Source organism: Amblyomma americanum, chromosome 9, assembly GCF_052857255.1.
Source record: "Amblyomma americanum isolate KBUSLIRL-KWMA chromosome 9, ASM5285725v1, whole genome shotgun sequence".
In the NCBI taxonomy this organism is placed as follows: Eukaryota; Metazoa; Arthropoda; class Arachnida; order Ixodida; family Ixodidae; genus Amblyomma; species Amblyomma americanum.
The window spans coordinates 55,895,383-56,039,561 of NC_135505.1; the positions used below are offsets into that span (position 1 = coordinate 55,895,383).

The 144,179-nt window shown below is 47.4% G+C and overlaps 2 protein-coding genes across 2 annotated transcripts; one reads left to right on the forward strand and one right to left on the reverse strand.

The window, feature by feature from the left end:
- Positions 1-1,689: 1,689 nt before the first annotated feature.
- Positions 1,690-83,202, reverse strand: Arp6 (Actin-related protein 6). The gene is made up of 11 exons (XM_077636593.1): positions 82,863-83,202; positions 81,719-81,836; positions 75,297-75,365; positions 70,639-70,762; positions 67,181-67,316; positions 43,228-43,383; positions 37,371-37,491; positions 34,160-34,283; positions 6,356-6,431; positions 3,075-3,137; positions 1,690-1,995 (listed from the first exon to the last, which is right to left on the reverse strand). The coding sequence occupies exons 1-11, from the start codon at positions 82,937-82,939 to the stop codon at positions 1,866-1,868; spliced, it is 1,194 nt and encodes a 397-aa protein (XP_077492719.1). The 5' UTR covers positions 82,940-83,202; the 3' UTR covers positions 1,690-1,865.
- A 232-nt stretch (positions 83,203-83,434) lies between these two features.
- LOC144103887 (tubulin beta chain-like) lies at positions 83,435-92,651 on the forward strand. Its single transcript, XM_077636594.1, has 6 exons — positions 83,435-83,596; positions 89,165-89,273; positions 89,338-89,448; positions 89,923-90,367; positions 91,539-91,975; positions 92,368-92,651. The coding sequence occupies exons 1-6, from the start codon at positions 83,540-83,542 to the stop codon at positions 92,547-92,549; spliced, it is 1,341 nt and encodes a 446-aa protein (XP_077492720.1). The 5' UTR covers positions 83,435-83,539; the 3' UTR covers positions 92,550-92,651.
- Positions 92,652-144,179: the final 51,528 nt, after the last annotated feature.

The window sequence follows — 144,179 nt, forward strand, 5'->3', positions numbered from 1 at the left end:
TCACGACTGCGACACAAACGAGCCACGTGACCAGCGACGCCACAGGCGTAGCAAATAGAGCGGTTGTCTTGTGTGCGCCAGGGGTTGAGTGGCTGCGGATGTGATCGGGGGCGGGCAACCGGACGGTAAGGTGGGGTTGCAGGTCGCTGGGGTTCTAACTGCCGGGTAGGTGGCCTGTAGACCGGGTCAGCAGGTGAGGGCCGCGACCGCACCACGGCATCGGCGTACGTCAGAGGAGCCACGATCAGGAGTGGCTGAGCAGGAGGCGGCATGACTACAGCAACCTGCTCCTCGATAACATGCTGTAGGTTGGAAGTGAGCGACGGCGCAGGCGTAGGCGGGCAGGCAGACAAAGATAGCTGGCGTGCGACTTCCTCACGTAAAAACTGCTGGATGCTCTGAAGGAGCGACTGTTGGTCCAGAGTACCGTCCCCTGGGAGAGCCAAGCTGCAAAGTGCGGCCTCCTGAAAGCCTGCATGCCGGGTAGAAAGGCGTTGTTTGCACAGCTCATCGAAGCTTTGGCAGTAGCCGATGACACCAGAGACAGTCTGGGGATCTTTGGCAACGAGCATCTGGAAGGCATCGTCCTCAATGCCTTTCATAATGTGTCTGATCTTGTCGGCCTCGCTCATAGAAGTGTTGACACACTTGCAGAGGTGGACAACATCTTCTATATAACAGGTGAACTTTTCACCGGTTTGCTGGGCCCAACTTCGCAAGCGTTGCTCGGCGCGAAGCTTACGCGCTGTGGGACGGCCAAAGACTTCTGTCAGGCTGGTTTTGAGAGATGCCCAGCTTGAGATGTCGGCCTCATGGTATCGAAACCAGAGGTTGGCTACGTCGCTCAAATAAAAGATAATGTTGGTGAGCTTGACGCTATCGTACCACTTGTTGTATGCGCTTATGCGTTCATAGGAGGCCAACCAATCCTCCACATCCGTGTCATCTGTGCCGCTGAAGATGGCCGGTTCACGCCAGCGTGCGGTGCAGGAACAGAATACAGCTGACGGAAGCGGTGAAGCGGTTTGGGTGACGGTCTCAGGCATGGCTGAGGTGGTAGGCAATGCGCGGGTGCGAAGCTCCAGGGCGAGGGGATCGTTGGCACCTCCGCCACTTGTAATAAGGAACGTCTTGCAAAGCACAGCGCCGCAAACAACCAGCGGTACAGTCCAGGCACAGACCAGAAGCAGCTGTCAGTCCAGAGCACGCACGCGGCACCGAGCGTTCGGCGCTTCTCATCGTCTTCTTCGTTAAGCGCCAGCCTCTGAAGCTTCCAAAGCCGAAGGCCAGCCTTACACACCCAACTACCATTCTGGAATGAACTTGCCGCACTACATCTTGCTCAATTCACATCTCACGACTGACTCTGACAGCATGATTCAACGCATTGCTCCTAGAGCTCTGTCCAACCTGCTCAGAGTCCATATTGCCATAAACAAGAAGGTAGCTTGCACATCCTGGAAAAATTGCATGTGAAGTTTAAGGCTATCAGGTGTGCCCTAGCGAAGCCTTCCAGATCAATTTAGGCCACCTGAGGTTCTCTAACATGCGCTGACACTGCACACCAAGCAGGTGTCTTCACCATTTCAGCTCCATCCAAACGTGGGTGCTGTGGCTGGGATTTGATCTCGTGACCTTGGAATCAGTGGCCAAACCTCAAAGCCACCAAGCCACATCGGCAAGTGTGAGTGAAGATTTAATGTTTTAATTTATTCTCTGTTGATGCACACATACACACACAAAAACACGTCTCGCACACATCACATCCCTTTTGCACAAGACGGACCCCACTGATGATGTCGTAATACCCATGATACGGAACAAATTAATTCAAGTCCTGTACGACGGCGCAAGGATTTAAAACGTCACGAGTCAAACTTCTCCAGGCAGAAGGCCGCTCCATTCTCCTCGTACTGCTTCTTGGTCACAATGATCTTGTTCACGTCAGGATCCTGGAAGGCCATCACCCCACCATGCCAGGCATACGTGATGGGGCTGCAAAAAAAATGCAATCACTCAACCAACTACGCATGCAATCCAATTACAGCAACTATAACATCACCTCCCAAGCTTTATTTTCACTTCTCAGCTGGAACTGTAAGATCTGGGCCATTTGCAATTATCTCCCCGAACGTTCAGTCATTTTTAAATTTAATTTTCTCACCCACAAATGTGTCTTTTCCTGCCGAAAGAGCCATAGGAATAATTTCTTAGTGGATGAAGTTCTTCTTTAATGAATGCATTCATATATTGCACCACACCAGTTCAATTCAAAAGCCCTGACTGGGCCAGCCGCATTTGGTGACGACAGTGCAGGCTTCTTTTTCATGGTTTTCATGCTTCGCATTTTATTTCATTTATATGTGCACTCAGAATTACATGCAGAGCCACTGGTGCATGAATATGAGAGAAACATGAGGCGCATGCACCAAAAGAAAAAAAAAAAGGTTTGGTTTAGTTTGGTTCGATTTACGTCCCAAAGCGACTCAGGCTATGAGAGACGCCGTAGTGAAGGGCTCCGGAGGTTTCGACCACCTGGGGTTCTTTAACGTGCACTGACATCGCACAGTACACGAGCCACTACAATTTCGCCTCTATCGTAATTCGACCACCGGGGCCAGGATCGAACACGTCTTTCGGGTCAGCAGCTGAGTGCCATAACCACTGAGCCACCACGGTGGCCCGAACAAAAATGGTGTATACATGTCACAGACCTGCAATAGTGCACACTCAAGAATATGAGAAAAGTAAATTACAAGCCACATCTTTCTGGCACAAAGCAAGCATACTGCTGAGTCTGGTTTCACTACGGAAAGCACGGAACATTAATCCATTTTCACAAGAAGTGATGCTACGCGGCAACTTGTTCAATGCAGAAATGGAATTAGAAAAAGAGTGACCCTAAACATGTCCAAAACAGGGTCCCAGCAAAGAAGAGAGGTGAAAGGTAGGATTTTTCACTTATTATGGCACATTGATAACATAAAAAACAAAACTACAACAGAATGAAACAAGCCACACTGATCACACACACACAGAAATTAGAGACAAGAAGAACAGAGGTGGGAACTTACTTGTCTGGTGCAGTGACATTCACCTCGAAGATCTCGGGACAGAGGCAGCGCAGCTCATTGTAACTGCATTGCAAAGGGATATAGACAAAGAATGGTTTTGAAACCGCTCTGCTGGAGACAAACTGTGGCAGGGGTAAGCTGTGTGTGGGCTATTAAGAGTCACCCCTGTGCAGGGCTTCAGATTAATTTCACCCGCTTCAAGCTCTTTAACGAGGAGCGGCATTGCACAGCACGTGAGCATTTTTGTATTTGCAGTCGCTGCAATCAACATTCGATCCCAAGACCATGGGCTCAGAAAAAGAGCATTTAAGCCACTGATATACGGAATTATGAGCTGTGAATAAAAGTTCATTCTGATGAGCAAGCAATCCGAGCCTACTCAGAACAAACAATCATCAAAAATATGTTGCACTATGATTAAAGTGGAATTCAGATGAGGGACATATTTCCATCCCGGGTAGCAGACAGTGTGAATTGCATGACACTGTCACCCTGCCCACAAGTGGTGAAGCAGTGAAGTACAGGTTATCCCACTCAGCAATGCTATGCCAGATCCCCCCCTAGTGGGATCCCCCATATGGAAACTACTCAAGTAATGCTTTGTGGGATGTTCACACAGTTGCTTATGAGTGGGGGGGGGGGGGAGAACAGGTTGTCAAACAGTATGTTTTGGACAATGCAAATAGTGCTGCAACAGCACAAGGAAGAGATGAGGGCAGTATTTCAATTATCCGTGTCCTCACCTATCCTTCAAGTAATGCCAGTTCTGTCCTCATCTCTTGCTTGTGTCATTTCAGCATTATATGCACCACCCAAAAACTGCGGGAGGTTTAGCCTCTGTACAGATAATACTGTAGTTCGTAACACATACTGTATTAATGAAACAACTCTGAAACTCCAAAACCTCAGACTATGGCAGGACCGGTAAGGAACAAACCATCCTTGATCACTCAGCAAGCACGGATGACCCTCAGGCACTAAGTGCGGAAACACAGGGGTGCGTGCGCCCACAGCGACGATTCACAGTGCAGAACCTCCCTAGGGCAGCTCAGCTTGTAAGGTCTAAAAATAGTAATTTCACCCTGATTCTGCCTTTTGTCGCCACTAACTGAAGGATGTTGGCAAGTGTTTTTCTTCTGTCCTACTATTTATCTCAAGTCCCTGTTGTCAATTCAGAGACGAGAATACAATTTTTCTTCTTCCTTCTGAAGTCGCAACTTCAAAACACTACAACTGAACTTCACTGACAGGCAGGATGGTAACTTTACCCTTTCTGCAGCATTCCTTGATGTCAAGAGAAAACAATGGCACGCGTTTTAGCAAGACCTCTGAAGCAAAATTTCTTGAAAGCTCTCGTACCGTATTTACACGATTGTAAGTCTGCCTGTCTTTCAAAATTTGAAAATCCAAAGTGGGAGGATCGACTCACAATTGAAACCAAAGCAGCATGCCACCATAAATGAAGGCAAGACAAACGAGATATCAGGCATGCTGCAGCGTGGTTGCATTTTTGCTGTGCGGCTCCAATGCATCGCTCTTGGTGCTGGCCTGGAGTAGCTGCTCTGTCAACGCGCAAAGGCGGCATCCCCTCCCCGCTTGGTGGCTGATGGCAGCTGTCGATAAGCAGGAAACCGGCATCCCCCCCCTCCCCACTCCCCACATGTGGCTGAAGATTGCGGCTGCTGATAAGCGGTGGCGGCGGCCTGACAATGCATTCGCATTCTACTGTTAATAGGCATCTCCAAGTTTTTTTTTTGTAGCGATAGCTACATTACGGTAGCATTTCGAGCCTTCAGCGTGGCGGTGCCGCCACCCTTTGGCTGCGTCGCTGCCCCGTGGCTGCGCCGCCAGCCTGTCACGTCATTGGTCACGTGGTGCGGAGCACCTGCCGGCGGCGCGGCACCATGGCTGATCACGTGGTTGGTCACGTGACCAATCACGTAGTGCTGGTGGCGCGGTGTGGCGGCGAAACCGAGCTGCAACAGCTGTGCGCAAGCGCCGTGTCAAGTGGGACGAAGATGAAGAAGGAACGCCCAGCGAAAGGAAGCGGTGAAAGACTGACTTTGCAATTCAACTGAGCAAGTTCTACTCGGCCAGCTGTAGCTATCGTGTCACTCCAGGTTTAACCAGAGCTAAACCACTGCCAATTTTTTTTTTTACTTTTAACTGCGAACTATACGCTCAAGGGAGCGTTGATTGTTTATAGAAGGGTTGCTGTTCCAATCGTGGTGGCACTGCCACTCAGAATGGCATATGCACCAGGAAGTGTCGGTAGCCGATGCCGCTCGCGCGTAGTTTCTCTTTGGCACTGAGGCATTTGAGTACTGTTGGCTGCGTTTCACAAGTTTTTAATGTAGTGCTTCGTCAGACGTCATTCGTGCTCCAGTTCCGGCAAGTGACCGGCACTCGTTCACGGCTACATTCAAGATGGCTGTCATTCTTTATGCCGAAGTAACGAACAACTGTGCGCTGGGCCGCAAGTTTGACGTTCGCAATGGGCGATACAGGTGCGGCAGCTGCAGCGAGGCAAAATTTCAGCTGTTCCAAGCAATATCGTGATGCGGATGTTTGCGAAGTGTGGAATTTCGCTGCACGACGATGTTAGAACGACGAGCTGTGGGACTGCAGCACCGATCACGATGGCAGCACTAGTGAGGATCATGGCGCAAGTGTGGACGAGTAGTCCAGGGACTAATACATTTTCAGTTTGGAATGTGCCCAAGGGCAGACCCGCGCATGGCAGCCGATAGCGGCTGGCGATAAGTGGCGGCCACAGGATAATGCTATCATGTTCTATTATTAAAGGCCCAGCTTAAACGACCTCCAAGATTCTGGTTTGGTTTATGGGTTTATGGGGGGTTTAACGTCCCAAAGCGACTCAGGCTATGAGGGACGCCGTAGTGAAGGGCTCCGGAAATTTCGACCACCTGGGGTTCGTTTACATGCACTGACATCGCACAGCACACGGGTCTCTAGAATTTCGCCTTCATCGAAATTCGACCGTCGCGGCCGGGATCGAACCCGCGTCTTTCGGGCCGGCAGCTGAGCGCCATAACCACTCAGCCACCGCGGCGGCTCCAAGATTCTTTTTTTTCTGAAATGTGATATGGGGGGTCGACTTACATTTGAGTTGATTTTACAATCGCGTAAATACGGTATTACCTAATTACGTGCACAAACTTGTTTTACATAAAATTAAATAACATATTTGGAATCAGCGCACAGAAATACATGCAACAATGCAACAATTATTTAAAGAAGCCAAGCCGCGGCCAACTCACACTCTCTCGCCAAAGCTGGGAAAACATGCGTTGCCACCGGTCAGGAGGACGTTCTTGAGCATGTGAGGCCGCATGTCTGGTGGGAAGAAAGAGAACCATTTCGAACAGTTAGCACACTCACTGACAAACACAGGCTGGCTTGAGCGGCCCATTCCAGACTACCAATGTGCGAGGCTCCATTCACAGAAAACCTTTCACAAGCTCAGTTTAGAAAACCTATCTGATGAAGAGACTGAAAAGGGTATGAAGAGAAGCGTGTCCTGGCCCTAGTGGTCATGTTTAGCAGCACAGAATCTGTTTGAACGTGGTAAGAGCAAAACCGACTCTCTCAATGGTGAATGGGTTTGGTCTTGTAATTGAACACTCCACCATATCCATGCTAATGCTGCCTAGATACACTTGGTCCCCAATTCTTTTTAGTTGGTGCTTTCAGGGCGGCATCTGGTAAAGTGCATAAAACAGAAAATTGGTGGTGGTTTAGCTTTGGTTAAACCTGAAGTGACGCGATAGCTACAGCCGGCCAAGTGGAACTTGGTCACATGACCAACGACACGACGAACCACGAGATCAACCACGGCGCCACGCCGCCGCCAGCTGCTCCGGACATGACAGCGTGGAGCTGCAGCCACAGTGTGGCGGCACCGCCACGCTGAAGGCTCGAAAGCTACCGTAATGTAGCTATTGCTACAAAAAGATGATCACACAGTACTGTACAGCAAGCATGACACAATTGCCCAATATACACATAACCGGAGTACAGGTGTCCTCATAATTTTTCTAGGCGTGTGTGAATATTCTATACTTTCGAATATTGGGTTGAATAGCAAGGTATTCGATTTGATCCAAATGTTCAGTGTTTGAAATCTCGAAGTATTCGTCTCGAGTGAATAATGTTTCTGGAACTACTGCCACATGTGGTTTCAGTTCGGTGTACAGTTGAGCCTGCTTATAAAGAACATGAGCGTCACGTGGTGTCCGTTCGTTATATCCAGAAGTTTGTAGTAAGTGGACCACAGCTTTAAAGACAGATACTTGTCAAAACACAAAATTTTTTCTTTGCGAAAAAGTCCATGATGGACGTCTGTTTTTGCAGCGCAGATCCAATGAGGGAGGTTTCCAGTTTATTTAAAGCAGAAGCGTGCTATCGCCGAGGCCCTTGACATAGACAAGTTGTCTGAGGCTCTCTATGTAGCTCACTGCTACAGGCGTGCTTATGGGCGCTAGCTCCGAAGTTTCATCCTAATCTGATTCCTCCGCGACACTCTCGCCCCGCACTTCAGAAACGATGCCCTCGTCCATGCACGGTTCTGTGGTGTCAGCGTCGCCATCGACAGAAATAATACCCCTGTCACACGGCCAGTTTCAATCACCCTCGAGTCGAGGGTCTTCGAGATTCTCAATCGCCATCGAACTCGCCGCTGCTACACGGCAAATCTCAATGGCCATTGAAATGGTTCTCGTGTCTTACGCCACGGATGTGTGGCGCCACAATCGCTACATTGGATTTTGGAAAAATAACAAAAATATTTAATAAATGTATACTAAATGCTGAAATACAGGCATACGCGAAAGTCGTTCAAAACCCTTTTAATTGCACGTACGCGACGGACATATGCATACACTGCTATAGCCACACTAATACAAGACGAGCCAAAACCAAGCCAGTCCAACTGCGTCGGAGCGCTGCTTCGTCAGGCTTAAGACCTGGGAAATCGCCATGATATCTGAAAAACAAGAGCTATTTGCCTCTTGAAACTTTATGCGAGGGTAAGAATGGGCAAATTGAAGGCGAATACAACAGCTTGGAACACGATATTGCTTCGAGGGATTAGCGACGAAGCTGTTATCGCTGTGAAGCGGGCGGGCAGGGTGCCGCCATGTTGTAAACGTTAAGTACGCAAGCAACGCAAAGACTGCAATGCAAAATTAATGCGCTTAATGCACTTAAAACCAGTCTAATATAATTTTAAAATAATTTTACAGGCTGCTTGCATTAAATTTTATGCGAATAATGTTTGTTCATGTTTTTGCACCGTGAATGTGTCGTGTACGAAAGTGCGCTTGGCGCCGCTCGAAGCAACGCTAGCAACCTTGGGCAGCGCTCGAAGGCCCTCGAAATCTCGATGGAGTTCTGCGCTACTCCGTTGACTCGATAGGCTATTGACTCGATCGCCATTGAAACTGCCCGTGTGGCAGCGCTCGATCGCCTTTGAGTCGATAGACTATCGGTTCGAGGGCCCTCGAAATGCCCGTGTGACAGGGGTATAAAATCATTCCAACCAATGTCATGACCCCCCATGTCGGAGTCGACGACGCGTTGCCACAAATCGCTGCCGGGCTGGTCATCTTCCAAAGCACCAGGCTCGGCATCAGACATTGTGTCGACGAAGCTGGCCTTGCGGAAGCAGTTCCGCTTGACAGTGGTCATCACCTCTGCCCAGGCCGCTTTCATAGTCTCTACAGCTGAATACAAAGGAAATGGGCACGATGTTCCCGCCCGCCATCCCGAATTACAACCAGGGCCCGAGAGTTGAACGAAGGCATAAAAACATCCGCACTGCAACAGGAGTGTCTACAAAAGCGTGTGATGGGGTAGACGTGCAACGTACACAGGTGGCAATCAAGCCAATCAAGCTAAAGATACAAACACACAGCACCAGCGGAAAGACTAATGAGGGGCATCCGTGAGCGTCAGTGTGTCACATATATTAAGGACCCTAAAATAAATTTTAAAGGAAAAAGGTGTGAAGAAGACGACGCGAATTAACCGAAGAATAAAGAAGAGGAAGAAGAAGCATTCATTGATGTGGAGACCAATGATTGGTGGAGAAGCATTCGGTGCGGTGGAGAGAGATGATTGGTGGAGAAGAGGACGACGACAAGGCTTACGTGGACTAACACCGAGGCTGTAAAAGGGGGAGTGAGAGCGAGGCACTGGGGGAAACAGCAGAGAAGCGGAGGCTCTGGCGGGTCAGGGACACTTTGGCTGGAAGAGAGCGACGCCGGCTGCTGCTCCAGTGAGCTCGCGTTCTATGGCAACGCATCGTGGACTTCCTGCCGTGCCTGAGCCCGTTCCGGGGAGTCAACAGAGGACGCTACCACCTGCTACGGCCAGGGGTGTCTCCAGCGCTGTTGCCACCCATCCGGGTGGTACCCCCATGCCAACGACACCGGCTTCACCTCCACGGGCGCTTGGACCGGGAGCTTGTACGACGCAGCCAGCGATGCCAGCCCAAGCGCGTCGAACGCCGCCAGCGACGCCAGCCCAAGCACGGCGAACGCCGCCTCGACGCCGCCTACTGGATCCATACAACGCCGCAGCCACACCGAAACAACTGTGAGCACGAACGCCGAGCGCTAATAGTAGAACACTAGTAGTAGACGCTAGTAGCAGTGTGCCCGGGTCGTGTGTATTTATAGCCTTAGTGTGTTGTGTTAGTTTTGTTAGTTTTGTGTTCTAGTGTGTGTGCCACGTAGGGTGCATTAAATGTGCGTTTGTGCGGGTACACCCGTCGCCTAGTCCATTCTTTCGGTCCGAGTGTTCTCCGGAGAGATCCGTGACACTGTGCAGCCACCTCTTGGCTCCCACGGAAGGCCCGCTTCACGGAGCGTGGCCTCTGCGATCGGCACCGGTGGTGGCGCGGTTGATCGCGGAGGTCACGCGCAGATTTGCAAGTGAAGACAGAGGAGCGGAGTAGCGAGGAGGGGCGGGAGGGCGACGCTGGAAGGCGCATCGCCGGGGAAGGGTAGCTTGCTCGAGAGCGGTGCGAAACGGGTGGGCGGTTGGCCTGCAATGAGTCTCGGGAAAACATGCCGCGTGCCAGGCGCACAAAGGAGTCGGAGGCAGGTGATCTCCCATCGCGGCGCCGAGTTTACACCGTCCGTTTGCTGTAACCGATCAGCAAGGCTTAGTGACGTTCGTTATACGTGTGATTCTGTGCCATTGAAACAATGTATATTTTGATGGTCGCTGCCTAGTTAACTTCCCTGCCTTTCCATCTTTCTCTCTCTCTTGACGGTCGTGCAGGTCTAGTTCGTTATACACGAAAGCTCGTCTTAAGTGGAGCCGTTATATGTGGGTTCGACTGTACCTCCTCCAGCATGGCACCGTGCTGCAACTACAACCAAGCCTCGACTCTGCACCGTGTGCCTGCACTCCCACACGTATGCTGGAGCCCGTCTGCGCATGCTTGCGGCAAAAGATGCGAGCAGGCAGAACCGCGGCGCACAGATCAGCACCTGCCAGGTGTCTGCGGCTGCGCTACCCATGGTGTGCACACGACTTAAGCAGCATAGCGACGTGCATCAGTACGCCATGAGCGCTGCCTGTTGGGCGCCACTGATATCCCTCTCGCGGCCAATTCTGAAAACAGCGACGGGATCCGCTGGCCACAATCCCCCACGCTGGCACGCATTTGCTGGCCTCATTGTCGGCCTGCCACGACCACAGTGGTCCAAGTTAGTGACTGAGATTTCCTCTTCATCTTTTCCAGTGAAGGATGTTTCTACAGCTGCAGAAATAAGAGGTAGAACTGAATCAGCGCTCAACGGGGGTGGTCGCATTTTCGGCACCGCTGCAGTATGGCGAGCCCAATGCGCCCATAAGCTAAGTGCTTGTGGCAAGAGCAATGATGCATTGCAATAAAATACAGTTGACTGCCGTTTCTTGTTTTTTCAAACTTCCCAAGGGTGCATTTATGCTGCATGTGCTGTGAAGCCCTGACACATCAAGGTACTGTCGAATACTAGTCCTTTATGTAGCCCAGCAAACGTGCGCCACGGAGTGTCGGCTATGCATACACACGTCTTGCAATGCTGATAGCAATTGAATGTCCCTCTAGTAAATTACCACGCCAATGCAGGAACTGAACCTGATGCACAGCGGTTTGATGGACAATGAAATAATATTCTGTGGCACCACCGTAACCCGGTCAGTTGTTCATGCCTGAGTGGACTGAACAAAAAGGCGTAAGGGGAAAGTGATTGCCTTCTATGCTATATTTAGGGATCCAGCACTGAAGTGCTCGTTTTGAAAGCACTCGGGTATTGCGCCGGACCTAAATATAATATGCAAGAGCATCGCTGTTCAACACTTTGCCAAGCAGCTATAGCATTTGTTTTCATTTGATTGCCACATTAGCGATAAGACACAATACGGAAAAGAAAAAAATCATGGTAATTACGGCGTGCCTTTTTAAAATTTGCAGTTTTAGATGCTTACTCTTCAATCTCCTAACTACTCACAGCAGGTAATATTGCAGATGTAATCGTTGGGAAATTTGGTCGGTGCGTGCTCCAGGCTTTTCGTGCGTAAAAGAAAACGGAGGCAGGATAGACAGAAACTGATCCCATCTCCAAAGCAATTGTTTTTTTCACGATATTTACCCAAGGGTTTGTTGTGGTTCATGCCGAAAAAAAAGGCAGCGCATCTGAATTGCGCAGGAAGCAAAATTAGGATTTTTGAGGCTAAGATCACCTCTGAGATAATAACATGCAAAGTCCAATTGTCACTTGTTTCGTAAAGCCTGCGTATGGCGGCACATACAATTATGTCGACTTTCTGTGGGAGATGCACAACCAAAAGGCGAGCGAGCAGCAGCAACAGGCCAGCGGCAAGCCAGCAGGAACAACCCCGCCGCTGCTTCGCAAAAGCGATGACAGGCGGAGTGCAGTCGGCACTGGGCTCATGGTGTATAGCGAGATTTAGCTTAGCATGATCTCCTTCCGCATGCTGCGAGTGTGTACATGCTGATTGGCACGACGGGGCCGGCGTGCAAACAGCTGGCTGGTGTTGGCACCTTTTGGCGTCCACAGGATGACCCGTGCATATGCAGTGACTCCAAGTGGAAGCGGATCGCATTATGCTAAATCTCTAATCGGAGGATGCGTGCCTGCCTCAACTTCCGCACAACGAATCTGAGCTAACTGCAGCTGCCGCAACTGCTTAGTTTATGGGGGTTTAACATCCAAAAGCGACTCAGGCTATGAGGGATGCCGTAGTGGAGGGCTTCAGAAATTTCGACCACCTGAGGTTCTTTAACGTGCACTGACATCACACAGCTCATGGGCCTCCAGAATAGCACAAGGCACATGAAGATGGGCCCTCCTTTCAGATGCCTAACGCAGGGTGGTGTTGGGTGCGCTATATGTGCGCCTAGCACGTGTCATGGAGTCACTGCTTAAAAGCAAAAGCTGCGCAACGACACACTCGCCGTTAAATGCGGCAGTGAGGGCCCCACAGATACGTAGGCATCACATGTAGGTCGGCTGCCCCAATGTTTCATGGTTATTTTTGCAGGAAGTTGACACAGCTTCAGTGAGTGTGACAAAGACTCAAAGCACAATTTTTTTTTCATAGAACGCCGCTGTGTATTAGAAAAATACATTATTTTAAAGGTGCCTACTGTGCTGTTACCCCTTTTTTGTGTGCCAGGAGTATTCGAAATATTTGCTGCGAAATTACTTGAGGAATATTACTATATTGACTTTGATTTGCTTCGAACCCAAAAAAAAAAAACGCTTTTTTTCAGAACAAGAAAAGGCTAAAAAAATGAACTTTTTTCCTGTTGGAAAGAGGCCTGACAATGATGGGTCCACTCTGCATAGAGCACCATTCATTTTGCAGCTGCAACCTTACCCAGCCAGGTAATTAAGATTTTCTGAATACTGCTGTGGGTACCTGCACACTTGTGCATGGATCAAGAAAATATTTTTACTATATTTTTACTACTGGCAGTGTGCCGGGAGGCGCCAAACACCGTGAAGTCCCAGCAGTCTGTACACAGTGCCAGCTGGCTTGCTGTCGCCATGCTGTATGTGCGAAATGTAGAACGTCAAATGCTGCCATGAAGCTGTAATGCAGCAACTCGGACATTAACAGCAGGTTTCTACTGTACAAGATTTAGAGACTTGCACATACAGTGTAATCTTGACATTTTTAACTCTCTTAATTCGAACACACGGTTTATTCGAACGGTCGCTTCGCTCCTATCAACATCAGCTATATTGAAAAGGCTGCCTGCCGTTAATATGGACTCAGCAATACTGAAACAAATTCCGATCACCTTGCAGTTTGAATTATACACAGCCGACTGTACTGCCACTGTACAGCAAAGCCTGCTTTCATCACCTGGATGTTTTTCCCCTTTACATTTATATATCTAAACTTGGATATTTTACTTTCTTGGCACTATGCCCCTTTCTTTTTAATTACACTTGCTTCATCACCTGCAGTATATTAGTGGTGCAGGCAAGGTCTTCTTCTATCGACCTCTACCTACAGTATGTATATAAGTAGAGCAAAGCATGAGCTTGGGCATCTCGGTGAAGCTGAGTGGCACCCGAGAACATTAGGGATGCTTGGTGCCATCAGTTACAGAGAGAAAAAAAAAGGCCAACAGAAATTATTAGTGACAAACACAAAATTTGAGCGGAGAACTGGGAACTACTGTCTGCTTTCCCTGCCAATGTGGATGTCGACTGGTGGCTGGATAGCAAAGGTAGGTGGTCAATGCTGCATACCACATTTCATGCGCTCAGTCTCTGGTCTTTCCTTTCCAATCCATTGTCAGCATTGGTGGTACTTTCGTTCCTGAACTGGCAACCCTTATAACACCCCTCTTTGCTTCTTGGCATTTTGCTAGCACATGCAATGAGATAGCAACTTCAAGTGGCAGCCTATCCGATGAAAATTACGATACAGACGCGTGTAAGGGCCACACTTTTTTTCCAGATTCGAAGGCCGATTTTCTGGGTGCAGCCCATATACGCGAAGTACTGGTACCGCACACATCCAATCTACTCGTGCAAATCTCCTTGACGGCGCCAGATGTCACCAGGTACCTGGCAGATGCAAGCGCGCCTGCAGCATCGGGGCCAATCAGCGCATGCTCACCAACGGTGGGTGGGCTCCCGGTACTCCGGTAACGGTAACACGGTACACGGTATGCTAAAGGTGTCTACTGATGCCGATATGAATAGCAAGAGTTCGCGGCAGAGGAAAAAGTTAATGATGATGACGACGATAACCCGTGACCTTGGGCACCATCTGTGGGCGGCACTTGCAAGCTCCTGGGTGCAAGCGTCGCCTCTGTGATGAAGTGCACCGTTGCTCACAGCTAGAGCTGATCGCGGAGGTCATGGCGCATGCATTTTGAAGGCTATTCTCGTGTGCGTCATGGAAAGTTCGGGAGCGGCCCTTACACGAATCTCTTTTTTTAATATTTCCTTTGGGAAAACAAGGTGCAGCCCGTACACGTGTTTATACGGTAGTTACCACGAGGCTTCAAGTCGCATCAAGCAGTACGAAGACACAAAGAACAAAAATTAGAGTGGACACTTAAGCTCCGCCTTACGGGTATGATGCAGTAGCATTATTGGGTTAATGCCTGTGTACTGTAAAACATCTCTGACATATTCCTGGTTCAAATGATTTCCCGGTTCATACGCTCAAAATCGCAGCCAGTAAAAATGTCCCTTAGAGATGCACTATATTTTCCCTAGTTAACATCATTCCCGGCTAGTACACTTAAAATTTCGACAAACTGTGGTCGTACAATACGTCTGCTGACCAACCGCGCATGTGCAAACATACAAGTGGGCCAAACATGTGGGCACGTGGCAGAAGAGCTGAAATGCAGTGGCAGTCACCCGCCACAGTGACTTCTCTGCAGTTCCTAGATGCCAATAGAGGTGAAGCACTACTACTACTACTACCACCACCACCACCACCACCATTACAGCAAACAACAATAATGGCATTCACAATGTGGGCAGGGGCCGCTGCGCTCGCTATGCAAGTGCATCCCTGCGCTCGCGCGCATAGACCTTTCTACAACGCACGTGGGCGCCACACTTCAGTTCAAGCCATGTATTAGCGTGATAGCATTGAAGGCCCCGTTAGCAGAAAATCTGGCGTTGGCACTGAGAGCGAAAAATCATAGACATGGCTCTGGAAGGTGGTGCCGAGAGAGCGGCCTAGGAGGCAGGTGGGCCACCTAGGTCAGGTGACCTTGTGGTGTCACCGCAAACTGCCCACCGTTGCAGTTGGCAGCTGAATTAATAATTGGTCAGTCGGGAAGAGCAACCTGGGACGCACAGGGCCCACCGCAGGGAGCACTTGCCATCGCATGGCAGCGGCGCTTATCCGCTTAACCGCTGCTACAGTGCACCAGGTGGGGTACGAGGACTGCCAGATATCTATGAAAGTAAAGTACACTGGACGCGCACTAAATGAAACTCGCATAAACGAAAACGCCTCTTAAATGAAACAATTTCAAAACAAGTAGTTAGTTTTCTGTAGACCTCCTTCACCCCGTGACGTCATGAAGATGCGGTGGCACTGATGTCAGCAGCGACTTTCGCATGGTAGGCAAAACAGGTTCCGCCTGGCCGTGCCTATCGCATCTCCCACAGCTACCGGCGGCTGTATCATGCTTGCGCACTGCAGAAGCAGCATGTATTGACCAGCTGCGTCACCACTGGATCCGCGTAGTAGCATAAAAGGAAATTTAAATTAGCCTTGATAGGTTTCTCGCAGATAAATACCACATTAAGAAGCTGGCTAACAGGGAATGGGCTGCGGTAGTAAAGTGCAAAGTCTGGGTGTCGATCGGTACTGCCACTCAATGTACTTAAGAGCATGCAAGTTACTGCATCCATTCACCTGAACATCAGCATAGTAAGCTTATAACTGCGCAAGGAAAAAAAGCACACATGTAGCTGCACACGCATTTGTCACCTGGAGCCGGTGTGCATGGGGCGCCGGCAGGTTCACTCGCCCCCAAGAAATATGTTCTTTTGTTAATGGCACAGCATGTTTCAATGGCGCGTTTTATGGCATTTGATATTTACTTGAAAGTGTTTTTAATTTAAAATGACCGACATAATTATTTGATTCGAGTAAAAAGAAGTCTTAAGTTGTGCAAACCTTGCGCGGTCGCGTTGGCAGGCTTAGAATAGCGTGCCTTAAGTGTGCTAAACGCCACATGCTTTTTCATTGCATCATGCATGTGTCATGTTTCATGAGGTAGTACATGATCGCGAAGCTTGTTTGGAAAGAAGCAGCCTCAGGCGTGTTACTAACAGACATGTGGTGAGATTGAGAGGGGACGCGGCAGTGAAAAGTGTTTTCGCTATTTATGCATGCGATATGTAACTAAATTTGGTGCAAATATGAAATTGCTACGCTAGCTTCAGTAATGCGTTTTATTTTTAGCTATACCTGGTGCAGTTCTTGGGTAATTATAATTAACACCCTTGTCAAGTCACCCCAAGGTCTTGAATACAGTATTTGGGTAGAAAAAGTGCAAAATTTTTTTATACCAGCATGTTCGCAAAGCTCTGTTCTGTATGATGACGCTATTAGTTCTCTTTTTAGATGATGTACTTACGCATGCATACTTACATGAAAATGTTTCTTACAAAAATAACTAACATAGTATGCATGTGTAGGAAAAAAATCGAGATTTATTACACTTAATGTCTCAGGAATCGTTTGCGACAAATAGGATCATTCTATTTTCATGTTACGAAATTACAAAGGTGTGAGTGATGCCAATCGCAGAAAATGTGAAAGGTCAGAAAACGAACGTTAACGTTTATTCCCTCATTTTTGGCTTCTTCGCTTGCGCTTTGGTCAAAGAAATGCGGCACTCAACTCAAAGGAAGCCTCAAAGATAATTTTTCGTCACGAAACAAAAAATAATTCCAGAAATCAAAAAAATTTTCACCAAACCGACCAGTTTAACAAGGAGACAGAGACGTCGGCCTGGCTGGTGCATGATCCTGTGGCTAAAAACAGCGCTTAAGCGAGACAGAGGAAAATGGGGACACAACGCTGTCCCCACTTTTCGCGCAGCGCGACACGTATGTCAGCAGAGGGTGAGCACGTCTGCCCCACTGAAACAATGCCAGAGCTTCCCCTCACAACTGTACTGAAGTAAAATCATTCTGGCTTGAGCAGAGTGTCAAAAACTTCCCGTTTTATTCAATGCCTAGCGTAGAAATCAACGACAGAAACGTTTTCCGTTTACTACAAACCATATATACAATACACAGTGGGGAACTATTTCTATGAAGACGTGGCATGCGGCCAAAGCGAGCTCGTGTACGCGAAATTACGAAGTTGAAACATCAATCACTGCTGTGATTCGCAGAAACTGGAAACGCGCCTACAAGCCTTGAAAACCTGTGCTCAACACCTCTCCGCGACGCCACTCCCTGGGCTTTTGCCTACCGCGAGCCCGCTAGCGACTGCAGTGCCACCTCGTTTGTTTGCAAACATGCAGGTCTATAAAAACCAGTGCCGAGGCGTGCTCGACAATCAAAACTTCATTCTGCGTGCAACATGCTTAAACGAAACCGAAACTGAGCATATGCCGCATCGACACCAACACCGTCTTTGTTGGTGTTGATATCCGGAATCCAATTCAATCCAATGACATTTTGCGTACTTTGTTGAGTGGACGCCATCGACGCCATTTCACGTTTTGTGGTTGTCGCTTTATACGTGCGTATAACATGAAGGGAACCGCTAAAAAGCGTCCCCATAATGCCTTGACTTTAAACGTCAAGATGAGAATTCTTGAAGACATGAAACTTGCCAAGGAGTCCAAGACCGCTATCGCGAAAAGGCAGGGCATACCGAAGTGCACGCTTTCGAGGATACTGAAGGACTGCGAGAAGATTGAGAAAGTTTACAACAGTGGCGCTTTCGCCCCCGATAGGAAGAGAATGCGTCTAGCCGACCACGAGGACCTTGAGAAGGCGCTTTTCCTGTGGTCCAAGCGTGACCGAACTTCGAACTTTCCTGTGAACGGGCCTATTTTGAAGGAGAAAGCGAAAGACATCGCACTCCACATGGGAATTGACGACTTTAAATTTAGCAACGGCTGGTTAAGCCGGTTCAAGAAGCGCCATGGCCTTGTGTTCCGCACCATAGCAGGTAAAAGTGCCGTGGTTGATAAAGATGTCTGCACCGACTGGCAGCAGCAGAAGCTCCAAGAAGTCCTTGGAAATTATGAGCCCAGTGACATCTACCACATGTACGAAATGGAGCTTTTTTATAAAATTCTTCCGAACAAGTCGCTCAGCTTCAAAGGCGGGTTGGAAAATCTGAAGCTTCAAGTTATCGGGAAAGCAAGGAGCCCTGGAGCTCTTAAGGGTGTCAAAGGACTGCCCATATTATACGAAGCGAATACCAAGGTATGGATCACGCAGGCCATTTTTGAAACCCGGTTGCGGCAGAGGGATGCCGAGTTTGTTCACTAGGAAGGGCAGGAAGGTCGTGTTTATAGTGGACAATTGCCGATCGCATGGTGAAGTGCGCGACCTGAATTCCATTCAGCTGGAGTTCCTCCCTGCGAACACAACAGCCATACTCCAACCAATGGATCAGGGCGTCATTCACAATTTAAAGGTCTTCTTCCGTCGCCACGTCCTGAGGAGGATGGTGCTGTGTATGGACAGGGACAAGGGGTACACCGTACTCTTCTCTCTGCTATTCACATTCTGGCTCACTCTTGGGATGAAGTCACAGCTACTACAATTCAGCAATGCTTCCATCATGCAGGTTTCTCCAAGGAAGTGTTCACAGACCAAGAAGAATCTGACGACGTTTCTGAAGCACACGCCGTTTTTGGTCTACTGGCTGACAGGTGTGGCACAAGCAATGTGACAATGGATGATTATGAGGCCATTGATGATGACGTTGCCACCTGCCGTGAAGATACTTCAGCCGACATCTTGAAGGAAGTTGAGAGAGGCACCGGCAATAAGAGTGAAGATGAGATCGACCATGAAGACAACCACAGCTCCCTAGTGTCGACTAATGAGGCAAGCCAGGCAGTTGAACTACTCGAGCAGTACTTCCGGCAAGAGGGTTGCTTGGAGCACATATGCGGCCTAACCAGGATGAATGACTACTTGGTGAAGCGGTGGCGTACCAACCTGAAGCAAACAACCTTGCACAGCTTCTTTGGGGGTCACAACCCTTAAATGAAACTACCAATAAATGAAACAGTTTTCCTTGTCCCCATCGAGTTTCGTTTAAAGGGAGTCCACTGACCAATTCTGCACATATGGGCGTTAACTCACTATGCTGTCGCATCATACCCTCAAGGCGGAGCTTAAGTGTCCCCCTGTACAGTGTCAACCAGTGTTGGTGGTAACGCGATACAAGTAACGACGTTAGCGGTAATGCGTTACTTTTTTCAGTGACTTAGTAACGTTCTTTCGTTAACATTTTTCGGTAATGTGAGGTGTCACGTTACTAGTTATTTTGTTCCAGTTGTGAGCTACTCCATCCCCTTTAAAAAAAAAAGCACCTAAAGTGATGATGTAAATAAACAAAATGTACAGGTGCTCTTGACGACCCTTGATGCGGCTCGCATGCATGCCAGAAAACACCTGCCCTTGACAAGGCACTCAACTAAAAAAAAAGACAGAATATCCATAAAGCACGAAACACGTGCACGGACACGCATTCACACACTTGCCTTCACCTACCTCCCCTTCCAAAACCACTCACACACACACAACTCTCTAAAGAGTGGAAGCATGCAGAGCGCTTTGGAACATCACATTTTTAAGAATTACCTTAAATTTGTTGAGAGTTCAGCGATGTATTCTTTGTGAAGTTAGAATTGATGATGAAATGTCATTTTGTGTTTAATGCCACACGGCTTCACCATGTGCCAGAGTTAGAAGCCATTACATATAACACTACAGGAAACTTTAGGCCACCATAGCATTAGACACCTTTAGCATACCATGCACCGTGTTACCGCTATTGTTACCGAAGTACCGGGAGCCCACCCACGGCCAATGCGCATGAGCAGATCGCCTTGGCGGCACCAGATGGCGCCACATACCCGTCGGCCGCACACACGACTCCCGCATCAAGACCAATCAGCGTATGATCACTGGCAGTGGGCGGGCTCCCAGTACTCCGGTAATGCTAACGGCAATACAGTACGCGGTATGCTAAAGGTATCTATTGGTAAGCTCCCGTAAATTTGTGCAAAGTATTCTCGTTAAATCAGGATTTTGCGTAAAATCTTGTTTGTGCTAGAAGTTGTGTGAAAAGTGAGCTTTATAAAATTGTTAGCGTAAGTTCTTAAGACGAAGACTAATTAACATTAATGGCCACGAAGTAACGGCAAGGTAACGTGCGGTACATTTTTTGGTAACTGTAACAATAACGCGTTACCTTTTTTTCTAGGTAACGTAGGACGGTAACGCGTTCCTTCTTTTTAGCGTAACGAGTAACGTATTTAGTTACTTTTTTTCGGTAACGCCTACAACACTGGCGTCAACCTACCCATGTCCTTTTTTCTGTCACTCCACTCGTTTCTTCGCCCTCCTGTCCTCTCCCTGCCCCTTTTGTCTCGGCTGACCACAGCTCAGGTAACTTTACCTACGATGACCACCAAAAATCTTTTCCTTCCTTTTTGTATTTTACAATAAACCACTAATAATATAGCATTGGAGAGAGCCATTTTTGTGGGGATGCGTCATGAAAAGAAGAAACGGTAAAGCTTCTTTGTGGTGCATAACTGGCCAAAGCATCTATGAACTACAGAGGGTTGGGTCTGGGGAATGCAGCATAAGAAGCAGAAACGCTGTGACAGTCAGCCACCGTGGTGGCTGAATTAAAAAATGACGAAGAAGAGATTTTGGTTACTTTCGGCATTGTTGTCGACAGACCGGGTGCGTTGCAAATTTCCCTCCACACTTAAGACAGCGGAAATGTGGACTGATTTCTGCGAGCATTAGAAAAGGATCTGTTCAGATCTCATGCAAAGGCATACTAATTGGCATTTTTATGAAGTGAAATAGTCAATTAATGTGTCTGTACCTCATTCACAGTTAAATTCTACAAAATTAGACAGTTTGGACCATATGCTTTTCCGGATATAATATGTTTTTCCGCAATTTTTTTAAAAAACATATCAAACCACATTTTGCTGCCAGAGGCATTGGTCATTCTCGACTTTACATCCATAGTTGTCTGGGAGTCCTCATACCACTCTTGCCGCAGTGGTGCAATGGTTAAGCAATGCGCCACTGCACTGCGATGGCAGGTGCTCCCAGTGGTGGGACTTGTGAGCCCAGGTTGCTCTTCCCGAGTGACCAACCATTTAATTAACTGCCACCTGCCACGGCGGGCAGTTTTCTCACTATCCCGTGGGCAGGTTGTGATGCCACAAGGTCATGTGACCTAGGTTGCTTCCGTGGGGCACTCGAGAAAGGAAAACAGTAGCGCCGAAAAACACACACACTGCAGAAGGATGACGTAAGGCAAGTGCTAACTTCATCTGACTTTATTCTTTGAAAAGCGAGCAAATATACAGAAAATCTAGACATGCGCAGAAAGAAATCTCATGTGCGATCAACAAAACCGTTCAAGATATGAAATCTTAGCTTTAAAAAGGTTCACAGATGTATTGCTGACACAACCTTTACCTCTTCTTACGTGGTACGCCTCTAGAACTTCCCGTGCCTTACTACCACCGCTCCTGCCCAGAATCTTTATCTCATCAAGTCGTGGTTCACATTTTTTGCGGTGCTCGCAATTTTCCCCCGCCGTATGTTCAGCTGCTCAGTGACACACCTTGCACTCTGCGCAGTGTTTGGGTAGATGCACTCCTCCTACTTCTTTGAACGAGCACGTGTGCTCTGCTGCATGGTCGTTGATACACCTGCCCGTTTTGCCCACATAGGCCTTCCCGCAGGTCAGTGGTATCTCATAGACCACACCGGTGCAGCACTTCACAAAGTGTTTTCTACGTTTTTTGCTGCAACCGTTCCTCTTTCCATCGCTCGCTACGCATGCGCAGAGCTGAGCAAGCTTCCGTGGAGCCGAAAAGACGACAGGCACGCCATGCCTATTTGCCACCTTTTTTACGTTGTGGGCAACCCTGTGCACATACAGAACAACTTCAGGTTTTGAAGCTTGCTTCCTTCGCTTGATGGCCGCTTAAACATGGTGCCCTTGACTTTATCTAGGAGGGCTTCAGCTACGCCTGTGATTACCGAGCTTGGGAACCCAGCCCCCACCAATCGATACACTTGCGTATCAAAGCTACCTTGCATACCATGCTGACACGACTTCACAAGCGCCAATTCTAGGCAAAGATTAGCAAAAGCGCGTTTAAATGTCTTTGAATGAGAAGATGCATACGGTAGCAGCTCGTTCCTAGCTTGAGGGGCATGCTGCCAACATAAATGTTCTTCTCCAAAAGTAAGCTTTAAAACTGTAAACATCCCTGCAAGGGCATCTCATGCGTGAAAACCAACCCCTTCCCGTTCTCTTTAAAGATCTCTTAAAACACTGCTTACAGCATCGGTGTAGGTCATGTCGTTCAGTTTTTTAAAAACGATCAAAAAATCGTCAACATATCTGAAAACATTTAGTACCCTCTTCCCCATTAAACTTCGTTCTAGGGCGTGGTCAATATAGGCTAAAAATATGCTAGTAAGAACAGGGGCTACACAAGATCCGATGCAGATCGTCATTGTTGTTGTGTTGGGTTTTATGGCGCATAGGCAACTAAGGCCATCATGCGCCAAGCTCGACGTATAGGAGAAATCTCTCGATAATTTTATAGAAATGTGAAAATCGTCGATGGTGCAGAGTGCTTAAATAGTTAGAATTACCTCATGATTATGAAGGAAAAATATTCTAGAAATGGGTACTATTGAAAACTTTTAAAGGGGGTCAGCTAACCTCAGCGGCCATCCTTACCAGGGCAAGGATCTTGAGGCTTCCAACCAATCAAATACAGACCTCACTCTTTTTCTCAGGAATGAGGAATGGCTGAGGTGTATCAGGCGAAGCACTGGGTCATGATTTACATATTTTTAAGAAAACCAGATTCTGTTAAAATCTAAAAACGCAAGACATGTCCACAATTGCATTATCACTCAAGAGCAGTGCTGGATAAAAAGGGATGCATTGGTTATAAAACGGAGAAAAACACTTTTTCCGTAGCTTTTCCAGTTTAGAGCATGAAATTAAAATGTGATTGACTGTAAGTTCATCTCCGCATGTACAAACTGGTTTGTCTTCTTTCTTTAGCAGAAAGTTGTGTGTAATGTGTGTGGCCAATCGGAGACGGCAGATAATGACCTCCTTGAAACGTTTCTGGTGCACACGACTTCCATTCACCTAGCACTGGTTCTATTAACCATAGTTTGTTATTTAGTTCGTTGTTCCAAGTGGACTGCCATTTTTTCCTTGCATTTCTATGTAGTAAGTTCATGCAATCTCTATAGGGCATATTTATGTTTTTAATTTGCTTGTCACAAGCTTGAGCAGCACACAAATCTGTTCTTTCATTGCCCTTTATGCCGACATGACTTGGTACCCAGTAGAGTCTTATGCTTTGTCCTTGAGCTATGGCTGTTGTAATGTTGTGTATGAGGTCGCCAAGCAGCGGGGTTATTGCATGTCTAGAATGAAGGGCTGTGAGCACACTTAGCGAGTCTGTGTAAATAATACTGTTGGGGAGGTTCTCATTTACGATTTTTTCTATGGCTACACAGATGGCGTAACATTCCACAGTGAAGATAGAAGCGCACTGTGGAAGTCTTACAATTTTATTCCAATTTCCCTGTACAACTGCGCTTCCAACGTATGCATCTGTTTTTGAACCGTCGGTATAAAATGCTGTGAGAGTAGTGTACTTTTCGTCGAGTGTGAGGAATTCTTGTATTATATGTTGTTGCGGAATTTGTTTCTTACGGAACTGTGCAAGATTGAAATCACAGATTTCAGGGAAATTGTGCCGTGGCGGCAGTGGACCTCGCCTTCAGGCGATGTTTGGCAATACGTCTAGTATGCCGAGGTTCCGGCACATCTCTTCAAATCGCAAGAGGAGCGGCCGAGTAGCTTGCGGCTTGCTGTTGAAGAGTGTTCCAGAAAGGCACTTTGTGGCGATAGGGTAACATAAATGTTCATGCAGTGAACGGATTTTTAGAATGTAGTAGCATGTGAGTATCGCTCTTATACCTGCAAGCGATGGTTCATTGGTTTCTACATGGAGACTGTTTATGGGTGATGTCCTATATGCACCAGTGGAGAGACGCAGACCTAAATTATGTACTGGATCTAGCCGTTTGAGGTACGATGGTCTCGCTGATCCATACACTACACATTCGTAATCCAGGGTAGAGCGTACTACACAGCCGTATATTTGTAACAGACATGTCCTATCGGCTTCCCCGGTGTTTTCTCGACAGAACTTTGAGTATGTTCAGGGATAGAGAAGCCTTCTTTTTCAACGCATTTATGTGAGGCAGGAAGGTGAGCTTTCTGTCGAATGTTATACCCAGAAACTTATGTTCTTTTTTCACGGGTAAGTCTATTTCGTTCAGGTGTAGGGTGGGATCTATCCGCATGCCTCGTCAGAGTGAAAAAACAATGGCCACCGATTTCTGTAGAGAAAAACGGAAGCCATTTTGGTCTGCCCATATTGCAAGTTTATTTATTGTTACCTTTATCTGTCGTTCACATGTTGATGTGTTCGAGGATGTGTATGCTACCTGGAGATCATCTACATAGAGAGAATACATAACAGACCTTGCGATTATTTTGCTGATAGAATTCATTTTTACAATAAAGAGTGTTGTGCTCAAAATACATCCTTGAGGTACTCCGTTTTCTTGGATAAACTTCCTTGAAAGGGTTGAGCCTAGGCGGACATGAAATGTACGGTTAGACAAAAAGTCTTTAAGGCAGTTCAACATCCTGCCGCGGATGCCCAGTTCAGCCAGGTCCTGAATAATCCCAAACCCCCACGTTGTGTCATACGCCTTCTCTAAATCGAAGAAGACAATGAGACAATGCTGTCTGTGTACAAAAGCCTCACGAACAGTGTTTTCAAGACGAGCCAGGTGGTCAGTGGTGGAGCAAGCCTTTTTAAAACCGGATTGATGGACATCCAGAAGCTCCCGGTCTTCTAACATGAATGATAGTCTGATATTCATTACACTTACAAAAGATTTCGCTAGACAGCTAGTCAGAGCTATGGGCCTATAGCTGCTAGGAAGGGTAGTGGATTTTCCAGGTTTTAATAGTGGAACAATAACAGCCATCTTCCAGGCTTCGGGAAGTTTCCCCGATACCCAAACTTTGTTAAAAAAAATTAAATGTGCCTCTACAGCCGGTTCAGAGAGATGAGCCAGCATTTGATAATGTATTTCATCTGGGCCAGGTGCAGTTTGCTTACCAGTGGACAGTACTCTATTAATTTCTTGGATTGTAATTAGGTTATTATAGGGTTCATCTGAACTGCCGCTTATCGGCAGTCCTTGTTTTTCAGCTGTGTTTTTGTATTTGAGGAATGATTCTCTGTAGTGAGATGAACTAGAAACTGCAGAAAAATATTCACCCAAAATATCTGCCTGTTCTTCTAAATATGTCTGTATGCCAGGGGTTGATAGAAACGGAACTGTGAATGGGGAGTAGCTGCCATTTATCTTCTTTACCATCTCTCACATTTGTTTTGACATAATTGAGCTGTTTATTGAAGACACGTAACCTTGCCATGAAGTTTTTTCTGCATTGTGGCGAATGTATCGAGCTTATGCTCTGAACTTTATGAAATGCTCCTGCGTTGGGTACGTATGGAAAATTCTCCAAGCTTTGTTTTGTTTCTTTTTTGCATCTCGGCATTCCTGTGTATACCAAATTTTGTGATTCTCATTTACTACTCCAGATGTCCGAGGAATTGCTAGGCGTGCAGCGGTTAAAATACAGTTCGTGATAGCTTCATTCAGTCCATCTATGCTGATATCGTCTGAAACTATTTTATCTAAGCTGGCCCTTTCTCTAAAAAGTTCCCAGTCGGCTAATTGTAACTTCCACCGTCGTGGTTTCGTTGGGGTGACTAGTGGTGGGGATGTTAGGCTTATTAATACAGGGAGGTGATCGCTGCCGTATGGGTTATCGATGACATCCTATTTAAAATCACAAAAGAGGGAGGGTGAAGTAAAAGACAAATCTATGCAACTCATTTTTCCTGTGCTCGGAGAGCAGTATGTATCTTTGCCGGTGTGAAGAAGGCAAACATTATTACTTAGAATAAAATCTTCTAAAATACGACCTCTTGCATTAGTGTGTGCACTTCCCCAAAAACCGGAGTGGGCATTAAAATCACCAACTAGCCGATATGGCTGTGGTAGCTGTCCTAAAAGGGATTCTAAATCATGAAGTGTTATTGTTACGTGTGGTTCAAGATATACGGTACATATTGTGAGTGTTTTAAAATGAAGGATGGTGACTGCGACGGCTTCGTATTTGGTTTCAAGTTTGATCTCGCGGGTTGCTACACCATTCTGGATGACAATAGCAACACCTCCAGACAGTTTGCTTGCTTGCTCTCGGTCACACCGAAAGACATTGTACTTGTTTAAAATATTTTTTTGCTTTGGACCTAAATTGGTCTCCTGTAAGCATAAAGCCACCGGGGACATTGTGTTTAAAAGCTCTTTTATGTCAGAGTAGTTATTCATTAGTCCTCGGCAGTTCCACTGTATAAGGAACGCCATATTTGACTAGTGTAGTTAAAACTTAGGGCACCTGTTTTGGGGGTGTCAATACCGGGGTCTTTTTTTATTTTTCGCTCCAGGGAGCTGTGCCTCTGCTGCAGCAAAGGCGAGTTCTGAGTTGTGTCCATCGCCTCCCTAGAGGCTCTGGACTTCCGCGGTGAACCCGCAGGTGTACGGTTTGTGGGCTTCTCCCGACTGGGGGAAGCCTTGCGGGTGGTCGACAGAGGGGCCGCCGGGCCCTTGTCCAGAGGTGGCAGGACAGCCTTCGCTGCGTCTGCCGGGGGCGGGGGTGGCTCTGCCTCAGGATTTGCCTGGGCAGCGGCCAAAGCCTGGTGTGCCGCCCCTGCTCACCACATTGGCGAAATTTGTTTTTGCCGTGAACTGGAAAGCTGATGGAAGTCTTTTTCGTGCTTCCTGATAAGTTGTTTTCCTTTGTCTTTATTGTTATTATCTCCTTCTCTCTCTTCCAGGTAGGACATGACCTCGAGTACGCGGGGTGATCCCCTTCGCAGTTCGCGCACAGTGGTGAAGCACTGCAGTCCACAGATTCATGATTGTTTGACGAACATTTGGCGCATGTTTGGCGGCCATGACAGCTCTGTCAGCCATGGCCAAATCTTTGACATTTGAAGCAGTGCCTGGGGTTTGGAATGTATGGTATTATATTTACTTTAAGATATCCTACTTCTATGGTTTCGGGAAGTTGGCTCGAGGCAAAGGTCAGGACTATGTCTTTTGTTGGTATTTCCTTGTCGTCTTTTCGGATTTTGATACGATGGACTTCAGTGACGTTCTGGTCTTTCAGACCCTCCAACATCTCTTCTTCAGCGAGCTTCAGGAAATCATGTTCAGATATTACTCCTTTGGCTGTGTTCAGTGATCGGTGGGTAGTTACGGTTACACGTATGTCTCCGAAGGACACTAAGGTTGGGAGTTTTGAGTATTGTGCTTTGTCTCGGATTTGGAAGAGGAGGTCGCCACTGGCTAACTTCGTCACCTTGTAGCCAAGGCCCAGGGAGTCAGTAAGAGATTTGGAAACAATGAATGGAGAGATTTTTCTGGCTGGCTGCTCTGCATCTTCACTATGTACAACTTGATAACTAGAGAAATGTACTTTTGTTTTTTGGAAACACTGGGCATAACGGTCTGCACTCTTTTTAGAGCGCGATCATTTTGTGAGGGAGGGGGAGCCATAAAGTGTGTTTAATGTTCGGTCATGGTGCCAGCCACCCACCATGGAGCCCAACTTGGGGATAATACAGGAACTTGCAAGCAAGTCTTGCCCACGCCAGCTGTACCTCAACTATAACCGAATATGACGCAACTCAGGGTACTTCGTCACACAGGTTAACCCTCGCCGCCAGGAAAAAGGAGAAACCAAGAAGTGAGTAGGAGCTAGACAGGAGAGTTGTGAGAAAGAAGATAGGAAAGTGAAAAATGGAGGGGAGGATAGGAAAAGGCGACTGCTGATTTCTCCCGGTCGGGTCAGGCTGGAGGTGCCGTCTACAGGAAGCTGGGGCCAAAGCGGTGCGTTGCCTCTGCCGAGGGGCCTTCAAGGTCCAAACCCTCGAAATCGGCTCAACCACCAGGATCCCTTTTTCCCCGGACACGGCGATGCCACGCACAGCTAGGTGCGGGTGCTCGGGTCCGTGGTGATGCACTGTTCACCGTCATCCCCCTGCGGGGATGTCCCTGCGGATGCTCGTGAACTCATGGTGTCGCCACTCACCAACGCCTGCAAGCTGCAGACGCACCCCTGCGGACCGATGGAGATCCCTTTTTTTTTGTCGATAAAAACTGTTGTTAAACGATACAAATGTCACATTAAGGTAAAATTCTAGCATTCTCATAAAATTAGCTACCGACACGCCTGAGGCGTTCTGGAACTGCACCGGTACTCTGTATGGAATCTCTTACAGAGGTAAACAGCGCATCATAAGGCACGGAGTAATACAAGTCCTCCACATCTATCGAACATCCATATCCAATGGAAGGTTTTTTCCTGAAGAAACCTAACAACATCAACTGAGATTTTTATAGCAAACGGATATGATTATGAAGAGAATTAAGGTGCTTCTGCAGGTATTTGCTCAGAACATGCTACCACATACCATTCTCACTTACTACTGTTCTAAACGGCACCGACGGTTTGTGCATTTTCACAGTAAAAAATACAGTGAGAGCATTGCTCTTGCTGCTAAAAGTGCCGTTTGCCAACATGTTCAACTTGAGGAGAACCTGTTTCCCGCTTCCATTTCAACGCGGCCCATCTCCATCGGTGTGCGTGGGGAGAGCCACCTCGAAGGCTGCGCGGAACTCCGCAGAACCGGTTACAGCTTCTTTGGGATCCGGCCAGTGCCGTGAGCGGTTGCAGCCCCATGCTCTCGTCACCGTCCGCGGCAGGTGCATATTTCCATACACTCTAAGTCCCTGCACATCATGGCCGCCTTGCCTTTCACTCCCGGGTCTCGCTGGTCTTTATAATGTTAAAGTTCTTGGCAATCGCATCAGCTGCTCTTCTTCGGAACTCCTCCTCTGGTAGCACCACAAAGCCACCTTATAGAAGTCGGAAACTGTTTTGTCTGAAATATGACACGACTTCCAGGCCTGGTGACGGTGCTTTTTGTAGTCCTCATCAGCGCATCCACCGTATCAAGTACGCATCTTCCCTTGTTCTTTTCTGAAGCTTTTCCTGCGATGCGCCTATTCAGAGCCAGGAACTCATGTGCCTCAACCCTTGGCTCATGACTAAACTTAGGACCCTTGTTCAGGACATGCCCTATCTCGTTGGGAAGCTCAGCTTCACCGACAACCGTCAACCCCGAACCAAGTGGCTTCCTGTTCCTCTTCAACTGAGCAGACGGCAGCAAACGGTTTAGAGTGTGAGCCCACCAAAACTCGGCCATTCTTCCTGTAAGGCAACGAATCGCACGGTGCTTAATCTCCGCCAGCCATCTGGGATCCATGTAGCAACAGAGAGCACGCACATGGTCTTCATATCTTCTTGTTTGTCACCACAGCTCAGCTTTCAGCAGTTTGCAAATACAGTAGAATCTCGTTACAACGAACTTCACGGGACCACCGAATTTAATTCGTTAATCTGAAATATCGTAGTACTGAAAAACCATAATTTTCATGTCAGTAATGCATCACAAGAACTAAAATTACGTACCTTTGCAGCAGATTTACGTGTTGGTAAGTAAATAATAAACGATAACACTGGGCACAGTTTAACTACAATTTATTGCTTGAAGAAGTCTGTTATCTTCTGGCGAGTAGACGACAAGCGCTGCTGGACGAACGCCTCCACATCCTCGACCTTCCTGTGCACGTCATCGGGGACATCTTTGCAGCGCCCGAGGAATGATCGGGTCTTCTCTAGAAAGACTAGGACATCCAAGCCGGAAACAATCTCTTCCTCTTCGTGCGCTGATCCAGTGTCGGCATCATCTTCGTTGCTACTACATTCTTCTTGCTCACGCACTTGATTCACGATGTCTTCGATGGTGAGCTCCGTGGATATAGCCGCCGCGCCGTTGCTGTCCATATAATCTTTGAAGGTCACCGCGGTGTCTACAGGAAGCTTCTCGGTAAGCTCATCCCACAGTTCTGGGTTGAGCTCTTCTGTGTCGTCACTACCTTCTGACGTAGATGAAGTCTCCAAAAGGCCTGCCTTTTGCCAGCAGTTGCTGATTGTGCTTGCCTTGACACTCCACCACGACCCTGTAAGCATTTCTGCGGCTTGACGGATGTTGACCTTTGTGGGCAGCTTCAGTAGAATATTAATCAGGAGGCGCTGCACCAGACGCTTCTGAAATTCTGCCTTCACACACCTGATGATGCCCTGGTCCAAAGGTTGCAGCAAAGAAATACAGTTTGGGGGCATAAATTCAAGCTGCACATTGCTCAATCGCACGTTCACTATATGCACTGAGCAATTGTCAACGATAAGAAGAATTTTTTTGTTTTTCTTCTTCATTGTGTCGTCGAGCTGCAGCAGCCACTGCGTGAACAATTCTCGCGTCATCCACGCCTTCTTGTTGGCTCGGTAATCGCAAGGTAATGGGACAACGTTCTTCAAGCAGCACGGCTCAGCAGACTTACCAACAACTAACGGCGAGTTTTTCCGTGCCGATGGAGTTGCAGCAGAACAGAACCGATATTCGGAGACACGATTTCTTTCTGCCTTTGCACTTCTTCCCTTTAAAGTTCATTGTTTTATCGGGCAAAAGCTGATAAAAGCACTCCGTTTCGTCGGCGTTGAAAACGTTGTCTGGAGAGAAAGGCTTGACGATCTCTTGGAAGCGCTTGTTCCGCCAGGCAACCGCACTATCAGCATCTGCTGCCTTTTCCTCGCCACAAGCAATCTGCCAGGCGATGCCATTCCTTTGCCGGAAGCGATAAAGCCATCCGGCACTTGCATCGAAACCGGAGATGCCTAAGTTGACCGCGAATTGTCGTGCCTTTTCCTGAATAGGGCCTGACAAGGGCACATCGTGCTGTCTGGCATCCTTAAACCACGTGAGGACGGCGTCGTCGACGTTCTGTAGTTGCCCAGCCACACACGTTTTCTTGAGGGAGCCAGCTGCAACTCTCGATGTAGTTTTGTGATCTTGTCCCGATCCTTGAGCATCGTTGCCATTGTTGACAGTGTGATGTCAAGCTCCCTGCACAAGTCCACTTGCTTTTTTCCAGCATACAGCTGCGACAGAATGTCCACTTTTTCTTTAAGCGAAAATTGGCGTCGCTTCTATATCCTACAAAGCTAATGCACAACACAATCACAGTGCTGATAACTTTGCAGATCCTACTGTTCGCTGTCAACGTGGTGACACTGTGCTGAATAGGGTTACGACTACGGCACAGTATGCGACCACACGCTGGATGATGGATGGATGATAATGGCCTTGCCCTCTGTATCGGGCAGCAGCTTGCGCCGCCTAGCCTATATTTATTCAACGCGACACTCGCGTTGATGCCGATGCTGCTGGGGCTGTATCCGTCGCAACGGGTTCCCCAGCGCATAGTTGCTGCTTCGGATGATGATGATAAGCATCAGCTTCACGGATTTGGTACGAAACTTCGACCTAACTTCGTAATAACGAAGCGTCTTGCGACTATTGCGAGATTAAATTACAAACGTTATTCTGAAATATTCGGCAATCTGAAATTCGTAGTACTGAAAGTTTTTTACATTAGAAATATAGGCATTTTGGCAGGGATTTAAAAAAAATTCGTAAATCTGAAAATTTCGTTAATCTGATGTTCATAGTAATGAGATATTACTACGCTTCAGAAGTCCTACTGGTGGCAGCAAGTAGCCGAGGACTTGGTGAGATAAGGATTCTGGACAGGAGCAGTGATAGTAAGGCACAGGAGGGTTTAGAGGCGTACCACATAAGAGAAGAGGAAAAGGTTATGTCAGAGATACATCTGTGAACCTTTTTAAAGCCGATATTTCATATCTTGAACGGTTTTGTTGATCGCACATGAGATTTCTGTCTGCGCATGTCTAGATTTTCTGTATATTTGCTCGCTTTTGAAGGATTAAAGTCAGACGAAGTTAGTGCTCGTCCTACGTCGTTCTTCTACTGTGTCTGTGTGTTTTTCGGCGCTACTGTTTTCCTTTCTGGATCGAAATGAACCATCTAGCCCAAATAGAAGTTATTCTAAACTTCTGTTGGGATTTTTCGCTCACAACAGCCACGATGACGCCGCCACTAACAATGATGCTGGAGCCATGTTGCCCACAACCCGAGTGTGCATCACACCACTCGTCAAACACACGCAAAGATAAGGCACCTTTTGTTCAAAGTGGCGGAACCGCCGGACGCAATCACAAAACGGAGAATGGATGTAAGTTCGTGAAGACTGAGCGCCACTTGGTCGACGCGGTTAGAGAAACCCAAGTGACGAAACGGGGAATGGCGGACATATGAGACCCGCCGCGGTGGCTTAGTGGTAAGCGCGCTCGGCTACTTATCCGGCGTACCTGGGTTGGATCCCGACCGCGGTGGCCGCGTTTCGATGGAGACGAAACAGTAAGGCACCCGTGTGCTGTGCGATGTTAAAGATCCCCAGGTGGTCGAAATTATTCCGGAGCCCTCCATTACGGCACCTCTTTCTTCCTTCCTTCTCTCAGTCCCTCCTTTATTCCTTCTGGCCGAGATGCGAGATAGCTCCTGCACAATTTCCTTCCCCCGACAACTAATTTTCAACGTATGCAACAAGCAATAACTGCCCGCGACAACGTCGGCGACAAAAACAAGTTGACTGCAATGACAATCCGGCTGCCACCTCGAAGTGTCAGAGATCGCAGGGACCTCTACTGGCAACAATGAGGTACCGAAAGTATGTCAAGCCAATCCAACTGCAGCAAATAATCCACCTCAATTCAAGATGGCACCTTTTGCGCCGCCGAAAAGCCGATAAGAAGGCCGATTTTGGCCCGCAGGCGATTGAAATTAGTCTGAAAAATCGAACTTTCGGATTTTTGATGTCCGAAATATCCGTCACGAATATGTATGTGCTTCTATGGGGTGACTGATGGTGCCTCATTGAGGTCCGAAATATCCTACAGGTCTGAATTATTGGAGTCCGAATTACCCGTCGGCTACTGTACATTAATAAGGGACATGCACACAAAGCAATGTGTCTGCAAGCAAGCAATAAATTACAGCACTGTCGCTTAAGTAAGTCAATAAACAAATCAATAAACTCTGCTGACAATAAGAAACATGAAATTCCTCTCCAGTGAGCTTTTTGTCTCCCGGCCTTTGCTTTTATTGCTTGCACAAAGTCTGGCTTCAGACTTAGTCTTTTTTTTTTTTTTTGTAGCGAGAGCTACACTACGCCAGCTCTTAGGGCCTTGAGCACGGCACCCCTTGAGCTCCGTAGTGGCGCTGTGGCCTTGGTCACATGGTTGGTCACGTGGTGCGGAGCAGCTGCTCCTGCTGGCGGCGCGGCGTGCCAGCGAAATCGAGCTGCCACAGCTGTGTGCATGCGCCGTGTCAAGTGGGACGAAGATGAAGGAAGGCCCAGTGAAACAGAGCGGCGAAAGACTGACTTTGCAATTCAACTGAGCAAGTTCCACTCGGGCAGCTGTAGCTATCGATTCACTTCAGGTTTAACCAGAGCTAAACCACCGCCAATTTTTTTTCATTTAGGTCTGTGTAGAAAGTGAACCAGTGTGTCACAAAGCCCGCTGCTAGAAAGAAAGATAGCAGAGAAAAAATGGATGCCATCACTCACCCTTGGGCAGCGTCTCGACGACATAGTTGATGGCCTCTGGGATGCCCATCTCCTCGATGCCAATGTCCGACGGGTGGAACAGCAGCTCCGGCACCATGAACCGCTCGTTGTTGAGCCGGATCAGCTACGTGCCAATCATGAAAGAGAGGAAAGCCGAAAGAAAGTCATGACTACACAATCACTGCACAACGCCTCATCCAGATGAGAACCATGCATGACAACATTAGGAAGTTGTGCGCTCACGCCACCACAAAGCACACAAGACAAGAAGGGGCATCTGCATTTGCGCAAGAAACTGGGAGGAAAACAAACATAGTGGGACTCAACAAGCTGACACTCCCACTCAAAGTGCCCTAACTTCCCACCCTGCAATGCTTCAAAGGGCACGTAAGGAAGACCCATCAGCCAGGTAAGACTAAAAAAAAAGTGGCTGTGGCTGAACTTAGCTGAGACCGGATATGGTTTAGCTTTGGCTCATCTTAATTTTTTCAAGACTTCAGCAAGAGGAAATTTTTCAGCGAGAGCAAATCACGTGATGCATTGCGTGCCACAAGTGCAAGAGCAAGCGTCCAGAGCAATGGTCGGTGCAGCAGCGGCCGTGACTGCCAAGCGTAAGAGTGAATCACGTGCCACAACTGGCAAGGAGGAGCGGCCAAGCAGAAACCGGCACAGCGGTGGACGTGACTGCCAGACACACAGCTGTGGCGTCGATGAAGAAGATCGAGGCACCTGCCAAACATGATTTCGCACATGTGGCGCGCCTCCCATTAGAGGTCAAACCTAAGAGCCAGATGACCTTCAGGCTCTGCATGGGAGGAGCAGAGCATTTCGCTCCAAGAACACACACTGAACACAAAGCTCGTGCACAGGGAATACACAGGAAAAAAAAAAGATGCTGAAATGAAGTGCACCTAGCATTTCTTGCAAACAAACGTCAATATACACTTAAAGCTCGTTAATTAAATCCCTGATAATTGGGAAATCCAGATAATTTGAACTGCCGGCCTGGTGCCAGCCAGCACCCATGTAAGTGCATGACAATACACTCACTAATTAGAGTGCAACAAATCTCGCATTGCTTAATTCTGTGAGGCTCTACAGACCCCTCGCTAGCCATTTAAACTGTGCGCTCTCTCTTTCAGTGGTCTAGGTTGGTGTGTGGGTGCAGCACAACTGCGCATGACCGAGCAGTTGCTCGCCAGATGTGGCAATAGCTGCGATGAAGGGCAGCAAAAGCGGCATGTGGGGGATTCAGGCGGGAGCATTGCTGAGGCGTGGTCACATATTCGGCGGTCAGCACGAGCAAGAAGGATGTACACGGACGGCGGGGCGGCACCATACCGGGATAAAGAGCGCAGAGGGAAGTGGCACCTGCAAGGATGGAATAGCTCGTTGGCGTGAGCAGCTGCTACGCGAGCAGCCAGGTTTCTTTAGCGTTTCAGGCACTTATAATAGCTGGTTTATCCCATCTGCATCTCCCTGTACTTTCTGTTCAGTTGCTTTTAATTGCCCTTTCGACTTGTATTTTTGTTCTGCCACGCTCAGGTGTGCTGCCTGTTTTCTTCTAGCCTTAGCCTTAGCCGTCCATAACACATAGCGCCGCTATGTTCTGTGAAATGCCCCTTAGAAAGCGTTGCTTTGTTCCAGCATAAACCGGTATCTTTTATGCTGAATGTGGGTGCGTCACACATCAGGCGAGACCATGGCTCGAGGACCCCGTTCCCTGGAAGGTGAGGCCTTCAATTCGAACGGCCTCCCTAAGGGAGGCCACATCTACGTACGGCCAGAACGGCAAGAGATCATTGAAAGAGCCGAACTCAAAACCTGAATTGCGTGCTGCAGAGTCTAGTTTTCTTTTTTCACCGTCTCCCTCTTCTCCCTGTTGCCCACAAAGGCCCCTATTTCTGTGTGCTTTTTTTGCAGATTTTTGCTTTCCGTCTTGCTTGGAACAGTCAAAGGTGCGCAGCAGGGTAGTCGTGCATCTCTATTATCTACGCTCCTTCTGCAGCATAGCTGTCACAAACTGCACAGACAGGCGTTTCCGTTAGCCAAGACAGTCCTCGCGGCGCCGATGTCTGGCCATCTGTGAGCCGCAATAACGCGTTGATACGCCGCGTCAGTTGAAAATGCAGCCCCAGAGTTTTTAAGCTCCAAGTCAACAAGTAGGCGCACTTTGCACACAGGTGCCTTCTACTCTGTGTCTTGGGTTAATGACATCCTAGCCGAAATCAAGAGGGCTTGGGCAGGGCATGTAATGTGTAGGCAAGATAACCGCTGGTCCTTAAGGGTAACGCAGTGCATTCCAAGAGAAGGCAAGGGTAGCAGGGGGCAGCAGAAGGTTATGAGATGAAGAAGTTTTGTGGAGATACACTGGCTGCACCTGGCAAAGGACAGGATTAGCTGGAGAGACACAGCAGAGGCCTTTGACCCGCAGTGGGCGTACCTGGGCTGATGATGATGATGATTATGCGGGAGGCCATGTGCGGCAGGACACACTCGTGATGACAAGATATGACCATGCCAGCTCTCTGCACCAGCGCTGGCGCGAAGGTGCCCTGCTTTATCTGCCCCCAGCAAGAAAGCTTTGTCTCCAAAAAAGTACACTCCCCCGCAAGATGGCTTCCCCACAGCTTTGCACAAAGGTGCGCGGAAGCCATATTGGGGGAGAGAGGCGGGGGGAGGAGAACCATTTTATACATACCACGAGTGCCATTGCACGGGGTCGCCATAGTTCGTGGTTGCTGCGAAAGTTCGTCTCATTTGAAGGAAACTTGGAACAGTTCAACTTAAGCAGCTTATTTTTACAAAGAGTCCTATGCGAGACCAATCACATTGTTCATCTTATCCGGGAATTCATCTCAACTGAGTTCATCTTAGTAGCAGTTACTGGAACTTAGACTGTCTGTAGTTCTTCAACATTCACTGCTATCACAAAGCATGTGGACACCTTTTTGCATTTTTCATCCAACCAAATAAGGCCGCCGCGGCCGGGATTGCACCCCAAAACCTTGGGGTCAGCAGCCGAGGTCCAATGCCACTAAGGTACAGTGGCAGGTCCTTTTAGGAGGAAATATCTGACAGGCAGTTGATAGGAATTTGCCCAAACTCCTGTTTCAGCCAACTGCAGGGTAAGAGGCCACAGCCATCGGCTGGTAACATTACCAGCCCAGCAGGAGAAGCATGCAACCACTGAGTGACCCTCCCACCAGACCTGCTCATTATCCTTGGGCTTCCCCGTTGTCTCCTCGAGCGGCCGCACATAGCCGCGCTTGATGACTGTGTAGTCGGGCAGGACATAGTCTCGGGCAACTGTGTTCTCCGGACCTTGCTTCCTGGGAGCAACAAGTAAAAAACAACGTGTCAAGGCAAGTCAAATTGAACCCTTGTTTTGAGCACCAGGGAGGCACTCAAATGGCTTCATAAATGCTGTGACATAAAGGTTAGTTTAGTTTAGTTTATGGGGTTTAACGTCCCAAAGCGACTCAGGTTATGAAGGACAGCGTAGTAAAGGGCTCTGAATAATTTCAACCACCTGGAGTTCTTAATGTGCACTGGCACTGAACAGTACACGGGCCTCTAGAATTTTGGCTCCACTGAAATGCAACCGCTGTGGCCGGGATCGAACCAGAGTCTTTAGGGTCAGCAGCCGAGAGCCATAACCACCGAGCCAAGCAATATAATGTGCTTGCAGCACAATAAATGTACCGAAAATTTTGCACAGAAGTGGTAGCTAAGCTGCATCAGGGAAAAGGATAAGCACACTTTGATGAGTAACGCAAACTATTGGTAACTTTGTGTATCTAGGGGCCCCGACCCTAACTGGTTGCAGCATGGCATCCACAATTGTGGAGGTCACCTTTCAAAACTATTCTCAAAGCAGCACCTAGTATTGCTTTCAGGAAGTCAGTAATGCCAGCTACACTTGAAATCTCTGCTGGACAGAATGGCAGGGCCAACTTGCGTCTAGAAGAAAGAGTCAATTTTTTAAAGCAAGAAACAGAGATTGACATAGTGCAGGTCTTCTTTTCACTAAAGGAGACACCAGCTACAGTCGAACCCTGCTACAACAAACGTGGCTTCAACGAAATATTTCCAATTCCCCGTCAGCTCGCCATAGAAAATAATGGAACAAATTTCTCATCACAACGAACCATTCTTGGGATGCGTTTCCGCTTCAATGAAATGTTTCATAAGCGAAGCTGGGTTTAAAAATCTGTTATACAATAAAACAAGCGCATTGCCGCCCATCTTTCTACTTCCGTACGTCCACACTGCTTTGTTTCACTAAACTTTTGCTGGAACCAATTGATCCACTCATTCAAACGCACATGAAGACCGCCATTGCTTGGTGGTGATGACAACCGGGCTGGCTGCCTTGCGACAAGGCGCAGGTGCAAGCTCCCGTTTTTTTCCAAGCAAGAGCCGCAACCAATCCGTCGCCAAAGGACGCAGCAGCCTGGCAACAGCAGCAGCGCGTTTGCCTAGTTTTTTTCACTTGTACTTGTGCTCTGTGATCAGCACTAGCATGGCGACTATGTCTAGGAAGCAGAAGTTTCTTTCTTTTGAAGAGAAGGCAGGAATTATCAGCGTGGCATCCAGCGGCAGGAAAAAGGAAGATGTTGCAGCGGACTTGCACGGATGTTGCAGCGGAGATGTTGCAGCGGAAGATGCACCAGCCCTCCTGCCGTCCGCATTGCATGTGATGGACACGTTTGACACCATTCGTGCTTTTATTGGTGCACATGACGACGACATCGCGATGCAGTTGTTGGCTGACTGTGATACTTGCACCACAACGCTCACGCCCACTAAAAGGACGCAAGCCAAGATGATCGAATTTTTTGGAAATAAATGATATTTTTGAACAGTGCAGTCAAGATCTTGGTTTTTTAGGCTGATTTTGCCACAACGAAATTTCCGCCACAACAAATTTTTGCTCGTACAAAATTGTTTAAAAACAGTTTTTTTTCCTGCAAGATGGGTGAGTGGAATTCAATACCGCCTAGCGTTTTCGAGTCAACAAATGTTGCATCTGAAGTAGAGCATCTGTTCTTGATTGGTTAGAATTTAATCTTCTTTTAAACAGTGCTTTGTGTACTTTACTTTGTTGCTTATTTTTGTTCTTTTGTTAACAAGACTTAGGTCGTAATGTTATGCAAATTGTTCTTTTATTGCCCTTTCTGCTAGGGCAAAAAAATGGCCTGCAGTATATTTGTAAGTAAATAAATAAAAATAAAAAATTATAAATTACTAAAAACTCTGAAGAACTTTCAGCAGCTGTCACCGTCTCTCACATATGTAAATCTAGAACTCAATCCATGCATGCATGCCTCAACCTCCTCCTTTCCTTTATGGACTTTGTTTTGGGACTAATCACACGGCAACTGCTCACAGCAGCAGACTGTTTCACTTACAGCCTATCATTAATAAATGAGTGCGTGCATTTTTTTGGGGGCCACACATCTTCTTTGGCACCTTTTCAAAGAACACCACTGTAGGCTCCCCGAGGCCGAAAACGACCGAGAGCTCCTGCTTTGAACAAGTACCGAGTAACAATAGAAAAATCACTTTACCATCCCCCTTATGGACCCCAAACTACCCTCTTGTCACAGCCACTGCCCTTGAGGCTCCTTCTCTGCCCGTGCCATTGCTAGCACAACAAAAGCTACAGCAGAAGGCGGAGGCAGTACAAGGCTGCCTGTACAGCAACAGCCATAGAAGACAGTCTACTGAATTTTGTCAAACATATTTTCTTTGCGGCACTCGAAACCACTTTGACCAAATAAATGCATACCTAGATGTGGCCTTTAGAAGCAAAGCAGAACAATTTGGAACAGAATTTTTTTATATGAGAATGTCGCCTTCCGCATGGTTTTAAAGTGAAACCTCGTTAACTCGACCCCCCCGTTAATTTGAAAATCCGGATAATTCACACTGCTGACGTGGTCCTGGCCAACACCCACGTAAGTGTCGAACACTCATTAATTCGGACGCTGCTGGGCCCACACCGATTAATTCACACGTGCTCCTGAATGGAGGCTGTATTGCTGTATGAGCGACATAGCGAGCAATTGTGCTAATATTGCGTGTCATACCAATTATCAAGTCAGATAGGTGTCCGGGCACCTCTTATGTTAGGCAGCAGCACGTGTGATGACATTTGGAAGCCTCGGGCGCCGAAAAATTGTGTGGCTGCATAGTTTTAATTTCCCTGACCACAACGATGGCAGCCGGCAGCACATCGGCCTGCCAGATGAGTACAGTTTTGCCCAGTTTCGAACGCTGACTGGTGCATCACCAGTCTTTTCATTTCCTGACCAGAAGGTGTCTCGCCATTCTGGCGCTGACGCGTTTCCCTTGGCTCCATCTGCGCAAATCTTCCTTTCTTTTATTGGGGTGAAAATGCACGGTAGTCGCATGGTGTTTGCAGTTTGTGCGGTGGACGCTGCTTGTGAGTAAGCTCCATTGCTACCGCGTTGCACTGTGAAGGAGGCCTTTACCATTCTGGAGCAGTCCTGCTTTAACAATCTCGAAAGTATGCATGCAGTATGCATCTGAAGACGCAGTATGCAAAGAAGACGATCGCTGCCTAGTTTTTGTCAAATAAATTTACTACGATGCGAATGGTTTCTGATAATTTTGGAAGGGGCTATTCATTAATTGATACCTTAGGATAATTTAGACTTTTTTTCCGGCTCCCTGAAGTCGGAATCAATGAGGTTTTACTGCAGCTCACATCATGAACACATGTTGCGGACAGTGCCAATGATGAATGTTACACATAACTGAGATGCACAGGTTTTATTAAAACTACTATACTTTAATGCCCTAATGTCATTCTTTAAATCTATCAATAAAATAACACTGGTGACATCGATCGCAGGTACTAGCAGCAGCTGTTTTTTGCCAACAGCAGCGCCACTGTCAGTATCAAAAATTGGGGTTAAACCTTCCAGGCAATCGTGAATAGCTCCAAGCCAAAATTAAGATGCCTGAAGTTTCTTCCAACAAAAATAAAAGTAACCCGCTGTGTTGTGCGCTCAGACCTATTCATGAAGTATAGTTTGTTGTGTACACTCCAGTCTACGAAGCTCGAATGACATAAGATCATCATCATCATGAATTTTTATGGTGCAAGGGCATCTATGGCCAAAGATTGGTATGGCACAAGGTATTTTGGACTTATCAAGGTGGGGTTAAAGAACGATTTCCCAAGCATTTCACCCTAAATAAGCAGAGCACCAGGCCAGCGGAAAGCTTCTGCCCATTGTTTCACCGGTGGGTACCCGGAGGCACTGGGGATCAAACCCCGCACCTCCTGAATGCGAGGCGGATGCTCATCTACTAGGCCACTGCTGTGGTAATGAATGACATAAGAGCTTTGAAGTCTGAACACAAAGTGGCGCCACTGTAGCCGGCAGCTTAATAACACAATTTCTAGGTTCCGATAGACGAGGATACAGGACTGAAGCAGCCACCGCGAAAGCAGCACAAGATTGCACATAAGCCCCCGCACTTCCTCCCCCTTCATTGCTGCCTTCCTTCCACCAACGGCTGCTCAGGCAGACAGACGGGCAGCCATCGCAGGCCGTTTAGGACATTCAGTGCACGCGAATGCTAGTGAGAACCGCAAAACCTAGCAAATTACAGAGAAGTCCTAGCTAGAGCTAATAAAGAAAGAAAAGCGGCAGACAATGATGCATGTTTTTTTCAAGTGCTCTCCCCAGCCCAGCTATGTTTCTCGGCTTAGTAAGTTTCTTTGGCTATGGTCCAGTGGAAAACATAACACCAAGGTTCTACTACAGTTGCAACGTATGTCACGCTAAATGCACAGAATGGGGTTTATCATGTTAAAGAAGAAAATACCAGCCAAAAAAGACGAACACACCAGGAGAGAACAACACAGGACAACGGCTGGACTAACAACTAAATTCTTTATTGAGTACAGACCGCCGAGTAATCGTTTATCATGTAGCAAAGATAATGCGCCATGCTGATTTGTCAGAATGGAGAGGCATCATCACACATCACATCATGACAACATGCCATGATGAGTTACCAGAATGCAAAACCACTGATCGGTTTGAACACGATCCCAACACTTGTGACATCATGATGCGTCCACTAGACCTCACCCATGGTGCTAATGGGAGTGCAGTAGCATGAATGCAGAAGGCATCCTACAGCTATCCCAGAGCTACAAAACACTCCATATGGCAGTGGCATTCAGCATCGCCACTTGAGTTGTCGTTAAAATTCCAACTACCGCAAGGGTAACTGTCTAGTCAATTTTCTAACATAAAAGGCACTCTATGCGCTCTGCAGTTCAACTCAGGCAGCCAAGAGCAATGTTTCTGCTAGGTATGCACAGACATAGTGGTGCCATCTGTTGGCTTCTATGAACACCACTTGGGCAGCAACAGGATAAAACTCTCATAGGCCAGGAGGAGGTGTTTTGTTTTAAAATACTGCAACGTAATGTCGTCAGTGAAGCTGATTCCTCCAAAAAAATCCCCGCAGCTGTCATTGTAATGCGCCCGACTCCCCTCTCATAATAAAGCTCAGAGAAATAGGTACAGTTCCTGCATCCACACACACCAGCAGAAGCGGGAATCGTCAGCTGCAAACACAGCACAAGGAAGAAATGTAGTAGCCAATGCTGCCTTACAACTGAATTTTTACACAACACAGAAGCAAGACTTAAGGGAAACCCAAGAGAATGTACTTATGGTAACCTACTTCATGAACTATGCAACAACAGCTTTTCTTTACCAGCTTGCTTGCCACTGCTATGACTGATAAAGGGTACTTTTGCTGAGTGCGCAAAACAAGACTATCATACAACTCTTTTACTTGGGTTCCCCACTAACGTTGCTTTCATGTAATCAACAAATTTAGTTGTAATTCAGTGCCACCTTCTATTCTCCTTCCTTGTGCCAGGTTTGCAGCTGGTGATTCCCACTGCAACATAGAAACTTGCTCAGCACCAGTTATCCCTGACAAACCCAAAACAAACATGCAAGCCACACTCCAGCTGCGTGCAGACTATGTGCGGAAGTCATACCCACCGGGAGGTGGCCATGTGCTCATTGAAGGTGGTAGAGACGAAGCAGGCGTCCTCCTTGACCTGGTTCATGACGTACGTCTCGTCCATGACGTGCAGCTGCCGGTAGGAGATGATGTCCTTCAGGTGGTTCGTCAGTGCTTTGCCCCCCAGGTTGATCCTGCATATTATCCCCCCACCAACATCAGGCTCTAGACAACCAAGGCTGCCCATAGATTTTGTAGATTATTTACTTAGATATCTTACATGTCCCACAGCAGAGCACTCTGCGAGGCAGCCAACACATGTGGTCAAATATAGTGGCACAATGGCAAAAAAAAGCTACAAGCTTTAAAGAGCTTATGCTATAAGCTACAAGGCATGGGGCCCTCTTTGCATATCACTCTGCAGACATGGACACAGTTCTTTATTTCCTATATATATTTTACCACAAGGGTAGCCAAGGCACGAGGATAACCAAGACTTGATCACCTTTGGTTACAACGACGTTAGCCACGAGTAATCAAGTCGAACGAACGTTGTTCAGTCGTTGAGGGGTAGCATACATGGCTCACGACCCAAGGGGCAATGTTGGAGACCTGGCTCAACCATTTTTCTTTTCCATACATTTGCTTTTTTTTTCTTCAGAGGCACTGCATAATGGTGGCGCAATGACACACGACCCTGTAGACTAACGAGGAATTGTGTATTAACATCATCACTGTTGTTCTGCATGATTGCTGTGGTGTGTTTGAACTATCTACGTCGTGAATCACAAAAAAAGATTGACTATCGATTACTACGTGCGATCCTGCAGCAAACAGACTTCTCCGTTGGATATAATAGTGACATAAACAAGGAATGTGGAAATTTCTTTGCAACAGTTCAGGATGCCATTTCGCAGTGTTTCACAGTGATTACATCGGGTAAATATAACGCTCCTATATGCCCATGGACCACTAACGACATTCTAGACATACTGAAAGAGAAATAAAAATGGCATCACAAATGGAAACAGGCTAAAACTAACCATTATTTTTTAAGTCAGTTTAAGCGCTTTCGGAACCTGTCAGTATCTTTGCGACGCAAAAGAAAACGAGAATATTATTCCTCTCTGATTTCAAATGCTAATGGCAACATGAATAAAACCTGGAACATAGTAAGAGATGCAATAGGACTTCGTTCAGAGCAGCGTATATTACTTGGTTTAATTGATCAAGAAACTGCTAGAGTTTAATTACTATCTTATAAATATTGGACTGCATCTAGCAACTCAGCTACCTCCAGTTACTGGTCCTATGCCCTCAATCAAAACAGTTGTGAATAGTTTTGTAATAATATGATGTAAAAATAGAAGAAATAACAACAGTAGTTAAAGAGTTAAGAAGCTGCCTTGATCAAATTCCTGTTAAATCAATTAAGGATAATATTGATATACAGTTGAACCTCGCAACAACGAAACTGACGGGGCGTGTGAAGAATTTCGTTGAAGCGAAAACAGCCCAAAAACACTGTCAGGTTGGACAACATAGTCCCAAAACATCATTTATTTCCGAAGAAGGCGATCAGCTTCTGCTTCTTTTTTTTTTTTTGTCCCGAGTGCCACGGTGTGATTTCGCATTCGATGAGCAGTTGCATCGCGACATCATCATCGTAAGCACCAATAAATCTGCAGACCACATCAAATGCTTCCATCACTCTTAGTGCAGATGGTGGTGCTAAATCCTCAGCGTCGCTGTCATCATCCGATGATTCATTGCTGTGGCGAACGCCCTCAATTATGGCTTCATCACTCAGCTCCTCGAAAGAAAGGAACTCCCGCTTCCTAGACAAAGTTGGCATGCTGGCGTCGATAGCAGCGCACAAGGACGAGTGAAAAAAAACAGTCCGATTGTCATCACCACCAAGCAACGGCGGTCTTCATGTGCGTTTGAATGAGTGGATCAATTGGTTCCAGCAAAAGTTTAGTGAAACAAAGCAGCGTGGACCTACGGAAGTACACAGATAGGCGGTGATATGCTTGTTTTATTGTAAGATAGATATCCAAACGCAGCTTCGCATAGCACAAATTTCGTTGAAGCGGAAAGACGCCTTAAAAATGGTTCGTTGTGATGAAAAATTTGTTCCATTACTTTCTATGGCGAGCTGACGGGGAATTGGAAATATTTCGTTGAAGCGAACATTTTGTTGATGCGACATTCGTTGTAGCGGGGTTTGCCTGTATTAGCTGATCCTCTTCTTTATCTACTTACTCACTCTCTTGAAAGCGAAATATATCCTGCTGAATTAAAAATAGCAAAGGTCATTCCAGTTTTTATGGAAGGAGATTGCTGTCATCCATCAAGTTATAGACCAATATAAATTATACATTTACTATACAGTTTTCAAAGAAATACTCAGTATACGTATAAACAAATTTATATCCAAATACAATATGCTTAGCCCCCACCAACATGGTTTCAGACCTCACAAATCTACTCCCTCTGCGGTTTTCAACCTAACACAAATGCTAAATGCAGCTCTCCACGAGAACAGAATTGCTATCAGTGTATATATTGATATAAAAAAGGCCTTTGACAGAGTTAACCACAAGATATTACTCAACAAAGTTAGCAATTATGGATTCAGGGGTAAGTTCCTGAACTTACTCAAAAGCTATCATAGCGACTGCAAGCAGCATACAGCAATTAAAAATTAATATACATCTGCTTCACAAACCGTATTAGTTGGAGTGCCACAAGGATTGGTTCTTGGGCCCATGCTATTCTCACTGTATGTAAATGATTTTCCTGCAATCCTCAAGTATTCACAACTTTTAATGTATGCTGACGATACCGCTCTTGTATTCACAGGAGAGAATTTGGAAGAAGTACAGGATAAAATAAATGCAGAGCTAGACAAAGTTTTTTACGTGGTTCATGTCCAATCAATTAACTCTTAATCTCGGTGAGACTAAATATACAGTTTTTCAATCCAGAAAAAAGCAACTGAATACAGAGAAACTGCACATATCATTACGCAGCACAAAACTAAAACAAGTTGGCTCTTACAAATAGTTAGGCATTTTATCTGAATCAGACATGCACTGGAAAACACAGATTAAACACCTTTGTTCGACGCTCGCATACGCATGCTATGTTCTACTTGAAGCTCGTGAATGTTTCGTATATCCCATTACACGCAAGCTTTACGTTTCCTTCTTTCGTAGTCACCTCTCTTACTGCACTGAGTCTTGGGGTGCCACTTTCACAACTTATCTCAAACCTGTAATTTGTCTGCAAAAACATGCATTGCGAATTATTACAAGTCGCGGTCAATCCAGTAGATCCCAGTATAATTCTGTCCATGTGTTGCCGCTCAATGCATTATATGAATTAAAAATTGCACAAACTATACACAGAATCTATACACAGAGACCAATGATCCTCTTTCCATAGCTTTGTTTAAACTCCCATTACTAAATACAAGAGCTGTAACTAATCATAATTTTAAAGGGGACATGACAGCCTATTTTGCTGCATACCTTACTTATCGCCTTTAATTCTCAACACGTTAAATCACAATTCCCCAAATTTTCAGTTGATTCTGTGCGGTAAATATTTTTAAAAAGAATTTTTTTCGTTTCTTTTGCGAACTGCTTGCTGGTCTGGCAACCTCTCATTGCTGACGTCATGAGCGCATACACGCCACGCATCGTCTGCTGCGAGGTGCTGAGGTGCTTGCATGCACACCGTAGACAGTGGTCGCTCGAAGAGTTTTTTCTTTTAGCCTAGCGAAATAAAATGCATTTTCCGTGTTCTCTTTCGGGAAGCCTTCAACTTAGTATGCGAGCCGAGTGATCCTTGGGAAAGCGGACTTGCTCATAGTGCCCACTTTCCGATTGTTGAGGAAACAGAAATCGATGCACCCCCGTTATATTATTTACGCTTAGAAGCATGCTGTTCGTATGTTATGAGTGTGGCCTCTTTTGAGCAGTCAAGGGATCCCATATGCGAAAAGCGGCACGTGCCGTGCATGCCTTCGCCAATGTGCGCCGTGAAAGCCGCGGCGTTTTGTAGCTGGCTACCAATTCCTTGTCCGCTATTTATCGACTCGATAATTAAACTCAAATGATCACAAGGTAGCACTAGAGTAACCTTGAGGCACTAAAGGAGCAGCGAAAAGTGCCGAATGAGGCGACTTCCCTGCTGCATGTGTGCATTTGTAAGTCGAACATACATTCCCTTCGGCTCGTAGAACCCTTTTGCAGGAACTAAGCCGCTTGCAAAACCCTACACGACTCGAATGCTTTCACTGCCCGCACCGATATGAATAGTCGCCGCCGTCTAAAAGAGTGCTTCGAAATAATAGTACAGCATTTTGCTGTGTGTGCGCATTGTGCCCCAGGAGTGCGACAATTACGACAACTGCAGCCCCGCGCTGAGGTTGTTTACATGGCTGTGCGCAAACAGTACTGCTCGTTTGCGTGGCATAAAACGCTAGGTGGGTTACCCTTATCTTAAATATTACGCACTCTTGCTCACAAATCGCACTTTTACTCATTTACACACCACGATAACACTGCAATAAGCGCCGATGATGCTATATATCGCCTGCTTGGGAAACACTTCGCGTAGGATAGCGGCGCTTCCCGCTAATTGTATCTGGTTTCTCTTATGTCACCAAAATTTAATTTTAGATCGCTTTAGCTAAAAATGAGTTCTGACATTACTTGAATCAATGAAAACAACCAGATTTGTTGTGCATAGTCGACGCCGACGGCTGCTGCCGGCTGCCTTCTGCACATGCTATGCAGACCGGGTCACATATCTGCACTTCCCCCTAATTGCACTCGCGTCCTGCAATGTAGGTAGTCATCGCTTTGAGAGCACTGTAGCCAAAACTACGCTTGACAGCTATTTGCAGGCGCTAAAACTTGCGAATTCGCTCTCTGCAATCGCCGAAATCACACACACGAATCCTGTGTACTCGCTAGGGTCAGGAAAGGAGCCGGTGCTCCTTCGACCGAAATTCAAGAATATGGCAAAAGTTCCTCACAGATTAGTAAGAAAGTGTGAAGATATGATATGTCGCCGCTCGTTTCGCTTTTTTCGATATGGATAATGTACACAAGTGCAGTTTTTCCGGCCGTCGCCTCACCTGGCGGAGCTTTCGGTTGGCCGCACAGGTCCAGGTGACAACGGCGAGCAACGAGCGGCACCATCGTGCGGCGTTTTCTGCCCGTGTCGCTTGCTTCGACGATCGGTTCTAAGCACAGGCACCGATTGAAAGCACACCTTCGCTGGTGCACGCACATCGCGTATGTCGCCGTGGCTAGCATGAGGTCCAATTAGTTTTAAATGTCATACCAACTAGTCCCCTACCACTCTCTTCTGGTTCCCACTAAGCTGACTCTAACATTACTACGATACGCGATCGTTGATAGGGCTGGCGTCGCCGTTGGTCTAGTGTGACAGACCAGTGCGTCAGCAACGGCATTTGCATACCGATTAGCCCACCGACCATCGATCGCCGTCGCATTGACCTATAGTGTGACCGGACCCTACCTATACCGAAGAAAAACTGCATTACTGTTATGATCGCTTTTGCGGCTCCAGTCACTCATATATGGGGGACGACTGCTACTTCAACTGCCCGCGAAAGTACAGGGCGGAATGAGACCTTGCTGCACATATTGCAGCAACGAGAGCAGACGACATTGCTCCGTGCATGCCCTAGTGACATCACGACAGCATTCAATATGGTGGTCGCTGCCGGTGGGAGGAGTCTTCCGGTCTCCATTTCGATCGCATTTTTTGGAATACATATACATCGCGTCCAGGGCAGCCAAATTTCGGAAATTGAATCATAATCTCTTGTATTAGTTACTGAGGCACAAAACTGCTATATTGTCACATATATTAAGGAGCCTAAATTAAATTTTAAAGAAAAAAGGTGTGAAGAAGACGACGCGAATTAACCAAAGAATAAAGAAGAGGAAGAAGAAGCATTCGGTGAGGTGGAGGGATTTGATTGGTGGAGAAGCATTCGGTGAGGTGGAGAGAGATGATTGGTGGAGAAGAGAAGAAGACGACGACAAGGCATACGTGGACTAACACCGAGGCTATAAAAGGGCGAGTGAGAATGAGGCCCGAGGGGGAACAGCAGAGAAGCGGAGGCTCCGGCGGGTCAGGGACACATCGGCTGGAAGAGAGCGACGCCGGCTACTGCTCCGGTGAGCTCGCGATCTAAGACATCGCATCGTGGACTTCCTGCCGTGCCTGAGCCCTTTCCGGGGTTCTCAACAGAGGACGCTACCACCAGCTACGGCCAGGGGTGTCTCCAGCGCTGTTGCCACCCATCCGGGTGGTGCCCCCAACGCCAACAACACCGGCATCACCTCCACGGGCGCTTGGACCGGGAGCTTGTACGACGCAGCCAGCGATGCCAGCCCGAGCACGTCGAACACCGCCAGCGACGCCAGCCCAAGCACGCCGAACGCAGCCTCGACGCCAGCTACGGGATCCACACAACGCCGCAGCCACACCGAACCAACCGTGAGCACGAACGCCGACCGCTAATAGTAGAACACTAGTAGTAGACGCTAGTAGCAGTGTGCCCGGGTCGTGTGTATTTATAGTCTTTGTGTTTTGTGTTAGTTTTGTTAGTTTTATATTGTAGTGTGTGTGCCACGTAGGGTGTATTAAATGTGCGTTTGTGTGGGTACACCCGTTGCCTAGTCCATTCTTTCGGTCCGAGTGTTCTCCGGAGAGATCCGTGACATATATGAAGAATGACCAGGGCATGGCTCCTTTAACCTGCCTCCATCTCATAATGTGCACGGGAAAAGGCTCATAGAATTTAACGGAGCCCCGGTCTGGAATTCTTCGCCAGTACACATCAAGCAAGCCTATAACTTTAGGTCAGCTCTAAAGAAATACCTTTTTCAAAACTATTGTGATGTTTAAATGGAATTGTGACTGAATATTATCGCATTACCTATGCTGCGTGCATCAAGAATTATTTTTTGTATTTGTTAATTACTTTCCTCTTCTGCTGTGTTAGAATGAGTATCATATATCATCATTGGAGCCTTTACTAGCCAATGGCAATGGGTTCAGCAACTGTTTTGTATTTTGAAAGAAATTCTGCTAATAAAAAATGAATGAATGCATGAAGTTCATGTGGTTGTGACGTCATAACCCTCTCAACCAATCCCGAGTTTCTTGACAGTCACCAGAACGGGACCCTTAATGCAATTGCGTTAATAATTCAGTCACTGCACGAACGCTATACCTGCCCTTACAAACTGCATACGCAGGTATTTGTCATTCAGACATGCTGTGCACACACCGGGACACAACAGGACAGAGAGCTAGGCACAAGCGTAAATTGACTTTTAAAGATGGAAAAGCACAAGTGCAATATTCAGTAGAAGCTCCCCAGTATTTAACAGTCACAGTTTTGCAGTCAGAGATGGAGAAAATGATCCTCCTCTTCCCAGCAAACTAGGATGCCTACATGTGCTGCAGTTTGTAAAATTTTTTTCTTTTGGTTCGATCGAAACACTGCAATTCAAAGTGCTCATATTTTTTCACTTCAAAATAAAGACACTTGCAAGTGACAGCTTGCCTCAGTTCCTAGAGTAGAAAGTAGCGGTGTAATCTGTGCTACGCCTAGACTACCCCACTGAAGAAATGCATGCACGTTGACCGATGTGATATCTGAGGCGATTGCAGCCAGCGAGAGTGTAGGCAACAAGTACATGTCTGCGAATTGCAAAGACCATATCCTTTACGGACAGCCTGGTGCACATGTGTGGAGCATGTGTTGAGAGAGTGTCACAGGATGCTCACGAGAGGGGGGGTGACTGGCTACAGAACGGTGCCGTGAGCCAAGGGATGAAGTGGGCAGCAAAAGAAACGAGGACGCTAGCTTTGGCACAAACATTACAGACTTTTAGCAAAGCCTGTGCGGCTACCGCTACTGTAGCGCACCGCCACTGCACACACGCTGGTTGGTCAAGATGCGTCAGGTGCGCAGCAGCCAGCTCACTGGCACCTGACAGTGATTCCACAGAGTGATTCGACGAGTTCTCGTGCACCTAATTGCCAGATTCGGTCATTTCAATCACTATTTTTTGCCAACTTGACTTTGTACAGAATTTTGCACGCCCTTGTAAAAACTTACCCGCTGCTCTTCTCTCTGGATAACTAGCAAATTCTATTTCCTGAGGCCTGAATATACCATTTAGGCGGAAAAATAATTGTTTCCAATGAAAACGAAAAATGCCACCTGAAAAAGTTAATTGAATTTTGGCATTTTCTGAGGGCCTGTGCATGCTGAATTTCACAACTGTTGGGTAGGAAGAGACGGCAGTACCTGGGGCTCCTCTTGAAAGCCGTTAGGGTTCCCAGTGTTGAAAAGATGGAGGTACCCTGCTCTAAGCAAATGTGCTGGATGGCAGTCAATTTTGAAAGCGTCTCCAAATGCAGAAAATCCCAGCCTAGAGACTGCAAACAACGGCTCTGTATGACAAACATCTGTCCAAACCAGAAGCGACATTGCAAACATACACGGTCAAATGAGGGGCACAATAGCTGGTTAGTGCACCACTTGTATGCCATTTTATTATTTTATGCAATATAGCGCATGCCATAAATCCCGTTTCCAGGGCCATGAGCTATGCTGTTAGAGATGGTTTGACCAGAGTCGCCACAGCATTTACCAGCCAATTGTATGATGAAAGAAGAGACAAAATCTATTCTACTCCATGGTAAATTACTTGGTCCTCATTGACATAGACCAATACAGTCAAACCCACTTATAACAACACCGCTTTTAACAATATATCGGATATAGCAATGACAGCCGCAGCACCGTCACCTTTGCAATGTGTTCTATGGTAAAATAAACCGCTTATAACAATGCTATCATACTAGATTGTCGGTTATAACAATTAAATGTAGTCATTTGGAGCCAACCCTCAAAGAAAAAAAACTCGCAAACGCAGCTACTACGCCAGCCAAACTACGCTTACGGCGCAAAAAACGCGCGCGCGTATGCGGAGCCGGCCGCACAGCGGCCACAGCGGCTGCGAAAAGATCACGTGATGACGCATACGAGGCGAGGCACATGGGGTGAGCGCATGGGGTGAGCCGGAGAAGCTTGTATGACTCGGAGGAGGAGAAAAGACGGGCACTTTCCTCTGGGCAGAGGTGGAGAGGTTAAGGAGGCGCTTCCTTTTGTTGCTTTTGTATCCGCGCGGGGAGCAGTCCATTCTGAGGGTGCGCCGCCCGTTGAAAACGCGTCACGGCATTTCAGCGTGGACTGCCCCATCTTTCCCACTTTCTTTGGCTCCTGCTTCACGAGCTGCACATGTTCCGAGGGCAGCGTACAGTGTCAAAGCACGTGCGTTACCAGCGTGGTTTTTATCATCTGCCATCACCGGCCTCGGTCCTGCTGGTTCTGCAAGCCCATCGGATTCCTCCCCAGAGTTCAACAATGGACGATTCTCCTTCAGGAAGCGCGGCCAGCGTGGCTCTACCGGATCAACTGCCGCAGAAGAGAAAGCGAGCGGCAATATCTTTGGAAACGAAGCGGAACATTTTGAGGGAGCACCAAGGTGGTGAAAAAGTGTGCAACTTAGTATGCAAGTACGGCCTGTCACAGCCGACGGTTTCAACCATTATCCGCAACGCGCTCAAGATGACTGAAAACGAATGCCATGCTAGTGCTGGCCATGCTATGGAGGACGGCCGGGAGAGGATTCGGCACGGTGCCTACAAAGACGTGGAGGAGGCACTGTATCAGTGGTTCCTTAGCGCACGTGCTATGAACTTGCCAATTAGTGGCCTGATTTTAGCGGAGAAGGCGAAGCACTTTGCGTATCTCCTTCAAAACACCGATTTTCAGCCTGGTGGTGGCTGGATTCAGTGCTTCAAGGAGAGGCACGGAACCGTCTACAAGGCAGTCGTGGGCGAGGCAGGGTCACTCGATGTCGACGCTAGACGGAAGTGGTTGGAAGAGACACTGCCGTACATCTGCGAAACATATGCAGACCGGGACTTGTACAATGGTGACGAGACCAGGCTATTCTTCCAAATGCTTCCGCCAAAGACGCATGCACTCAAAGGCGATCCCTGTAAGGGCGGCAAGCAGAGCAAATTGCGGGTGACCGTTTTCCTCTGTGCGAATATGGACGGCAGTGACAAGTGCCCCCCCCCCCGCCTTCGTAATTGGAAAATCTAGGAATCCCCGCTGTTTCATCAGGAGGCCTCAAGAATGATCGAGTCCCTGCGGGACTTCATTTTTGCAAAGAACCTTTCCCTTTCAGTGCCATCAAAACGATGCCTCGGCGGAGCTCGCATGTCACTTGCCGTCCGTGACCCCTCTTTGCAGTTGTTATGCTTTTTTTCGTGCAACCCGTTTACAGTCGAACTTCGATATAACGAACCTCAATTTAACGAAATTCTCGAAATAGTGCACTTTTTATTTTTCCCACTCTCTGCCCCATTGAAATCTATGTATTTTTTTTCGCAATTTAACGAGGTCATAATATACTGTACTTCTGATTTAACGAAGTCCTCGCGCATCGCACGCACGTACCAGCAGCCTCCTTGACAGGCAGACGAAAACTTTAGCCGGGCATACAGCGATTTGCATGCGCCCTTTAATGCTCAAATTTTCCTGGCGTGCTTCAATACGTGGAGCAGAACGTGCCGCTGCACCATCTATCGTGTACGTATGAAACCCGCAGCGGACGCACTCCTGTAGTGCTAGCCGGAGTGCGTCAGAAGTTCCGGAACACGTCACGCTATGACGTCACCGGCCTGTTGGAATGGGAAAGCGCCAACCGGAAGTAGGTTTACGAACAAAGGTGGGCACGTTTTCTCAGTTGGTTATTTGATCTCGTTGGGCCTAGGTCGTCGTCCTATTCACGATGAGTGGTGCACCTTGCAAGAGAAAAGTTTTGAGCCTTGATGTGAAGGCCAAAATTATCACCGAACTGATGAGCGGCGAAAAGAAGGCGGCTGTTGCTGAAAGGCATGGAATTTCATCGAGTTCGCTTTCAACAATTTTGAAACTGAAGGACAGTATCATGAGTGCCGTCAGTGCTGGTGGTTCAGGGCAAAAAAGAAAGAAGATAAAGGAAGCAGCTTACGTCGACCTCGAAAAACCTCTTTTCTCATGGTTGCTCAATATGCGCGCAAAAAACATGCCGTTGAGCGGGGCCATTCTTCAACAAAAGGCCCTTAACTTTGCTTGTATCGTTGAACACAACGACTTCAAAGCCAGCAGCGGGTGGCTGCAACGATTGAAGGAACGGGATAGTATTGTTGGGAAGGTGGCCAGCGGAGAATCAGCCGAGGCGAACTTAATTGGAGCAGCGGACTGGTTGCGTGATCGTGTTCCCGACATTCTATCACATTACAACGTCTCCGACATATATAATGCCGACGAGACCGCATTTTTCTACCGGTTGTTGCCAAGGAAGACGTCGGCTTTGAGAAATGAAAAGTGCCATAGTGGAAAACATAGTAAACAGCGTCTCACTGTTCTGTTGTGCGTGAACATGGACGGCAGCGATAAGCGTGTGCCATTCGTAATTGGCACAAGCGAGAAGCCGTGTTGCTTCAGCGGAAAAAGGAGCATGCCAGTCAAGTACGCCGCATACACAAAGGCGTGGATGACAAGGGATTTATTCAGCAAATGGCTGAAGGATCTGGATGCTGAAATGCGCAAAAGGAGTCGAAACATTTGCCTCCTTCTGGACAATTGCTCAGCGCATCACGTTCGAGATTGTGCACTTACCAACATTGGGCTTGAATATTTCCCTGCCAACTGCACCTCCCTGATACAACCACTCGACCAGGGAATAATAAACAGTGTCAAGTGTGCATATTGCAAGCGGGGTCATTCAAAGGCTTCTGCTGAACATCGAGCTCCGCAGAGACACGAAAATCGACGTGTTCATGGCCTTGGAGATGCTTTCGCGGTCCTGGGAGGCAACAAATAGGGACATCGTAGCCAAGTGCTTCAGGAAGGCGGGATTGAACGAGAGCGTTTCTGTGAATGAAGAAGCGGAGTGTAGAGCAAATAACGGTGACGAAAGTATGGCGTACACAACAGATGTCGTTGACTCGTGGCAGCTGCTCTGCGACCAGGGAGGTGCTCCAAGCAACGTGACACTCGAGGACTTTGTCTTCAGCGATGCTTGCGCTGTGACAACTGAAGAGCTGGACAATGACGCAATAATCCAGAGCGTCACAGATACAGAAATGCAGGACGACGATTCGGACGAAGAACTCCAGGCGGCAAGCAGCATAGCTACACCGAAGCAAGTCATGGATGCGCTGGATGTCTTACGCACGTATGCGGGCGCGCACTCGCAAGAGCAAGCCTTGGCAGCCCTGTCAACCTACGAGCGCCTTATAACCCCGACGCTTATTAAAAAGCGGCAGATGAAGCTGACAGAGTTCTTCGCTTCCCCCTGAGTTGCATAGAATTGCTGTGTGGGAAGCTAAATACATATTCCAGCGTTCTTGAATCAACGTCGCCATTTCTTTACTGAGCGCGGTATCACCCGATGGCTGTGAGCATTAAGCACTCTAATGGTAAGTGGTGGCCTCATGGATCCACCAAGTTAATACTACTTCCAATTTTCTTCTAAAGAATATTCAAGTTGAGAGCTCTGGTATGTGCATAATTTTTTTTTCTTTGTGCCACGGGTTGCCATGTCTTGGTGAAAGGAAATTTTATTTTTTTAGTGATAACAAATCATGATGATGATGGTACCGATGGCCACATCTAGTGGCAGCTATGAGCACTAGGCGTGGCGCTTGCTGCAGACCTGCTCTTCACCGTACGCGTAATGGGGAAAAATCCGTTCGTACCCGCTGGCTATCGGGCATCACGCTCTTGGTTGTTATTAGTTCCGGGGTTTATTGGTTGTCTTTGTAATTTTGCTATCTACAAGGTGCCATATGCCAGGAGTGTTCCAAGAACCTGCATCCTTATTTAGACTGCTGAAACATGCGAACCTCGACTAAACGAAACTCGCGATTTAACGAAATTTTCGGCTGCAAATTGGACTTCGTTATATCGAGGTTCAACTGTATAACAATTATCGGTTATAACAATGGAATTTTTGTGGCACTTGAACATTGTTATAAGTGGACTCAACTGTATATACTAAAAGAATCCCTTTCCTGAGTAACACCAAAGCATGCAGTGGAGAAAAAGGATTGGATTAAATATTCTTCCTTTGCTAAAAAAATGTGGCATTGCAATGAGCTGCTCAGTCATGTCATATGCATAGACAGCCGTGAGGAATTCTCCATTTCTAGAATTATTACAGCAAAAGCATTTCTTGGCTCACGAGTGACGTCCCTGGAAGCTGTGGACAGGCGCTGTGAACAGAAGTTGTGGACAGAACGTGCCCGCACGAGCTGAATAAAAGTGCAATTGTAGCGCCATGATGCGTCAACCACCGAAACTCCTTCTCGCAATGTACGGTGCTGGTCCAGCAGATGGCCCAAGACCTGTTATAACTGCACTGATAGGGAGGAGGTAGTAGCAGCGCTAAATGACAGGGAGAAAGGGAGAGAAGACAGCACAAACGCTAGACCATCAACTGATTTTATTCTCAGAAAACCTTGCATTTACATAGGCAATGATCACGTGATTAAAAAGTATCAACAACCAAACCGCACGTTCTCTCACTCTTTCTGGTCCGCATTTACAGAAATTACACGTCTGCTCATAAAAGGGGGCACATTCTTCATTAACCTGTTTACATCGTATGCAATGTGCCATCCTGATATTGCCTTTACAAGAGTCTTGTGCTCCATAGGCCAAATGTCGATACATTGGCCAGTTTGGCTCATGTTAACATTTTCCACATAGCGAAATTCCGTTGATGACCACTTCGTGCAGGCTATGTGCGGCTTTCCATGTTTTATGGGGCAGGGCAGTTTTCTGTTGGTGGCGTCATTAATAACTTTACAGAGTTCGCTGAGTTTGTTTGGTGCAGTAAGCATAACTCTGATGTTGCCTTTCATCATCAGCTTTTTAAGGTGATGCGTGAACTGGTGAACATAGGGCAGTGCCGCACATGTAGCCCGCTCATGAGCTTGTCAATCAGTCATCTGTGTCCATTCCTTAGTTTGTATCTTGTTTATCAGGCTCTCAGCCACCAATGCCCCCAGTTCCGTAAGAAAACCTGCTTTGAACAGCTTCAAGCACCTTGTACGAGCAGGACTTATAGAGAGCAGCAACAAAGCGTGCCTTACCAATGCCTCTTCTCAAAAACTTGGAGTGAGCTAAAACGAAATTGCTTTTTTTGGACCTCGGCTGATATATGTAACAAACGTGTAAGTTACGTAAGAATAAAATGAACATCCAGAAACTGTAGGCTACAACTGTTATCAAGTTCACCAGTGAAATTTCATAACAAGGGCACCAAACTTAAATACTAGATCTAAGGTAAGATGGTTTCTAAGGTAAAATGTTGCATCAGCCAGTTTGGCCGATATATCAACGTTCGGCTTATGGAGCACAAGACAGTTGTAGCAGCAATATCAGGATCTGGACACTCGGTGGCACATTGCATACGGCGTAAATCAGGTTGAAAAAGAATGTACCCCCTTTTATGAGCAGACACATGTAATTTCTGTAAATGTGAACCAGAAAGAGCGAGATACTGGAAGCTGTTCTTATACAGTCAAACCTGGATATAACGAAATTGAAAAAAGTTCGCAATTTTTCGTTATATCCAGGTTTTCGTTACATGCAGTTTTGGGTTAAGACTGGTAAGGATTATGCCAAAACGAAATAAAAATTCGACAGATATCAATTCAAGTGAACTCGCCATTCAAAGAATTTATTTAATAGAGAAAAACTGCGTAATTTTCGCTTGCTGTTTTTGCCCGATCGAAGCCACTACTCGGCGCTCCAAGGAAACTAAGGCATCCATGGCTGCTTCATCGTCCTGCGAGCCGACGAAATGGCGCAGAACGTCCACCGCGTCCATCAGTTCCCTCGCGGTGGGAACAGCACAAAACGTATCAGGCTCTGACGAACCGTCACCTTCAAGGCTATCTTTAACGGTTTCGACAAGTGCCGCATCAGTCATCTCTTCCGTAGCCACGGCGCCGTTGTCCACGAACAAAAAGTTGCACAGCTCGACACCGTCGGGCACCCCACCGTTCATGCGTAGTTCATCCCACGCTTCTGCGACCTCGGGTGGGCTTGAAGGTTCGTCTTCAGTGACTGTAGCTTGAATGGCCTTATTTACCTGAGCCTTGGCGAAGCAATTGGTGATCACTTGTGATCCGACCTCTTGCCACGACGCAGCAAGCATTTCGATTACTTGGTAGATATCCACTTTTGTTGGCCATTCAAGGCGGATGTCCAGGAGCATCTTCTGTATCAATCAACGCCGGTAACAGCATTTAAAGCTGTTAATAACCCATTTGTCTAAGGGCTGTACCAGAGAAGTGCAGTTAGGTGGCAAATGCTGCAGCTCGACCTTAGAAAGCTGTAGGCCTTCCACATGGTGCGCGGAGCAGTTGTCAAGCAGCAAACAAATGCTGCGAACTTGTCGCTTGACATCTTGGTTGAGCTCCTTCAGCCAGTCGTAAAAAATTGCCCGCGACATCCAAGCTTTGGAGTTTGCCACATATTTTATTGGCATCCGCCCTGTTCCTTTAAAACATCCGGATCGGGCATTGCGGAAAATAACAAACAGGATTCGCTTGTCACTGGCATCAGTGTTGGCGCAAAGCAAAACCGTCACGCGGAGTTTAATTTGCTTTCCACCGCGGCAGTCTTCTCCTTTCAGTGAAAACGTGCGGCTCGGTAACATTTAAAAAAACAGGGCCGTCTCATCAGCATTATAAATGTCGGCAGCTTCATAGTGGCTGAAAATGCCGGGAAGCTTCTTGGCCACCCACGAGGCAGCAGCATCGCTGTCTGCGGAGGCAGACTCGCCAGATACCACTTTTCCGACGACACCGTGCCGGCTTTTAAATCCTTGTAGCCAGCTGTTACTCGCTTTGAAGTCGTCGTGGCCCAGGATACAAGCAAAATCTATGGCTTTCTGCTGCAAAATCGCGCCACTTATGGGCACGTTTTGTGCTCGTCTGTCCAAAAACCATGCAAACACGGCGTTGTCCACATCAGCATACGTCGACGTCTTCAGTCTTTTCTTCTGGGCGCTTGTGCCCGACTCCATCGCACTGCGGATGCTTTGTTCTGCAGCAAGAATGGTTGACAGGGAGCTGGCTGGTATATTGAAGCGGGCAGCGACATCCTTCTTTTTTTCGCCGGCGGTAACCGCATTCAAAATCGAGAGCTTATCTTCAAGCAACAAAACTTTGCGTTTCCTCACAGCAGAACTCATCGTAACGAACCGACACCGTAAACACACACCAACACACACACGTCAACACGCTGACGAAGAAGGCTTACCATAACTGCGCCGCAACACCACGAAAAATTTGTCATAGTAGTGCCACCTAGTGTCAAGCTACAAAATGAAAGCTTAAAAGTTGCTACGCTTGCCACGGAGCGGCGATAGCGGCGCTCAACATCATCATCATCACTGAGGTCTGCTTGTTTGCTGCGATTGCAAGCGTTCTGCTCGCGGTCTACTTTACCTTTTAATATAAAAACTTACTTAAACAATATTCATTAAAGTTGCGCACTGCCCGGTCAAATTTCGGGCAAAACATTACAAGATACAGCTCGATGATCAGAGCTACGGATTCGTTACATCAAGGTCAACTGCCGCAACGAGTTCGTTACATGGAGGTCGCCTATACATGGGCTTCAATGGGGGATGTGCTGGGGAATTGAAAAATTTCGTAAAATCCAGGAATTCGTTACATAGAGGTTCGTTACATAGAGGTTCAACTGTACATATGGAAAGGCACTCATGCGTGAGCAGATCGAATGTTAATCTTTCTGCCAAGGAAGTGAACCTATTGAATGGAAGGTGCCGCCGCACATGCGGTTTGGTTGTTGATACTTTTTAGGCACGTCATCGTTGCCTATGTAAACGCATGGTTTTCTGAGAATAATGTCAACTGGTGTCTAGCGTTCGTGTTGTTGTCTCTCCCTTTGTTCCTGTCGTTTAGCGCTAGTGCTCTGCTCCCTCTATCTAAACACCAACTAGCCCAGCTTTCCGCCTTAAACAATTGTATTGTTTGCTTTTTCCTGGACATGACTGCACTGTGTGTGCACTTCCAACTACTGTTGCCTGCATACTTGTTCTTAATCCACTCTTATCTTGGCCCTGAACATGGCTGATACAGACCTTCAAATATCGTTATAGTGAGCAGGTAAAAATGGCAAAATATTTCTATACATAAAATTTAGCCAGAAATGCAAGCAATGGCAGCGCAATTTATATGTTGAAGGGATGGCAGCTCAGGTGATCCTTACTAAAGAACCAAAGAGGACCTTTTCCTAGGTTATAAAATGTTTCGAAGGTGCTCATGGTGATTCTGGAAGCCACAAAAAGCCGAACGTCAGTCAGGTTAGCTTCTCTGCACAGCACCACAAGTGCGCAGCGACGGCAGGTCATGTGCCGGATAGGGCGGCTTTTCCGCATCACAACCATGTCCTGTGGAAAGCGGTGCATCAAAGCGAAAGCTACTGTCATTTTTACCAGCTTCGTGACAGCCAACGTGAGTGCAGGAAGGTTACTGCAAACCTACAATCATCAGCGCCGCTTCTTCCAGGGCGCTGTTAGCGTTGCAAGAGGAGTGAACGCATGCTGACTGTCGGACGCCACCATATGTTCCACGCCGCTATTAGCAAGTGCGAGATAAAAGCTCAAACCTTGGCATAAACGCTTAGCACACTACCACATCAGTCAATTGTGTAGTGCGGTGAAGCCTGTCGACTGCCAATTGAATGGGCACACTTTGGCGCTTGGGAGTTCGACATATAAGTTTCATGGCCAACCGCGTTCGATATATAAAGTAAAAATAGGAAACGTTTATTAGAAATATTCACGAATAGTTCGATGCAGCCAATAATTCATAATACAGTTGAGCCTCGATATAACGAAGCAGCACTTTTCGGGGAAAACTTCATTATACCGCTAACTTCGTTGTATCGAGGTTTTTGTCTATCAGTGCTGCTAATGAAATTGGGCATTCAAACAACATTCGTTGTTTTGTTTTATTTTGCTCACGTGCTTTCGTGACAATATTACAACTGATTTTAGAAGAAACGACAAGCAAAAAGAGCAGCAAGAGTAGCTCAGTCAAGCTTCGTTACCTCGAAGTCGCACTACTCAAGATATTGCGTTAGATGAAATTTTCTGTAGAGCCGAGCTGCTCCAAGCGGCGCCATGCATTTTGTTACCCATTACCTTACAGTATTTTCTCAGCGAATTGTGGGTATCTCGAAACCTTGACTGAAAGATAGAGATAAATGCCGCCACTCGAAAATTAAAGCGAGCTTCGAGTGTTGCTGCGAAGACGTGCCACGAAGTGTGCGCCATCACCGAAAACTAGGGGTGTGCGAATATTCGAAATTTCGAATACGAATCGAATATGTTTCATCTTCGGTTCATATTCGTATTCGAGAAATGATATTCGTGAATATTCGAAAATTCCCGAATACTCGGCAGCGATCGTATACCGTGCCGACCTTCATAAATGTCTTTGTTGCAAAAGCGCAATATCTGGGCAAATTATCTGAATATAGAGTTTAAAGTTCCAGGAAAACAATATAAAGGCCCTGTTCTCTCTCTTCTCCATCGTTCATCGCGTGGACCGATCGCATTTCGATGCCGCTAGGCTTCACCTTGTGCGCAATTCCGCAAGTGGGCTTTCCCACATATCACACGTGCTGCGTGCAAGTTGGGGGACGACCCGCTTCTAACATTTGCAACGCGAAAGCGCATTTATTTTTTATCCTTCCGTAATATGTTATCTAATTAATGCCCACACTCATGGCATTCGTTCTGCCACCTTGACTCTCTGAGCGTGACCACCGCCATCTTGTTCTGATCAACTACGCTATGCGGGAAAGCCTACTTGCGGAATTTTGCGTGAGGCGGGTCGAGCTGTCGCAACAGGGCAAGCGATCCTGTAAAAATCCCGCCTATTGCATGGTGCACTGTAAACCATGCACCTCATAAGTGGGCGTAACGGCAGGTGTGACAACATCTGAAGGACCCCTGTCACTAGGTAAAAAAAAAATAACCTGGCCGCGTAGTTTTGGTTTCAGAGCTTCGCCACTCGCCCGTGGCAATGGCAACTGTCGGCCCGTGCATTCGCCAGTAGTCCAATCTCAGCACCGTGCCACTTGCCACTTTCAGACGCTGACTGACGTGTCGCTGGTCATTTTTTTTTCTTTTTTAAAGGCAGTCTCGCCATTCCGACGCCAGTCTGTGTTCCTCGGCCCCTTGCTTGCATTTGTGTTGTTCTTCCAGCCCAATAAAACCGGTGGCTCGTCAAGGGCTTACAGGTGTTTGCGCGATAGAGCCGCCTCATAAGACTACCGCATTGTTGGTAGTTTTTTTTTTTCTCGGGGCCGCGGGGCATTTTATAAATCTATCTTCGAATACCCTGGGCATTTCTGTAGGTTCTTTGAACTAATTAAAAAGGTTTTACTAGCCTTCACGTTATTTTTGTTTCCACTCTTGTCATGTTATGGATTTCATTTTGCCTGACCCCATTACAGGTTGGATACTGTTATGCTGTTCAATTAAGGCGTATACATTTCTGTGCACATCATGCTTTTTTTTTTTATACAATGCTCAGGCAGTCTAGTTTTGTTTATTTCAGTTACACTATTTTGAAAAAAATATGAGCAACAATGTTTGCTTGTTTACCTTTTCTGAATTTATTTTTTGTGCTGATCAGATATTCAATATTCGATTCGATATTCGAAGTCATTTTTTTCTTCATATTCGAAAATTTCAATATTCACACACCGCTACCGAAAACAAAACCGAGCAGTGCGGAAATCCATTAATGGCATCAAGCAACACTGCGATCCATCACATGCTTTCCGGGCTGATGGGAATGAGACGCACAAGTAGGAGGCCCCGCAAAATAGCGCAGGTGTTTAGGCTGGCTTTGTGCACCGCATGAGGGGCATGTTGTGATTTACTGACTGTCGACTGTAACTTCACAGAACAAGGCGTAGCGGAGGGCACCGAAAATTACAAACACATGGGGTTTAACCTGCGCTGCGTCACGCAGTACACGGGTGCCTTGCATTTCACCTCCATCGAAACGCAGCAGCCGAGTCATCTGGATCAGCAGTCCAGCGCCGTAACCACAGAGCCACTGCGACAGTCAGTTACTTTTGCCTGACATTTGCTCATGAGCGTCAGCGTAATATGGCGTTCATAGATGGCTACCGCTACCAATGCTTGTTCATGCTCTTGTGCGCCGGCTCCGCAAAATGTCAATGGCATTGAGCACTCCTGTTGCTGTAGGCATCTGCGTTGCCTCCTCGGTGTCTTGGTTGATGTCGTCACCGTCCTCTACAACAGTTTTTTCTTGAATGCTTTCAATTATTGCAGTGTCGCCCAGTTCTTCTGTTGTGACAGCGTATTCATCACTGGTGATGAAGTCTGTGAGGCTTACATCCTCTGGAACGCCGCCTTCCTTGCTCAGCTGCTGCCATGCATCAGCGAAATCTGACTGTGCAGGCGCATCTCCTTCGCTCGCTTCATCGTTGCCTGCCACATCCAAAGAGTGGCACGCAGCTTTTATGCCAGCCTTTCTAACGCAGTTTACAATAGTTTCCTTGCTCGTAGACTGCCAGAACGCAGACAGCATTTCTATACCCATAAATATGTCAATCTTGGTGTCCCGTTTATGGCGCATGTTGAGCAAAATTCTCTCGATCATGCACTTCTTATAAGCACACTTTACGCTGCTTATTACAGCTTGATTCAATGGCTAGATTAGCGATGCGTAACTTGCGAGAAAGAATTCCAGCTCGACGTTTGACAGCTCCACGTCAACATGGTGCGCTGAACAGTTGTCCAGGATAAGGCAGACCTTTCTCTTCTGATGCCCCATTTCCTCATCCAGCTCTTTAAGCCAGTCGCTGAACAGGGCTCGTATCATCCAAGCCTTTGTGTGACTGGCACACTTGAAGGGTATCGACCTTCCAATGAAGCAACGTGGTCTTCCGCTAACTCCGATAACCAGAGCCTTCCGTTTATCCGTTCCATCCATGTTTGCACACAGCAACACAGTTAGACGTTGCTTGCTCTGTTCGCCACCATGGCAACGTTCATTTTTCAGGGCCAGGGTCCTCTTCGGCAAAAGGCAATAGAATTAAGCCGTTTCATCGGCGTTATAAATGTCCGCGATGTCATAGCGGGCGAGAATGCCTGGAACACGGTCCCGAAGCCAATCAGCAGCTCCAATGGCATTCGCCTCCGCACTTTCACCGCTAATTACTTTGCCAATAATACTGTGGCGCTCTTTAAAACGTTGCCACCCGCTGCTGGCCTTGAATTCGTCACACCCAAGCACACTTTCCAAAGCCCAGGGCTTTCTGTTGAAGTATGGCGCCACTCAGCGGCATGTTCTAAGCGCGCATTTCCATAAACCACGTGAATGTGGCTTTCTCCACGTCGCCGTACATAGCCGCTTTCAGCCTCTTCCTAGTCACACTCAGGGCACTGTCGTTGACAGCGCACATTATGTTGTCCTTCGCCTTTAAAATGTCGAAAGAGTACTCAGCGTTATATCGTACCTGTCCACCACTTTCTTCTTCTTCTCACCGACGGCTACTTCTTTGATCATTTTCGCTTTAAGATCAAGAGAAAGCACTTTTCTCTTCTAGGGCGCACCACTCATTGTTGCACAAATGTAAGACCACCACGATCGGAGAAAGAAATGACTGCCGCAGCGTGCCTTCCCATGCCAGCGAACACGAGACGCTCTAGGCTTGGATTAGATTGACAACGTTGCTCTAGATGTCGAAACGTTAGAGGGTGCACTATTTACACGTCTGTGCACCCGGGGTGCCGCAGTGGGGAAACATTTTCCTCTACAAACACGTTTTTACAAAATAAAATTTGAATTTACTTTACAAAGTGGCGGAGATTTTCCAAAATAGTTTTTCTGTGCTCCCAAAAACTTTGTTCCATCGAAAGTGCGGCACGAAACCATTTAGTTAAATCGAGAGAAAAAACACATGCATTTCAATGGAAGCAAGAAACTGAAACAAAAAAAGTTTGTTGCATCGCGAACTTCATTCTATCGAGGTTCGTTATATCGAGGTTCAACTGTATCTGTGTTTGTTATATCGAGGTTTGACCGTAGTATGAGCACAAATAGAAGTATTGCAAAGAATGGTTCGTCACCTGCATCCTATGCACGAGTATACAGTAATCTCTTGTTATAATGAAACCGCTTTACTCGAAATATCGCTTTATTCGAAATTTCTTCCGGTCCCAGCCCAAACACACGCATTTTAAGCCGCATTACTCGAAATGAACAAACAGCTTGACCCACTTACAGCAAAGTGGTAAGCGGAGGCATCGCCGTCACCGAGCGCCGGCGACCCTTTTGTGCATGCAGTGTCAAATTAATACCACTGATGAACAAGTCTCATGCAGGCACAGAACAGACCACAAAACTATCAAACCCATGACCGATGACCTGCCTAGTAATGGGTGCAAAGCAGGTGGCGAGTGCCCCCAGCTGTTTACAGCAGAGCGAACGGAAGCTGTCAAATTCCATGGTGCAGCAGGCCCGAACCGTTCATCTCAGTCGAAATCGCACCGCTGTTGTCCCCCGTGATATAATCCACACGAAAGTAAAGTTTCCCTGACGCTTTGCAATGCTGAAAAACAGCGGTCTCTTGAATGCCAAAAAGCGGTCAAAAGACCGCGGGCAGACTTGCACCGTAGTGTTCCATGGGGTGCACTTGATGAGCAAAGTTTTACCGCTCTAAAGAGCCCTTCTGGTGCTGAAACATGCCAAAAAGCACGAAAGTGTCCCTTTGATTATGGGCCCATTCAAACTTGCGAGTCGCAGAGGTTGTGCAACTGTTTTGGTTGAAAAGAGACAGTTACTGCTTGATTTTCCACCATTACGACTGTGAGTCTCAAACTGCTAGACCAATCAGCGAGCGAGCCGAGGTTTCAGCAACGACGCCGACCGCAGACGCGGCGGGCAATGAACTGAGCTCCTTCCCGACTGCCATAGTCGTCGCTAAGCCTAACCATTTCATATCGGCCAAAGCAGACGGAACATCGACACCCGAACCTTAGAATTAGCACAGTGTCGTCAATAATGGTGCGCTGAAAAACTCGTTTTGCAAACTTCACAGCTGCTCAGCTCAGGAAAAAATTGCCTAGTAATCATGCGAAGTCCCTACTGGAAAACCGTTCAGTTTTCACGATCGCGCTGCGTACCCACAATGAGCGGCTAATCGTTTTTCGAGCAAAAGAAACACAACTTCAGACTCGAGCCACTGCATTTGCAGCGATTTTCAGTGCGATGCACTTGTAGTCTTCCGTGAACTCCCCCAATAAAATTGGCCACTGCCTTCGTGATTCGAAACACCTTCAAGGTTGAATGCATGGGCAGCGACCACGGCCTCGTGCAATGCTTGGTCAGATTAGAGCAGGGGTTGATATGCACCCCAGTAATAACTTGAAAAATCCAAAGCTTACTGCCTTTTGTGCACCTGAACAAAGTTTTGTTTCACTGAATACATAGTATTTTGACTTTCTCGCAGTTGCGGCACAATTAAAGTTCAACTGCTTTAACTTTTCTCGGGTGGTCGCTTATATCGAATTACCGCTTATAACGAATTTTTTTGCCATCCTGCTGACTTCTATATAACGAGGGATTATTGTAATTTGCATACATTTGGAAATGATGCCTTCCTTCAACGCTGGGTCTACCACAGCAATGATAACTTTCTTCTAAATATGTGTAATGACCGGGCAAGGAGCTCCATGCAAAGGAACTTAGGAGGTGGGGAAGAGGCCTGACCTGCGGATGCCTGCCTTGATGAGTTTCCCCTTGAGGAAGGGAGCGATGTGGGTGAAGGAGAAGCCGCTGTCCACCACCACGCAGCCCAGTTCCCGCGCATGCTCCTTGCGGTACTTGAGGGCACTCAGCGCGCCCGCTGGAACACCAAGGGAATGGTGAGGGGAAATGGAGAAGGAGGGAGAGGGGGCAGGAAGGGATCGTGAGAAAACAAGCCACCACTTGGTGCCAAAAGGGTAAATATGTATAAGTGCTCATATTTCAAACATCTACTGCACGACGTTTGGAAAGCTTTGGCTTCTGCACCACAAGCTGAGAGATACTTAGTTACCTGTAAACCTTGATATCTACAGGGCATCCCAGCTAGCTTTAACCAAGGTTTAAAAATACTCCGAGGCACTCCAAGACAATGTGACCAACTGCATGCTGCTGGTTATTGTATGGAGCAAGTCACACTATTTTTGTATTGCACTTAATTCACAATTAGTCGTGATTAATTAACCAACTTCGCAAGCAACAGTGATAGGCAAAAAAGGCCAATGAGAAAGCTATAGAATGGCCAGCAAAACGTGCGACTGAAAAGTTTTTAACTTTCAGCCTATTACGTATCAGCTTTTTTTCGCTCACTGCAGATGCCCACGAAATACAAAAAAATATCACGTGACACGCCCACTTGCGCGTTGCGATAGCAGAGCTCTCAAATGTTCCGTGTAAAAACGAGCAGATCATTTAGCCCGGTATGCCAGCGCTTAAAAGGTGACAGGGAAGCGAAGCAGCTGGCTGTGCCTTTTATGCCAGCGGTATGCTTCCCTTGAGGCGCTCGATGATAGCGACTAGCAGACAGTTCGTATCACTTGCGCTCATGTAATAGCACAGCCAGCGCCTGCGTCGCAGCCCTGCCGCCTTTTAAGCAGCAGCACACCAGGCTAAATGAGCTGTTTGTTGGGCACTAAGTTTGAGAGCACTGTAATCATGGCGCGCAAGCGGACATCTCACGTGGTATTTTTTGTATTTCCCGGGCATCTGCAGAGTGCGAAAGAAAAGAAGCCGATACGTAATAGATGGAAAGTTATAAACTGTTCAGTGGGACGTTTTGTGGACCATTCTGCAACTTTCTCATTGGACTTTTTCACCTATATTCTTTGCTTGCGAAGTTGGTTAATTAATCTCGACTAATTAAGCAGTTAAGCCCAATATAAAAAACAGTGTGAGTTGCTCCATACAATAGCCAGCGACATGCATTTGGTTGTGTCGTCTTAGAGTGCTGCGGCATATTTTTAAACCTTGGCTAAAGTTAGCTGGGACACCCAGTATACATCCTCACTTAAGACCCAAATTAGAGTAGGTTTCTGTAATGAAGAATAATATAAAAGCAGAAGGGATGTCATTTTCCTATCTTTGATCACCGTTTGTCTCTGACAGCTAGCCTTGCTGTTAATATTCGGTCACTTCACGATTTCCTACAGTGCATGTGTGCTTCAAGATCACCATCTTACAGGAAGCACACCACCACAGTGCACAAGGTGAGGTCAATCAGTGCAAGGTGTGAAAGTTTGAGATCACAAAGAACTACAGGAGTCATTAAAAACAGTAAATTAACAAGAGCTCCCATAGACAAACTTCATTTTACAGGCAGATCTATATACTTATGTAGTACTGGGGAGGTTTTTAAAATCTGCTACACTAAAACATCGATGATATGATTTCGGTTGATATGAATTTCGGGATGATACGAATTTGTAAAATGCCCTGGCCAGGGTGAACTGTGTGCAATGGGCAGAAAATTGGATGTTACACACAACCCCACTGTGGATGATATGAATGCACGAGCCGTGATCCCCGTATATAGCTGACGCCACATACCCGCACATAGCTGACGCCACAATTTCCAGTCATGCAGTGTGCACTGTGAGTAGTGACAGTAGACGTGGCGTGTGGCTGAAAGTAAACCCTGTCAGTTAAAAATAGACTTGCACAAATTCTGCATATGAAATTTGTTCTTTTTGAATGACACGAATATTTTTCGTGACCCCGTGAGATTCATACCATCGAGATTTTACTGTACAACAAGGATGCATGTCACAGTACATGGCAGAAGCCTTTGCTCTGCAGTGGACACAGCTTTGTTGATGAGGACAGCAGCCACCTTACAAGAGGCAGCCCACTGAAATCCACATCCTGGGGTCCATTCTATTGCAGCAACATGGCTAGCATAAAATAAAAGGTGGGGAGGTTCCCTACGATGCAGACTGACGAAGGGATAACTAGCACCTAGATAAGCCAGTCACATTAGGACCTGAGATGAATGTAACTCATCCTAAGACTGCCCCACATTACACATTATCCTGATGGAACCGATCAAAACGAATGTTAGAGGTGCTTTTTCGCAGCACAGCAAACAGTTGCCTGCTTTCCACAGTTATGAGCAGTTTCACCTCCTTATATCCTTGTGGTACGCATTTATGTGCTGTGCTGGTTCGTCTCGATGAAAACAGTAGCCTACAGTATGAACATGTAATCACAAGCTGGGTGGAGTCTTCGTGCAGCACAAATTAATTTTAAAACTTTCCATCTTCATGGCCTCAATCGGGGCAATTTCTACAGGTGACCTTGCATGTGTGACATCACAGTTTGGCATGCTTGTTCATGTTCGCTTTGCACTTGCGAAGGACAGAATTTCACGCTTATTTCGTAGCGATAGCTACATTACGGTAGCATTTTGAGCCTTCAGTGTGGCGGCGCCACCACCCTGTGGCTACGCTGTCACGTGGAGCGGAGCAGCTGCCAGCGGCACGGCGCCGTGCCTGATCACGTGGTTGGTCACGTGACCAAGTTTCACTCGATTAGCTGTAGCTATTGCGTCACTCCAGGTTTAACCAGAGCTAAACCAGCGCCAATTTTTTTGTCACTCCAGAGAAATATTCGCTCAAGCTGTCGCCCACAGTCGATAATTTAGACAGTCAAAGTGCACGTGATATGTTTTTTGACAGTATCTGTGACACCATAGGTTGGTCTGGCATGATGTCATAGTTTTGCCAACGCCCCGTTTAGGTTTTGGTTTCTGTTGTTTTAAAATACTTTGAGTCGATATTTTGAAAAAAGGTTTCTTATAGTAGAGAGAGGGGATTGTAAGAATGCAATGTGATTAGCAATGTAATTATCGATCACCGGAGTTGCCCTTTAAAGAGCAATGCATGAGTGATATGAAAATTCTTCCAACTGTTCAGTACAGCATGAAGCAATGAATTGCCAGCCCCATTACTCAATGTGAACCTGATATGTCCTCTACGACCGACTAGCTCGCACAATTGCATTCCTAGCACAGAGTCCCTGAAGAATCAAGTGCTTGTGATTTGCTTCAGCTAACAGCCAATTCGCACGAGGCACGGCAGAGCTGAGCAAGACAAAAAGGAAGATCCCTTCCTACTGCCTGCGGTCTGACCAGCAGTGGTCTCGCTCACCCGTGGTGAGCAGGAGTGAGTGGAACTGGTACTCCTCGTACAGCACCTCCACCAAGCTCTCCCGGATGGAGGTGAAGTTGAAGTACGGCTCTGTCAGGATCAGGCATGTCTCCTCAAACTGGCACTGGGAGGGAAGATGATAGCAATTAAAGGAATGCCCCGGTCACCGCCTGCACCAATTGGCAACCTGCAAAACTTGCAGCAAAGAGTGGCACTCGTTAAAGGAGCATAGACACCCAATTTTGGTGGAACATCCTCTTCTGTACAATGATGCGGAAAACACTACTATGCATGAATCACTTTGTGGTGTTCACCCAAAAACGCTAAACAATTTATAATTGAATTTTTCTGTCATGCTGTTCCGGCTTCAGTTTCAACAGCCAACCAATGACTCTGACTTCAAAGTGTGGTCATATGTCACGTAAGGCATGGAAAAACGTTGATATAATCGCTGCTGCATCGTTGTAATCCACTACAGTGCTGAAGCCAGCCTTTGCCAAGGGCCAGAATACAATGAATGTAAAAGCAGTGATTGTATTGCAGTTTTTTCATGCCTCACCTTACCTATAACCGCACCTTGAAGTAACAGTCCTCTTTCAGCTGTTGAAACCAAAACAGCATGAGAAAGAAATTAAATTATATAAATTACCTAGCGGCCGCAGGAGAATACCAAATGGCAATCCATGAATAGTAATGCCGTATGCGTCATTACAAACAAGACAACGTGCACCCAAAAGCTATGTGTCTACACGCCTTTAATGCTCGGTAAGCAGTCCGCTACTCCAAACTTTCTCCACGCACTGTTTGAGAATGGAATGTCTTGTCTACATTTTGGATTAATATAGCAGACAAAGTGTTTGCATTGTAACTGTAGATTGCTTTTTAATTTTCTGGCCTTAACGCCACTGTACCATGCATGGTGCTCCTGAATTAAAACACTAATTAAATTGTAGAATTTGCCATCCCACTGTGACACATGGGCTACAAGGGACGCCGTAGTGGCAGAGAGAGAGAGTAGTGGCTGGCTCCAGATCAATTTAGACCTTCTCTGGTTCTTTAACATGCACTGACATGGCACAGCGCACGGGCATTTTCAAGAAAAAGGAATGCGGTCACTGACCATGTCATGAAATTCAAAGACGTTTCGGAACTTCGTACGGGTTCCTTGATCACTGAGCGGGACAAGAAATTGCCGCGATTTATATACGTAACACGTGGCGCAAGGAGCGTGCGTAGATGGGTGGCATGGTTCCTTGCACCTGGTTCATTGTATCTGGCGTTGATTGGATGTTTAGAGATTCCATCAGCCGCTGAGATGACACGTTCCTTTCCTTCGCGATGACAGTGACGTGGTCCCAGTCGATTGTGTGAGTATGCTCTTGCACATGCTCGGCAATGGCGCTCGTCATGTGATTATTATTTCTTATGTCACGTTTGTGGTCGTTAAGCCTTTCACGGGCATTTTCACGTTTGACCACTATCAAGACGCAGCTGCAGAAGCCAGAGTCGAATCAACAACCCTAGGATAAGCAACTGATTGCCGAAACCACTGGGCCATCACGGCGGTTTACACATGCTGCTAGGCATAAATAAACTAATTAATGAGGACCAAGGGCATAACAGAACAGAGTCATGGAAAGACAAACACGGGTAGGAATGTTAAAAAACATAAAAAAAAGAAGTGCGGATTAGAGACTGAACATAGCTGAAATTGAGAAGAAGGAATTGATGTTGGCAGAGCACACAATGTCAAAAGCAGCTAAATAATGGCACCTTGGGGTAAACCAAGCAGATTCCAAGGAGAGCAAGATGTAGGTGGTAGTAATGAGGACTCAGATGAAGTGGCAGAGGTCACCACTTGTGTGCTTAAAGCAAGAAACAACGCTCCAGCAGGGAGTACTAGCCCTTGTATAGTTAACCCAGACAGAAGCTAAAGTGGGCTCTGAATCAATGCCCCTTGAACCTTGGCTAGATGGGAGTGTCCCGTTCCCTGCACAGCTGTTCTCCACGTACCTATCAGGAGGTGGTCAGGGAACTGAATCTGAAGACTTGGAGATAAAATTTAATGAAGAATACCTTAGCATTCTCCGAATCACTGATGACATTGCTTTATGAAGTAACTCTAGGGTGAATTGCAGGCCATGATTAAGGATGTAGACCGGCAAGGCAAAGCAGTTTGTTTGAAAATTAATATGCAGAAAATTAAAACAAATTCAAGTCTCTGAAGGGAACACCAGTTTACAATAGGCAACAAAGCTGTGAAAGTGTTAAGGGGAATACATCTGCTCAGGCAGATAGTGACCACAGATCCGACCACAAGAATGCACTATCTAGGAGAAATACAATAGAGTGGATTATGCTTGCCAGGTTCTGTCAGATCTTGAATAGCAGTTTACCAATAACCCACAACAGAAAGGTATATAACAGCCGTACCTTACCGGTACTCACCAACGAGGGGCAGACACGTGGAGGCTAATGAAAAGGGTTCAACTTAAATTGAGGACAATGCAGTGAGCTACGGAAAGGAAAATGACAGGCGCAATGTTAAGAGACAGGAAGAGGGCAATAGGAATGGACTAGGGCACCACGAAGGGACTAGGAACAACAGATAAGTGACAAAAAGGGTTGATATATGATAACTGTTCAATGAATAGCTTGTATATATGCAGTGCAAAACGCAGGAAACCAGTCAAATCTAACTGCAATTTAAGCCTTCGTGCTGTAAATAACTCCAACAGCTGTGTTCTTACACTGGCAGGCTACTAATCATTTGTCTCAGCATAGCACTAACTTGAAAATCCAAGGTGGGAGCTTAGCCACACAACGGCTGCTCTACCGAGTGTTTCTAATAAAGCAGCCGATCGATTTTTTGGACTCCAATAATTCCGACTTCGCTGAAGAACCGTCAAATACGTCATAGGAATGGGTACACATTCAAGACCGATATTTCGGACTGTTTGAAGTTCAAAAGTTCCATTTTTCAGGCTGAAATAGACACCAGCCACACTGTGAAGATCGTTTTTTTACTTAACATAGATGCGAGTGGGCAGTGCTGTCACAACCAGCCAGCTATCGCTGCCTCGAAAGCCACCATCTTTGATTTAAACAGAGTCAATCGGATAAGCTGCCTATTTGTCCCTCGTTGTTGCCACTCTAGCTGGTGGCAAACTCTTCATTACCATCAAGGTGGCTTGCAAAAAAAAGACCACATGAGCAAGGGCATGTGAGTGCGTTGAAAATAGAACAGGAGCAGCATTCGTCCCAGTGATGACATCGCCAGCGATGCGGAAGAGATCGGAGACGTGAGGGTGCAGGGTGCGTTTCGAGACTCGCTTTCTTCTGCGAATTCACTCTTTTGGTTTTTGCAAATGTCGTTTCCCAGGGAGACACTGTTCTTGCAGCGCGGGGCATGCACAACAGCGCATTTGTGGCATGACCTGCAGCTGTGTCGCACAGTCTGGTATCGGTAACGTGAGGTAGTGTGGTGATGAAAGCATGGCTGGCTGAACTGTAATTTAACATTATCGCTTGCAAACAGAACAGTGGAAGCAATGAAGTTCACAATTTTTTCAGGCTGGTTTTTTTTGGTAGCAAAGTCATTTTTTCAACGCTCATGGATTTTTCAAACCGTTCGATCATTTGGGCCATCTTTTTAGTTCTGCCGAGCCCGAGATCGGTTGGTGACTGTATTTGAACGTGCTTGCATCAACCTCCTTCCTGAGTACATAAACTAAACGATGGCAGTCCATAAAGATACTAAGCTGGACCTGTTCATGATGTGCTGCATCCGTGACCTTCCAATGTCATCCAATCACAGAGCGAGCTAAGCCTTTGGCTGCCATCCATGATGTGCCATGCTGCTTCCCGTTGCACTGAAATGGGGAACACTGGCTAAACTAGATGCAGTCGCTTTGCGAACAGCTGTCCCAATTAGCTTAGAGTGTGAGGTGAGTGCTATGACGTAACAGGAAGCCATGCTCCAGGTAAGCCATGCACGCCGAGTTAAAATAATCAGCTATGCATGCTTGCCATGCCTCAGGTCATTATTCAAAGATACTGACCAGCTTTCTAACACCACAGCACTATGACTAGTGTCCCGCTGGCACAAAGGATACAGGGACAAGATGGGAAAGTGCACAATGACGTGACAATGACATGCATGCAACAGCTGAAATGACGTCAGAACACAGCAAACACAATAAGGAACAAGAGAAGCGGAGTGATCAATGGCTCAGTCCAGTATCAATGCTTGTGTAAAGGCATCTGCCTTGCCAGAGTGGTGTTTCTACTGCCGAGAAAAACATTGTGCACCTTGGCTTAGCTCCCTTACCGTTTTCACTATGGCACATTAGTGACCTTTTCTTTTTCAGCATGCTTTTGCAGCCAACTAGACAAGTAGTAGTTGCAATATAAACAAAGTCAGCACCTAAAGTTCACTTGTTACATATCTCCTTTTGTTATCCCTCTGGTTATTTGAATAAGCCACTGGTCAGTAACCAGCCGTTTACTTTGTTTCAGTTCTCATACCAGAGAGCAAAGAGCAGGGCTGCCCGAATAAATACCGTGAGCATACTAGCTCAGATCCAGCTGACTCTATGTGTGAACCGACATATTTAAGAGAACTTGGACAACAGCTGCGCCGTTGCTGCTGTGCTTACATTGAAGACATCCTTGCCAAACATGTAGTCCCAGATCTGCTTCTCCACCTCCCAGTTGACCAGGTAGCCCTGTGGGGAGAACACGACAAGAGCACGCTAATCTGTCTCTGTTGGCTACTCAGTCCGTAGACCTGTGAAGAAGCCGCAAGAGCAATAAAGATGATGAAAAAGCAGGCAACACAACAAAGAAAATTGCACAAAGTATTAACAATGCATACTGATGCAACATCTTAGGCTTGATAAGTTACATCCGACGACAACCATAGCTAATGCTTCTCATGCACCACTACATAAATGAGCAAAGTTCATCACGATGGATGAAAGCAGTGCACTCAGTGCGGCACAAATGCACAGAGTTGCTTGCAGGGGTGTGCGAATAGTGAAATTTTCGAATACGAATATGAAGAAAAAATGGCTTTGAATATCGAATATCTGGAATATTGAATATCTGGTCAGCACAAAAAATAAATTCAGAAAAGATAAACAAGCAAAAATTGTTGCTCATATTTTTTTCAAAATAGTGTATCGCCTTTGCATCTAAAATAAACAAAACTAGACTGCCTGAGCACCGTATAAAAAAACATGATGTGCGCAAAAATGTGTACTCCTCTATTGAACTGCATAACAGTATCCAACCTGTAACGTGGTCAGGCAAAATGCAATCCATAACATGACAAGACTGGAAACAAAAATAACATGATGGCTAGTAAAACCTCATTAATTCGGAGTTCAAAGAACCGACAGAAATGCCCGGCTTATTTGAAGGTCGATTTATAAAATGCCCCGCGGCCCCGAAAAAAAAATACCGAAAATGCGGTAGTTTTATGAGGCGGCTCTATAGTGCAAACACCTGTAATCCCGTGACGTGACGAGCACAGAGTTTCGGCGTGCTGGAAGACATCGTGAACATAAGCGAGATGGGAACGCGCATTGACGTCGGAATGGCGAGACTGTTTCTAAAAAAGGAAAAGAAATGACGAGCGACGTGTCAGTCCGCGTCTGAAAGTGGCACGGTGCTGAGACTGGACCACTGGCGAATGCACGGGCCAACAGTTACCATTGCAACGGGCGAGTGGCCATGCTCAGAAACCAAAACTACGTGGCTAGTGACAGGGGCCCTCCGAACATTGTCACGCCTGCCGTTAGGCCCACTTAAAGGGAAGCTGAAGCACTTTTCGAAAAATATTAGTTATCTACGTCATTTTATAGCTTTTAGTCCCCAGAAAAAGACTATCTCCTTCAAAAAGAGCAGAAATAAGCACAAAAAGCTATTTTTTAGAAGAAAACACGCCCCATCGCCTCAGGGCGCCAAGCGAACGCCGCTCCTGCCCGCGATTGGTCGGGACCGTCATGACGTCATCAGCGGGGATCTCCGGCCGGCACCGATGGCGTTGCTGCGTAGCGCGTTGCTTCAGCTGGCTTTTAAGGACTACGTTTTGGAAATTATGGATAATTCAAGCAGTATTGAACAGTTTAGACTTTCGCCATGCGTGCTCGAGCCATCAGCAGCTTCAGAAAACGGCGGAGCCAATGACGCCGCGGAGTGCGCCGGCAGCGAAACTCAAGTCTCGACATCTTCACGTGTTGGAAATCTCGAGTGGATAGATGGGTGGATGACAGCTTTTATTTCCACCGGAAATGGAGACCCTTTATTACTCACCGCCCCCGGCACGCAGGCCGGGAGGGCGGGGGCCGGAGCCTCCGTGAATAAAGGCTAACAAAGAGATTTTATCTCTTCGCGGAATCAGCCGCCAGGCGGATCGGCTTGTTTTTGCCGAGCGGGTTCTTCGGTGCGCAGCAGGGCTTCCCAGCTTTCTCTGCTATCAATATCTTCGTCGACTCCGGGGTAGTTGGCTCATTCCCATATTCTCTGCTTCCGGGTAACCGTGGAACCGCCGCACTGTCGGAACCTGGACGAGCACGCCCAAACCTATTCCGAAATCGTTGTGAACTACAGACTACAGAAGAGAAAACTGGTGCCACCGCCTGAAAAGAAGCTAGTAATAGAGAAGCGACATGGCGGCGCCTGCAAGCCGGAAATTTGGTTAATCCAGTATGGGCATTTCACGTCCTACCAGGGTAACACGAAAACCAAATCTCGAGTGATACGTATGTTTTGCATAGGTGCATGCACGTGCATATTTTTTGTGTAGGTGCAAGTGGCAAAAAAGAAAGTAAATTGCGCTGAAACGTTGTCGTGTACCGCTGCTGCATAAAACCCTGGCCACCATCTTCGCTCCGGCGACAGTCTGTGTGTGTCTTCTCCTGTTCCTGCATCTTTTTTCGCTGTTTCTTTTTCTCTTCACCAACTTCTTGTAACTCCTGTAAGCGTGATGTAGTTCAGATCACCGGCATGCTTACACGAGTCGCACGGGGTAAAGCATTTGTTTGTTGATTTATTTTTAGTTACTTGCCTAATTACTCCCAAAGGCCTTTTAGAACTACAAATGAATGTCAAACTGGATGAGTTGGAGTGGTTACACTACTGTACTGTAGCGCGAAGAGTCGAGGTGACCGGGAGGAAGGTCCCGTGTGTGTTTTCCTTCTGTCGCATGTTCGGACTACTGTTCAACCATGAAACTTCTGCGCTTACCCCCGTGCATTGTTTTTTTTTTTTTTCATCCTGAACACGCTTTTGAACAGTAATTATGGCTGCGTTTCGGAGCTCTCAGTGCTGCTCACCAAAACTAGTGTGCTGCGAGATATATATAGTTGCTGTCGTTGCATATCGAGGCAACCAGCAGAATTACTTATGGCAGATATATGCGTACCGCGGCTCGACAACTTTGCCGTTCGGACTCAAGGACAGATCTGCATGAATTCTGGCGTCATTGTCGATCGTCAGCCATGACCAAGCGCTCATGAATGCAAATGTTTGCATCGCTCAAGTATACTAGGTTGATATAATCGGTTTTTTGTCCAGTTAGGTGCAGCGGCATGTGCTGCGCGCTGATGAAAGATTAAGAGAATTGCTTGTGCTGCCATGAGCTGCAAGCAATCAGGACAAACCCAAAAGGCACACAGTGCGTAACGAGCTCAAGAGTTCAAGACTGATTCACATTCATGGTATTCCAGCGCAACGGCACATAGCCAAAGAAAGGAAGACGGAAAAGAAGAAGGACGAACACAGGGCTGTGTTCGTCCTTTTTTTTTCGTCTTCTTTTCTTTGGCCACGTGCCGTTGCGCTGGAATACTATGAACGTGAATCAAGAATACCAACTAGCCCAAGAACTGACTCTACTGAAGTTCAAGACTGTGTGCCTCAAAGACAGTGCTGGAAGTGGCCTTAGCTCAGCATGGATGTGGACCAGCTGGAAAAGGCGAAGAGTTTACAAACAGGTAAGAAAGCAATATAATGAAAAAAGAAATATCGATGCACATAATTTGTGCAGGCAGTTTCGGCATGCTGCGTACCACCAGATTGTCTGGTTAACGTGGAAGAGGCTGTGGGAGAACCACCGACGGATTCTGTGTGCCGTTCGAAAGAAGTACCATGCCAAACTGGTTTATATACAGGCTTCAAGCACTACACGGAACGCCCGAACGAGAGAAAATAAACGGCACTGGCAGAAGATTACGTTGATCTGTGGTTCGCCAAAGCACGGGCCGCAGCGAAGCAAGCGCAGCCGGACGGCCGGCTCTCCGTGAATGGCGTCACTTCCGCCAGTTCTCCGGTTTTGCCGTCCCCCCACCCGGCGCTTCCGAAAGCGACGAGGGCGTGCCGGCGGCGGATTTTTAAGAAGCGATTGCAGCTCTGTTTGCGGACAGAATCGGGAAAAAAATTGCACACATGATTTTCAAGGTCCTTTCTTCCCAACCACAGCGTTTCATGCGATTTGAAAACCGTTTCAGCTTCCCTTTAAGAGGAGCATGGGTTACAGTGTACCATGCAATACGCGGGATTTTTACAGGATCGTTTGCCCTGTTGTGAACTTGTGACACCTCGACTCGCCCCTTCGGGAGCCTCACGCGAAGTTCCGCAAGTAGGCTTTTCCGCATAGCGTAGTTGACCAAAACAAGATGGCGGTGGTCACATTCAGAGAGTTAAGGTGACGGAACGAATGCCATGGGTGTGGGCATTAATTAGATAACATATTATGGAAGGATAAAAAGTAAACGTGCTTTCGCGTTGCAATTGTTAGAAGAGGGTCGTCGCCCATGTTGTTCGCAGCACGTGTGGTATGTGGGAAATAATATAATAATAATTGGTTTTTGGGGAAAGGAAATGGCACAGTATCTGTCTCATATATATCTTTGGACACCTGAACCGCGCCGTAAGGGAAGGGATAAATATGTGGGAAAGCCCACTTGCAGAATTGCGCACAAGGTCGAGCCTAGCGGCATCGGAGTGCGATCGGTCCACGCGATAAAAGAAGGAGAAGAAAGAGAACAGGGCCTTTATATCGTTTTCCTGGAACTTTAAACCCTATATTCAGATAATTTGCCCAGATATTGCGCTTTTGCAACAATCAGATTTACGAAAGTCGGCGCGGTATACGATCGCTGCCGAGTATTCGGGAATTTTCAAATATTCGGAAATTCACGAATATCATTTCTCGAATACGAATATGAACCGAATATGAAACATATCCGATTCGTATTCGACATTTCAAATATTCGCACACCCCTAGTTGCTTGCTTTGCATTCTGCTCATTCAGCCTGCTTGAAGGCAATGTTAAGCAGCAACTTCAAAAGCACAAGCTCTCGCCGTCAATTCAGCTCTGTAGGGTTAATTGTTGACGGATAAAGCCCTCTCATCATTGCCCGACCAAGTGAACTGGCACACTCACACTTGTGTGTACATGTTGTGCAGTCAGAGGGTTCCTCTCCTGAGCGGATGACCTTTCTAGAGCAGTAATTATTTAAAACTCAAAAGAATCAAAACTTGTTCATTGTTGTGGAAACCAGCTCCGGAGCATGCATGCTCTGGTGTTCGATGGTTGCAACAACGGAGTCCATCTTGGAAAAAGTGTGTTTATGAAAAGTGTGTCAAAGTTGCCGGTGCTTTCTCTTCTTTTGCTTGCCACCGAAACTTTGTTGGTTCTGGCCAGCTGTCCGCGCTCCAAATTTGGCACCGCTGACCCAGTGATAGTGCAGAGCATAGTACAGCAGATCATGAAGGGGACTTAGAATTCTTGACAATGCATGAGAGAGTAAACCGGGGACGTTCAAATGCAATTCTCTAAACAACAATGTCGGTTTTTCATACAGAAAAAAATAAATAAAAGCAGATAAAGCAGTCTACCAGTCTTGGATACCTCACTATTTCAGTTATTTTGCTACGGTCTCCAATCAACAAAATTATTTTGGCCACAAACACCACCTCTGTGAAAGCTGAGTCAAACCAGGCAGCAGTTTGCACGGAAGAGACCACTATGCGTGCCAATAAAAGAAAATGGCAGCATTCAATACTGTCAGTCAGGCAGCCATCAATTAGAGCTATCCTCTAAGACAACTCCCCGGCCAATCAACTGAGCACATGCTAAAGAATAATATGCTGAAAATGAATGAATGAAAATAAATAGTATTCGCCTAGAACAATGACACTTTCTATGTTTACACACCCTCAAGGCGCCCCTGAAGAAAACCTCACTTGATCAGAGATTGTTTGTGCTCTGTCTGTTTATCTTCTCAAGACAATGAACCAAGCGGAGGTAATTTAAAGTGGCACGAGAAGTGGAGATTCGAAAGGGTTGTGCAAAAAAGTTGCTATGTCTCGCAGACAAAGATTTACACATGTGTGCTTCCAAGGTATCCCTGTTTTGCACTACGTTGATTTCCTTCACACACACTGTATCAGCCAACTCAAAAGTGAAATTTTGTCAGTACTACATGAACACAAATGAACACAAGGGACACACATGACAAGTCATGAGACCTAAACACCACCAAGAAATCGCCCACTGGCCCCACTTTCTTCCATGGCCACGCAACTAAAGAAAACCTGTCATTAGAAAAACCACCTAAATCAGCAGATAGGTACAATGGATGTGTCTAGAGGCACAACGAAAAAAAACTGATTGGAACTCCTCCACAATATTTATCATAACTGGGTTCGAACTCAATGTGGCAATCTTAGCTCCATATTATACACCTCAGTGAGTCGATCATAAATACAAAGCGCGAGACTTTAAGTGCCAAACTGACCTGTTTAGCTCATCGTTCTTTCCAAAGACTGTGTGTGATTGGAATAATCTCTCAACTCTGGCAGTTGATACTGCAGATAATGAGATGTCAGTAGAGAGATTGTAATTTTCTGTACTTTGGTTTGTACAATAACCACTGACTTGCGTTGTACTTTTTGTTGTATGTTGTTACCACTGCACCCATGCTGTAATTCCAGAAATGGTGCTGTGGGTAAATAAATAAAAACTTCGCTAGCGCAGATGACAAGCCGTGCGGCAAGCGCCTCGCAAAATACCTTCTGGAAGGGCAGCAGGTAGAAGAGTCCCGACATGTCCTTGCAGTCATCCAACTGGTCGGCGATGAACTGGCGCCGACGCTCACTCTTCGCCTTGGTGATGCAGTTAGGCAGAACCCTGTGATGGCAGACAGAGCAGCCATGCTGAATCTGAAGGAACTGACCCGAGAACCAGTCGCACCCAATTCAATATCTTGTTCCTCAAGCCTTGCCCGACCGCGGTGGCAGTGTTTAGATGGAGGCGAAACGCTAAGGCGCCCGTGTGCCGTGCGGTGTCAGTGCACGTTACAGATCCCACAGGTGGGCTAAATTATTCTGGAGCCCCCCACTAGGGCACCTCTTCCTTCCATCACTCCCTCCTTTATCCCTTCCCTTACGGCGCGGTTCAGGTGTCCGCCGAGATGTGACAGATACTGCGCCATTTCCTTTCCCCAAAAAACAAAATTTTCAAGCGCCCGATCCTGGGCTAAAGGCTACCCAAGTGAATTGACTGCACTGGTTACAGTGCCGCGCAAGCAATACGTTACTTTACTATTCAGGTTTCATTTACCAGTGTCGCCGAGTGCACCAATAAACGCCTTGGACAATGCGCTTGGGAGCTCAACATGAAATGGACTTAGAATTCTTGACAATGCATGAGGGAGTAAATCAGGGACGTTCAAATGCAATTCTCTGAGCAATTAAGACAGTCGGATTTTCGTGCAGAAAAAAAAAGAGAACGCTGGTAAGGTATTTAAAAGTCTAGGATTTACAAGGGTTCAGGTAGGAACCTACAGATGCCGCTCGATTGCCGCGATCGCTGCGCTATGGATGTGGACATCTCCGGAATAAAGATTAACGAAGAGACGCCGACTGAGTTTCATTTCCGGCAGACGGCTAGTTGGACGCGCACGTTTACTTCAAGAAAACTGGGCCGTCCAACGTTTCGAATAAATACACTGATCGCAAGCACGGAATTCCGAAGCCCGACGGTCGCCTGTGGAGTTCTGAGCACGAGACATTTGGCTGCGTCTGCCAAACAGAGCCGCGGATCGGAGCACAGGAACGCAGTGACACTGCCGCACTTGACGCCAAGACACGCGAATGTCGAATGCCTGCAATATTATACCTTATGTTTGTTCAAACTCCACGCTTCGCCACTCACCTGGGAGCATTTTGCGTCGTGAAACCGGCTTTGATCGAGCCCCCGCCGTTGTCAACAACTAAACAGTGCGCCGCCATCGCGACGTGACTGAGGCGCAAAGTTGCTAACTAAGGAGCAAATGCGCCGCTAAAACTGCTTATTGTTCTTCCACAGTTGTCTAGATTTTTCCGCGCTTTTTCTATTAACACGTAACAAAAAATTGGATCAGTTTTTCTTTGAAGCTGCAAAATATTCTTTAAAAAAAAGGCACAGAAGCAAGCTGTTAGAAACAGCGGGTCTCTAATAAAAGCAAGAATGCTGAAAAATATGTTCTGCTGGCTAACCCGCCGCTTGAATGAAGGCTGCACACAGGCGCCTGGCTTTTTAAAACAATCAACGAAGCATGTTACAAACGTTTCTGAGATTGACAGCACAAAGAGCAGCCGCCGACGAAGATGTCGCTGCCGAAACCGAAACAAACAATTGTAGTCACGTGGCTTCTTTTTTCCAACCAGAATGCGCCTTTGGAGTCGAGCGCATTGATTGGTCCAAACATACCATGTGTTGAATTGGGGAACCGGTGAAAACCAGCCCACTGGCCGTTGGTCTCGTCACTTGCCGACACATCCGTGGTTGTGTCGTCTCGCTGCTGGTTCTCCTGTAAACGTCTTCCGTTCAAAACTCCTCCAAATCCGATAATGCGTGAGATTGTGCACATTCAGGCCGGCCAGTGCGGCAACCAGATCGGCGCCAAAGTGAGTATCGCCGTACCATTGCTTCGTTCCAGGGTTCCAGTTTTCTCTGGCGGTGGGCCGGTGCTGCGGAGGCGAGGTTAGGCCTAGCGGGATGTCAAATTCGCGCTTTGCTGCCCGCTCGGAGCATAGCATGAAATGACGGCGGCCGTAATTGGACGCCGTCGGCGAGGTCTTTTCACCTTAATTGGCGACGTTTCGAAGGTATCTTTTGTTATATCCTGAATTCGCTCATCGTTTGCGGTGAAACAGCGGAAGCCACGCCCGCTAACAATGCCCCCGGCGCGATGACCTGGTTGTGACCGCCGTTGTCGAAAGCCGGTGCTCGGGGCCGTGACTTGGTTCAAAAGGTAGCGTCCTTCGTGCCTTGTTGGTTCGGCCTCGCGTCCTTGCTGTGAAGTTTGTGCATCTCCCTGCAACTCCGTTCTCTCAAATAACCGTAGCGCAACTCCTCGTTTTGAGAAAGTAAAGAGCCGGGTGAACTTCGGGCCCCTACGTCTTAGTGCGTACAAGTAAATTGCCAGTCGTGACCTGTCCCGTGTCCTCATTACGGCACCCCGTCTTGCGCGCATTACGAGTCAGACTTATTTGCAATCCCATTACGCACTCGCATAGGCCTTTTCCTTCGACTGCCAGAACCCCCCCTCCCTTCCTTCCATCAGCACCTCCGCCTCATCAGAGACCCGGGGAGCATTCTCTCGATTGCAGTTCTATCTGTTAATCTAGCATCGCGACGCTGTTCAGTCGACATCGCGACGTTTGGCCAGCTCTTGTAGGCCTTTCTAGTTTAGCTTCTTTTTTTTTTTTCAGTCATCGGCCATTGTGGCCGCCCGGGCAGTATTTCCTTGTGTGGCGTCCATTTTGTCGAGCTTCGCTTCTAATTTGGTAATGGCTGTCGGCGGTCTCCTTACATGGCATTGCGTGGGCTGGCGACTTGACGCCGTAGTTTGTGGGCGCGGGCTCCGCAACTTTTCCGGCTGCGCGGATTTTTTCGCGGCGGCTGCCAAGAAAGCGCGCGCCTTGCGCCGACCCGTGCACACGTTTCGAATTGGCGGCCGTTGATTGGCTCTTCGCCATTGGTCACCTCCGGCCAATCGGATTGGGAGCCGAGATTTTTCAAATCGTTCTCCCGCTGTGCGACCGTTTTTTTTTTACTTTCCATAGGCATACGTTGCAAGGACGTTTCCCTTGTCGTGAAATGACCTTCCGTATAAGCTGTTTTGCTCATGGCTTTTATCTTCCCAATTACGTGTGCTGAGCTTTGCGTCGCCATTGTTCGGCGCTTGTAGGTTACCGGAGCGTAATTCGGTTGCGCACCGATAATGGCTGGAGGCTGCTTCTGTCGTAGCGAAGCACTCAAATTCCTGTCAGTGATAATGGGCCCACGCCCAGTTTTTATCGATTTCTTCGGCCCATGAACTTTGGTGCTGCGAAATTGCCGTTCACGTAGGCAGGTTGTGATGGCATGTCCTTTTGGCGTAACCACATGAACTGCAGTCGCACGGGCATCCCAAAGGCCTTTGAGAATAAGGATTTCCATTCTCAAACGCACATGGTTCCAGCCTTGCTGGCGCCCTTTCGGGGCCTTTGCAGCCCAAAATAACGGCCTTCGAGAGCCAGCGTAGTGTAGGTAAAGAAGAAAAATGTCTTAGCAGCTGTCAATTTATAAAATTTGTCATGAACATCATGAACATGGTATGAGTTTACATTTTATGCTTACATCTGCGGTAAGTGCTGCTGCAGTATGAGTACCCATGGTTGCAAAGTCAACAAACAGTATCTGTTGTTGGTGGGTCTTCTGCGATGGAAGTCAAATGGGAAATATTTGCAAGCTCAACAAATGCATAAAATGCTCCACTCCAGTATTAGAACTTATTCAGCTACCTAATGCTCTGTAACGGGTTCGAGATCAACTGTCATATCAGGGCTACACTGCGTTGCTGTTTCTTTGCTAAAAGGCCTGCAAGAAATGCTGTTACATGTTTATTAGTCTCCTAGCAATAACTGGGTATCTGTGGAACAGTTCTAGGGGCCTTTCAAGTTCATTTCTTGTTGCTAATACTGGCATCCGCCCTTATCGTGAGCCGCTTTGGGTTGTTGCTTGAGAAAAGTTATTGCGCATTAGGAGTAGAACTATGACATTAATGATTGCTGAACTACTGCTTGGTGTGTTTGGCAGAAATCGGTGGCTGTGTCGATTTGCAAGGTTTTCTAGCTTTGTTAACGAGCCAGTGTTGCAGAAAATTGGACTGCCGTTTACTGCGAGCGAAAAATTAACAAAGATCCCCAGAGTAGCAAGTGGGCCAGCTAGGTCATGGGATCTTGTAGAGTTGTCACAATCTGACCACCGGATTGTGAGTAAACTGCCCACTGTGGCAATAAAAAAAGTGATTGGATGCTCAGTGAGAGCAACCTGAGTCACACAAGGCCCGCTGGTGGCAGCACCTGCCATCGGAGGGCATTGCTTAACTGCCGCGCCACTGCACTAGGAGTGGTATGGGGAAACCCGGGGTCTATGAATGTGGAGACCAATTCTGCATGCAAGGGAATTAATCCATTACGCTTTCACGTCATGCGTTAAGGTGGAGTTTCAGTGTCGGTTTTTTTTATCAAACTAGCTGAGAAAAAATTTGAGTAGGAGGCATCCCAAATGAATGCAGGCTTACCTTTTATGGTCTCGTCCACCTACTTTAGTCCTTGTCTGGGGGTTATCTGCACACTTGAGTGCTATCCTTGTATTTGCTTTCGCATAGTAACTTCTTTGACACAGCATTGTCATTGCTGGCATGAGCATGCCTGTTGGGCTTGCTATCTCTGCCATACTGCTCCATTCTTTGCACGCGTATTCATCCTGCTGACAGCTCCCAGATCTTTCTGCCGTGACTCACGGTAGTTTTGAGTGCCACTGGTGTAGTAAGGTGATCCTGGAGCTCCTGCAGTGATGTATCTGTTGCTACGATCCGCTTCAAACCCCGGTTATTCTTTCGCGCTCTACACCTCTGTGCAGGATGGTGGCGCAGTCGGTGGCAAATGCTGTACCTCTTTATCATTGAGGAAGAGGCTCAATGAAAATTTATATTAATGAAGTCGCAGTTGTAACATCTACAGGCAGTATGTAGTCTGCTACCTCTCAATATATCCTGTTTAGTTTCATGCAAAACTTCCTTGTGCACTTGTATATATTAAGTCATCCAAGGTTTCCATTGAGATTTTCCAAATTGCATGTCATTGGCTTTTTTTGATAGTAAGGATTGCATTAAGCGCAGTTCTCGTTTTGGTCATTACACCACTCGGCTCTAGGAACCCTAGTCCAGTAACTGGTGGATGAGGCGAGGCGCTAGTTTCACCCTTACTGCATTCCTCAGCACTAAGTGCATGCATTTTTAAGCTTCCACCAGCACATTTTCTTGAACACCTCCCTGTAACGCCTTTCATACTATATTGCACAAGTCCACAAGGATTTGTTTTTCATGAAGTTAAAGCCCCACTTGGAGTTGAAACACGTGCAATGGTTTTTCCTTCTAATTTCATTATTGCAATTCTCAGTATCAGTGCATTGCTTTTTGCCATCTGCTGACGTCTTGAACCATTGGCTACCTGTACCTCCTGTTTGGCCATTACTGTTGCTCGGCTCCACTGCAGGTGTCTGCCATCTGAGTTCAGAAGGAAGTTTAAAAGTCCACTGTCCACACATTGGCAACCTTTGGCCAAGTCATGCTGCTGGAATTTGGTACATGTGGCCATGTTTGGAAGGGGGGCGGGGGTGTTGTTGCAGGTTTCAGTTTTCTGAGGTGAATTCTTCAGAAATTTAGAAAGGTCCAGCCAATTGCTAGGTTCTAGCGATTGTGCGGCTCTTTTGCTTTGTGTGGAGCAGATGTATTTGGATTTTGTGTGCATGGCCAAACAAGTGGGTTGCCTGCCTTTCGCTGTTCAAAGGCTGTAGTTTCTCCTCCTGTGACCGCCTCTAGGTGGGAGCCATCGGTGATGACTGCACGGCAGTGGGTCAGATTAGTTGTCTCGCATCTACAAACATATTGCTCTTCCCTAAACGTGCTTTGAAGCTGATCCCATGCTTAGCTTGCGAAAGATAGCCTGGCCCTTCAAGAACAGGGGAGTGGCTGCACATTCCACGCTATCTGGACATTGCTTTGTAGCAGCCCTCTTGACCACTCATGTGAAGCTGTTATCATTCTAGGCAGCTACAAGCTATGCAGCTCAAGCAGTGCATGAGTCCTGCTTGGCATTCCTTAAAGTAATGGCAAAATTTTGATTCCTTTTTTTGTTCTTCCAATGAAATGCAAGACAAGTGTGTCGAATTCACCTTTGCCACCTTAATAATCTATAATTGGATTCTTTCTCGTGCTGCTTCTGTTCTAATCTTCTAGCATGCCCTCTGAAGCATTTAATCCAGTGCCCCTGCATTACTTCCCTAAAGTGCCTTTCCTGGCCTCAATAATTGAGCCCTGGACTTGTTTTCTTTGCTGTCTCGCAACACCTCAGTAGATTTTTGGGCCCTCTGGGACTGTGGCTGTCTGCTCTTTTGCTTTCTCTTCTCACCTCTGAATAGTTCTTTAATGTTGACTTGCATCAGCACAGTTCCTGTGTTTTTACTATCCCATTCAGTTTGCATGTTCAGGTGGCATCAGAGTAGTGTGCAGTTCTGCTCTTCACCTACCATTCAATGCTATCACGATGGGATGTACCCCCTCGCCACTTTGACTATGTAGTATAGAACCTGTAGTGCACCCTATTTGGCAGGATGTTTTGTCGAGGTTTCCTGCCAATGCGTCCTCACATCTGTTCAGAGACGACTGTACTATTCATTCAAACGGGTAGTGTTTGGAGATCTGCTTCCTGTGATTTCAGCTTCATCTGTTTGTCCTTTTTTTTACTCTGCACATCCTTACTCTCTTTGAGATTCCTTCTATGGATGGCTTGCTGACAAGTACAGCTGGCCAAATGTTTAGCTAGCATGCATAATGGCCGCTTTTTCTGCACTTTGCAATGAAGTAAACTTGTGGAAAGCTTACTATTAGACGCGGGCTTAGTGAGCCTGTACATAATTTTATATTTTCAGCAGTATGCTCGGTCCCAAGCTGCTAGAGCATGGAAAACGTGGCCGTCAAGCATGCCAGCTAAAGATGGCTGGCTGTACAGTGGCTTTGCAGGTTTTAAACTGTACCTGTCCATAGTTTTTCTTTTAGCTCCACTAAACTGCATTCTATCCATGCTATACTGCTGTGAACAAGGAGTGATGCATGCCCAAGAAAAATGGGTGTGCTGATGTGTGCATTATGCATGTATGCAGCGCAACCTTCCGTGGACTTAACAGGCAAAGCTGACACACACCGAAGTTTTTTTTTGTCATCTATGCATCTTTGCAACACTTCACGCAAATAGACTCCGATCTAATACTCATTTTCGTTGATTCTTACTGGAAGAGCTGCGCTGCTGTGTTATGTCCAGATCTTGGGCTGGTTAAAAATTGGCCTGTGAGAGCAGCAGGTGTTGTGCCTTTTGCCTCTGAATACTACAGCCCATAACTCGTGCACTCTCCTTTTTTTTTTGCAGTTCTGGGAGGTCATCTCGGACGAGCATGGCATTGACCCCACAGGCAGCTACCATGGGGACTCTGACCTCCAGCTGGAGCGCATCAATGTGTACTACAATGAGGCTTCCGGTGAGGTCCCGCCTTTCTGCCATCTGGCACTCTGCGCCTAACTGGCTTACTTTCCATCTTTCAGGGGGCAAGTATGTGCCACGTGCCATCTTGGTGGATTTGGAGCCGGGCACCATGGACTCTGTGCGGTCTGGACCCTTTGGGCAGCTTTTCCGCCCAGACAACTTCGTATTCGGTACGTCCATACTGTTTTTGGGGCTGTTGGGAGGCTTCCTTGCTTTTCATTGGCTCCTCACGGTGAAGTTGGTATTCGTACGGCTCAAACTACGCTCTAGTGAGATGCCTAGCCAGCTGTCCACTTTCTCGGCTTGCTCAAATTAAACAGCACTATAGATTGCGTGGCACTAGTTTAGTTTATTCCATTCTAACAAGCATGTGTCCAGGGATTTTATTCTCGACAGGGTCTGCGTTGTAATCCCAATCTGGTCCTTTGCACTGTAGTGCACTTTGCTCTAGCTGTGCATTGTTTCAATGCGTAGATCCATTCCTGAGGTTTATTTTTATGCATTAGACCTCTGCCAGTCCTAAAGCTTGCTCAAGCATATGCTTCGCTGCCTGTTCAGTATGACGCTGCTTCTCACTTGGTCCCTGTGTTTCAGTGCCACTGTGTACCACTGTCCCACAATGTTTGTGGCTTCCCTTCATGCAGGCCAGAGTGGTGCAGGCAACAACTGGGCCAAGGGCCACTACACAGAGGGTGCGGAACTCGTGGACTCTGTCCTCGATGTGGTCCGCAAGGAGGCCGAGGGCTGCGACTGTCTGCAGGGCTTCCAGCTGACACACTCGCTGGGTGGAGGCACCGGGTCTGGCATGGGCACCCTGCTCATCTCAAAGATCCGTGAGGAGTACCCTGACCGCATCATGAACACCTTCAGTGTTGTACCCTCTCCTAAGGTGTCGGACACCGTGGTGGAGCCCTACAACGCCACCTTGTCTGTCCACCAGCTGGTCGAGAACACAGACGAGACGTTCTGCATTGACAATGAGGCCCTGTACGACATATGCTTCCGCACCCTCAAGCTGACCACCCCAACCTACGGCGACCTCAACCACCTTGTGTCGGCCACCATGTCGGGAGTCACCACTTGCCTGAGGTGAGTGAAGGTTTGCTAGGTCCCTGCATAGGAAAGGCACTCTTAAAATAAGGTGCCTAAATTGGAGGCCGCCCCATCAGGACAAGCGGCAATGAAACATACTTGGTGTTGTAACGCTCTTGAGAAGCCTTACCTTAGTCACTGGGAGGGCGCCATTTTAATGCAGTAGCAAACTGAGTCATTGGTAGTGCTGAATCCTGATTGGTTGAGATGGTAGTGTTGAAGAACAGTGAAGTTTCGCTGAAAACAAAATGGTGGTGGTCAAGCAGATTGAACCGGCTATCGTTTAGGCCGGGAGCTGGGCACGCTACCTTTTCATCACTGAGGTCTGTATGGTCGCTGGTATGAATGGAGGTCTTGTATGAGCGCTTCTCATCACAGAAGGCAAATTGCATTATAGGACCACTTGGGCAACTATGATCACTAATTAGTTGCCAGGTGTGGAGAGTATGTGATGACAGCAAAGATTTCAGTGTTTGCAAAAGGGTGTGCCACACCCCCAAACAAGTGCAGGGACCCTTTAGTGCTTTAGTCGTACTCTTGAGGTGAATCTTAGCTTTTAAATGGCACATTGCCACTGTTTTTTCAGGACCTAACGAATCTTGCGTGAACAGATTTATTAACAACTTATCAAAAATGAAAGCTGCTCCCAGGATAGTAAACGTCCTGGAGTTTTTTTTTTTTTTTTTGCCGCAGCTCGTAGCGTGCACTCTGACTCCAGAGCCACAGATTACAAAAATTTTATTACGCTCCATCCTCATCTGTGCTTGCCAGACTGCCACAATCATTACGCAGTAGTTTCATCACATATTTTTGAATTGATGGGTTCATATTCATGCTACGAACATTTAATAAGTTTAATGTTTCCTTTATTTTATACTGCAATGAGCACTGCAGTTATTCATTCCTGAATTGCAGCCCACGTTCATTTGCCCATTTAGTGTGCATGTTAATCTTCAGCCCTCCATTACTGTTTTCTATAGCCCACGAGCACCATGCAAACCCTGATTGCTGTGCATTGCTGTGCTGTTCTTTTTCCTTTCGATCTGAGGCTTCTGTGCCCCTGCTGTCAATGGCATTGCCATCTTTGGAATGGTAACGGGGCACCTTGTATTGCTTTTTTGATGCTTCTGCGCTCTTGGTGACGTTCCCCTTGTTCCTCTGCAACCAGGTTCCCTGGCCAGCTCAACGCTGACCTGCGCAAGCTGGCAGTCAACATGGTCCCCTTCCCCCGTCTCCACTTCTTCATGCCGGGCTTTGCACCACTCACAGCTCGTGGCTCTCAGCAGTACCGCGCCCTGACCGTGCCAGAGCTCACCCAGCAGATGTTTGACGCCAAGAACATGATGGCGGCGTGCGACCCAAGGCACGGCCGCTACCTGACTGTGGCAGCCATCTTCCGCGGCCGCATGAGCATGCGCGAGGTGGATGAGCAGATGCTGAATGTCCAAAACAAGAACTCCTCCTACTTTGTTGAATGGATCCCCAACAATGTCAAGACGGCCGTGTGCGACATTCCACCCCGGGGACTCAAGATGTCTGCCACTTTCATTGGAAACAGCACTGCCATCCAGGAGCTCTTCAAGCGCATCTCTGAGCAGTTCACAGGTTTGTTGCTTAACATGCATAGCAGTGCTGCTTTTTCTTCCGTCACAGAATTTGTGTGGATGTTTGCCTTTAAACTGAATCTTTGCTAAGTTAAGCATTTGTGCTTTTAAAATATACAGTTGACCTTTGGCAATCCGAAATTCACTGGGTCTAAAGTATTTGTACTATGGATTTTTGAGCTGCTCAATTATACGGAGCATTTTCAGTACTCTGTTAAGTCCAAACAATCGGATCTGCAACTGCACTCTGCTCTAGCTGATCTGTTGTAGGTTCAGTGTTAGCTCGCACTTCATGGGCATATTTGTATTGCACACGCTCCTTGGTGCTAGCTTTCCTCTTGCAAATGCTGGTATCTGTACCACTCGATGACTACATGTCATTCTCTCGTGCAGCCATGTTCCGGCGCAAGGCTTTCCTCCACTGGTACACGGGCGAGGGCATGGACGAGATGGAATTCACAGAGGCAGAGTCAAACATGAACGACCTGGTCTCTGAGTACCAGCAGTACCAGGAGGCGACTGCAGACGAGGAAGGAGAGTTCGAGGACGAGCCAGAGGCTGACGCCGAGGCCTAGACCTTCCATTCCCCACCTTCTCCCATCCCCGGTTGTTCATTGTGTTCGATATTTTCTCTGGCCTTCATTTTTTTGCGCTAATAAATTATTTTGTTCAGCCAATCCTCTTTTTTTATGTTGCGTTGCCACGTATTGGACAGAGCCAAAGGGCATTGTCAAGAAAATCTTCAGAGGGCCAACTGTACTTGTAGTGGTGCCTATGCAAAGGTGTAAGTTCTGCTACCAACATATGGTGCTGCGGTACTAAATGGTTGCTTCTGATGCTGCTGTGCAGTATTGTGTACACTAATGAACACAAATGGGGAGAACATTCCTTCCTGGGGGAGAATTCAGATCAATGCAGCTTTGGCACTGGTGTGTGCCCTGTTAAAAGTGGGGCAGCTTTAGTTACCTCATGGAGAGCAGAGCTGCATTGTGTAAGTGTAAATCGAGTTCTGCTCGCATGCAGAACAGTTTGGTATACGTTGGTAATAAACTGTTAAAACGATCGGCGACTTGAAAGCAGTGCAGTAAGGGTTCAGGATTCAAGATGCATGGCATTGGAGCCAGGAGAATTTGTATAACATGAATGGGACAAGTTCTGCGCTATATTTTGGCTTGAACGAAAACTAGCATCGGGGCACGCGCCACCATTCAGTTTCAAAGGAAACGCCCGCCCGTGTTATTAACTGTTGCCTCGCTGTTATGCATAACTATGGTGCGAGCTCGTGTTAATCCATAATGCTCTAGAGCACAAAGCACGCGGGATGACGTGGACACCGCTGTAGCGCTACGTTAGAACTCAATTTTAATCAAAAAAATTGCGTTAATGTGGGCGTCTTGCGATTGTCTAGTGTACATAACGACTATAAGAACCGTGTCTGCAAAGAACCCGATTCTGCTTTCGTCAAGGCAACTAAAGCATTTGAGGTTCATATTTTCGCTGCTTACGTAATCTCTATCTGGCCGGAACAGCGCGGAAGCCCGCTGCCCAACTGCTTGGGGTGTATTCGCGATAATTTTAGCCCAGGAGACCTGTAGGCGCAGAAGAGCGGAACGCTGCTGCTTCACTCTGATTCTAGCCCCTGTTGCAAAGGTATTTCGTTTTGTAGACGATTATCTCGTCCTTTTAGATCAAAGTGTGGAGAAAGGGAAAACCTTTGTCTCGGATGCAATAACGAGTTTCAAGCTATGTCTGAATCCGCTGCAGGTGATGGGTGAGGTCCCTTTGACGGTTTCCAGATCGGTGGCTTGCATTTCAGAACATCACGCATACCCGCGGGCTTTGGAAAGTGTGTGTGTGCGGGGGGGGGGTCAAGGAGAAAAGGGGGTGGTCGCCCTCCGCCAGTCTCCAAATGCTTGCACTGATATCAGATTTCTGCTGATCAACGCTTCAGTCTTACGACGTTATTACTATAAAGATTGACGGTGCTGAGCTAGCTGGCGTCGTAGCCAGTCTTGAAGCATACTTCGCAGAATTAAAACTGTCTCTACGCAATTTTTTATTGCAATCCATCACTACATGCACATGAGTACATCTATAAAACTGCCCATTTCAACGAAATACACGGTTTGAGCAGTGTACGATAGGAAAATATACAAACTGGAATAAACATGAAAGTAACATGAAGTCTTGCCGCCTCCCCCCTCAGAAAGATATTTCGGAGTCTGGGTGCTGAAACCAGTTGCATGCCCTTCCGTTCCGCCCACTTCGAAGGCGAGTGGCAGTGTCTCTGACGAAAGCAATCAAGAAAGCATGTGTTCAGTGCACTACAGCTCTTACGCACAGGTAGCCCGTCTGTCTCCGGGCGGTTGTAACGAGGAAAAGACGAGGTGTTCATAGCAACACAAGCAATAAAAATTGTGTGGGAAGAGAGAAATGGAGGAGTGGTCAACTGTTCCCTACGTGTGCACAAACTGCCACACGGACACTGAATACGCGCCGCAGTTTCGACATGTGTAGACGTCTGCTCGACTGCGCTGCAGCTACGAAAGTTGTGTGCGCGCATGAACTGAGGCTATGATGACGACATATATGTAGTGCGACTAAAGACACGCAAAAAGCCTTCCGCTGTCCTGCGGCAAAATTTTCGTAGAAGACAAGGATAGATGCCTGAACGAATAAGGAGTACAACGTTAGCGGAATAGTCGCAGGAAAAGCCTTGCGAACCGGACTTCCTTCGCTTTTTCGTTGTCAGCAGGCACCGACAACTGCAGGAAGATGTCTACATACATGTCTAGACTTCGAGAAAAACAGGTTAGCTGCCCTTCCGTTGCTGTGAAAACAAAACAAAAAAATTGGAATCGCGGCTCTCGATGACGCGGCGCGCCACGTCATGCATAGTCTTTGTGGGCTGTTGTTCTACGTCGTCAGATGTGACCAACTCGGCGCTTTGGTGCGAGCTTCCTTCGTGCCGCCCCCATGTGTTTTGCGCTGACAAAATACGTTAATGATACGTTGGTCTTCCTGCCGCGGTGCCTCTGGTGCGTGTTTTATTTTCCAGGTATGAAATATACAGGCGGTGTTTCAGTCGGCTGCAGTTCTCCCCGCGGTGGCTTAGCAGGAATGGTTTAATTCTGGCGACATTTCGGTTGAGGGTAATGAAAACTGGTTTTGGGGGAAAGGAAATTTCGCTATATCTGTCTCGCATATCGGCGACGCCCAACCGCGCTGTAAGGGAAGGGATAAAGGAGGGAGTGATAGAATAGGTGCCGTAGTGGAGGGCTCCGGCATAGTTTCGACGAACTGGGGAACTTTGATGTGCACTGCTGACATTGCGCAGCACACGGGCGTCGATGCGTTTCGCCTCCATCGAAACACTGCCGCCGCGGTCGGGTTCCAACCCGGAAGCTCCGGATCGGTAGCCGAGTGCCGTAACCACTGAGCCACAGCGGCGGGGCTAAAAACGCACTTTTGAATTGGTTTTCGAGTCCGGCAAATAACGCCAGGGGGAGCAAAGCGCGACCACTTCCTCCCACCTAATTTAAAAGCCACCGCTGGAGCCGTAACTCCGTACAACATCCGCTGTGAACCTAACTGAAGGATGAATTGGCGCTAGCATCTGTAGTAAAGGGCAAGATCTAACCGCAAGGAGCTTGTAAAAGGAGAAACGGTCTCTCACTCTCTCTCTCTCTCTCTCCCTTTTGAATTTATGACTCGCGCGGTCGTTGCAACCGCCACGCATCCATTCCGTGTGTTTCGCGAACTCCGTCAGTCGCGCGTTACCTCGAGCGCTGTCGCGTGATTTGAGGCGCTGGTCACAGACACTTTGGCGTCGTGTTCCTTCATGCGTTAGTGATGTCGGCGCCGCGACAACTGCGGTGGTGTTTCGTTTTGTGCTCTTGACTTTCGAAACTACGAAGAGTGCAGCAAGACGCGTACGGATACGACGGGGACTCTGCGCTCGGTTTCTAGGGGGCCACCGCTCATTTTGGCACCGTGGATTATGAACAACGACTTAGCCACTGCTGTTGACGAAGCTGTCATCGGGATTAATCGGTCCACCAGAACCGGCACATCGCGGCAACTCATCATACAACTGTATGTTAGCTGAATTTTATTGGTGTCGCATATGTCAGCAGAGAGCAAAGGCCATTGCGTGATAGTGGTTTGCTTTCACGGTTTATATAAACACTAAACAATTTTTTGCAATTGTTGACGATTGTAAGGTACATCATCCATGCATTAAACTGTGAACAGACTGATCCATTTGTATTGTCTGGAAATTATGCAGGAATGATTGCATATGTATTGCGTGAATGATACACGAATTGATGCACTGAAAATGTCAGTTGCGCCATTTAAGATAACCATAACACATCTGATGCTTCGACACACATTATCTGCATTGTACGGAATGCTGTAACATAAACATGTTGGGTATTGTCAGAAATATCTCTTTCCGACTTAAAATTACGGAAAGGATATATATGTGTCAATAAAGCCTTGAAAAATGTTCTCTGTTCTCCATACCTTGCCCAGCCCTGCGGTTACCAGTGTTGACCAGCAGCGCAACCGTTTTTAACATGCTACAACAGCAAAGAATAAGTGTAGGAAAAGCCAAGTAAATCGCGGCGTGCAACCGCGCTTAGCAAGTGGACAACGACACATCCACCCACCTCCCCTAGCGGGCCCGATTTTGGACCAGCCCGCTCGCGAAGCAGATGCCACGCGAACACCCCCCGCACCCGCGTGTTTCGGTCGTCCGTTGCCATGGAGATAACTCGTACACCAAACGCTATGAACGTAACTGAGGGAGGAATTGGCGCTACCGTCTGTAATTCGTGACCGATGGGAGGTATACGAAGTTTCACCCCTCTCGTGAAGCCCCCATAAACCAATATATATATATATATATATATATATATATATATATATATATATATATATATATATATATATATATATATATATATATATGTGTGTGTGTGTGGGGGGGGGGGGGGGGGTTACGGGGCTTTAACGTCCCAGAGCGACTGAGGCTACGAGAGACGCCGTAGTGAAGGGTTCCTCGGAAATTTCGACCACCTGGGGGACCTTTAACGCAAACTGACATGGCACAGTACATGGGCCTCATATATATATTGTTATGTGACGGCAAGCCGATGAAAGATGAGATGACAGACGGTTACAGCAGGATGATATAATGGCGGACGGCCTGGCGCGAGCAGTGCTTCCCGCGCCACTGTACAATTCGTCGTCTTCTAGTCCGTCACACTACCCGGGGGCCCGCCGGGGGATCGTCCCGACCGCGAACGAGAAGATGGGCACTGAAGATGAAATGCACTAGATGACGATGGGCTTGAAAAGTGGTTGAATATAGAAGGAGGTGAAGGGCTTGCCGCCACGGTGGATGAGACGATCGGCTGCAGAGCGCTGGCCCACGAAGCTTCTGGCCCACAGGTCACCTGGAGCCCTCGACCGAGGCACGTGGACGCACCGAACGGCACGGGCCTGTGTTCTTAATTTTATGCGGCTTCTCGGGTCGGTGAGATCATAGGGTCTTGTAGGGGCAGCGTCGGCATTTGGTCGCGTTCTCTAGTCGGGGCGGGAACGGGGCTGGGTGAGCGACGAGGTCAGTTCTGGTCTGGCGGGCTGGGCTCAGCTGGACAGAGCATAGCTGGTACGCACGGCCGACGAACATGGTGGACGCAGGATGCTGAAGCTCCGGAACCAGGATGGCGATGAGGGGACCCCGGCGCCTCACACCAGATGTTACGTGCATGGCGGCAAGCCGATGAATGAGATTACAGATGGTTACAGGATTATTTAATGGCGGACGGCCTGGCGCGAGCAGTGCTGCCCGTGCCACTGTACAACTCGTCGTCTTCTACTCGGTCACAATATATATATATATATATATATATATATATATATATATATATATATATATATATATATAGACAAGTTAAAGGAAATGAGGGGCCCGTTTGACAAATTTATTGTTTTTTCTGCTGCTTTGTAAGTAATTTTCTTTAAGCGATTTATCAATCTAAGTATTATTATCCCACTGATAAGCATGGCACATTGAGAAAAAAAATTAGCATTCCCCTATGCACCTTGGTTTCGGTGACTGTTGGCTCCCTTCATATATATATATATATATATATATATATATATATATATATATATATATATATATATATATATATATATATATATATATATATATATATATATATATATATATATATATATATATATATATATATATATATATAAAGTGAAAGAGCATTGTGGTCTATGCTGCATTACTTGACTGAGCAAGGTTATTTTAGAGCGAAAGCTCTACTTCACAACCAAAGCTGCAAAAGCCAGGCCACCGCTGCAGCCTTGCCCTGGAATAAATATACATTGCCGCGAGTGGGATTCGAGACCGCGGCGGCGCGAAGAGATCAGCTTCGGTGGCCACTGCACGACAGCACTATGCTATCGCCGCAGCCATTCACGTCTTGCGTTAAACTGAGACACACTTCCGCTGTGCATTACACGTCGTCGTGTTCATCAACTTCCATCTGCGGCGCGAACAGATCAGTGCTTAACCTCGCTCAGGGCATAACCTGAGTCTAATATCGCCGCCAGACGTGCCGACGGCCCAGCAAAGCAAAACCATGAGCCAACCAGGCTAAACACATGCTTTCGCACGTCCACTAGTTTTATACGTTGAAACCCGACAATTTTTTATCCCTCACACACTGCAGCAAGTGCAAAGTCCAGCGAAGGGCCGCGGCTTGGGCCTTCGGTCTTCCTTTTGAAGAAAGGATGTTTAACGGTTGACTAAGCGCGTCTTTGTGTATGAGTTATGGCCCTATTCAATGTGCGTGCCGCATTATTCACACAGACGCGAGTTCAAACTCCAGGGCAGCTGTGAGTTGGAATGAACTTGCTTGCTCTTGCAGTCATCTCGCCAGCTGTGGGATGTTCGAGGCAGTAAAAAGGGAAATTATTTTACCTTGCATGGTTTTTATGGTCGTTGTATAGATACTCTGATGACAGCAACAAGGCGTGCGTTTTCAAGAATTTATTTATTTTATTTTTTATAGATACCTCAAGGGCCCTTGAGGGCTTTACATGAGGGGCTGATTAAGGCTGTTTAACGCCGCCTTTGTTAGGAGCATGCGTTTTGCCTATCCCCGTGTCTCAGGGCTGCACAAATGTGTAATTGTGCTTTGAAGTAAAGGCGTGAAGCTCATGTAAATACTAAGGAAACCTCCTTCTTCGCCGGGGTTCGCGAGTTATGGTATCGTCCGACGTACAAGCAGCCGACAGAACACCGTTTATTGCAGGCTAGGAAACGAACACTGCAATGTAAAACAAAAGCAGTGTACCGCACAGCGGTGAAAACAGGATGTAGCGCACACTCTAGCACAGCTCCACAATAGCATCCGAGCTCCTCAACGCTACAACGGAAGGGCTCTGGCGGCGGTTCCAGCAACGCTATGCTACTCTCCGCTATAGCCGCGGTGCAAAAGGCACCGCTCACGACGGCCTTACATCCACTAAAGAGCGGCACAACAAACGATGATTAATCGACACAGCTCTGCCAACAACCGAATCCAATGCCAGGGCACTAAGAAAAAAAATATACGGGGCGCTTTCCGCTCGAACAATTAAACCGCACGACGGTAATCGGGGCTCAGCGGTAGAGAAAGAGAGAGATAGCATAGCGCGATCCGCGATCCACTACCGTGATGCGCAGCGGCGCCCTGCAGAAGCGGATAACAGTAGCGGATCGTGGATCGCGCTATGCTATCTCTCTCACCGCTTAGCTAACTGCGGACCGCACGCGGCCATTGCGAACACGCTGATTGGCCGCGACGCGGTAGGCGCGCGAGCTGTTGACCATCATCATCAGCCTGGCTACGCCCACTGCAGGGCAAAGGCCTCTCCCATGCATGTCTCTCCATTAACCCTGCTGTTTGCCAGCTGTACCCACCGTATCCCCGCTAACTTCTTGATGTCACCCGCCCACCTAACTTTCTGCCGCCCCCTGCTAAGCTTGCCTTCTCTTGGAACCCACTCCGTTACTCTTACGGACCAGCGGTTATCTTGCCTTTGCAGTACATGCCCTGCCCAAACACATTTGTTCCTCTTGATTTGGACCAGGATTAACCCGCGTTTGTTCCCTCACCCATTCTGCCCGCTTCTTGTCTTTTAACTTTACAGCTCTCATTTTTATTTCCATAGATGGCTGCGTTGTCCTCACTGCTGCCACTGCGCACGCGCTGACTGGCCGTGACGCGGCAAGCGCGTGCGCTGTTGGGCACTGTTGACTGAAGTCAGTGGAACTGGATTGATGGATACACGGACGGACGGATGGAAGATGGATGGATGGGTGGGTGGACTGAAGGACGGACGGACGGATGGACGGAAAGTCTGAGCCCTTTAAATCGTGCAGTGGCTCACGGCGCATTACTTGTAAAATTTCACTCTTGTCTTGATTTTAGCCACCGACCGGATAACCTTCGCTTGGTTATCTCTACCCGCTAAAAATCTTCTTGCTTCACTGTCCTTAAACCCCATTGCTTTGAATAAATCAGCCCCGCTGCTTTTCACTCTAGAGTGAAGCCCTTTACAGAAAACTACAAAGTGTTCAGCCGTTTACTCTTCGTCACACGCACCACATAACGTGCCTACCTGGTGGCACCCGACTCGATATATACGTCTTAGTCCGGAATACCTCTGTCTTGGCCTCGAACAACAACGAGCTTCCGCTAAAATTATCGTAGATATTTTCTTTGGCAATTTCCTGCTTAAAGATACTGCATATTCCCAGTGCCGATTTCGTCAGCATCCCTGTTTTCCACAGAGCTCTCTGTTTCTTGAACCTTTTTCTTTAGATATAATTCCTGATTTGCCCTCAACGGCCGGTCCAGATATTTGCTCTTCAGTTTTATAGTTCGCTTTCTCCATTTCGTGTCGACATTCCTCATGTGCAAGCAGCTGAAGACTTTTCTAGCCCGCTGCTCAGTTTCCCTCGTTTCTCTCAGTCGCTCTTCAAATTCTATATTACAGCTAGCTTGTCTGCTTTCGAATGACGCCCATACTATTGAAAGAAACTGTTCACAGGAACGTGGCGCCATCTGGCGCCCTCAGCGCGCAGTGGAGGTAGCGGTATATGCGCTGCGCTGAAGGTATCAAATGAAGGGCTGACAATGCCGCAGCCCCGGCTCACGATAGGCACCTTTGGTATGCTGCCCGTAAGCCTTGGTGGCGGACCTGCGAAGGACGCCGCTACCGCAGGCCAAGGTCCATGAATGTCTTGTCGGCGGCTGGCCCACGCCGCCGGAACCGCGATGCGCACGGGCAGCGCCCTCGCGCTTGTTTACCCCCCATACGCTGTTGGCTCGGTCGTTTTCTAGCCGCTGGCGAGATGGCGGCGCACTCACCGCGCTGGCGGCGAAGAACTCTTCGGACATGCGCGATGCTGTGCCCCACCGTAATCGAGGCAGAGCTAACCCAACACCCATACCGCGAACTAACCTTAACCTTAAGTATATATGCCGCAGAGGTCGTCAAAAGTACCTTCATCCACCGCGAACACCTCACCGAGCACGAACACACACTCCGTAGACTACAAACACACTCATCACACCTCGACTCACCCACGGTTTCGAGCTCACTACGCCAGTGAAGAAACAAAAAAGCCAGCCTATGTGCCCGTATTTCGTCGGCCGGGCCGTGGGCGATTCGAATCTCCGATCGGCTAGAGAAAGAATGGTCTCTTACTATGAAATTACTTTCACTAGAGAAACAGTACAGTCATATTCCTCCCCTCTCCACACGCGCTCTCGCAAAAGGCACTGCGTATTCTGGAGAATATTACTAACAGGCACCTTAATTAGTGCACCATTTATTTTAATTTCATCCCGGACGAATCCAGACCGGACTGCGTTAAGTGCGGGGCGCCCACAACCACCCTAAGTCACATTCTTTTCGAATGCCCCGCGGACAAATCCCAGCAGCATTTGCGACTCTAACTTAAACGGACACTGAGGAGAAATTGAAGTTGGCTTGTATCCATAGAATAGCAGCTCCTGATCACAAAAACGCCACTCTTCCTGAAAACAAAGCTCTTGTAATGTAGAAAATAGCAAGAACCAAAATACAGGTATCGCCGCCACAGGCCAATCTCGCAAGTACAAGCGTGATGACTGGATGGATGGATGGATGGATACGGCTGAACCCTTTACATCGGGCGGTGGCTCAAGCCACCTAGCCATGTCTTGTGAAATTTTACTCCTGTCTTGCTTTTAGCCACCAATCAGATAACCTTCGCTTGGTTACTTCTAACCTCTTAAAATCCACTTTCCCTTCACTATCCCTAAACCCCAATGCCTTGGGTAAGTCAGCTCCGCTGCCTTCCACTGTAGGGTGAAGCCCTTTACAGAAAAGTATCAAGTGTTCAGCCGTTTCCTCCTCCTCTCCGCACGCAATGCACAAAGTGTCTATCTCCTGGTACCTGACTCTATACTTCTTAGTCCGCAAAACTCCAGTCCTGGCCTCAAACAACAAAGAACTTCCCCTACAATTATCATAGATATTTTCTTTGACAATTTCCTTTTTAAAGGTCCGGTATGTTTCTAGTGCCGATTTCGTCAGCATCCCTGTTTTCCACAAAGCTCTCTCTGTTCCTTTAACCTTTTTCTTAACCGATAATTGCTGATTTGCCCCCTTACTGCTGTCCAGATATTTGCTTGTCAATTTTCTAGTTCGCTTTCTCCATTTCGTGTCAACATTCTTTATATACAGGTATCTGAAAACTTTCCTAGCCCACCGCTTTTCCTCCATCCTTCTCAATCGTTCCTCAAATGCTATCTTACTGCTAGCCTCTCTGCTCTCGAAAGACGCCCATCCCATATCACCCTGTACCCCCTGATTTGGTGTATTGCCATGTGCTCCCAAAGCTAACCTCCCTACTCCCCGCTGCCTAATTTCCAGTCTTGCTTGAACATCTGGCCTCATACACAGGACCGCATTCCCGAAGGTCAGGCTAGGGACCATCACCCCTTTCCAGATCCCTCTTACCACCTCATACCTATTGTAATTCCACAGTGCCCTATTTTTCATGACAGCTGCATTCCTACTAGCTTTATTCATTACATATTTTTCATGCTCTGTCAGATACTCAACACTGTTATTTATACACACCCCAAGATACTTGTACTCATTCACTACCTTTAGCACGAACTCCTGTATTCTATGCTCGCCGCCCTCTTCATTAAATGTCATGACTGCAGATTTTTCCTTACTATACTTGAAGCCTAATCTATCTCCCTCTGTACTGCATATGTCTAACAACTTCTGCAGGTCTTCCTTGTTGTCAGCCATTATCACTATATCGTCCGCATATATTAGTCCCGGTAATGTCTGTTTAATCAATTCCCCTTGTTTGAAAAAAGATAGGTTGAAACCTAGTCCGCTCCCCTCTAGCTTGGCCTCCAAACCTTGCAGGTACAACATGAACAACAAAGGGGACAGAGGACATCCTTGTCTAAGCCCCCGCTGTATCTCTACAGGCCCTGATACATTTTTTTCCCATTTTATGAGCACTCTGTTACCTCTATATGAGCACTCTGTTACCTCCTAGGACAAGAGGCGCCACCTTGGAGGAATTTTCCTTACTTCATGGACGTTACGAATCTCTGAGGCTTGCAAAGGAAGGTTGCACACCGCACCGCTAGCCGGCAGAAATCACGGAGTCTTCGTTTACGTCACGATTCACGTCACTCCGTTCTGTGACGTCATAAGAGTTGCCGTGGCGTCATAAGAGTTCCCTCAGTTTGAATCAGAGGGGCGGGAAAAACTTGTTCAACTTCGAATCCAAATTTCTTTGAAATAAATGCATCTTTCGCGCCCGGACAAGCGGCAACAAAACCATGAAATTCCGAACTATCAGATTTTGCTAACAAAAAAATTGATAGAGTTCTCCTCAGTGTCCTTTTAAAGCATTGGGAGACATGCGTTGTCCAGGGCCGAAGAGGTCGCAGTGCAGGGCCGAAGAGTTCGCTGCAAGGCTGTGCTGTGTAGCCAACTGACGTCCAGTCTGGAAGAGAGGCCACAATGAATTTTAATCCAAATATTCCGTGATTCCCATTCTCACATTTCCGATGAATAAAGTTGTTCTAGTACCACTACCCCAGAAGTGGTACTCCATTCACTTCACAACAGAATGCCTTCGTTGCAAGGGAGGACCCAGCCACATTCCACCGCATGGTACGGGCTTGCCGAACGATCCCCAATACCCCCTCATCTCCAACCCATCCATGGGCCAGTAGGAGGCCGCCCTACCCGGCACTGACCCCGGTCACCTCAAGTAGCTTGTTACCGGGCCACGTGGGCAGCACCGGCCAACGGCTTCTTGAAACTGAGATCCGCCCGCTGAATATGTCCAATACAACAGCGTGTAAATAATCACGTTTCTCCTCCTACTACTACTCTGATGCACCTGTTTGCACCTGAACGACGCAGAATGACGTGTGCTTGTCCCGCTCAGCCTTACGAGCCGAGCCGTAGGGGGCCCGTGGACTCCACAATATGGGAACATATTGTCACGTAGTGGTGACGGCAGTCGAAGCAGCGATGAAGACGGACGAAAGGGTCTTTTAAAAGAACTGTTTATTGGGCTGTCTTGCACCCAAAATGGACTGAATCACTCGGCGGCGGCGAAGCGACAAGCGTGCTCGGCGGTCGTCGAACAGAATGCCGGCCGCTGTCGGCCGTGCTCAATTTAAAGCTGATAGCGAACTTTCGAGATAAAGAGCGCGAAGTTACTAGAACATTCCGGAACAACGTAGAATCAGCTCTGCCTGGCTGCGATCAATCGAGATAAATCTAGTCGCGTCTTGCGTTGCAAACAAAGCGATAAAGTGATGTGGCGGCAGATTTGAAAAACGAACACACTGCAAATATTCGCGGCATTACTCCCCTCTCAAAGAAGAATCGACCCGATGTATTAAAACAAATAATGCGACTTGTAAGGAAAAAAAACGCATCTTGCGAAAATAGAGCATGGAAATGCAGCGGCCTTTAGCGCGCATCATACGGCTTCAGACGGACTACATGGACAACTTCTGGTCGTACGCGGCGTCGCTGGGATGCAGTCATTGCGTCAGGGATGACTTCATAATCCAGTTCACCCAGCCGACGAAGAACCTTGTACGGGCCGAAATAGCGGCGCAAAGCTTTTCACTCAATCCACGGCGGCGAATGGGTGTCCACACCCAGACTTGGTCTCCTGGGTTGTATTCCGCATTGCGTCTTCGTAGGTTGTAGCGTCTGGCTTCGGATCGCTGCTGATCTTTGATCCGTAATCGGGCAAGCCTTCGAGCTTCTTCTGCGTGTTGAAGGTAGGGGGCAACGTCGACGTTCTCTTCTTCTATAACGTTGGGCAGCATGGCGTCTAGCGCGGTCGTGGCCTCCCTGCCATGGACGAGCCTAAAAGGCGTCATCTGGGTGGTCTCCTGCACTGCAGTGTTGTAGGCGAAGACGACGTAAGGCAGGAAGACATCCCAGGTTTTGTGTTCGGCATCGACATACATAGCGAGCATATCGGCGATGGTTTTGTTCAGGCGCTCGGTCAGTCCGTTGGTCTGCGGATGGTATGCAGTTGTCCTCCGGTGGCTGGTTTGGCTGTAGCGCAGGATGGCTTGCGTTAGTTCCGCCGTGAATGCTGTTCCTCTGTCCGTGATGAGCACATCGGGGGCGCCGTGTCGAAGAAGAATGCACTCCACGAAAAATTTGGCGACTTCTGCTGCTGTTCCGTTAGGTAGGGCTTTCGCCTCGGCGTAGCGGGTCAGGTAGTCGGTCGCTATGATGATCCACTTAGTTCCAGATGTTGACGTTGGAAAAGGGCCAATCAAGTCCATGCCAATCTGCTGAAAGGGCCTTGAGGGAGGTTCAATGGGGCTCAGAAATCATGCTGGTCGTGTGGGAGGAGTCTTTCGTCGCTGACAATCTCGGCAGGTTTTCACATAGTGTGCGACATCGGCAGACAGTCGGGGCCAGTAATAATTGTCTTGAATGCAGCGGAGGGTGCGAGTAAACCCGAAATGTTCAGCTGTCGGCTCGTCGTGTGAAGCCTGTAGAACTTCTTCGCGGAGACAAGTAGGTACAACAAGGAGGTAGGCTGTTTTGTTCGCTGTAAAGTTCTTCTTCACAAGGACCTCATTCTGCACAAAGAAGGAAGAGAGTCCTCGCTTGAATGAAGCGGGGGGTGAAGAAACATTGCCTTCCAGGTACTCGATGAGGCCTTTTAGGTCGGGGTCCGAGCGTTGCTGCTGAGCAAAAGAGCTGGGGCTGATGGGTCCTAGGAAGGCGTCCTCATCGTCGTCCGGCGGCGGTGCGTCTACAGGGGCCCGTGAGAGGCAATCGGCGTCAGAGTGTTTGCGTCCCGACTTGTAAACGACGGGGACGTCAAACTCCTGGAGGCGCAGACTCCATCCAGCGAGTCGGCCAGAGGGTTCCTTCAAATTGGCAAGCCAGCAGAGCGCGTGGTGGTCGCTGACCACCTTGAACGGTCGTCCGTAAAGGTAGGGGCGGAATTTCGACGTAGCCCAGATGATGGCAACGCACTCCTTCTCAGTTGTCGAATATTTATCCTCGGCCTTGGAGAGGGAACGGCTAGCGTATGTGATGACTTTCTCCAGCCTGTCACTTTTTTGAACGAGGACGGCGCCTAGTCCCACGCTGCTTGCGTCGGTGTGAACTTCAGTATCGGCGTTTTCATCAAAATGCGCAAGGATCGGTGGGGACTGCAAACGACGCTGAAGTTCCTTGAAGGCTTCTGCTTGCGGCGCTTCCCATTTAAACGGCACGTCTGCCTTCGTCAGTTGGGTCAGGAGCTCGGCGATGAGCGAAAAGTTTTTCACAAATAATTAGGAATAAGCGCACAGTCCGAGAAATCTGCGCACTGCTTTCTTATCGGCCGGCGGTGGAAACTGTTCAATAGCAGCTGTTTTCTGCGGGTCTGGGCGTACTCCTTCCTTGCTAACGATGTGGCCCAGAAACAGCAGCTCTTCGTAAGCAAAGTGGCATTTCTCTGCTTTCAAGGTTAGGCCAGACGACTTTGCGTCTAGTACTGTTCGAAGTTTTTTGAGGTGCTCTTCAAAGTTCTAGGCGAAGACAACGACGTCATCTAAATATACCAGACAAATTTCCACTTCAGGCCTGCCAGCACTGTATCCATTACTCGCTGAAACGTCGCTGGTGCGGAACAGAGACCAAATGGCATCACCTTGAACTCAAACAGCCCATCCGGAGTTATGAATGCTGTCTTCTCGCGATCTCTTTCGTCGACCTCAATTTGCCAGTAGCTGCTCTTGAGGTCCATCGATGAGAAATATTTGGCGTTGCAGAGGCGGTCCAGTGTGTCGTCGATGCGGGGGAGAGGGTAGACGTCCTTCTTTGTTATGTTGTTCAAGCGGCGGTAATCCACGCAGAATCGACGTGAGCAGTCTTTCTTTCTTACTAGAACAACCGGTGCCGCCCATGATCTGTTTGAAGGGTGGATGACTTCGTCGCGAAGCATTTCTTCGACTTGGTCCCGGATGGCTTGTCGTTCTCGCAGTGACACACGGTAGGGGCTTTGACGGAGGGGTCGGACGTGTTGATCCGTTATAATGCGATGCTCGGCAATTGGCGTTTGTAGGACCTTCGGCGATGTCGAAAAACACTCACTGTAGCTTTGAAGCAGATTGCGGATCTGGTCTTGTCTGTTCCGGTGCAGGGCTGGGTTGATGTCGAAAGTGGGCGAGTTCTCTTGGTCAGGCGAATGTTCTGCGGAGGGGTCGGAGAGGGCGAAGGAGTCTCGTACGTCAGATATTTCGTCGAAGAAAGCAATCTTCGTTCCTCTGTTAATGTGCCGGTATTCTTCGCTGAAGTTAGTCAGCAGTACTTCGGCCTGGCCATTGCGCAAATGTGCGATGCCTCTTGCGATGCTGATTGCTCGGTCTAGGAGCAACTGCATGTTGCCCTCGATGATGGCTTCAGCGTTAATGGCTTTCGTGGCGCCTACAGTCACGGTAACGCTTGATCGGGGTGGGACGCTCACTTCTTCCTCCAGGACACTCAGGGCAACGTAATTTTCCCGAGTTTTCATCGAAGCGATGGCTTCGTCCGTCGAAAGCGTGATCAGCTTGGATCGCAGGTCGATGATCGCCTGATGCTCAGTAAGGAAATCCATACCCAAGATCACTTAGCGGGAGCATTGCGGTAGGACAAGAAAGGTCGCAGGATAGGTATGTCCTTTGACAGTCACTCGCGCTGTGCATCGTCCTGATGGCGTAATGAGGTGGCCCCCTGCGGTGCGAATTTGTGGGCCGTCCCAAGCCGTTGTGACTTCTCTCAGCTGCGCAGCGAATGTTCCATTCATCACCGAGTAATCGGCTCCTGTGTCGACTAGAGCGGTAACTTTCCGGCCGTCGATAGTCACTTTTAAGTCAGAGGTCCAGGCTCTTGCATTGCACGTCGCTCTTGGCGTCGGGTCACGGCTTTGTCGCGTATGCGAGTCGCGGGTGGGGCGTGTGGTCGAAGCTCTTCTGGGTGGCGGCGTCGTTTTCAAGGCAGCCTGCGTCGTGGTCGGGGTTCTCAGTGTGTGCGGCGTTGGTGCAGCGAGTGCCGGTTCTTCATGCGGCGTCGCGGGTGCAGCGTCTTCATGGGGCGTGGCCGGTGGAGGATCTTCGGCGTTTCGCTCGTGAGCAACCTCACCTCCAGAGGTTGCTGCCTTTAGTTTCCCCTACGGGGGCTGGGAGACCTTCCTCGTACCGCGGCTGTGTAGCTGCGGCGTGGCGACGCAAAGCGCGAGGTTGACGGCGATGGTGAGCGATAAAAGCGGTTCGGCGTGTACTCTTCTCGACGCAGGTACTCGTCGAATTCCTGCGGACGTTGCCCGAAGCGTGGTCGTGGGGCGTTAATGGAAAATCCTCGAAGACCGATACGTCGGTACGGGCAGTGACGAAGAATACGGCCGGCCTCACCGCAATGGAAGCACAACGGCCGGTTGTCGGAAGTCCTCCAGGCGTCGCATTTCCTGGGGCTTGAGCGTCGGTTATAGGCTGGGCGGGCGGGGGCTGGGAGGCGGCGTTGTGGAACAAGTGGCTTATCTCGGGGAGGACGTGGGGGTTGTCGTTGCGGCTGGGCAGTCCTTACTGCAGCGGCGTAGGTCATGGCCTGGGGTTCTGTGGCCGCCGGGGTGTCAAGTGCCTGTTGCACTTCTTCCCGTACCACGTCCATCAGAGTCGCTGCTTGTGGCTGTGGGGAGGATGGCAGTAATCGGCGTAGCTCCTCTCGGACGATTTCGCGGATAACTTCCCGCAAGCTGTCGCTGGTGGTGGCCGGCATGTCCGAACGGATTGCACAGGCAGAGGAAGGACGATTGTACTGCCGTGCTCGGACGTCGAGGGTCTTCTCAATCGTGCAGGCTTCTTGCATGAATTCCTCGACTGTTTTTGGCGGCTGGCGGACGAGGCTTGCAAAGAGTTGTTCTTTTACGCTGCGCATTAAAAACTGAACTTTCTTTTCCTCGGCCATCTCGGGGTCGGCGCGGTGACACAGGCGCTTCATCTCCTCGACGTAACAGCGGACGGGCTCATTCGGAAGCTGGATCCTGGACTCGAGGAGTCGTTTGGCTCTTTATTTCCTCGCGACGTTGGTGAATACCTTCGATAGTTCTCTCTTGAATAGCTCCTATGCCATGTCGTAAGGGACGACTCGTAGTTCTCGTACCACGTGCGTGCGGAGCCATCCAATGAGAATAACCCGTGTCCAATTTCTGCTGCATCATGCCACTTGTTGAACGACACCACGAGCTCAAATTGGTCTAACCATTCTTCAGGGTCTTCGCCTAGGGATCCATTGAAAGTTGGCGCCACCCGCGGCTGCTGCAGTATGATCGGTGTCGAGATCTTCGGCGAGGTTGCGCTGCTCGTAGCAGCGTCTTTTCTCTGCATGGTGTGGTCCAGCAGTTTCCCGAACTCAGGCTCCTCTTTCTGGAGACGTCGGCTGGCTCGCTGAGCTGCTGGCTCGTCCTCGGGTGCGAAGCGCTGAGGAATGGCTTCACGACTTGAAGGGGGCGTCCGGAACATGGAAGGCTACCCCGCATCTCCACCAGATGTCACGTAATGGTGACTGCAGTCGAAGCAGCGATTAAGATGGACAAAAGGGGCTTCTAAAAGAAAACTGTTTATTGGGCTGACTTGCACCCAAAATGACTGAATCACTCGGCGGCGGCAATGCGACAAGCGTGCTCGGCGGTCGTCGAACAGGATGCCCGCCGCTGTCGGCCGTGCTCAATTTAAAGCTGATAGCGAACTTTCGAGATAAAGCGTGCAAAGTTACTAGAACATTCCGGAACAACGTAGAATCAGCTCAGCCTGGCTGCAATCAATCGAGATAAATCTAGTCGCGTCTTGCGTAGCAAACAAAGCGATAAAGTGATGTGGCGGCAGATTTGAAAAACGAACACACTGCAAATAATCGCGGCAATATGATTATTCCCGATAAATTAAAGCGTCGAAGGCAGACAACCGGTTTACGGGCTTACAGACATGTTAGGCCACTGTAAATGTGATTCCTAATATTAAAAAGGCTTCGGAGGAGTCATTGTAGTTAATCGAATAAAGATCAGGCATGAGGTACTAAACGCGCTGAAGTTGACTGATCGAAATGAAACCGAAAGCATAAGCATAGGGGCACTTGTTTTACGCCACAATTTGGCGAGACATGCAAATTTTCCTCATGAAAGCGTTATAATGTAACACAGTAGGCTAAACCTTGTAAATCGGAACACAGCGAAGGTGAAGTAAAAAAAAAACCCTGAAAATGCTAAAAATTGATACTACACTCATACTACTCGCTTCGAAAACAGCCTTCGTACTGCCACCTCAACCCCAGAGTCTACTGTCGCCTTCGAAATGGACTAGTGCATCTTACACGTAACTTCAATGCTCATGAAACAAGGAAAGTCTCTTGTGAATTATGTGGTGCAGTTCACAGTAAACGATGTATTATTTTAAGTAATAAAACTTTAGAAACTAAGAAGGAGCATTTCACGGTATTTTGCGACAAACACATCCCTTTGTACCCCAAATAAGTGTTACGAAAGAATGCAATAGTAGGCTCATTGCGAGTTAAGTTCCTAAAAAAGTAAATTTCCCAAACAACACGTAACACTTTTAAAACGAGTAGTCCCAAAGCTGAAGAGTGAGATAATTACAACGCTACGTTTGGAGCTTGATATCCCCAGCTTTTGAGGCGCCATAAAACCCAGCACACCAATCAACCGATAATACCCCGCGGGGCACTAATGGGCAGTTCGTAATCACAACGAAGGGGAATACCGCGCATTTGGTGGAAGGAGCGCCAACTGACGTAGTTGGCCCTCATATAACTTACATACATACATACATACATACATACATACATACATACATACATACATACATACATACATACATACATACATACATACATACATACATACATACATACATACATACATACATACATACATACATACATACATACATACATACATACATACATACATAAAAGTTTTATTCTCCACAAAGAAGTGGAAGGAGGTGGAGGGAAAAGCCGTACATTTGCGGCTTGAAAAATCCTTCGCCCCCTTACAGTGTATACAGCAGCAGAGTGGGGCAGTAGACAGTCGCATTTTTTTGTTGCAAAGAGAAAAGAAAAACAGCACTGTATCGCATCAGAGAATAAAATAAGCCTAAATAAGAGTTTCAATAGAGCACTGGGTTTGGGCGCCTGGAAAAAAATGTTTTTTTTTCCAACTGCTGGTAAGGGTTGCACTGCGGCGCGTGTCTCCGGTCGCTGCATACGTTGCGAAATGGGCTGCTGTAAACTGGTTTTAATTACTACGCGTTTCACGTCTGCAAGGTACGCGAAGCAGCCAAGGAGCCATTAAGAACCGGCTTCACGGACGCGGCGAATGAGCCTTGGGTTTCATTTCCTTTAGTAGTATACTTGCGAATGGATAACGTCACCGTAACTTTTTTCGAACAGCATGCCACCGGCGACGGTGCAGGAAGGGCCACACGGCCACACACGCGTTCACGTCCTACGCCGTCTAGCCGGATCGTTTCATTATAGATTCATGCCCTCATACTCGCACACTTACCTGCTCCGCAGGAAGCCGCGATCGGCGCTGAGGAGGGACTCGAAGGACGGAGCTCAGTGGAAGGGCGGCGGCTCAGTGGTTAGAGCGCTCGGCTACGTACTGATCCGGAGTTCCCGGGTTCGAACCCGACCGCGGCGGCTGCGTTTCGATGGAGGCGAAACGCTAAGGCGCCCGTGTGCTGTACGATGTCAGTGCACGTTAAAGATCCCAAGGAGGTCGAAATTGCTTCGGAGCCCTCCACTACGGCACTCTTCCTTTCTTCTTTCACTCCCTCCTTTATCCCTTCCTTTACGGCGCAGTTCAGGTGTCCAACGATATATGAGACAGATACTGCGCCATTTTCTTTCCCCAAAAACCAATTATTATTCACAGCTTCCTGTATAACTTCCTGTATAGCTTCCTGTATAACTGTAATATGTATAACATATTACTTCTCCCCCTGTCCTCTATTCCTGTCCCCTCACCTCTTTCATTTCATTTCTCCATTTTGCCTGCTGTCCTTTATTTCCGCTGCCCCAGCTCAGGTGCTTCAGTATCGATGGCAGATGCCGGGGCTAGCAAAAATCTTTTCCTTCCTTTTTGCTATTATTTTTAATAAAACCACTACCACCACCATTTGGTGGGAGAAGCCCGTATCCTTCGAAACGTTGAAGTGGATACGGTACCGCATTACTTCCAAAATATTTACATTGCCTCTATAATATTATTGACGTTAAGCGGTAATGAACAAGCTTACATAGAGATACAGGGAAGTGAGAAATTTTGTTTCGGGGCATGGGCAGTCTTCCGTGTCCAACGTTCTTAGATAGGTTAAAAGCGTTGCCCGAGACGAAAAAAAATTGAACACACCTCGTCTCTGCATGTCCTTGCATGTGACGGCCTTGTAACCTGCTTGTCCACCCACTCGACGTATTAATGCGAAAGTATTACAGGGCTCATTGGCAATGAAACTCATGTCAAGAAATAGTGGCGCCCCAGAACCCACGTGACCAGGCAAAGAAACATAAAATTTCTTCCGGAAATCTGGAGAATTGAACACACGACTCTGAGAAGTTACGAGCCGAGCACGCAACGCATACGACACTTTTTTCTTAGAGAACAAACGCAAAGGCACAAGGCTAAGAAAGAGAGGAACAAGACGAGACAAGAAGAACTCTAGTTTGGGCTAGTTGATTCATTATTCACAAAGAAACAAGACACAGGACAAGACACAGCGCTGAACTAAGATCTCAGAGGAACCAGCGCAAAAACAACAACGGACAAGAAACAAGGAGGCTGACACGGACAGAAGCGCTGAACTTTCAACTTTGTTTCGGAAGAATTATTACAACGTATTTATACAGTAACCTGTCAGAGGCAATGCCGCACAAGCAGAGCAAAAAAATCTTTTGATCGGACAATGACTCGGGAATTAAATGAAGACGCAGTGGAAACGAGCAAGCAAGAACCAACACAGCTCTTTACCACAAAATATCAAGGAAAGAAAAAAGCAATAAAAAGAAATTTGAAGATGAATGGCCAACAAGGAACACGTCATAAACAAGCAGAGATAAAAACATGGTCATGAAGCTAAAAACAATAAAAGGCAAAAATATAACGAGTTAAAATGCCAAAAACTAACACGGCAAAAAGATAAAACAAAGCTATACATGCACATTAACTATAGGATAAGGTCAAATGTGATGAAAGTGCTAAAAAAAACAGTAGATATGGTGGGAGGGTTGCCCAGCTAATACCTCGAATTTCATGTCAGATAGGCTATTTATTTTTCTAATAGATAAAAAGAAGGCTTGATAATGCAGATGTCATTTAATGATTCTATGTTGACTGCTTCAATGATCTCACGGTGCATCTTGTTTCTGTTCCTCGCTATTACTATAGTTTTTCTCAAATTGGGGCAAACAGCCTGTTTACACAGCTTCAAAATCCCGACAATGAATACCAATGTGGTGGCACTTTTGAACACTTACGTTGTAGTCATGCTCTTTTATTCTTTAATTTAGACAACGTCCAGTCTGAGCAATATATTGCTTACCACAAAACAATGGAATAGAATAAACAACCTAATCTGTGCACTGCACGAAACTGTTGGTGCTGAATACTGCATTTACTTGTCTTTTTCCGTGGTTCATTGACCCGTTTGCAAAGCTGGGAAAGTTTCTCAGGAGCACTAAAGACGACCTCAAAACCAAATCGTTTTCCAATTTTTTTCATATTGTGCGAAATGCGATGCCAGTAGGGCATAACGACTACCTTCTTATTACTGGTCTCTGCGGAAGTAGGCTGTTTTGATTTTTTTTTATATTTTTCTTTCCTTGAGATTTTATAGTAAAGAGCTGTGTTAGTCTTTTCTTGCTTGTTTCCACTGCCCCTTCATTTAATTCGTGAGTCATTGTCCGATCAAAACATTGTTTTGCTCTGCTTGTGCGTCATTGCCTCTGCCAGGATACTGTATAAATACGCTGCAATAATTCTTCCGAAATAAGGTTGAAAGTTGTCCGTGTCGGCCTGCGTGTTTCTTGTCCGTTGTTCTTTTTGCGCTGGTTCCCCTGAGATCATGGCCTACCAACTAGCCCAACAAGTTTTACTGAACTAAGAACAGACAGTTGATTCAGGGCGCCATCGCCTTTGTTCATGATGAAGAAACTATCTGTGTTTAGTTCAGCGCTGTGTCTTGTCCCGTACCTCTCCTTTTTTGGTCTCATGCCGATGTCTGACGAATTCGACCATCAGTTCATGTTGCATAGGCCGCAAAACCGCGGCGGCCGCGTTTCGATGGAGGCGAAATGCAAAAGGCGCCCGTATGTGTGCGATGTCAATGCACGCTAAAGATCCCCATGGATAGATGAACGGAAAGCTTTACTATAGACAAGCGATTTTCGACCATTTAGGATCTCAGGGCCACCGCACAGCTCTCACATTATGCAAATGTGTCCAGGCCACGTAGGGCCATGTCACTGGCACCCCGTTAACACAGCGAAGTTGGATGTCCGGTTCCTGTGACACAAGGAGGGCCTCCCGTTCCTCCTATGTTCCGGAGGATCTGCAGGGCAGCCGAAGATGTTGTGGTCCAGGGTTGCGTGCGATCATCCGCAGATAGTGCACTCTGGGGAAACAGGGCGGAAGCTGAGGGGTGGGAAGAGTGCGGGTCTGGAGTCGCCTCCAGAGGGCATGTTGGGAGTGGGATAGGCGGGGGTGGGGAGGGGGCTAGAGTCGATGGGCGAGGCGTACTTGTTGTGTGAGTTCTGAGAGCGTGTGTGCCCGCCCCCTCGAGAAATCCCGGCTGTGGTCGCCATTTGCCCGGCAAATAAGTCCTCGGGCTATGTTATCGGCGGCCTCATTTCCGGGATTGCCAGAGTGAGCCGGCACCCACACGAGCTCAATACGCCCATCGGAATTTAGTGTGCACATTCTCAATATCTGCCACGCGGGGGGATAGACGCGTCTGCGGGCGAAGTTAAGAATGGCTGTTTTGTAATCGCTATGTAAGCCGCATTGGTTCGGGCGATGGCTAATGCTATAGCTGATTCCTCTGCTTCTTCCGAGGTACAGGAGGGGTCTATGAATTGGGTGAGTGGTTGGGGCTGCTGGGTGGTAAGCCACAGCTACTGAATGGTCTGGACCACACGCGGCGTCCACCCAGCGCACAACCTGTGAAGTGCCATATTCTTTTGTGGAGAGCTTTGGCTCACATGACTCGGCTGGATTGATGGTACTCAGGGTGGACATTCTTAGGAAGGGGTTTGAGGATAAGGGCGGCGTGCGTAGCGTGTGTGGGTATGCGAATTCTTAGAGAGTCGAATATATCCCGCCCTGTTTCCGTGCTTGCCAGACGAAGGTACTGTGAGTGTCGATGTGCCTCTATAAGTTCTTGTATAGCGTTGTGCATTCCTAATTTTAAGAACCTCTCCGTGCTAGTGCTCTTTGGGTTGAGTGCTGCTTTGGTAGCCATGCGGATTAGAGTATTTATTTTATCTATGTCCGCACAGGAGAGGTTCAGGTAAAGAGAGGCTTACAGAATGCGACTGAGCACAAATGAATGCAGCACCTTGAGGTCGTCTGCTTCGCCTAGACCGGCTCGTGAGTGTGAAGCCCTTCTAAGAAGATGAATGACGGAGTAAGTGGACTGTTTTTGTCCTTTTAGGCTAAGGTTGTTTTTCTCCGTGTCCTGTAAATGGAGGCCAAGAATGCGGAGAGTAGGTGTTTATAATATGGTAGTGCCATGCAGATAAATCTTGATGGGGGCGGTAGGCACGCGCTGCGGCCGAATTATGAGCAGCGATGATTTTGTGGGGGAGCATTTAAAGCCAATGCTTGTCCCGTGAATAGATATAGTTGTGGCTGCCTCTTGAAGGATCGATTCTATGTCGCCATCTGAGCCGTATGTGGTCCAAACCATTATATCATCCGCGTAAAGTGTGTGTCCCCATGTGTTCGAAATTATTCCAGAGCCATCCACAACGGCGGGGCCGCACTCTTAAGAACCGGCTCATGCAAACCTCTATAAACTTCTCTGTTAACAGCAATAAACAACAAAAGTTTTTCACCACCGCCACCTCTTTATTCCTCCCCTCCCTCCTTTATTCCTTCCCTTAATGCGCGGTTCGGGTGTCCAGCGAAATGTGAGACACTGCGCTACTTCCTTTCGTCAAAAACGATTTCTTTTTCCTGGGAGAACATAGGTCAGCCTAGTGTATGGGTTGCCTTGTGACTGTATGCTAATAAGTAGGTCTATATTGTTAGAAAGGAAGATAAAGATAACTAAAAGGGCAATAAAAATAAGAAAACAATGCTTTCGCATTTAAAGCACGTAGGTAGTTAAGTGCTGTCCGTAATTTTGTTCGGGAATGTAAGCGTGCAAGATTCCGCTTATGAACCCGAGAACGACGCTGTGCGTGACAATACAGGACCATCCAACTGGCAGTCGTTTCGCGGGCTCACAATGCACGGCACGCAGGAGGAAAAAAAAGGTGAAGCGTGAAATTTAAACGGTATACTTTTCTTTTGAGGAAAGGAAATGGCGCCGGTATCTGTCTCACTTCTAGGTGGGCACCTCAACCTGCGAAGTGAGGGAAGGGCTAAAGGAGGCAGTGAAAGAAGAGAGAAAGGGGTACCGCAGCGGAAGGCTCCGGAATAATTTCGACTACCCAGGGCTCTTGAGCGTGCACTGTAATTGCAGAGCACACGGGCGCCTGTTGCGTTTCGCCTGCACCGAAACGAGAATAGACGGGACAGAGCGGATAAAGAGGGGAGCAAGACACAATTGCAGGGGCAAGGAGGACGCTCAGCAATGCCTATAATAGCCCGAAGCTGTAAAAGCAATGGAAGCGCATGGCCACGCCCTTTGCCGGCTCCGTCAACGGTACACTTGCAACGTTCAAGTGGCTGGCTTCAAGGGACTTCAAAGTTCAAGTGACTCACGCCTTGTGCGAGTGAAGGGCCCCATAGAGCAGACAGGTTGTCCTGGCGTTGTCCACAAGATTTTCTGTATAGCGACGTACTGCACGCTGCATAGATAGCTTAGAGTGGGGGCTCAAAAAAAAAAAAGTTCTATGCGACGCTAATATTACGTGGCCAAGGGCAACTCTATCGTCACCTTTCTTTCAGAGCATCTCAAAAACGGTGAATGGAATTACGAGCGTATAATTAAAAAAAAATATTAACTTCACCTAAGTACGCCCCTGATAGTGCAGTACGTGCGCGTACGAGCGATGCGTCATGCCATGAACCGTACTGGAGGTTATCTTCCCGAGAGACACTTATTCACAATGCGTCACCTCTTCTCTTCAGAAGCAACGGCCCATTAAAATTGTAACATTGTGAACAAAGAAACCGCGTGGATATCGAATCACAGCGTCCAGTTACCTTTAATTGTCATTCGTTTACTTTGCGAGCGGCTGTTTTTACACACAGAGGAAGTGGTCGAAAAGTCAGACTATCCCACAGTTCAGCCGACCTCACAGCCGTTCTCTAAATAATTAAATGTATAAGTAACTCTATCGGATACGCCTGCTGTCGAGTAGGCTACCTTCCCTTCGTGACACTTATTAGGCTGCTCCTCAAGACTACGTCGACAAGCAGTGCGAAGTCGCTTGTATGGAATAGATGCATCGTATACATTAGCACCGCCTAACACGCTGTAATAATGGCGCCCTATAGCGTTCCATCCAATGCAGATAAACCGAACTTGGATCACGACGAAGAGGCGTCCTTATCTGAGGTGCATAGTTTGCTGTCAAGATCAGCGGGGTATTGGGCGAGTTGATACCGATCACTACAATGACGCTTCTCGTGGAGGCATCATTATTCAGGGCCCCCGCCGCTGTCATGACGTCACTTTCCGTTCGTTTTATGAGCGAAGGCGCAGAGGAACGATTGCCGACTGCGATGGCTTGTTGCTGCGGAAGCCCGGTATGGCAGGCACGGCACAGTGGCGAGTGGAGAGATCAGCTCAAGTTACACGCGCTCCGAAGGGAGGAATCGCAACGCGCTGTGCTTCGGTCCGCGGAGACCCTGATAGCGACAGCGCCAGGCTGTTCTCATTTGCAGCAAGGGGAGGCCGGCAGGAAGCAACTTTTGTCAAGCGCGCCGCTTCCCAAGCGTCAGAGTGCCGGTGTGCCGATTAGGCCGTTGTCGGCACAGTGTCGGAAGACACTGTTGCGTGGCCGCAGGGAGAGATTTCGGCTTAAAATAAGAAGTTCTTGCATAGATAGTCGGCACACAGTGCATAGTCCGCAGGGACGAATTCCGACTGCAAATGAAGTGTTTTTAGTGCGCTAGCACCTATGGGGCCATTCCTCGCATTTAGCCGTTGTGTGTGTGTTTATTTGTTTGTCATAGACCGGTTTTATGGCAGGCCGCTCACCTGCCCACCAGGTGGTGGGCAACCTGCAAATGTATATATGTATACCTAGCAATTTGCCCACAGCGTCAGGCGGCAGCGTACTCAAACGTGAGAGGCTGCTCCGGAAGAGCACCCCGGATCGCAACCCAACCCAAGTAACCCGTATCCCACCGATGGCAGCACCTGTCATAGAAAGGCAGTGGCGCTTCGCTTGACCGCTGCACCACTGCGCTAGGAGGGGTAGGAAGATTGCCAGGGACCTATTAATGGAGAGAATGACCAGTTCCGCATTCATTGACGTTAACATATTATCACTATCCGAACAGCTGCCATTCATGAACACTGGACCTGAACACTGGAACCGAGATGAAAACCGAGCTGCTAGCGCGCCTATTTAATTTGGCCTAACTACGCAAATCGACCATCATTTTTGATTGTCACCAAGCAGTGTACATTCGGTTAGCAGAAATTTTATTTTCAAGTTGTGAAGTCATTTCTAAAACCCGTTAAGATTACTTTCGACAGAGCCTGACCGAATAAACCAAGTCAAGAATGTCGGATTCAACGAACGGGTCTTCATCGCCTTCAGAATTCGGCGCTTCTGTTGCAGAAGTTTCGAGGCCGGCTTGCGTGAAGCTGTTGACAGCTTCCTGGACGTCTTATTCAGCAGCCGTGGTACGAGGCGTTACGTACTTCACCGCCCCTGGCGTTATTCATCGAGGTTTTGCGAGTGTGCTCATCAATCCAAGCTCTTAAAAGCAACCGCCCCAAGCAACATTCGCTTCTTTGGTTCTTTGGTTTTTTTTGGGGGAAAGGAAATGGCGCAGTATCTGTCTCATATATCGTTGGACACCTGAACCACGCCTTAAGGGAAGGGATAAAGGAGGGAGTGAAGGAAGAAAGGGGTGCCGTAGTGGAGGGCTGCGGAATAATTTCGACCACCTGGGGATATTTAACGTGCACTGACATCGCACAGCACACGGGGGCCTTAACGTTTTTCCTCCATAAAAAGCAGCCGCCGCGGTCGGGTCCGAACCCGGGAACTCCGGATTAGTAGTCGAGCGCCCTAACCACTGAGCCACCGCGGCGGGTCAGCATTCGCTTCCATATCGTATGCTGATTGCATGCTGGACCTGCATGATATCGCTATGTGATTAAGCACGGTGAAATGTCGACGGTGCGGTCGAGACATGTATTAACGTGATAGCGTCAAAGGCCTCGTTGACCAGCAAATCCGGTGTCGCAGTTGTCGGCGTTGTGATAAATCACGGGCATGCTTCTGGCAGGTGGTCCCCAGAGAGCAGCCTAGGAGGCAAGTGGGCTACCTAGGTCACGTGACCTTGCTTCGTCAACACAACCTGCCCATCGGGTAGTGAGCAAGCTGCCCACCCTGGCAGGTGGCAGTTAAATTAATGAGTGGTCGTTCGGGAAGAGCAACCTGGGTCGCACAAGGCCCACCGCTGGGAGCACCTGCCATCCTCGGGGCAGTGGCGCATCGCTTAACCGCTGCACCACTGCGCTGGTAGTGACGTGAGGACTCCCAGGGATCTACGACTGTATAGAGTAGATAATGACCTTCTGCATATATGGGAATGAACCCATTACACTATCGCGTCATATTGTTAGGATGGAGCTTAAGTGTGCCCTCGAAATTTCTTTTTTACTTTGACAGCCACCCTACATCTTCCGCTCAAACAGGCAATCTTAAAAAAATTAAATCATATATAGTACGCACGACAGGAAAATTCAGCTTTTAAACACGTGTAAGCAGCGGGCTATAGTCCGGAAAATACAGTACGAGGAACGCGGTCAAATCATTACTCGATGCCAAACGTAATACGGGGAACATGAAATGCAGAACATCCGAATAGTCAAGTACTGTACAGGCTGCCATGGTAGACTGGTGCTTGCATGTGGGATCTTGCATGGTGTAACAGGCAGACGTGCCGACCCTAAAAATGGATGTAACCAAAACATTTCAAAGTAATTTTCTAATTGCGCTCTTCTGCTTTTATGACGGCTACCATTCATTCACAGCTCGCGAGTGCATCTTAGAATAACATGATAAAAGTATGGAATGTCATTGCAGTTCCGGTAACCCAGGCGCCACACAAAATCGTCAAAACGTCTTTGCGGGACATATGTGGGATGAAATAAATTTATTTTTCGTGAGGTCCAAAAGAAGGACGGATTAAGGGGTCTTAAAGAAAAAAAAGTCCAGGAATTATGCACAGCAATACCCCCAAAAAGCGCGTAAACAGCTCACGAAAAAGCGAAGAGGTTTTGTGGCGTAAGCTACAAACTGGAGTATTTCCAACGCCCGAGCTTTATAGCAAGCGGCTCCCGGAGATTTTCAGCCCCAGGTACAAGCATTGTGAGGGTATCGCGTACATGATCCATAAAATATGCACGTGTCCTAGCTTTAGAAAACCTTACAGAACAAATGAGGCCTGGGAGGAACTGCTGCTCAAAGAGGAAGAAAAGAAACAACGGGAAGTTATCCGTCTCGCCCTGGCCGCTGCTGTGATTCGGGAGATCCTGGTTGTTGGCTGTGGGGGAGGACATGGCTGGGACCGAGCAGCGCCTCGGATCCCCTTCAACCTTTTGACGAGTGCTAATAAATGTTATTTCTCTCACTTATCTCTCTAGGCCTCTTGCATTGGGATAGGTGCTCCACGCGTGCCTTCTTGCAACCGAATAATAGACCTCCGTTCTTTGACCGGTAAATCATTCCTTTATAGTTAACCGCGCGTGCACTGCCCGCGCTTGGTCGCTGCTTGGGAGCGTGTGCATGAGCAACTAAGTGCGTCCGTGAGCCGCGCTGAAGGATGCCGCGTCGTGGACGAGCGGCTGAAATCGGACAGGCGGCCGAAGTGAATGGCAGGAAGGTTTTTGCACGCAGGCAGCGGTACGGAATGATTTGTGTCTTTTATTAAGTTTGTACAGCAAGCGCCTTAAATCCGGCTGAGATATGATTGATTCGCGGAACCTGCGTAGTCTTCTCGCCTTCCGTAGACCACGAGATGGCGGGCAGCTTTTTTATTCGTATTGGACTAGAGCGCGCCTCCGTGTCGGCACGTCAAGCATGCATGCTGCGCATCTTACGTGTGGTTAAAAACATTTTTGACATATTTCCTTGCCAGCTGCTCGCTTTTAAGCCGAGAATCATTACAAGGGCCCCACCCCGATTGGTTGCTAAGTAAAGCCCGTCGCATTTGTTGTAGACAGGGGTGCGCAAATGCCCTCAGTTTTACTTTTCCTCCCTCACCATCGCTTTTAAATCCATGGCCCTCCCTCAACCTCGCCGTCATTTTGAAAAGTTATCCGGCCCTCCCTCGCCTTCACTTCGAAAAATTTGCCGACCCTCGACTTCAAATCGTCGACACTCCCTCACCCTCACTGACGGTTGTTTTAAAACTCGAGTTATGTTTTCTGGTCGGCAAATTCTGGCGATATTACTAGTAATAAACATACGAGACAAGCCCCCAAGTCACTATTGGACGAGAGGCTAGATACTTACACTGTTGTGTGTGTGAGTTGTTTGAGCTAAAGCATGAGAGAAAACCGAGACAGTTACGAGCTGAGCCTCAAAATATCAATCTGCCTTTACTTCTGGCACGCACTACATTCATACATATGCCCTGCCCATACAACATTTCATTGTGGCCCATGTGCTTATTTATGTACGCCAAGAATATTTAGGAAACAATAGAGCAGCGTTTACCACGACAATTCCAATAGGTGCTAAGCACAGAATAGACTCAGAACTAGTAAAGTTTGTATCACCGATGACTGAGATAGCAATGGGTCTTCTGAATTTGTAATCTCCCACCATTTCGTCGTTTTCCTGCATGGTCGTTTGGGTGACGGTTCCACGCGCACAGATGGTGAAGACCACGCTTTCAAACTACACCTGAGAGACTGGCAGCTTAACACGCGTGAACGCGGGTACGTGACAGAAACGACGACATTGCAAGCACAGCTCGAGAGCTTGGCAGTTCGTACAGGCAGGATGTTAAGCCTTTTCCCAACTGATTGTTCATCTGGGGGAAGTGTATGAACCGACAGACATTAACTGATGGGAGTGGCGATGTGCTCAGCTTTGCCTCGCGTCTAGTGCTCTGTTGCTCAGTCTTTTTGCGATGTGTTTCGTGGCGTTTCCTAAAAGTTTTGCAAATAATTTAAAGTAAATAGAATATATTTTCACTGCAATAAATTCCATGTTAAAAAAAAAGCTGTGGCGATGGCGTAGTCGATTGAAGTAGCGGCCAGCGGAACTGATTTTTTATTAGCGCCGCGGGTACGGTTCGCGCTCCCCCACCTATCAAGTTTTTTTTTTTATTTCTTTAGCGTCTTCCCGCCAGTGCGATGTCGGCTTTCCGCTGCAGTGAGGCTGTTATGCGGTCGCTTAAAATAAAACATGATTCAGGCCACTTGAAAATCAGACGAGTCGCTAAACTGTAGCATTTGGGCTGAATAATAGTAATCACTAACTCCCCGAGTCTGGAGTGAACGATTCCTGTGTTAGCTATTTTAGTGCTCTAGCGCTTCCAATGCGCGGATAAGTGGTTGACTGTCTGTCCGAAGCCTGCTTCTAACACGTGGGCCACCTTGGTCACGTGGCATTGTGACGTCATCACAAGCTGCTCACCGGATTGTGGGCAAACTGCCCACCGGGGTAGTTCAATATATGATTAGTCCTGAGAGATTCCCCAGGAGCAACACAGGTCTCGCAAGCCCCACCGCTGGGAGCACCTGCCATCGCAGGGCAGTGGCGCAACCCTTAAGCGCTGCACCACTGCGCCTGGAGGGGTATGGGGACTCCTAGCTAGGTATCTGTGAATGTAGAGAAGAATGACCAATTCTACCGCAGTAAATGTCTAAAATGATGCAATAACACGTAAACTTACAACATATGATATATCAACCAATGTGAGCCAGTTCACGCCAAGAAAAAAGCACAGAAAGTCAAGATAAACTGTGCAAAACCAGGGCTAATCTGCTTGCGCACGATAATTCGTGGTTAACCCCAAGCTAAAGTGCCCGTTATTTTTTTGCTTGCACGTCTATGCGTTACCCAAAGGGTGAGTGTCAATTGCCGGCCATGCCTACAAGGAATTGTTTTATGAAATTAGCCGCGCGTTACGGGGTCACATGTCTCCTCAGGGAGAGAAATAAACCAAGAGATGTTCCTGTAATTTGGAGAGCAGCACGACTTTTCTTTTTTTAGCACCTCGTGCGATGCAAGGCGGAGTGAGGGATGATTCAGACCAAGGTGGTTAAGCTGCTGCTTCATTTCTACAGTAAGTCGATCCCCAGTGCCGCCGGGTACTCACCGGTGATACAATGGGTACAAGCTATCCCCTGGTCTGGTGCTCGGCCTATTTAGTGTGAAATGCTTGGGAAATGGGTCTTCGACACCACCTTGAGAATTTGAAAATACCTTGTGTTATGGCGCTCTTTGGCCATAGATGCCCTCGCGCCATAAAAATCCATCATCATCATTTCTTCAGTAAGACTACAATGGTTGGCTTTGCCCACCCCATTGCGGCAGAGATTTCCTATACCGCAATTTCAGCAAAAATTGAAGATATGACTGCACTGGCCTGCTCACAGTGTGAATGCAAAGAGTCTACACCAACGCCGCCAACAGGCTTTAATTTGGCAGTAGAATTTCGTAGAAGCATTTTTGCACTGCAGTCTCTCTTTTCAACCTCACTGAGCTGAAATCGGACTTAACTTCGGAAAACAAGTTGGGAATTCACCAGCCTTACTAGTTATATTTTCTACATGTTTTACTGTATACTCTGGTCATCTGACAGACTCGTGGCTGATAATGGAAATGAAAACTGCGATACCACGGTTCCCGTTGGAGCGGTGGCCAACCGCACGGGCCGGCCAGTGCTTTCTTGTTAGCGCACTATAAGGGTGTTTCACCTAAGAGTTTACACTATATTTAGAAATGAGCTTTTTTGAGCTAGAAGAGCGCTTTTTTCGGCATAGCATTGTCAGCGGTGCAGTACATTGCAGCGACGGGGAAGGCGTGTGGCTTCCCGCGTTTCGTGTTCGCCTCGTGTGCCTCCAGACTGCAGGAACAACGTCTTCACCGGGAACATTCACCCTAAGAACTAACGCTTTAAAACCTGAATTCATAACGGCCTGCACAGACAAAAACGTTAGCCCGGAGTACGGGTCGGGCCACCACATTCACCTTCAGACAGTGCATCTTGGCCTCCCTCCCCCTCACCTCATCACATCTTCCCTCCCTCACCTCCTCATGTCTTCCCTCCCTCGCCTTCACCTCACCATGTACTTCCTCCCTCAGCCTCGTCCTCACAAATTTTCGTGTGCCCATTCTCCCTCACCATCACCTCACCGAGTGAAACCCTCATGAGGGCCCGCCCTCGTTAGGATGCCCATCTCTGCTGCTCATATAAAGGATTATAGAACAACAGAAAATGAAATCTTTATAGATGCATTTCACGACTGCAGAAAAGTTGTTTGACGATTACGCTTCTCACTAATGTGATTTTTGAGCGCAGCTGCTGCGGTAATTGACACGTGGGCGACCGCATACGGAACGCGCCGTGCCGAGCGGAGGCGGCTCGGTTTCGGCTTGGGCAGCGCACAGCGGCCCGCCGCCGCTGATCCTCCCCTCGCAAGAACGGACGACGGCGCGCGCTACTTTGGCGCCATCTCTTAGCGGGCCGCCGCCGCGAAGCCCGTCTTCCGGTTGCCATCGTACCCTCCTCCTCCCCCGCTTTCCTTCTTGCGCTCTATTCGCTCTCGCCGTACTTGCTTTCATCCTCCGCTGAGCTGCCCGTTCGCTTTGCCGGTTACGCCCTAGGCTGACGGCGCGAGCAAAGAGCGCCGCTCGATCCACAAACAGGCGCTGCGTATTCACACCTGCGCTCTGGAACGCGGCTCTGCTGGCGTCGTGCAGCTGGGTTAGAAAAGCGAATGCATCCACTGAAGATGAAACCGCTCGAGGCACATTCCAGAGAGGAAGAGAGCGCGTGAGGAGGAGGAGTCCAGTGTCGTCCGATGAAGGTGGTGCGCGGAAAAAACGAAACTGGAACACAGCTCGGGAACGAAACTGGAACTGGAGCTCAGCTGCTTCAGTATCGATGGCAGATGCCGGTGCTAGCAAATATCTTTTCCTTCCTTATTATTATTATTTTAATAAAACAAATTACTACTACTACTACTTCTTACAGCACACTTGCCAACAAAAACAGCATTAGAAGGGGAGAAAATGGAGTTACATCACGGCTCTTGCAGAATTAAGCCGCAGCCTATTTTAGCCAGTCGTTTATGTTCAAGTCAATTCGTCAAGGACCGTGAGGCTTATAGAGAAGCTATTGCGGGAAGCAGCAAGCATAGGCGCGTCACGCAGGCTGTGTAAGGCGTCTGGAAAAGTCTTATTTTTGTTTGCTCACGACGGTGCTGCCACCGCGATAGACATTTTAATGCTACGGCAGTAACCGTATAGCAAGTCTTAGGTTTTTTTTAAATAATATCTTAGCTTCTTGCGTTCTAATGCCCAATTTATTTTCTGCTGTACCATTCAGGTCATGCAGTTTAGATGCTGCTTGTGCCATTTTTTGTCTGCTGTTTTACTGAACACAACAAAGTGGGTTGTTTTGGTATTGTTTCCTTTCATCTCCTATAGAGCAAAAACATTTGACGCCAAGCTTGCAGCGCTGTAGGAACAGGCTTACAGCGTGCAAGCGGTTTAATGTGCAGTGTACAGTGCCAGCTTGATGTGGGAACATAGCGCTCCTGTTTCATGAACAAAAGTAACGAAATTGGCGGGTACAAAATGGTTGCTAGAAATCGTGTTGTGGAGGTCTTCTTAACTGCATGCACCGGGACGAGTAAGGTTCTGTTACAGTCCATTCCTAGACGATTTCTTTGATGTCATCTAGAGCAGACATTCTGCGTCGATCGTCTTCTAATCCGGACTTCAGTCGAGCTCTATTACTGATTTAAGACGCCTGAGAGCTGGAAATGGAATCTAGAGACGTTTCCTAGCCGTTTGTTCTGCTTCGGATATTTGCTTAAAAATGTCTTTTATGTCTGTTTTTGCTACTTTCTTAAAAATAATGACCTTCACATACAAACGCCTGACTGCGCGAAGTGTTTCATCAGCGGAAAGGAAACACGGCGCTCTCGCAAGAACGCAAGCCTACGTAGCGGCCAACTGGTTTTGCGAATTGCGTTGCAGCGCGTGTGTTGCCATTCAGTGCAGACGTTGCGAAGAGCGCTGTGCCAAACTGGTTTGGGAGGCGTTTCACGTAAGCGCACGGTGCGCAAAGCAGCAGGAGTAGGTAGGCGTGTGCGACACCTCTAGCGAGTACTCGGCATTCTGTTTCCTTCGGCGACACCTTGAACGTCGTGCTTTCCGAAGAGCGTGCAATCGGCATCGCAGCGGGGTGACGCATCGGCTGGGGAGATTCCCACGCGCAGATCGTCCTACGCGCCTCGCCGCTTCGTGCCATGCACTGTACAGCCGTCAGCCATATGAGGAAGAACGTTGTTTGAGGTCTGATTTATCGATAACTTTATAATTAAGTGTGGCAAGCACAGTTCTTTCCGTTTTTTGACTAGGTTTCCTCTTGGCGTTTGATATCCAAAAATAGTTGTGAAATTGATAGGAGAAATCAGCAGAAAATTCACGATCTTCTGCAAGAAGGTTTTTCCCTCTCACAATTGGTCACGACTGCACCTAGGCACACGCGTTCGCGTCAGGAACCAGTGATTACACTTTGAAGGCCCTCAAAGGACGAAGTGAAGTGAATGCATTACGATGTGGAAGAAGCCAGCATTTTTCTATATTGTCGAACCACTAGGAATGATTCTCAGCTACTCTGGCGAGGATGCCAAGTATATGTACTCATCCTTTAGCTTAATACAACAATGTATAAGAACAAACTAAATGGGCTTCTTTAGGTCAGTCGGTGCACTTTTGGGATCACAAGAATTAAGGAACATAATTCATCTTTCTCACCACCCAGCGCTTGTGTTTGACGTGTTAGCCTAATTAGTTTAGTGCAGATGTAGACAGTATGATTATCCTTGGTTCCTTGGTTGTGTGCCCACTTGACACAATACCCCAACTGATGTACGCGAACAAGAGTTTTTAAAAAAATTTGTATGAATGTACGAATCCCAATTTCTGAACAGTAAATTCGTTTTTTTTTTCCTCCAGAAAAACGTCAACATCCCCAAAAAAGGGCATAGAAACGATTGTTTCAAAGAACAAAAAAATAGCTGGAGTTTTCTGCTGTGTCCCTTTAACAGGCGTAAATTGCAGTGTTTTGTGATAAAGTCGCAGTTGATAGGGCCAGTGTGTCCTGCCTGTTGCTCTTCTGAGGCTTTTTCTTCTTTGGGTGGCTTTTCTACACAGGCAGACTCGCACAGTGTGCAGTGTTATTGCATCCAATTGCTGACGCTAAATGCAAGTTTCACTAGTTATGCATTTATTACGTGTTTCCGTTCTGCATATTTTCGTGCTTTTCATCACCCAAAGATGATACTTCGATAGGGCTGCTTATTTCGTAAAATGTCCAAATCTCTGCCTCTATAGCTGAATGGGAGAACTAAATATACGGAGGCATTATATCAGGTGGAAATGCCAACAGCTGAATGACACATTCTTGATCGATCGCTTCAGCGTACCGGACTGCATGTTTGCTTTTTTTTTGCCTGAAGGAGCAACCGACGCTTTGCGCTGTCACGCACTGCGCTAAACAAATGGAGATTCATCAGCACGTTGGCACTGATCGAGTATTGTTACAAAGAGAAACCCTGGAAATATTTAACTTACAGTCATGTCTGGCATCGAGAAACTTATAATGGAAGTCAAGACAGGAATTCGCAAGGCTACAGTTCAGAGGGTTGTTTTATTCCCTCGTATTTCACTACATTACGCGTGAGTTCCTGTTAAACAATTGAAACATATTGGAAATACCCGCAAAGCCTGTGTAAGTTTCTAGCCACTCGGTGAATACTGATCTAGTGACCACCATGGAGGTGTTTTGACTTTGTTCCTGACCGCAGCGCATACGTACTCTCCAGGAGGAGAGTGCTTTCGCTGGTGGGGAGACAAGCTAAATGCAGGGAGCTTAGTTTTCTGGTAGACTTGATGTACTATAGTGTGACCTTGCTTATTCGGGGCATGGAAACGTTGTCTATGATGAGTGCAGCGTATGTATACCTTACTCTGCTCATTTGTGAGCACAGGGTAGGCCTTACACTCACCAAATATTAGATGCATATTTAGGCCTGCTGTCTGGGGTTATACTACACATAGCAAATTTGGGTCCGTTTTTATGTGTTCTCAATATCGCCATCTGAATTAGAAGTATCTTTTGGTATAAATTATTTAATTTTGTAACTATTTCCGCACAATAATTTTCTTTTTCTTTCACAATAAAGGCGTTGTAATAAAAAGAAAAAACTGCGTTGCAAATGTCTACCATTGTAGTTCAGAAGCTTTGCATCTTTGTGTAGCGAAAACTTAAAAAGAATTGAGCGCTCTATCTTTCCGTGTTTTTCCAATATTGTGTCAAGTGGAAAAATAATATTTTTAGATATTAAAGGTTATGGACAAAACACGTTTTGTTTACTTCAATTTTTTTTCTGGGAGAACACAGATTCAAACAGCTATTTTGTAGTCAGTAGCCATATATAATGACTACCAGCGTTATTTTAATGCGTCAAGCATTAAAGTTCACGTCAGGAACAAATTCTCCCATCCGATGTCAGCAAATTAGCTGATTCGTCGAGAAATGCTACACGACCTTCAGACGTCATCACAACGTGCCCAATAGGCCACCGATTGGTCGAGCGAGGTCACCTGATATTGCGACGTCAACACAATAACCTGCCCTGACGAGCCACCCTGATTTATCTAATAAGGTCACGGGATCTTGTGACGCCATCACAACCTGCCTACACGGGTTGTGAGCTACCTGGTTCCTGGACAGCAACCTAGATAGCGTGAGAGTTCACGTCAGGGGCACCCAGGGCCACCCGGCGTCATGAAACACGCCGATTGGCCGAGAGAGATATGACGTCACATGGTCACGTGGCCCCATAGGAACAAATCACATACCGCTACCCAGAGAAGGCGAATTCAAAATGGATCCACTGCGAATAATTGATATATAGTATATCATTAGTGATTAGTAGACATTTAATTAATTAGTAGATGGATTAAAAGATTTATTATGAAGTATGAGCGGCGGTAATAAAAACGAAATGATGGATTAGTGTTCAATGCACAATGGTAATCATGCCACTACCGCCACCAGTAACAGAAAGTATATAGTGCATAAAGACCTGCATGCGCGCTACGTGCACATCCGCAGTGCTTTTGATACCACCACCTACGACTCAGTAGAGCAAATGTAGGCAGGAGATGGATATATAATTGCAATTAAACTGACGCAAACGCACAAGTTATAACAGCCGCCACCGCATTACACTCTTAAGGTGGCTTACGCGTCACCATATTTTTATTACGCTTTTTGACCTATGACGCTCCGCTTCAGTGGTCTGGCCTTGTGATCAAGAGAAGCGGCCATGAGAATAAGAGGAAAAATGGGAAGATGGGAGGGGATGATCACGACTGAAGCGTACTTAATGTTTTATACTGCACTCCATACTGTTTGCTGGATCCAGTACGGGGTGGCGGCACGTCGACACGGCGCGAAAATAATATGCGATCCCGAAAAATAAAGGAATAAGACAACAGTGCATTACAAAATATTGTCACCCATAAACGGTTGAAGCACACAGACCAGGTTTAATTAGACCTGCTGGGCGTGCAAGACAGCAGGGAGCTCGAGCGAGGAAGTTGACAGTCCTCTTGCTCCTCGAATGCGCAAGGAAGTGCAAGTCCCAGATAAGACAGTACGGCCGCGGTACGGCGCCACTGGATGGATTCGTACTGTGGCATTACTACCCCTCCCTGAAGGGTACCGACTCGGTGCAGGAGCAATGAGAAGCAGGAAGAGAGGGGACGTCGCATGTGTCCGGCGGCTTGTGTAGACACGCCTGAAGCGCTAGCGGGCGTGGTACGGCTTCGTCCGTGCGACATGGATGAATTTGGAGGTCGGCCGTCTGGAAGAGTGAACAGTTCCTTGGGGTAGAAATTCATAGCTCACGTCACTGACTTGGCGGAGTACCTCGTAGAGGCCAAAATATCGGCGCAGAAGGTTTTCGGAGCGCCCACGCATGCGGATTGGGCTCCAAAACCCAGACTTGTTCGCCGGGCTGGTAACGAACAGCTCGGTGGCGGAGGTCATACGCCCCGTGCACCGCCGTGCACTGAAAGCAGCCTAGCGACCGTTTTCGACCAATCTTCCGGGAATCCGGTTCGGCGCCTGCCGTCGCCACTGCGAGAATGGCTGAAGTTTGCAGCTGCGATTTCCCGGGTGTTCGGGTCCCCGACGAATATTTTTGCGGAGACAGCGATAGAAAGGGCCGGGCTTTGTACGAGAGCGGGCATCTCCACGACGTCGCAGCCATCTCGGACAACCCAGTCCGCATACGTGCCAAGTGCGTGGCGCAGACAAGCGTCACGAAGCCCATCTACGAAATGGAGCTCGTGATGAGTAGCCGCTTAGTCAATAAAGTAATCAAATCAACACAGCCTCTCTTTTTTTTTAAAACACAGCTCCCTCGCTGAACGAGTCTGGTGAGCACATACGAATCGCGCGTCTCAAGTCGACCCAGCGCACCATGCTGAAGTACATGTATCCGGCCCACAAAACATCGCTTCACTGACGCACTGATTTGCAATGACGGCCGGAATACAGGAAGGGCAGAAGCAGACCAGCGCGCTGTCACAATTAATCTAAGTCCCACCATTAATTTCCTCTTGATGCCAGATTCACACATTAAAAAAATATGTTGGACCATTGTGGTTATGAAAGGAAAATTTAATTGCAGCATACAACTTCTGCATGCCTGCAAGCTTTTGGGCATTGCGCGTCTTCCACAAAACAAGTTACTGCTGCAAGCAAACTTTCTTTCTGAAATAACAGGCCCTCAGTTATGTTAAAAATCTCGCACTTTAGCTGATTGCACAAAGAATTTTTGTCATCAATTTTACCTGATGATTCCTGCATACTGGCAGCTTGGGATGAGAAAGAGAGTAGTAGACATTTTTTAACTTCAGTTCTTTATTATTTTCTTGGCAGGCGTCAGTTCCCGACTTTTCACTGGAAGATGGCAATTGCTCCTGTATGGCAGGACCAGGTGGACGATGCAAGCACGTTGCTGCTTTAGTGCAGTACATGAACAGAGAAGAAAATGCTTCATGTACAAGTGGACCAAGCGTGTGGGGGAAGCCTTCAGTACGGTCACTGGGGATGTATAAAAAGGAAGCTTGCTTGTATGGTTTTCTTGGGAACATAGTTGAAGACATTGAACCAATGACACCAGCAGTACCACCGCCTCAAGATGCAACTGCTGTAGCCGCATTACTTGATGAGCTGTGGGACCATAACTGCTCGCTTGTTGCAGCCATCAAGCATGAGCTATCTGTGACCATCGATAAAGAACCAGTGGAAGAAGCATTTGTGTATGGGCCACCAGTGGTGCAAGGCAATTTGCGAAAGTCTGGTCTCTATCATTGCCAGGCAACCAATGAAAACAGCGACGAAGATGTGTGTTACTACATGTTCAGCATTGTACAAACTGCTGCACAAATAGTAGAAACTGGAAGAAAAACACAAGGGTCAAAAAGAGGCTTTCCGCAATGGAAAAAAAATGCCGGCATGCCGTATGCCAGCAGTCGGCCACACAATATAACAAAATCAAGAAAGGAGCGCCATGTACTGGTTGAGGAGTTTTTGCCCGAATGGTAATTTTGGTCATCAGCTATAGCGTATGGGAATGCCCTTGAAGAAGAAGCCATACTGTCCACAAGTGTGGGCTTGTGATCTAGCTCGAGCAGCCTTGGCTGCACTGCACACCAGATGTTATTGTTGTACAAGGCCCTACTGCATCACTTCTTGAAGTTAAGTGTCCGTACTCGGGCACAGACAAACCTATAGTAGATTTTGACAACACCATATCTGGTGTTCCAAGATGGCAAGTTGGAGCTTAAGCGTACGCACATGTATTACATGCAAGTTAAAGTTCCTATGTATGTCCTCGGTTTTGAAGCGTGTTTCTTCTATGTGTACTCAAAACAGCAGCGCATTAAAGTCAAGGTACCAACTGACAACGCCCTCATTGCTCACACTGTTCCGCAGCTTGAGAACTTCTATTATTTGTTACCGGCATTAACAAAATAAGTGATGGCCATTTCCAGGTAAACTTGTGTGTATTCTTCTGTGCACCACTAAGATTTCAATCCAGCGTTGGATATTAACGCATGTGCATTAGAGGGATTATGGCGAGAAAATGTGGTGGTGCACCACGCCAACGACGGTGATACATGGCCGCGATGCATGACCATGCTGTATGGAAGGGAAGAAAGCGCAAGAATGAAGGAAGCAGTCGAGATGAAAAGTGTTGCTGAAAAGACAAAACGAAATTTGTCAACAGCATCCAAGGTGGTTTGAAGACATATAGGTGGCTTTTTAAGTCTTCTGTCAAGACATGACAAGAACTACATCAGAATGAAAAATCTAAACTAGAAAAGGTTTGAGTGCCGCTAATGAAATTTAGGGATGAAATTTAGCGTCAAGACTATGTTCAACACTAAGAAAGTGAGCAAGGAACGAGCACCATGGAAAGGATAACATTCATCCCTCGGAGAAATGAGAAGTTGCATACTTCATCTTCAGCATGAAAACAGCATTTATTTTTCTGGTTGCGTCACTTCATCAAGTAAACCATAGGTTAGCCACTTTTTTATAAATCAACAAAACACCGCTTTTTATAAGTGAACAAAATGACTACTAGATTACCAAACGTATACCATTGCCACTGTATTTACTGTCTAGAGCACTGCTCATGCAAGTGCACTTTCCTACTACTGCATGACTGGCACTAAAAATCACTACCCATGAGCTCATAAGATAGAAAAAAAGTGGTGAGGTGTTTGCGTTCAATTATTTGAATGTATGGGGTACAAAAGGTGGGCCTTTCTTAAAAGCAGTTTGAAAAACTCAGTTGCCTTTCAGCTCTTATTGTCCACATACTGCAGATAAAGTATTTGTACTCATAAACTAATATGTGTGGTGTGAAAAACAGAACACCAAAGAAATGCCTCAAGAGGTTCTGAATGCTTATGACAGCCTGAAACGGTGAGTGCTTAAGCAACTCAGAGTAACAAAGCAACAACACTTCACGCTGAAACAAAGGAGTGCTCGATGAATTTAAATTCCTGCTCCGCATAGCATCACATGAGAGTGATGTCTACTTTTTGAGCACTTGAAAGAAGTTAGGCAACAATGCCAGCTGCATGCACACTCTGTGCCTGCCCATTAGTTAACAAGTATCCAAAATGTGGCATATACGTGTTCTAGCTAGAACTGGACGACGCTGTACATAATGTCCGCCTGACTGCAATCCATCTGCATAAAACACGCCAAACGCATCTCTTGTATTTAAAATTAAAACTGTAAATGTTACAAAAAAGTCACACTATAAGTTTAGTCGGGTAATTAAGAGATAGTAATGATTGTTTGTCGCCATGGCCGCTGAGAAAGTAAATAAAACTTTATTATCAACAGGGTGAAGAAAAACCATGACTTTTTAAAAATATACATATTGCATTTTGAAAAAAAGATGTGCATATTACCAAAAATGGTTTGGTTTAGGAGGGTTTAACGTCCCAAAGCGACTCAGGCTATGAGAGACGCCGTAGTGAAAGGCTCCGGAAATTTCGACCACCTGGAGCTCTTTAACGTGCACTGACATCGTATAGCACACGGGCCTCTAGAACGTCGCCTCCATCGAAATTCCACCACCACAGCCGGGATCGAACCCGCGTATTTCGAGCCAGCAGCCGAGCGCCGTAACCACTGTGGTGGCTATTACCAAAAATGTAGCTATGGCTGCAATCCAGAGTTCAAAAATGTAGCTATGAATGCAATCCAGAGATCTTGCTGAGACTTATATGCTTGTATTGCATGGTTTACCTACTTTTAATGGCATTTTTAAACGACTACATCAATTCTGCAGCCTAAGTATATATGGAAATTAAGAGTACTCATTGTGCTCTCACACAGTCTGCTTTCCAAGATTTGTGTAGCAATAGGATCACTGAGCAGCCTTCCAAGTTTATCGTGTCTCAACCAGCTCACTCTTCCCAACAGTCAAACAAGACCCAAGTTTTCAATGTTCTTCAATAGATGTTTCAAAATTTTGACAAAAATATATCCTGCAATGTGTACCTTTTACTAAACATGCAACCTAGGTGCAGCTATTTTGACAGAGTTACATGAAGATCCTAAAAAAGAACTACTGTCCTCCTGCAGTAAAAAATCGTTTTGTGCATTCTTGATAATAACCAGCCCTCGGAAGAAAATAATTGCGCTGCAACGTCATCTTAGACTATTTTGTACACTGTGAACATGAGAGCTTGCACTTGCCACATTACTCTTTAGCTTTAATGATTGGCCTCTGTAAGTTTCTAAGCACTCCGCACACATCAATTATTTTGGACACGTGAGGAAGCAAATGAGCAGACAACTTTCCTGACAATATCCTAAAAAGTTTCATACGCTGAATACATCTGTCAACGTGTGTTCTTGCATTTGCCACTTTGTATGAGGCAAAACTTCCTCACGAGTAAAAGGCTGGTTTGGTCGTGCAAAAACAGGCATCTGAAATCACACGCCTCGTTCCGCAAGTGCACTTCTGCTTTAAGAAAAGCCCCTGTCAGCAAGCACAAGATCTTCTCGGCTAAGCAAGTGCAAAATGCCGGAATCAGCAGTTATGAGTGAATCAGTGGCACGGCCACCATAAGGCCTTGATAAGAAGCTGATAATTCCACTAGGTGTTATTCCTACAAGAAATCTGACAGTGTATGTGCCTTTATAATTAGAAAACATCATCACTTTCTCATGCACAGTGTTTGGTGCTGAGAAGAAAACCTCTGTACAATCAATAATGACTCCACATTTTGCATACTCTAGCTTGAAACATTCAGGCACCATGAGCTCAACGGTTGACCGTGACGGCCAGTAGATTAGACAGCGCATTTTGGCATGTAAAAGATTTAAAATCATAAAAAATGCCGTGAACAAGTCCTATGCACACCAAAAACCCCGCTAAAGCCGAATCGGAAAGGTTGAGCTTTAGCTATGGATTTTAAAATGTCTGAGGCTTTTCCACTGGAGCAGGCAGATACACTTGGGTAGCCTCGAAAGCCAGAGGCAGATTTCAAGCTGTCGATGTTCATTGGGCCACGCGCACTGTCCTTGACGCCATAGGAAGTGCCCCATGCGGCATCTTTTGTTTGCTTCTTGCTAGGAAAGGTAGCCTGGAAGAAATTACCCACACAATCATTTGAAGCCGTGCTTATTAGAAGGTAACAGAGATATCTTATGTATACTTTAGCATTAAATATTTCTTAAAGTCATTAATTGCACTGAAAAATGACAAAACTGAAAATGCGCTTAAGACAAATACTAACGCATAGTCTATTTCCTAAACTGAAGTATTTCAGCTATCATACACACTAGCTGCTATCTAAAAGCTTTACCTACACAGCCCAACATCCAGTCCACACTTAAAAAATTTTGGGCGCTGCGGGAATGTATCAACAAGAAATTATATGTAATTTTGGTAGAAGTCTATTCATGGGCAATTAAATTGTAGCAAATATGCATACTAGTTCCCATCCTAGCTGTTTCTCGGCATTCCAATCTTGCAAACTGATACAAAGAAAGAAACCAATAACTAGAAAATCGTCATGTCCATAGACACAAGCATACTCAAGGGCAAGGGAACTGGGAGAAAGCATTCAATATAGCTTGCCAGGGATTCCAAAGCTTTTTTGTTGTCCCAGTCAGCACAGAAATTTGTGAAATCAGCTTAGTAATGTTGATATTGTGAGAGCTTTTCTGGGTGGATATAGGATGAGACAGACATACACTCATGAGTCCATTTGTGGAATCATAGCCTTCTTCGTCAGTTGCCGCTTCCTGCATGCAGTTTAATGTGGGTTCTTTGCTCTGTTCACGTGACCGTAACCAGGATTAAGACAACTCTTTGAGGATTGTTATATTGTGAATCAATATTAATTGAGAAAAGTCATTAAACAGAACAAGCAACAAAAATTGTTCCCACAGTTAATGAATCTTTGGATACCATTGCTGTATTTGCTCTAGGACTGGCTGAATCAGTTTCATACTAGCTGCATTATTGGTATACGATTAAATGTAGTTAAAGCCACGACACAATGCGCAGTTATAATCCTACCGTCACAAGTGCTAGCCACTAGGACCTACAATATGTAAAACATTCATAACTAACATTTCCAGTATCGGCTGCCTTGTTTGGTTCTCTCTTCCACAGTTCATTCATTCCGAGTTCCGTTCCATCCACATTTAATAATGCCTCCCACAAAACACACCATTTGATCATTTTTTTTTTGCTAGTGATATATCTTACCTTTCATATCTGTCAGCAGAAGGCGTCTTGGTGCGTCTGTATTCACTTCGAAATAGGGTCGGCAGATATGCTTGACTCCGAGGGTCGTTGGATTTCTCACCGTTTAAAAAATGGTTGCTGCAGATCCTGCTGTGTTTGGTCGGCTCCCACAGGGTCCCGTATTTTCTAATGATGTTATGACAGAAGTACACATAAAAGCTGCCATTACAGCGAAAGAGAATAAATTGTTTGGTTTATGGGTACATGGACAACGAGGGTCCCCTTGCGGAGGGCTTCAGATTAATTTAGCACCCGGGGTTCAAAACAGTTTGCTGTTTGGGTAGTTTGCGCTTTGACATCACATCCATCTAATTTAACCGCACAGGACAGCGTGTTCGTCTTTTGTCCTGTCCTTTGCGCTAAATGAGGCGATTATGATGTTACCTAGGGGTATTTAAATTGCGCTAACATCGTACAGCCCACGGACATTTTTTTTTGTTTCGCCTGCATCGAAATGCCGCCTCCGCGGGCGGGGTCAAACCCATGTCCGAGGGATCAACAGCCGAATGCGAAATCCACTAAACTACCGCGGCGGAAGAAGCCTGATAATGCAATGTGGCGTCCTGCCTCTAGACACAATTAAATACAAAAAATGGACACAAAACCAATGGAAGCATGCGGTCATCACGTCAAAAACGAAGCTCAGACTACATCCATGCACGATGAGCAGCGGTTTAGCACGCGGTAGCAATCTGAAGTTTCAATGCGCGGATAGGCCCAAAACATCAACATGCGGAAAATGAAGATCAAGCTTCTAGCGATAGCGAAACTATCTCTATAACGACTGGAAAATCGCCAAGGTATTGCCGATCCATAAATCAGGCAATACTTCTTTGGTTTCCAACTTCAGGCCGATATCACTCACTAGTACCGCATGTAAAATACTAGAACATATAATTTCAAAGCACCTAACAGTTTCTAGAGTGCTATAACTTATTGTCGCCTCATCAGCATGGATTTCGCCGCGGCTTCTCAACAGTTACTCAATTAACAGAAGTTGTGCATGACCTAGCTTTAAGTATTGACAAAAAACAGCCAAACTGATATCATATTACTCGACTTTGCTAAAGCATTCGACTGCGTATGCCATTCCAAACTAATCGTAAAACTACGGGGTTACATCGGTGATGGGGAACTTTTGGCTTGGATTGAAGATTTCTTGTGGCAACGTTCCCAACTCGTTTTGTATAATAACATTCAATCTGCAACGGTACCAGTCACATCCGGAGTTCCTCAAGGGTCTGTCCTTGGGCCACTGCTGTTTCTTATATTTATTAATGACATTACCACCGACATTACCTGTAACATCAAACTCTTTGCAGATTATTGCATAATTTACAGAGAAATCAGAAGCGCCATACTTAACAGATCATTGCAAAAACGTTCGGACTGGTGTAGTGATTGGCAAATGTCAATTAACAAAGTGAAATCTGTAGCAATTGCAGTAACTAGAAAAAAGCAACCATCAAATTTCTTGTACAAAATCAATGGTACTCCACTGGCCTTCGTCAATGAACACAAATACTTAGGAGTTACATTAACTAACGATCTTAGATGGGGCAAACACATTGACAACATTACTTAAACTGCATTACGAAAACTGTTCTTTCTTAAAAGGTGTCTCCGTCTTGCGCCAACACAAACTAAACTTTTAGCTTATAAAACGTTTGTTAGGCCTGTACTAGAATATGCTAACACTGTTTGGTTTCCTTAGTCTGTAACCAATATTTCGCGACTTGAAAGAATTCAACGTAAAGCAGTGAGGTTTATTCACAACAGATACAAAAAAAACGACTCACCAACACAACTAGCTGAAATCTCCAGGCTTGAAACGCTATCAACAAGGGCAAAGCGCGCGCGACTAAAATTTCTTTATCAGCTCCTTAATAACAATTTTAAGATCGATTCATCGAAGTACATTTCACTGTCACTAAAACGTGCACTAAGAAACCAGCACGCGTATACGCTAACCGAATATCCTTATCACAGTGACACCTTCAAAAATTCTTTCTTCCCGCTAGTAACAAGAGAATGGAACCGTCTAGACCAATCCATAACTAACGCCGATTCATTTTCAAATTTTTGTACCGAACTAGAAGCCGTGTTTTAAAACTAGAGGAGTGGTTAGAAAGATTTTTTCTGCATTTTTGTCTATTTTAAGGAGTACACGACGTGTTGTGCCCATGTTGATGTTCATGTTTGTTGTGCCCATGTTAATGTTCATGTTTTCGAACGAGCATGTTTTTTCTTCAGTTACTTGAGCAAATATGTCAACTTCTTTTGAGTTTTTTTTTCTGTGATATGAACTGTCTAATTTATAGCTGTCTTTCGCACAGCCGCTTTTAGAAATGTTATCCTCTGCTGTGATACGTGTTATGCCCACCTGCTAAGGCCTCAACTAGAGACTGGCAGTATTTCAAATAAATAAATAAATAACTGCGAGACACAGTTATGCAGGGGGCAACATATGCAGCATACTGCATACCCTAATCGAAATAAAGCACATTATCACAGAGTAGTCAGTACTCACAATGAGTGCATTAAAAATACCACCTTTAAAAAAGCAAACGCTTCAACACAAAAACACAGAGGCGCGATAAAAATCAACATGCGTAACTTTCGAGCCATAGCGAAACTATCTCGACCATGACACCAAAATACACTCATGCAGGGGGCAAATTACACACGCATAGTGTCAACAGTTGAGCGCATAATCAGGGTGCAGGCAATACCCGTAACGTGTGCCTTCAAAATACCGCCACCAAAGCAGTAGCGCCCTGCACATGCCTGAGCTGCGATGCGCAGTCATCAACACGACTGCTTACGAATGTGGACTTGAGTTGCAGCAGCATGACGATGTATGATGTGACGACGGCTATCCCAAAAACTTCCTAGCATCATTAAAAAGAATAGGCGATAATAAAAAATTTGACGTTTTAAAGTAAATGGAATCAGTTCCTCCCCTCTGCCGTCGAACAGCGACGATCTATTGCTGTCGTCGCTCCCGCTCATAGGGCCATGCTGGGAACGAGTACAATCGCGTCTCCGGCGAATTTTTATACGTCTTATGGCGCGCTCACACTCGGACATTCGGCGGCGAGAGCGAGCGGAATCCGCCTCCGCGGCAGAGATTCCGCCGAAATACCCAGCGGAAAGGCCGATCGGTCCAGGACCGAATTCTGCCGCCGGAAAAAAATCCGCCGAATCTTGTCAGCCAATAGGAAGGCGAGTACCCGCGGCGACAAACATGGCGGCGCTCTTCGATGCAGGACGCCTCGCTTCGGACTGAATTCGTCGCTGTTACTGCCTTTTTCAGCACGTTCACAGGCCATAAAAGAGCCAGCGGTCTTTCGCTTTGTCTTATCTCGCCCATAAGAAAACGTTTGAGCGATACATTTGCTTTAATTTTTATTTCGGTTGACGATTCTTCCCCTTTTAGGCTTAACAGGGGCGTCGAGTTGTTGACAACAATGGTTCCTATCCTCACCACCAGATGGCGCCACTGGGCGCTTAAAAAGTGAGAATGTTAGAAATGTAACGTCCTACAAAATAGCTGCATTTAGCGTACGCAAGCGTGCATAAGGTTTTGGTATGTAGACAGCATCGATTAACCTCTTGCCACATCTGTGTACGCCGTGAGCAGACGACACACAGGCGATGAGCGGCGACGCGGTGGCCGGGAAGTGTGAACGAGACATCATTTCGGCGGCCGCGGATTCCGCTTCCTCTCGCCGCCGAATGTCCAAGTGTGAACGCGCCATTATTGGGCAAGCCTTTGAGCTTCTGTCGCAATGAAGGTGCGACGGACAAACTTTATTTCATCTAAGAAACAGCAGAGAAAGGAAATGCCACGGCGCAACAACACAGAAATGACCGGCAAACGGCGGGCTTCTCTCCCGGAAGTTGGGAGCAAAGACGCCGCCTGCGGCGCGGACGTCGCTTTGCATGCCGCATATAGCGGCGAGCGTCGTGGGCTTGCTGGTGCCGGATGCGCTGCCGAGCGAATTGCCGGGCGGCATCGGCATAACGAGCGAATTGGGCAGCGCCCATAACAAATGAGGTGCTACTAGTCGGAAGCAACATTGCGTCCAGCATGGTTGTGGTTTCGCGACCATGCACTAAACTAAATGTAGTAAAGCGCGTCGTTTCTTGTAGAGCAGTGTTATAGGCAAATGTGACGTAAGGGAGTATGGCGTCCCAGGTCCGGTGGTGTGCGTCAACGTACATGAAAGTCATGTCGGCGATCGCCTTGTTGAGCCGTTCGGTGAGTCCGTTCGTTTGAGGGTAGTAAGCGGTTGTTTTGCGGTGAATTGTGCCGCTAAGGCGCATAACCTCCTGCGTACGGGCCGAGGTAAGCGCCAAAGTGCGAAAAAAGCCCAAGTGACCAGAAGATGGCTCATCATCGCACGCCTGCAGGACTTCGTCGCGCAAGGCCGCAGGTACGACGAGCAGATAGACAGCTTCCGCCGGGTGGTAGTTTTTCTTATACAAAACGCCATCGCGCAAACAGAATAACGAGAATCCACGTGAGAAGATTCGAGGAGGCGACACAGCACTTCCTTCAAGATACTCAATGACAGGCCGTAGTTCACTTTCATGTCTTTAGTGTTGAGTGAGGACGGACGTGGAGAAGGCACCGAGAAAGAGAGAATTGGCGGCGGGATCAGCGCGGTTGTTCTCGATAGGAGTACGAGACAGACAGTCGGCATCACTGTGCTTCTTACTGGACTTATAAACGATGGTGACATCAAACTCTTGAAGTCAAAGGCTCCAGCGTGCAAGCCGTCCCGAGGAATCTTTGAGGTTCGCCAGTTAACACAGCGAATGACTATCACTGACGACTCTAAAAGGGCGGCGGTATAAAACGAGAGAAATTTGGTCACTGCCCGCACAATTGCTAGGCATTCTTTTTCAGTGGTGGAATAGTTCGCCTCCGAGCGTGACAGTATGCAGCTTGCGTATTCGATTACGCGTTCGAGACCATCCTGCCACTGCACAAGGACCGCACCGAGGCCGATGTTGGTGGCGTCTGCGTGCAAGTCAGTGGCGACGGACTCGTCGAAGTGTCCAAGGATGGGCGTACTTTGGAGACGAGTGCGGCGGTCTTCAACGGCCTGTTGTTGCTCCTGGCCCCAGAAGAACGGTTCAGCATCTTTCGTGCGGTGGGTGAGGGGCTCAGCGATCTGGTAGAAGTTCTTCAGAAAACGACAATAGGCGCAGAGACCCAGAAAGCGGCGCACACTTCGCTTATCTGTTGGTACGGGAAAAGAGCGATGGCGGCTGTCTTATCGGGGTCAGGGCTGACTCCCTTAGCGCTCACGATGTGGCCGAACAACTTCAACTCCTGGAGAGCGAAGTGGCACTTTTCCGGCTTGAGGCAAATACCGGCCGAATGAATTGCTGCGAACACAGCGCGCAGGCGCCTGAGGTGCTCTTCGAGCGCGACGTAGAAGATGACAACGTCATCCAGGTACACGAGGCAGGACTGCCATTTTAGATCGGCAAGCCCGGTGTCCATCATCCGCTGAAAGGCAGCAGGAGCCGATCAAAGGTCGAAAGGGAGCACCCTGAATTCGTACAGACCATCCGCTGTAATAAAGGCGGTCTTTTTCCGGTCGCGTTCGTCCACCTCGATTTGCGAATAGCCGCTGCGTAAATCTAGCGATGAGAAGTACTTGGCGTGGCGCAGCCGATCCAGGGAGTCACAAAAGTGTGGCAGAGGATAAACGTATTTTTGGTGGCTTCGTTTAGACGTCTGTAATCAACATACAACCGTAGGATTCCATCTTTCTTCGCCACTAGAACAACAGGCGATGCCCACGGGCTCGTCGACGGCTGTATCACGTCGTCCTGGAGCATTTTTTGAATTTGTCGGCGAATGAAATCACGTTCCTTCGAAAAGATTCGATAAGGCGGCTGGCATAATGGTCGCTTGTTTGCGTCAACCATAATGCGGTGCTTTGTGAGCGGAGTCTGCCTAACCTTGGTAGTCGAGGCAAAACACTCGCGGAAAGATTCGATAATGCTCTCCAGGCAGCATTTCTGATTAGTCAAGAGGTTCGGGTTCACGTCGGGTTTTATGGCAGTGGTCGGGCCTCCACTGATGCCAGGATTTCGGATAACGCTTCCTGTCCCGCAAATTGGCTAAGTTATTCGAATTCCCCAATTAATAGCTGTTTTTGCAGGCAAACACTGAGGTTCAGAACCAAAATTGGTCATCAAAAGTTCGGTTCGCGCACTGTTCATTTCAATAAATTCCGCGAGCACAGACTTGTTGACCCAGGAGCAACGAGATGCCGGTTCAGCGATGCCACGAGTGCTGGGGCTGTTATCGCACTTTACGGTATCAAACATGCTTGCTCTTGACGGGATCAATACGTGGTCGTCACAGACGCATATCTTAGCTCTGCGTGGCTCGATATCGTCGTCCACAGGGCATTGGGCGGAAAACGACAAGATTGGCACCTGAAGGTTGATAACGGCACCGTACTCCTGAAGGAAATCTAAACCGAGTATGTGGTCCATGGAGCACTCAAGTAA

Bases quoted from the DNA above. Each gene is read 5' to 3' on its own strand.
- Arp6 (XM_077636593.1), bottom strand. From the start codon at position 82,939: ATGGCGGCGCACTGTTTAGTTGTTGACAACGGCGGGGGCTCGATCAAA. The intron at 75,366-81,718 runs GTATTTTGCGAG...TTCTCCCCACAG, and splicing joins ACCTGCTGCCCTTCCAGAAG to GGCTACCTGGTCAACTGGGA. The intron at 34,284-37,370 runs GTCTGGTGGGAG...ATTGGCACGTAG, and splicing joins AGCCCAAGGATAATGAGCAG to CTGATCCGGCTCAACAACGA.
- LOC144103887 (XM_077636594.1), top strand. From the start codon at position 83,540: ATGCGTGAGATTGTGCACATTCAGGCCGGCCAGTGCGGCAACCAGATC. The intron at 83,597-89,164 runs GTGAGTATCGCC...TTTTTTTTGCAG, and splicing joins GCAACCAGATCGGCGCCAAA to TTCTGGGAGGTCATCTCGGA. The intron at 89,274-89,337 runs GTGAGGTCCCGC...TCCATCTTTCAG, and splicing joins GTACTACAATGAGGCTTCCG to GGGGCAAGTATGTGCCACGT.